This window comes from Sturnira hondurensis, unplaced genomic scaffold (assembly GCF_014824575.4).
Source record: "Sturnira hondurensis isolate 20B ecotype Veracruz unplaced genomic scaffold, ASM1482457v3 Scaffold0006413, whole genome shotgun sequence".
NCBI classification, from domain to species: domain Eukaryota; kingdom Metazoa; phylum Chordata; class Mammalia; order Chiroptera; family Phyllostomidae; genus Sturnira; species Sturnira hondurensis.
The window spans coordinates 19045530-19163735 of NW_028079044.1; the positions used below are offsets into that span (position 1 = coordinate 19045530).

General features: G+C 51.2%; 4 protein-coding genes across 4 annotated transcripts; 1 reads left to right on the forward strand and 3 right to left on the reverse strand.

Annotated features, from left to right (window-relative positions):
- The first annotated feature begins 13949 nt into the window (after positions 1 to 13949).
- Positions 13950 to 22152, forward strand: TEX261 (testis expressed 261). The gene is made up of 6 exons (XM_037048133.1): positions 13950 to 14146; positions 15080 to 15159; positions 16337 to 16490; positions 18322 to 18389; positions 19119 to 19221; positions 19390 to 22152. The coding sequence occupies exons 1-6, from the start codon at positions 14077 to 14079 to the stop codon at positions 19503 to 19505; spliced, it is 591 nt and encodes a 196-aa protein (XP_036904028.1). The 5' UTR covers positions 13950 to 14076; the 3' UTR covers positions 19506 to 22152.
- A 469-nt stretch (positions 22153 to 22621) lies between these two features.
- Positions 22622 to 31221, reverse strand: ANKRD53 (ankyrin repeat domain 53). The gene is made up of 6 exons (XM_037048131.1): positions 28419 to 31221; positions 27961 to 28090; positions 27441 to 27640; positions 26035 to 26199; positions 25499 to 25619; positions 22622 to 23467 (listed from the first exon to the last, which is right to left on the reverse strand). Exons 1-6 carry the CDS (start codon positions 28715 to 28717, stop codon positions 22763 to 22765), a joined length of 1620 nt encoding a protein of 539 aa, XP_036904026.1. The 5' UTR covers positions 28718 to 31221; the 3' UTR covers positions 22622 to 22762.
- A 99-nt stretch (positions 31222 to 31320) lies between these two features.
- Positions 31321 to 54414, reverse strand: ATP6V1B1 (ATPase H+ transporting V1 subunit B1). The gene is made up of 14 exons (XM_037048132.1): positions 54185 to 54414; positions 46829 to 46884; positions 38164 to 38262; positions 37867 to 37960; positions 37212 to 37289; positions 36192 to 36331; positions 35255 to 35356; positions 34543 to 34640; positions 33598 to 33721; positions 33284 to 33434; positions 32991 to 33073; positions 32103 to 32207; positions 31776 to 31905; positions 31321 to 31693 (listed from the first exon to the last, which is right to left on the reverse strand). The coding sequence occupies exons 1-14, from the start codon at positions 54300 to 54302 to the stop codon at positions 31530 to 31532; spliced, it is 1542 nt and encodes a 513-aa protein (XP_036904027.1). The 5' UTR covers positions 54303 to 54414; the 3' UTR covers positions 31321 to 31529.
- Positions 54415 to 56616: 2202 nt separating this feature from the next.
- Positions 56617 to 82870, reverse strand: VAX2 (ventral anterior homeobox 2). Its single transcript, XM_037048135.1, has 3 exons — positions 82584 to 82870; positions 65248 to 65435; positions 56617 to 57550 (listed from the first exon to the last, which is right to left on the reverse strand). Exons 1-3 carry the CDS (start codon positions 82819 to 82821, stop codon positions 57101 to 57103), a joined length of 876 nt encoding a protein of 291 aa, XP_036904030.1. The 5' UTR covers positions 82822 to 82870; the 3' UTR covers positions 56617 to 57100.
- Between the last annotated feature and the right edge of the window lie 35336 nt (positions 82871 to 118206).

Below are 118206 nucleotides of genomic sequence, written 5' to 3' on the forward strand. Positions count from 1 at the left end.
CAGCTGCAACCCAGGGAAGGGACAAGTACAAGGGCAGTTCCAGAATCACACCGGTCTCTGCCAGGAGGGCTCCTGAATGTGGGGTTTCAGGACAGACACCTCTGGGGCTTCTCTCCTGGAGCTGAACCTGCCTAGGACCCCCTTAACAAGCACTAAGTGTCTGCCCCTAGGCATACGGTAAGCAGCCTGAACATTGGACTGGGTCAGGGCCTCTGGGGGAGGTCATGCTGAAAGAAGGGACAGTTCCTGGAACCTGGGGAAGGGAGGGGAGTAAGGAAAGCAGAAGCTGGAAAATTTGCTCGGGAGCAGGCAGCTGTCCCCACTGGCTGCCACTTTCTACCGAGTACCAGAAAGACTCCCCTACCTCCTGAGCTCCTCCCAGAATCCTGAGGGTTTGCAGCATGACTTACCCATTCTAGCAGCCTCAGCTGCATCTGTGTGTGAGAGAGAGCACCTGCTCCCACTGAACCTGGCTCTCTCAGGACCTTGTCTCTCAAGACAAGGGTTACAATGAGCTGGAGCACTCAGGTCGGCTTCCTGGAGGAGAGATGTTAAGTGGTTCTTGAAAGACTGGTGGGAACTGGATGGGTAGAGAGAAGAAGCAGAAAGAGCCCTGTGAGTGAGGCCAAGGTTAGGGGAGGAGGGTGTGTGCAGGGCAGGGGGCCAGATGAACAGGGTTCTTTAGGGTTCTGGAGCCATAACTCAGACTGTCTTGTGTGGAGGTGGGGGGGCTCGGCCAGGCAGCTTTCCTTTTATTCTCTACCTGCTCGGGAGACCTGGCCAGTGTGACCTGCAGGGCAGGAGATGGGCAGAAGGGAGAGGAAGGGCTGACCAGGAGCTTAATTGGTTAAAGCAACCCCCCTGTGGGGTGCCCCATAGGTCTAAGGCCTCCTCAGCCCCCCGGCTCCCGTCCCTGCCGCTTCAGTCCCTGCTAGGAAATAGCAAGACTCATGATCTGGTTTGCTCTGACTGAAGGAGTTCCTGGGATGTAGGCGCTTCAGTGGTAAAAATGGGATGAGTTGGTCACCATATGGAAGACTCACTTCTGGCGAAGGGCCCTGGCACACGTACGACGGAGTCACCGAAATGATCTGTGACAAATAATATGACACGGTGTTTTCAGAAGAGACGGTCAGTTTTCAGTTCCATAAAACTGTCTTCGATAATTCAGGAGAGCAGGATTTATAGTGATGGCAGTGTCCAAACCCAGCACTGCCTACAGGTCGATGCAGCGGTTTTCCACAGGGTGTTCCCCCAGAAGATGTTGATTGGCACTTCAGAACAAAGGGATCCTTGGGGACACTGAGTCAGTCCTGCACAGTCCGTGCTGCCTCGCCCTTATCTGGTTCCCGATGCCCATCCTCACAACAGCCCCGAGGAGAGCAGCCTGTTTCCCCCTGTGGACTGGCACAATGAGCAAGGCTGTTTGCACAGAGTCTGTCTCTCAAGAGAGATTAATTCCCCAGTAGACCTCCCCACCAACTCGCTCCCCTTCCCCTGCCCAGCACACACAATGCAAATTCTCTCTGAAATCCAGTTTGGAAAACTTTGGAATAGAATGTAGATGTACAGGATCACCCACCTTATTATCCTAGAGACCCTGTACTAAATAATCCCCTGGGCAGGTTTAAGGATAACCCAGCTGGAAGTGCAACTTCTATTTTTGTTCAATTTCTCTCTTTTCTTTCTTTCTTTTTTCAACAATCCACTGGCTTTTAAGTGCTGGACTTCCCAACTTTCCAATATCGCTCACCCTAAGGCCTCAGGCCTGGGCTTTGTTCCCCTCGGGGCTGGAACCACCAGCAGCCGGGGGCCTTTCTGTGGACCCAGGTCATCTCAGCTGGAGGCCCTCCCAGTGGGGATGGTGGAGCTGGCACTCCCCACTCCCTCCTACCTCCTTTCCTAGAGCAGCCAGAACCCTCCCCCAGATTCTGAGTCACCAAGAACTTGGCCTGCTCAGCCTTTTCTGGCCTCGAAGAAGGAAGAACAAAGTAGCTTTCAGCTCTCCAGACCCAGAGCAGGTGCCAGAGTGGGCCAGGGGATGTGGCCCAGAGCACCCTGCCTCTCTCTGAATGGTGGAGTATATCAAAGGAGGCCGCTGGAATGGTTGAGCACATGGATTTTTTGTAGTCATGAACCCCCCAGCCGGGCCATTGTGGGAAGAAAGGCAGGAGAGGCATGCTGTGCCTAAATCCGCCCTGACCTCTGCAGTACCAGGAATGGGGCAGTTGGGACAGGAATGTAGCCACAGGTTGCAAGACCAGGCCAGAGTGGCAAGGGGGGAGCTTCCTGGAGGAGGCAGGATTTGAGGGTGGCTTGGAGAGAGGGAAATATTCTAGGCCCAAACTGGGAAGAGGCTCGGCCCGGCAGGACTGTAAAGGGGTGTGTTAGGCCCAGGAGGCATGAAAATGGAGAGCAAGGGAAGATACCTGCTCTGGGAAGCCAGGTCTTGCGCTTTCTTCTGCTTCAGGCACTACCCCACTCTCTACTCTCAGGCCTCGCTGGAAAAAAAGTCAGATAAACCAGCACCCACTGAGGATCCCACTTGGCTGAGGAAAAGCCAGAACCCCAATATCTCAGATATGAATGTGTGATGGCAATCAGCTGGGTCAGCTGCCTCTACTCTGAGAACAATCCACTGAAAATGTCTGGAAATCGGGTGTCGAGGGCATGACAGTATCAAGCACAGAGCCCTGGCAGACAGTGTAAGCAAGGATCAATCGTAATGTTCCAGTTACGGGTGTTTGCTCTTCCCACCATTCAGGACCGCCTTGCCCCCAAACTGGGGGATGTGCACCTTAGGAGAAACCCTGAAGGAGAGCCAGGGTTGACCTAGAGGACTTTCCTTCTCATGGTGGCATTTTACGCGCTGTAACAGGTACATTTGGACGAGGGGCCTTCCTCACACCCTTGTTATCACACCACACCTCTTGGGTAAATGCCCACCCGAGGCCAGTCCTGTTTGCTGAGCTATCTCTGCTCTCCTGAGAGTGAGTGGGGCGGGGACCACCATCAGAAGGGTTCGCTGGTGTGGTCTGTCCCGTGTGGCCAGGCATGTGCGGTTCAGTGGCCAGCTGAGGCCTAAGCAGAGGGGACAGCAGAGCCTTTCCTAAGACAAGTGGGAAGAAGGTATCAGCCATGGCTGACCGAGCGGTGACCCGCAGCCCAACACAGAGCCAATGAGCAGCCACCACAGTGGTTGTAGGCTTGCTGCAGCTTCTACAGGAAGCCCCACGTGCAACCAGTGTGTCAGGCCGAGTTAGCACCAGGAGGGCTGAGTGGAGTCCAGCTGAAGGCTTCCTGGGTGGGGGAACGCGGGTGATAATGTTTCCCCTTGGGCTCTGGGGCGCTGGGCCAAGTGAGACACGTGAGCATGCATGCCTTTGCTCGCAAGCTTGTGTGAGTGTGTACGTGGTGGGGGGGGCATGTGTTCATGCACACAGTCATTGTTTAGGACTCATGTGTCATATGCATGTGCATGCCTGCTCATGTTCGTATCTACTTCATGCCTACCCTCTGTGTGCTAAGGATTCTGGGAGCAAACAGACCGAAGTCCCTGCCCTCGTGGGGCTTACATTCTAGTGGGAGAGAGAAAAAAGAAACAAATAAACACAGAGAGGACACATAGCGGAAAGTGCTATGAAGAAAGGTAAAATAGGAAACGGGATGGGGTTGCTATTTTAGAATATGATCAGGGAGGGCCCCTCTGAGGAGGTGACCTTGACCTAAACAATGAGAAGGAAGCCTGTTGAACATCAGGAGCAGGAGGGCTATAGACTGAGGGTAAGGAGTGGAGCCAGAGGGAGAGAAGCTGGAATCCTACCATGCTGCTCATGTGCGGGGGGTAGACAGGAGGAAAAGGGAGGGACACAGCTGGAGGGACACTGATGATCTGGACAGCAGGACAGCCCTCAGTAAGAACCCACAAGCCCAGCTCAGCTCAGAAGGACAGCGCTGACCCCTCCCCAGATTCAACCCCACAGTACAGTACACAGGCACCTCCCCTGCTAGTCCAGGGCCTGGGGCCATCCCCAGGTGGGTACCCTCAGCACCACCAGTCCAGCTGTGTCCACATCACAGCCAGCATCAAGAGAGGCCACTGGGAGAGAGAACAGGATTCTGGCAGCCAGGCTTGACCATGGAAACAGTGTCTGAAACTGGCCCTGATGCTGTGTGCTAGTGGCCAGAGGCAAGGCTGCCTCTGGATGCCCGGACATGTGGGACCTGCTGGCAGATGCTGGGATGGGACTGCTGAGAAGCCAGCAGGGCTACTGGAGACCGAGGACTAGACTCCCTCTGGACTTTCCTTTGGGAGGCCTGGTATGATGCAGCAACCAGCGCAGGGCCTTGGGACAGCTGGGGCCCTCGACTGCTCTCACTGCACTGCCCGTCTTGTCTCCACCGAAGGGGCAGGCTGCAGAACCCGGTGAAAGTGCTTAAAGCCAGCTTCAGACTTGGCCTTCCATTTCCCAGACCACACAGACCTGGGACAGAGAGCCTTGCAGGCTCATGAGGGGAAGCTGAGCTGACAAGTCTCAGGAGGCCTCCAGGAGAAACTGGGTGGATGAGAGGAATGAGTGGGAAAAAATATTGTCACAGGTCAAACCACTGGAGGCTTCCTTTGAGTAGGGAAGGTTGATTTGGGAGTTTTGGGATGATGTCAGGTGTGACGCCCATGTCTGTCTGTCTGTGTGTGTCGGGAAACCTGCATCTGTGGGTCTGTGAGGAAACCTGCATGTGTGCATTTGGGGTCTTGGTCAGTCAGGTAGCTCTCCATTGTTCACGCACCCCTGGGTGAGTGGTATGCCGCTGTGGCCCTGCACCTGCGGGCTGTGTGGGGCCTCTCTTTGTAAGTGCCTTTCTGGGCGCGAGTATGCAGAGAGCCTGAGGTTGGCCGTCTGTCAGCCTTTGAAGCCTGTAACACCCTGTTCCAGAGCCTGACCCTGGGGCTCTCTGGGGAGAAGCTGCCTGTTCCACTCTCATCAAGGCTGCAGATGGAATGGAGTTGGTAGGGAGATAGCACTGCTCTCAATTTGCACTTAGCTTTGCTTTCTCCTCACTAGCCACCCACACCCCTGTCCTCGTGGCTGTACATGAGCCACACTGGCTGGGAACCAGTCCCATGCTGTGTCTGGCCTCTTACTGACCTCTGGCTGTGGCTTCAGAGCCTCATCGCTGCCGCTGCCCACCCTGAAGGGGCACGGAAGGTGGTGGTGAAGAAAGGCACAGAGGTTGTCTGGGGCAGGCAGTGTGAGGGGAGCAGGCCGCTCATCTGGTGGTTGGGCTTAGAGGCTTCAGCTAAAGGAGGGAATTAGGAAATAATCTAGTCCCCTTCCCTAGTTTATCCACCCCAGAGGCCATAGCTGCAACTCTGTGTGTGTGAGACAGAGTGCCTGCTCCATCTAACCTGACTCTCAGGACGCCCCCCCTCCCCCCGCTGAAAGAAGGGCCCCTCACTCAGGAGTGGGGAGGTGGGAGAGAAGGGCTGGGAGCAGCACCCAGTGCATCAGCTTCTGAGCATCTCCATGTGCCCAGCCCAGGGTTTGGCCAGGCTGGGGGTGGGCGCACATGGGTCTCACTGACTGGCTGGGTGGCAAGCTGCTAACTCCTGAAGAGTTCAGTAAGAAGCCCAGAAGTCATGAGGAGGCAGTAAACGAGCACAGTGAGGACAGGACTCTGGGTGCAAACAGGAAATCAGAGAAGACAAGGGTTACAATGGGCTGGAGCACTCAGGTAGGCTTCCTGGAGGAGAGATGCTAAGTGGGTCTTGAAAGACTGGTGGGAACTGGATGGGCAGAGAGAAGAGGCAGAAAGAGCCCTGTGAGTGAGGCCAAGGTTAGGGGAGGAGCGTGTGTGCAGAGCAGGGGGCCAGATGAACAGGGTTCTCTAGGGTTCTGGAGCTACAACTCAGAGGTACCCACATTTCTGTCTGACTTCGCTACAGATTGGAGGTTCCCACACACCCCCTCAGGTTTAATAATTTGCTAGAATGGCTCACAACACTCGGAAACACTCACTCATACTTAGCAGTTTATTAAAGGAGATGATAAAGGATGAAGTTGAACAGCCAGGTAAAGAGATATACAAAGTGAGGTAAGGTATCTTGCATGAGGGTAGAGCTGGGAAAGCTCCAGGGAGTTGCCCTTGGCTGGGTAGGGGCTAGAAAGGAGGGGAGAAAGAAGGGCAGGCTGGCCAGGGCTGACCACACATGCAGACCCCTCTATGCTAAGGTCTCTGCAGCTCTAGCTGATGGGGGAAGTAGGGGTGGGTACTCAGGGCCCTGTTGACTCCCATAGGGCCATGGTCCCACCCTGGCTGCCCTGTAGAAACCGTGTGCAAACAGGAGCCTGTCCTGTGCAAACCGGGTGCTTGAAACACTGTTGCTGTCTCAGCTCCAGCCTAGAGTCTAATTCCATTAGTCTGAGGTCATTACAACGTGTAGCCAGGGTTGGACAACGAGTGGGGAGTCCACGCCGTTGGCAGTGGGACAGGTGGGGCTCACACTTTAGGTCTGCATCTGTTGAGCCCTGGGGACCTTCCCCGGGGTAGTAGGACTCTTGAGTTGCAAGAGACAGAAACTCATGGTGCCTTGTAGAAATCAAGGCTGGGGTAGGAAGGGCCTGAACTGGGATTTGAATGGCCTCAGCCACACCCCACTCACATCCCCAGCCTCACACCCTCTCCTCACCCCTACATTCCTGTCCTCCAGCATGGTCCTCTCAGGCCTAGCAGCTTAGCTGAAGACAATGCTGAGGCAATTGATAGAGCCCTTGGGGAACTGGTCACTAGACAGCTCTCTAACTCAGCCACCTGAGTTGGGGCCCCAGGCATGTGAACCCCACTTACACCTCAGCCCAGGGCCTCTCTGCTGTCATCCATACGCTGGGCTCACAAGTTGACATCTTGATGAAGTGCCACATACACACACTTTGTACAAGCTCGTCTATCTTCCCCTGGCTCTCTTTCCAGTTCTGACAAAGAGAATTAATTTGGCCAGTTGGGGTCAAGGACCTAACCCCTGAAGGGGTGGAGGGTGACCTAGCAGAAATATGGCTGCAGGGCTCAGCCTTGCAGACGAGATGCTTCTTGCATGCAGACCCTGTGCTGGGCACTGAGTGCACAGAAATGAGCGAACTTCCCTAACCTTGAGGAGCGAGTAGGACTTTGCCGGGTGGAACAGCAGGGCAGGGGGCAGTGGGCGAGGCTGCGCAGTCTGAGTCTGGGGCAAGAACACCACAGAAATGGAAGGAACTGGCCAAGGCTCTGTCTCAGTGTCAGCAGAGGGGAGAATGCCAAGGCCAGGGGGAACCCAACGGGGCCAAGGGCTAATGTGTTTTTTTGCATTTGACATTTATCATACTTCTTCCTCCTACTGCCACACACACCCCTCCAATGATTGGGCTGAGGCTGACGACAGAGAGTTTTGTTTTGGAAAAGCAGGGCCCATTACTGCTCTAAATAAGCAGAGGTTCTGTTAGGAAAAAATAGAGAAGGAGAGTCGGCAGCAGCCCTTCAGCCTACATTCCCCTTTATTGTAAGCATCTGACTCCGACGCCATGGGCGCACAGTGGGGCAGGCGGCGGCGCGCATGCTGCAGGGGAAGCAGAGGCAACAGGCGAAGGGGCCGAGTGTTCCATGTGAGGAATCGCTGCGAGGAAAGGACTTTCGGGGGAGAGAGAGTGTGTGTGTGTGAGACAGAGAGCTGTGCAAGGGCTTCATGTGATGTGCGCAAAGCCCCAGGCGGCTTCCCTTCCCCCACCTTGTTCTTGCCTGTCATTCCCCAGCCTCTCACCCTCTCCTCACCCTACTGCCCGCCCCCATCCCCATGGTCCTCTCAGACCTAGCAGCTTAGCTGAGGACAATGCTGAGGCAATTAATAGAGCCCTTTGAGGACTTGTCACTAGACAGCTCTTTAACTCAGCCACCTGAGTTGGGGCCCCAGGCATGTGACAGGGATGGGGGAGGGGAGCCAGGAACACCAGGGCAGCTGCTTGGGTGGGCAGCAGGGCATAGCAGAGAACCAGGGTCAGGGACCTAGATTACGAGGACAAATAGATTATGTGGACATATCAGTGGTCACTGTTTTCATTATGGTTTGTCTCTTACGAGAACTTCACTGTATCTGATTTTCTGCAGAACTGAGACCTGAGAGGTAAGATACCAAACAGTAAACCTGCTGACTACATGGACCATCACAGGAAAATTCCCCCCTAGGATGTGGGCACCTTAGAGAGGGGGCCCCATGCAGCATCACTGTCTGTGTTAGGGGTGGCGTGGGGTGGGAGGGAACGTGTCCTTAAATCTCCCTACCCCAACACTTGCTTCTCTGGGGGCTGTGGAGCTGTCAGGGAAGGATCCACAGAGGGGAGGAGGGGATGAAGAGAAAAGAGGGCCCTGGGTCTGCGGGCCTGTCCCTGCCTGTCTCTGGCTTCATTGTGTCTCACACAACAGCCGCTGGTTGCAGCCAGGCCAGGCAGGGCAGCAGAGGCCCGGATGCTGACTTGGCCCTGCTCCGGCTGTGTATAATGTGTGTTCGTGTGCCTTTGGGGCCTACCCTCCTGGCTCTCACTCTAAGACTGGCAGTGGGGTCCCCAATTATCTCTAGAAATTCCTGCAGGCTCTCAACCCACGCGGGCTTACATTCTCTCCAGCTCCTCTGGTCACCACTAGAGAGAGGTGCGCAGCCAACACAGCCTGGCCCAGAGACCTCAGCCGTCCTCTCCTGCGCTCTCCAGCCTTTTCACCCATACATCTCTGATCTCCAGCCACTAGGGATGCACAGGCCCCAGCCACGTGGGCCACTGGGACCACAGAACCAACTAAACATCTGTCCCTGGACTTGGGCACAGTGAAGGTATAAGTCTGTGATCACAGGGCATGAGAAAGTGACCAGAAGTGGCCAAAGTCAGATGCTGGGTACACTCTTTAGCTCCTGTAAGGATAAAGGGAGAGGGAGATGAGGAAGAACCAGGAACCAGGCCGTCTACGGGGAGATACAGCAGCGCTGGTCAAACGGCAGGCGGAATCGCCGCCAGCAAAGGCAGGGGGACTTAAGAGACCAGGGGGAACCCTGCGGCTCTGGAGCTACACTCCCTAGATTCAAATCCTGGCTCCCCCAAGTACTAGTTGTGTGACCTCAGGCAAGCCTGGGTTGTGGGTTCGATTTCTGATCGGGGGCGGGTATGAGAGGCAACAGATCGATGTTTCACACATGGCTGTTTCTCCCCCCCTCTCCCTTCCTTCCCCTCTCTCTAAATAAGTTAATTAAATAAAATAAAGAAAAATTTTGAAAAAAAGAAATGTGTATGTAGTTACTAAAGTCTGTCAACACACAAATCAACAAAACTCTGACTCTATAAACCCCTTTAATACTGGGTTCCTTGAATTGAGCGTGGGAGTCCTCCTGTTCCCTCCAATCTCTTTTTCGAGGGGGGCAAACTCCTTTTCAAGGAGGGCAGGGTTTGCCCCCCTCTTTTGACCTCCTGCCTAAGCATGGGTCCCAAAGAGCCTCACAGACCCTGCCTTCCCTGTTGGGTGCATGGGCCAGATAAAAGCCAGGGCTCCTGAGGTGCCTCTCAGTGAGTCATGGCATCTCCCCTCCTGCACTGGGAGGAAGGGGACGTCCTCAGCCCTGGTTCCCCAGGCCAGCTTTGGCTCGAAGACTACGGGGAAGTGAAAGTGTCCGGCCCCGGAACGACAATCCTGGCTCAGCCACACGTGAATGCACTTAACCTTTGGGGGTCTCAAGTCTCCCTTATCTATAATTCCAGGGGAGAGTGAGGAAGTACTTCTATTTTCCTCCTTCTCTGGGAGGATAATGTTTAGGAAAAAATGAGGTCACATACGGTATTAGTGTCCCTCCATTTACTGATGCTTTTGTGTCTCAAACATAAATTTCCCAGTAGAAAAGACCAGAGCTTGAGCTCTCCTATTGGGCTAAACAGCAGATTACCAGGTCACATGATCCAAGGCTAGCCAATTTATCTGTGAGGCACCACGCAGCGGCTTTTCCCGAAAAAGGACTAAGTAGTGGCAGGAAACTTGAGGCATCCTGGCTGGCCCAGCACACTACAAACCTTTTCATTTTAAACTTAATTTATAAATTGGTCATACATTCACATATACTCACATAGTTTAATGTTTTATAGATGTAAAAATACAGTGGAAATGTTCTCCCTCACTCTTGAACACCACCCCTTCTCTTCCTAGGAAGCAAGCAAAATTACCATTTTCTGGTGGATCCTTCCAGAGACACTCTCTATAAAGAAATACTTACGCAGCTTCTTTCTCCCCATGCTTCTGCTTTTCTCGAAGGAAGAGAACATCCTCCACTGTTTTTTGGCTCTGCTTTATAATGTGCCAACGCGTACTTATCCAGTTGCCCACTGATGGACATTTAGATGGTTTTCAGTTTGTCCCAGTGCTATAATGAAGATTCCATAAATCAGCACATAGTCACTTAAGGTGCCACTGCTCTTACCCAAAGCCTTGGGGCCCCTTAGAAATCAGAAGTTATAGAATCCAGAGAGACAAACTCAAGGACCCTGGAAAGCTGGAAGGGAAAAATCTTCCATGTTTATTTGCACTAACCTCTAAGTGAAATTCAACATTTCCTTCCATTATGCACGCAGGCAATCATTTCACAGGAGTTAGCAGTATGTGAGCTACTGCTCTTGTGGGATAGAAGGTATTTTGGAATATTCCCATTCATCCCTACTTTGTCATTGTGGTAGTGAAAGAAAACCACTTCTTTACTCACCACATTTCTGACACCAAATGTATGCATCACCCCGCCCCCACCCCAACACACACACACCCACCACGTCAATTTCCCAAATCTCTGGACACTAACTTGGAGTCCTATATTCAATGAACTATATTCAATTCTGACAATTATTACCTGGAGGTAGCATCAGATTTCACAAGTTTTAAAGGCTCAGTCCCACAAGACTGCCTTTACTCTACATGCCAGTCACACTCCTGGGGCCCCAAGGTACCCACATTTCTGTCTGACTTGGCTACAAATTGGAGGTTCCCACACACCCCCTCAGGTTTAATAATTTGCTAGAGTGGCTCACAACACTTGGAAACACTCACTCACACTTACCAGTTTATTAAAGGAGATGATAAAGGATGAAGCTGAACAACCAGGTGAAGAGATATACAAGGTGAGTTAAGGGAGGGTCCTGAGCATGGGAGCTTCCGTCTCCATGGAGTCAGTGTGCCACCCTCCCAGCATGTACATGCATTCACCAACCAAGGTCGCTGAACCTCATAATTTAGGGATTTATCTGGAGGCCACATCATACAGGCACGATTCATTATTAACGCAATCTCCAGCCCCTTACCCCTCCCTGGAGGATGGGAAGTAGGATGGAAAGTTCTAAGCTTCTAATCATGGCTTGGTCATTTCGGTGACCAGATGCCTTCTGGAAGCTATCCAGGAGCCCGCTAAGATCACTTCACTCAAACAAAAGACGCTCCTGTCGTCCAGGAAATTCCAAGCATTTTAGGAGTGCTGCATAGACACCCTATCTCACCCCCTCACTGAGGAAATTACAAGGGTTTCAGAAGCTGGGTCGGGAACTAAGGTAGTTCCATAGTTCTTATTTCTGACACAGGTAGATAATTATTAATTTTCCATTAGATCTGGCTTATGTTATGCATTAATAAAGAAGCATGTAAATTATTACTACATTACACATTTAGTTTTCTAAAAAATATTTTGACATTTGTATTTTGTGGGGGCGACCCTTCTTGTGAGTCCCCCCCGGGTGCCACAGATGAAAGTGAATGTGGCCGAGACATGATGTGATCTGCTTGGGGATGAGAAGTGGGCTGGTGGCCAGTTTCTCAGGGGAGACAAAGACCAGCAGTAGCCAGTTTCTCCGAGGAGAAAAAGGCCCTGAGCCCCCTGCTCCATAGCCTTTTATTGGGTTCTAATACACAGGAATACAGGGCGGCAAGAATCAAACAGTAGATAACATTTCAAAGGTATCTGAGGGCTTCAGAGTCTGAGTCAGTGTCTGTCAGGGAGTTGCAGAAACTTTGGGAGACATACTCATTTCCTCTTGGACCCTTATTACATGAATGAAAGCACTCTTAGCAGAGCAGATTTCACAGGTTTATCAGCAAGTCTTTGTGAAGCCAGATTTTTCCCCAGGACACGCTCCTCTCCCCATCAGGTATTCAGGCTTAAGGGGAATAGAGCCAGGAAAGGCTTCTCCCAGAGAACATGGGGACTCAGGCTATGTCAAAGGGGGAGGGGGTGAGAATCCATTGCTCTTTGTTGCAGCCCCCGAGTCTTTCCATGAAGGCCTCCCAGTGATCGAGTCTGGCTTAGGTTGCCCCCCCCCCCGCCCCGCTGTGAGGGGTCTTACCCGTCATTGACTTCCGACCAAGCTTTGGGGGCAGGGAGAGGAACTGAGGCAGTGTTTGCTACCAGAGACAAGCGTTGTCTCCTGCGGCTTGCATTCCAGAGGTCGTCCCTTGCCCTTAGCCACAAGGGGTACAGATACAATGCCTAAAACCAGGCAGAGCGGTCCACAACAGTATTTCAATAATTTCTTTGCTTTGCCTTATATATTTAATACACACAATTGTCATTTTAACATCCCAAGTGTACAGTTTAGTGGCACTAAGTACATTCACACTGTTGTGCAGCCATCACTGCCATCCTCCTGAAGCCCTTCACCTTCCCAGGCTGAAACTCGACCCATTAGACACTGCCTTCCCACAGCTCTCCCCCAGTCCTGACCACCATTTTACTTCCTGTCTCTGTTTGATCGCTCTGGATACCTCGGATGAGTGGAATCATACAGTACGTTCGTGTCTGGATTATTTCACTTAGCATAAGGTCTTCAAGGTTCATCCATGTTGTAACGGGTGTCAGAAGTTCATGTCTCTTTGAGGATGAATAATATCTCATTGTATTTACTCACCACATTTTGCTTATCTCTTTGTTAATGGACATTTGAGTTGTTCTCACCCTTTGACTACTGGGAATAATGCTATCATGAACATTGGTATGCAAGTATCTCTTTGAGTCCCTGCTTACAATACTCGTTGGTATATACCCAGGAGGAGAATTGCTGGATCATATGGTAATTATATGTTTAATTTTTTAGGAATATGTATTTACCGTTATGCATGAAACGTATTCTGAGATGAGAAGCACAGTACACTCCCATTATACATACTGTATTTTTGCATGCTTGTTTCGGCCACCAGATGGGGGACTTCTTGACGAGAGGTTCTGGGCTCCTTGTCCCCCTCCGGAAACTCTCCCAGAGGTGTAGTACATGCACTCGGTGCCTAGTGGGCGCCCTGCACTGGGCGAGTTGTAGCCCATACCGAGGTGCAGATTGTACCTTAAAGAAACTCAGCCAGAGGGAGAGTTAGGTTTGAGAATGGCTGATCAAAGGCGCCGCAACTCCTGCCTGTGCCGCTTCCCAGATGTATAATTTGAGCTACGGTAATCTTTCTTGGCTCCAGCTTCCCCATCCATGAAATGACCTACATTATCGAATCAATATCCATCAAGAACGTACAGCCGAATCTTTAGCTCTGTGCCTGGTACACGTTAGGCACTGAACATGCTGTCCCTGTTATCTGCAGGGAAAGAGAAAGCCCTGTAGAAAACCTGCCTGGAGGCTTCTGGCCCGATGTTGCTGGGGAAAGGTCCGGAGGCTCTCCTCTGCTCTGCACACCTCTCCAGGTTGGCGCAGGATTGCACAGGGAAGGGCCCCTATACTGTCGCCGCATCTTCGCCGTTCCGGACCGCCCTGCCTCCCCGGGGATGCATCGCTCACTGCGCAGCCCAAGTAGCCTGAAGATCCGCGAGCGCGCGCCTCACGGGACAGCGGACAGCAGCGGTTGGCCCTCCCAGCCGGCAGGCGGCACCAGTCTACACCCGACCGAGGCGGTGCTCAGGCCGGCTCCTCTCGGCGGCGGCGCACGGCAGTCTGGCCGTCGGTGGGGTGGGGACGCGGCAGCGGTGGCGGCCGCTCTGTGTCGCCGGAGCCGGAGCGCGCAGGCCCGTCCCGGCGGTCGGCTGCCGGGCGGGGCGAGGGCGCCATGTGGTTCATGTACTTGCTGAGCTGGCTGTCGCTCTTCATCCAGGTGTCCTTCATCACGCTGGCCGTCGGTGAGAGTGCGCGACCCCGGCTCGTGAGGGCTTCCACCTCCGCATCTTTGCTCAATGGGGTCGTACCACGCGGGCGCTGGAGCGACCTGGAGACCCCTGTCCGGTGCTCCCGGCCTTTGCATCCCCCCCTTCTGTCCCGCTATGTCTTGCCCTCCTGCTGACCCCAGCAGCCCAGCCTGACCGCGGGTCCTTCCAGATGTCGCAAAGTCCCTCCCAGCAGTGCAGGGGAGTGGCGCTCAAGTTCTCCCCGCGGACGCACCGCCTACCGCTGCCGCGCCCACCCTCGGGGGCCGACTGCGCCGAACTTTTACCCGATAACTACCGCCGCCCTTTGACCTGCGGCCCTTCCCACTTCTTACTCTGACTTTGACACGCTTCCCCCTTCCGGCTAGTTCCTACTGTGGATCTCAGCTAACATCTCACCTCTTCCGGGAAGCCATCCATGTGTAGTTTGATGGTCCAGCCGTGCCCCTACTTTCTCTAAAATAGCACTTGTGAACACTGGAATCGTCTGATTCCCCTTCCGATTCTCCCCCTTACCTCACCGCCTCCACCCCCACCTGGGTCAGAGAAGGGACATTGGCTGTTTTAACTGTATTCTCAGCATTTCAACCCAGCACCTGGCCCATTTTAAGTGCCCAACAGATACTTATTCAGTGACTGAATGAAATTCTTATTCACGGGGTCAGAGATTAGCAGAGTGCTGAGGAGCCAGACGCAGGTTTCCACTTTTATGAAATCCCTGCTTACTGCCCTAATGAAGTTTTACTTTCAGACATTGGAGGGCAACACATGGGTTGTTTGGTTTGTTCCTTGCCTTCTGGAGTCCATGAGGGGTGATGGAGAGCCAGCTGCAGAGAAAGGGATGACCATGAACATGGAAGTGACCGAGGCTAATGCTCACTCTGCTTGCTCCTCTTATTGTGCCCCCAGCGGCGGGACTCTATTACCTGGCAGAACTGATAGAAGAATACACAGTGGCCACCAGCAGGATCATAAAATACATGATCTGGGTAAGTGGCTGCTTTCCCAAGGGTTTCCCCTTTTTGCTGCACCTCAAAAGAAAGAAGTGGGGAGATGTGTGGCATGGATGATGAGACCTCTGTCCCTGCTGTTTCCTGACGGTATCACCCTTATCTCCATGCCCTGTACCTTGTTCTCTGGGCCTGCTGTCCTGGGCCCTGTTCTTTTTTCCCTCCTTCCCCAAGTGGCATTGCTTCACTGCAGACCCCATTGTTAGTTCCTTAAGGTGACAGCCGAGGGTACATTTTCTGTTGACAGAACCATGGCTTGCCTTTGCTTGGCTGTCTTCCACTGTCTCTAGTCCCTTGCTCTGCTTGTAGCATTTAGGAGTAAAAGGAACCTTAAGGACAGTTCTGATTCATTACCTTCTTTCATATTGGATCAAATGACTTGTCCTAAGAGGGAGACTCCTTCCCTGTCCCAGGCTCCTCCCTCCCCAGGTTTCATAGAAGGCTTCTCTTTCTGAAGACATTATCCTTGCTGTTGATGTCAAAGCCACAGGGGTGATTGCTGGTGGGTGGGTTTCTGCCAGCTGCAGGAAAGGCTGGGGGCAGGGTGGGAGCACGCTTGGACAGGAGCCCAGTGCCTGTCAGGTCACCGGGTGTCAGCAGCCACTTCTACTCCGGGCTTGGCCTGAGGTTGGGAATTAGTGGTAGAGACACGTGGCGGCTCTCAGCTCTGGGTTCAGAGGTTCAGCTAGTGGGTATCGGTACAGGAATTTGACCTTCCTTTAAACAATCGCCATTGGTTGAGCATTGACAACTGTAAGTCCTTCAGAACAGCACTTTCAAACTGCAGGTATGATTTGCCACTGGGTTGTGTTATTAGTTCATTAGATCATGATCAGCATGAAAAATGGAATAGAAAAGACTAGAATTGAAATTTGAACTAGATCATATATCTAGTATATATGATCTAGTGTGGGGGTGTGGGGGTCATGGTGTCAACTTTTTCTTACTGTGGGTTGCTGTCAAATATCTTGAGAGTGGCAGTTAAGGATGCTACCCTTTGGGAGGTGAGAGACTAATTGGAGAGATCAGATCTGTGACTGAAATGGGTGAGACTGAAGCATGAACCTAGTGTTGGCCCAAGTGGGCTGGGGGTTAATGAGTCCAGGAAAACTGCTTGGAAGAGGTTCCCTGCACTGTATGCCTCTGGTCGTTTCAGTTCTCCACAGCTGTGCTGATTGGCCTCTACGTTTTTGAGCGCTTCCCTACCTGCATGATTGGCGTGGGCCTCTTCACCAACCTCGTCTACTTTGGCCTCCTCCAGACCTTCCCCTTCATCATGCTGACCTCGCCTAACTTCATCCTGTCATGCGGTGAGAAGGGGCGGAGTTGAGGAGGCAGCTGAGGCGGTTGGATGTGCCCAGCTCAGTCCATGGCATTGAAGGGTTATAGAGAAAAGCGACTAACCACTGAGGTCCTCCAGGAGGCCAGGCTGATGGGGAAGACAGGCTTTTCACATGTGAGGAGACTAGAGCCCACCTTGGATCAAGTGACTAGAATTTGGTGGGAATGGGCAATGGGGGTGGGATACTCAGACAGGGAGGGCTTTCACAGAGGTAAGTACGAAGGTTTGGGGAGAGAGCAGAGGTAGGCTGGCTGGGTGGTCAGAGCCAATAAGAAACCGCTTGCCCAGGAAAAGCCAAAGCCCTTCACCAGCGGGCAGGCAGCTCCCCATCCAGTCCTCCAGCCCGGCATTGTGACTAACACCGGGGGCCCATGGAACTGTGGGCCCCTGCAGACAGCTGCCTTGGGGGTTACGAATGTGTTTGGAGGACCCTGGCCTTCCTGCCTTTGCCCCGCCACCGTTTTCTGACCCTGGGGAGTCATTGACCCTCCCTGGGCCTTAGCCTGTCCCTCTGTACAAATACCTTTAGGACACTCAGTTGGCACGTAGTATGTACTTGGAGATACTTACAGATATTCTCAGGAAAGTATGGGAAGTATTTGGTTACCAGGATTTCCTTTCTTCCATTGATCATTACTGGTCTTCCTAGCCTTTGGTCAAATATCAGATGGGATTGGGGTTTTACAGAGCCACTTTTCTATTCCCAGGGGAGCACCTGGGAAGGCTGTTGTCCATGAGGAGGGTGCAGTGTTAAAGCTAGCCCTGGTCTCTTCTCTGCATGCCTTAGTATGATTCTGCCAAAGGACTTGTTCACCCATGTTTGGTGTGGGGAGCCCTTCCCTGGAGACCAGCTCCCTTTTGCATCTTTTTTAGGGAAGAGGCCACTGCACCCCAGTCCCCCGCAGCAGCAGGCTTCCCTCACCTGCCCTAGATGCCCGAGAGAGCTTTTCTGAAAGATTTGCTGGCATAAGGCACCACTCTGTCTTCCAGTATCTGCTAGGGCCAGAGTGCCTGGGCACAGTAGAACTGTGGTCTCGAGATGCGGCAGCTGACTGTGAGGTGTATGTGACGGGCATTCAGTTTGGGGGTGCTTTGTTCTGGGGCCTGCCCGTCACCTCCCCGTGGGATCAGGTGGGGTGCCTGCCTTTGAGCAGCCTGTCCCCAGGATCTGCTCGCTTACTCTCTCCCATAAATTTGACTGCACACTAAGGAGATGCGGGGTACAAAACATACCAGTTCAGACCAGTGGGTATTACCCTGGGACAGGATAAGACGCCCCTCCCCCAGAATTTTTTAGGAACCCTAAGACTACACCCCCCCAGTGTCCAACAAATTGTGCCTTCTTTTTCTTGAGGCTTGCCTTTTACTCGAGTCCTTCTTCATGCCACCCAGTTTGGAGGGGAGCCTCTTGGGAGTAATGACCTGCACATGCATGACTTCCTGCACCCACTTCCCATGGGGGAGCTCTCTTCAGGACTCACTTCCACTAAAACCCCAGTTGCTTCGGGGGGTGTAATACCAAAGTCTCTTTTTTACCACATTCTAAGGGCTTTCTGACCTGCTTCTAATTTCACTCATAAATGCCCTCTGCAGTGGGCAGGTGGGGGCTAACTCTCCCATTTTAACACTGGGAAACTGAGTCCTGGAGAGTGGTGTACCTGGCCCAAAGCCATACTCTGAGTCGGGTGTAAAGCTAGGGCTGAAACTTGGGGCTCCCAACTCCCAGGAGCCTCTTGAAGGTTAAAAGTCTGGCTTCATGTTACTCCCCTAAACTAACAGGCTCTTCATTCCCTCAACAGGGCTAGTGGTGGTGAATCATTACCTAGCATTTCAGTTTTTTGCAGAGGAATATTATCCCTTCTCAGAGGTAAGAAGTGTTTAGTACATCAAACTATTAACAGGGACAGAGGAACAAAGGGGACTTGCATGATTTGCTTTGTAAACCCAGATGTGATTTGAAACTGAGTCCATGTAGGGATAACACATTTTTTTAAAACTCAGTATACATAATTTCAGAAAGCAGTGTGGCTAAAAGCAGTGTGGCTAAGGAGCAGGAGTCCCTTGGGCTGAAATGGGGAGGACACTGTTCTCCCCCAGTGAGTCCTTTCAACCTCCTGGGACACGGCGAGATCAGGAAGGGGCTGTGGAGTGGCCTTGTCTGACGCAGACTTGGCAGGGCTGGGTGGGCTGCAGCCCTGAGCCCCAGCAGCCGGCTGAGGCCTTCTCCTCTCAGGATTTGTCCACACCCTGTCACTCCAGTCCACACCCCAGGGGAAGAGCAAGGTCACTTCTTCGGTGTGTGTGGGTCAGTCATGGTTTGGCTTTCCATTGTCTCCTTCCATTCAGAGGAGTTTTTTGTCCTAGCAACCAAGATTTGGGGACTGTGGCCACAGTCATATTCAGCCTCCACCTTTCCCCACTGTACTGTCTCCGTGTCTGAGGATGTCCTGTCTCTGCTTGCCAGGCCCTGGCCCCCTTCAGAGATGTGGGGTCTGCGGTGTACTCTTCACCACCTCTCTAACACATCAGGTGACCACGCCCGGCCCACTGTCGGCACCTCCAGGGGCACCCTCTTCTCAGTCTCTCTTGTTGCCAGGTCCTGGCCTATTTCACTTTCTGTCTGTGGATAATCCCGTTTGCATTCTTTGTGTCACTGTCGGCGGGGGAGAACGTCCTGCCTTCCACCATGCAGCCGGGAGGTGAGAAAGGGGTTGGCGAGGGGTCGTGGCGGGAGGGCACCGGGAAGGCCTGAGTCACTGGGGGGCTGGCGCCCAGCCCGGTGATGGAGGCCCTTGGGCTTCAGGTGGGGAGAGCTACGCTCACGTTCAGACACACGCACACTCATCTCCCTACCTGTGTCTCTGCAGATGACGTGGTCTCCAATTACTTCACCAAAGGCAAGCGGGGCAAACGCTTAGGGATCCTGGTTGTCTTCTCCTTCATCAAAGAGGCCATTCTACCCAGTCGTCAGAAGATATACTGACCCCTTTGGGGAGGGGATGTGGGAGCAAGATGAGGAGAGTCAGGCCCCTGGGCCTCTGCACTAGGTAGGGGCTGTGGGCCCAGAAGGTACCTTCCCAGCCCCAGCCTGACTTCCTTCAGCTCCCCCTGAAGGCCCTGCCCCCCCCTTCCTTGGGATGCGCAGCTTGGCTCAGATCTGATGCTGCTAGAGGCTGCGAGGTTACCAGGGAGGGCGGCAGAGCCTGCTTGGCCAGAGGTTGGAGTCCACCTGGGCATGTAGGAGTTGAGCTCCCTGCGGCCCTCCCACCCCCTTCCGTGCTGGGTCAGGAGTTCTGGCTCAGTCGGGGCAGGCAGGGCAGGGGCCATGACGCCAGAGAGCAAACAGCGATAAGTTCTTTAGGCCAGTGGCCACAGGGCGGGGCCATGGCTTGGCACTTCCAAGAGAAATAGTTTTTGTTGTTGAACTGTGATTTCTGTCCAAGTCTGATTCTTGTTTGAATAAAGATTCTAGGTGGCACTGTTGCCTTAATACCCTGAAAATTCATCTTTCTTCCTTCCTGCTGCCCTGCTGCCCTGAACCGGACAGGCTCCTCTGCTCCAGGGGCTCCTTTTCTGGGGTTGGTCTTGCCTTCCTGAAGGGCCTGTTCCCATGGCCCTCATGGGCAGGGGGGCAGAGGCGAGGGGCTGAGCCTGGGCAGGGGGTGGGGGTGGCAGGTGTAGGCAGCCTTTCTTCTGCTCTTCTTTTATCTCTTCCTTCCCCAAGGCTCCATGACTGTCAAGCTAGGGACAGAGGGGGCAGTTTGGGACTGGGTTAGATTTTCAGAGCAACATCTACGATACCTTATTTATAAGTCTTCTTCTGAGGAAAACGTGTGGTTTCTGACAGAATTCTTTGTCAAGATCAAGGAGACACAAAGTAAAACCAGGCTTCTGGGCAACCTGGGCTACAGCCTATTTTTAAGAAATGGGACTGGTAGGAGGGTCCATTTGTCACTCTGAGGGCACACAGGGCTGGCCTTTTCTCTGTACTCGGCTCCTGGGGAGGTGACCCCAGGCTTCTAAGAAGGCCAGGTCCAAGCACAGACCAGCATTTGTCAACTTTGCACTCCAGCTACAGTGCCTTGCAAACACTCAGCAGTATGTATCCAAATGAGTCCCCATGAGAACCGTTACTGGCCATGTCTTATGCCTCAAGGCAAGGGTGGCAGGTGCGGAGGTGGACTGCACACTTGTAGTACCTTTAAGCCCCTGGGAAGACCCCTGTGCTTGAAAATCCTCCCTCCACGTCCTGCCTCAAGTCCCAACGCAGCCCTGCATTCCTTGGCTTTAGCATTCCCTGTTTCAACAATTCCAACCTTCTCGTTCGTGGGAGGAGCAGCACATTGTGGTCTTCTCTCAGTGGGAATGAGATTGCCAGGCCCTTTTATCCTGTACAGACAAGGGGGAACAAAGTAGAGGGCACTGGGGGCCACCAACATTGTCCTCACTTCTGGACTAGCAGCTGCCTTGCTGTTGCTGTCCACGTCTTTGTCCCTCTTCCGATGACGTGGCTTTGCCCCCTGCATCCCCTCCACTGCCTGTGCTTTCCTGGGAGTGCCAGTGGCCTTTCTGTGCTAAATGCACTGAGCCCTTTTCAAATATTACTGGGTCTCCACAGCATCCAATAGGGCTGGTTACTCCCAGCTTCTTGAATCGCACTTCTGTGGCTCATTCTCTTCCTACCTCTGTGGCTTCTCCTGGTGTCTTACGCAGGCTTCTCCACTTGCCCCATGCACAGTGGGGTTTCTCAGGGTCCTGTTGTGGGCTCCCAAGAGCCCATCCACGCTGATGGCTTTGACTCTGCCAAGGAAATGAGTGTTGACCTCCAGCCCAAACATCCCTCCTGGGCTTCTGAACCATGGTTTGCTGCCTTTGGCTGCACAGACATTTCGAGTGGCCCAGACGACTTGTTGCTGTCCTCTGCTAGCCTGTGTTTTTTGGGTACCTGCTGTGGCCCCAAGACCACTCAGGAGCCAGACCAGAAATCTGCTATTCCTGCTTTCTCCTTTTACTACCCCTCCCCCATCCAACTTCTAGGAATTGTCAGGTTTGCCTTCTTAACGTCTGGATTAGAGTAGATCCACTGCCACTGCCATCAGCTGTCACCTGGGTTATTGTGACACCCTCCTCCTGCTTCTCTGTCCCACAGCCCAAGTTGTGTTTTTAGAATGCATAGTTGATCAAGTCACTTCCTGGCCTACAACCTTCCATGGCTCCCCACTATCTTCAGGACAAAATCCAAACCCCTTAGCATGGTTTTGAACCTCATGGTATTCTGCTTCCTCTTCCTGCTTTCCTCTCTGGCCTCATCGCTTGCCACCTTGCACTCTGGGTCCCAACCTATATCCAGAGATGCCACTCTGATTCCTCTTTCTTCTGTTCACCTGGGCATCTTCTGCATTAGTCATTAAGATTTCACTTTGTCCAAGGAGCTTTGAATGTCCCCTCCCCATCCCCACTCCAGCCTACCATACAGATCACTCTGGGTGTGCCTGCCTGTACACTGGTCTGTCTCCTCACCAGACTGTAAGCTCCTTGAGGGCAGGGACTGTCCCTCAATTTTTGTACCAACAGTGCCTGGCTTGGTGCCTGGCACATAGAAAGCATTTAATAAAGGTTTGTTTAATGAACAATGTGTAGTCATTTGTACAGCAGATAGCAGGGGATGCGGGCTAGCTTCCTGAGGGAAGGCCCTGTGCTAATGTAGTCTCCAGCTGAAGCCATAGGTCCTCCCTGCCTGCCCCCCGCTGTGCCAGCTGTGCCTCCCTGACCTGCAGAAAGCAGGGCAGCATCCCCCAGAGCCAGGGAAGCCTATGGCAGGGTGATGCATTAGTTGTCCCATTCTGGATCTGGAGATGAAGCACAAGGCTCAGCGCCTGCAGCAGGGCTTAGTCTGAACAAGAGGCAGGGTTTCCCAGTGGCTCCTCATCCTGAAGGCCTGTCTGATGGGCCTTTGGGGGGAAGGGGAGCAAAGGGGACACCAAGCGTTACTTTCACAACGCTAGGGCCTGGGATAGAGACTGACCCCCCCCCCCCCCCCCCCCCCCCCCCCCGCCGGGGGGGGGGGGGGGCACGATGGTTTGAATAGTGTGGGTCAGNTGGGGGGGGGGGGCTCTGGTCTTTGAATTTGGGAATGAGAAGCTTATGGGGCCTCCCCCCCTTGTTCCCTGTCCACAACATGAATGGCCACACCTCAGCCTCCACTGGCCTGCCTCAGGTCGAGAGGCTCCCAACATAAGTTTATGAGAGGGGCTCCGGGGAGGACACAATGGGGAGCCCTCGATGAGCTTGCACTGCGGCCAGGAAGGCTTCGTCAAATGTCTCACGCAGGGTCATGGCCAGTGTGTCGGTCCAGAAGGTGCTGTCACCCAAGTACCGCTTCCGGGCCACATCCCTCACGCTGACAGGGTGGAAGCCCTGGGGCACCTTCATCCTGCATGGCCGAACTTGAGGGTACAGCTCTCGGACTATCACCTCCAAAGGCAGCCGAGGCACAGGTGCCACCTGCTTGCCAGCCACCGTGCGCAGCTGCGCACCACCATGCCCATCAGGCCTGACCTCGAGGAACCCGTGGAAGTCATGCTCCGGGCTGGGGTCTGGGTGCACACCCAGGCGGATGCCCTGTGGGTAGCCGATCAGGGTTGCAGGGGACGCGACAGGGTTGTTGCTAATGTCCCACAACTTGGGCCGCCTGACTGTGGGCTTCTTGTAGGTGGGTGTGGGTGTCACCGAAGGCTGCGGCTCGAGCTGTGGCATCTGTTGCAGGCGCATCTCCACGGAGGGGTGGAAGCTCTTGGGAGGTTTGGGGGTCTTGGAGAGGGTGATGGTCCAGGGTGGGGCTTGGGGTTCTTGCTCAGCATTGTGGGTCAGAGATTGGCCTTTGGGCAGTAGCTTGCGATGGAGCCACTTCTTGAAATCAGCTTCTCTCAGAAGTTGATGTTCTTTCTGCAACATCAGAGGGCGCAACACAGCTGAGCAGGGCTGCTCCCTCTGCACTTCCGCGCAAGGAGACCCTCTGGCTGTAGCCCTTGTACATCTCAGGTGTGACTGGTCAGGTACTGTCCCACCCCAGGGAGCCTGAATCTGATGGGAGAATCCATTGCCTTGTGAGAGCCCTTGTCCAGTGGGGAGACAACTATTGCCTAAGGGGAGCCTGTGGGCTGATGGGGCAGACAGAGCCTCTCCCGTAGGGGACCTCCAGTTTTATGGATACCCAGCCTCCACTCTGGGTGAAGTCTTCAACTTGAGGTGGGAGACGCAGTCCCTGCCCTACACAGAGACTTGAGTCTTAAGGGGGGAACCCATTCTGATAGCAGAGGCATGTCCTGCCCCAAGAGAGTCTCTGGTTTGATGGGAGGGAGAGGCAAATAAGAAGTGCAGGCTGCATCTGTGACCTGGAAGGAGAAGCAGAAAGGTTTGGGAGGTCTGGAGCTGGGTGGAGCTAATCTGGGCAGGCTTCTTAGAAGGGGTTGGCCTTGAGCAGTCCTGTAGGGAGAGACCAGTGGTCTAGCTCTCCAGGCTAAGTGATGATAACTTGGCCTAGCCATCTGTTCTTGCCTCTACTATAGTTGGACCTTCAATATGTCACAAACTTTCCCCTCCTTACCCCCGTCTCAGTGTCTCACCTCCTGGGCTGTTGCTAAGCCATCAGGTGGTTTGGAGATTGACCCAGCTCTGGTGGTAGGCTCTGATTAGGCTAAGCCTCTCATAGTAATCCCATCAGCCTTGCCCTAGACCCAGGTCAATCAGCAGTTGGCTTTCCTTTAACTCTAGGAATTGGAACAAGAGTGGACTTACGAACTGGGGCCAATAAGAGATGAGGGTCGATCTGCAAGGGGCTTCTGGGAAAGTTTAAAGCTACAGGGACAGATGGGCTTTGCCTCCTCTGGACAAATACAGGGTGGGGCAAAAGTAGGCTTAGTTATACACATGCAAAACAGTTTATTCTTGTAGTACTATTTGTGTTATTTCCCACACGGACAACTATACGCCTACTCGTGGCCCACCCTGTATGTAACTGGGGGCTGGGTGGCACTGACAAATGACACGCGCAGGGCTGAGGAAACTGGGAAGAGGTGCAGCTGGAACGGAGCTGGAGTCCTAGACCTGCCAGCCCTGAAGCCTCCCCGCTCGCTGCCGGGCCCCCTTAGGGTTCCTGGCATCTTCTTCCTGGGCTTTCTGGTTCTCGCATCCTATGTAATTACACATAGGCTTAAAATCCTCCAGTGACTCCCTTCTTCCCCAGCCAAGGCTGTCACTGACCTGGGCCCCTGCCAAATCTCGTAGCTCGTCAAACTCCAGCTCACACTGGACCCCCTGGCCCTACCCAATTGGTACTTCTTGGCCTTCACCACACTTTCATGTTCCGCTGTGCCTCAGCACGGGGCTGTCCGTTCGTTCGGCTGGTCAGCCCTCCCCTGCTTCTTCATGTGGCCAACTGCTGCCTGTGTTTAAAGACCCCTCTTCAGCATTATCCCTCTGTCTCCCCTGGACCCCTTTCTCTCTGGGGGCCCAGGGGCCTGACAGAGAGATAGAACCTGCCTCCCCTACTAGACTCTAAGCTCCTCGAGTGAGAGGACCACCTCTCACTGGTCTTTGGAGCCTCGTGGTCTAGCAGGTGCCTAGCAGAGAGTGTGTGATCATCGTCTGCTGGCAGGACGGGCCTTTCTAACCAGTGTGCTTCCCACTAAAGCAGGACCTGGGGCTCAGTGAGGATGCTCTTCCTCATCAGAAGGAGGCACTGCACTAGGGGGGCTTCAGACATACTTGCTAAATTTAAGCTGCACTTGCTTTCTAACACAAGACTTTTGACTTAAAGGAGTGGCATCTGAGGTTAGACTATTAGTCAGAGGAGAGGAAGAGGGAGGCTCTTTCTGGATGGGACCACTTCTAGCCACTCTCTGACCGCACGTGTCAGTCCACTCACGTGCCTAGATAAGCCGCCGACGTCCATGCCCCGGCAGCCCTGCCCCTTACTTGATGCTCAGTCAGGTAGTCCTGTTCCATGAGGGCCAGCCGGCCTTTGAGCTTCTTCAGTTTCCCCATTTCACAGGCAAAGTCCTTCTTGTCCCGTTTCCACATGGCATCCTTCAAGAACCTGGTGCCAACGTGAGGGTGTGTCATCCCCCAGGGACTGGGCTTCCACCTGGAAGACTGGCTGCTGCTGAGGGGCTGCCAGAGATGTGACGAGCAAGGTGGCCCACCCCAGCTTCCCAAGGCCCCTCTGGCTAACTTCTCCCAGTGAGGTGAGGGAGGAGAGTGTCTAGGACTCTGGTCACTGCCCTACTGATGAGGAGCTGGGGGCAGGAGGGCAATGCTAAACCCAGAGGTGTGAGACCTGTGGAAAGCCCCCAGGAATAGTATCCTGGGAAGGGGCCAATTCCATAGACTTAATGGCTAGGCAGTGGCTTCCCAGACCCTCCTCTGAAGGGCTCCGCTTTGGGAGAGGGCCCTAGGGCCAGGGCTGGGAGAAGGAAGGGGTGGCAAGCTGGAGGTGGTTCCCACACCCTCACCGAGCGCAGACACGGTGGTTCCGTATTTTGCAGTAGTCGATGGGTTTGCAGCCCATGGCATCTTGGGCATGGACATTGGCGCCGTTCATCACTAGGACCTTCACACAGCTCAGCAGGCCCTCGCGGGCCGCCAGGTGCAGGGGTGTGGAGCCGTTGCATGTCTGACTGCAGAGGTCCTCCAGGGGAAGAGGCAGTAAGGAAGGACGAAGGGCATTTACTTATCATATAGGTGGGCACCAGCTTCCAGGACTGCTCTGTCACCAGCCCACAGGGTGACCCCAGCATATGCCTTCTCTGTCCCTCCGTTTCCTCAAATGGAAAAGGGAGATGAGGACTAAATGAGTAGTCCGCGTCTGGTGATGGGGTGGGAGACAGTGAAGAGCTGCTGGAAGGAGGGCTGCTGGGCTGGAGCTCAGAGACCACTAACCTCATCCCCTTCAAACAGCCAGCCCTCCTGCCCCTTCCCCGCGCCTGGTCACGGCCCACAAGCCTGTGTGCCCGGGTTCCTGCCTCATCTCTACCTCATCCTCTGACCTTGCCCCACTTTTTCCCAACACCATGTTTCCTTTGCACACAATGTTCCCTCTGCCTGGGACACTTTCTTCCAGTCTTTGCATGGTGGGCTAGCCATCTTCAAGTTGTATTTTAAATGTCACCACCTGAGAGGCGACTGCCCCCTCCAAAATAGATCCTTTCCGTACCACCCCACCACCCTGTTTATTCCCTTCATAGAGGGAATAAACCCTCTCTGTCATTGTATTCATGTACTGTGCTAATTTACCATCTAGTCCTGATCTAGGGTGTCAGCTTCATGGGCAGGGACTATTTCTGTGTGTTCACTGCTGTATTCCTCACCTCGGGCATCATGCCTAGCACATGGTACATGCTGGATAAACAAGGAGTGAACACAGCCCCCAACATCCATGCCCTCCCCATGCATTTTCTCAATTGTCTCAGTAGTCCATGTGATAGGCACTGTCATCTTCCCACATTTCAGTTGAGAACTGAAGCAGTTAAGTAGTTCCCTCACTTTGCTGCAAAGCAGAAACATGTGCAGGCTTTTTAAGACTTCCAAAGCCCAGGCCACACCCCAGACTAAATTACAACCTCTGCATCAGGCTTTCTGAAGCTCCCCAAGTGATTCAAAACTTATTGAAGAGCTGGAGGCTTCTGATTGAGTGTCTTGCCTGAGGTCACGACGTGTGATAGTGGATGGCAAAGCTGGAACATAAACCAGGTCTGTCCTCTCCCAGGGCCTGATTTACTAACTAGTACACCATGTGGGCCCTCTAGCTGTTTCATGTGGGACCCAGTTCTGGTCATCCCACAGTCCCTCAGCTTGCTCTGGAAGTGGGCTCCTATCTGCCCAGCCTCCAAGCCACTCTCCTGGGGCAGGCAGGACTCACGTGTTGAGGGCCGCCCCGTGATTAAGCAGGTAGTGGATGCAGGGGAGGACCATGGTCTTGTTTTCCTTGCGGATGACAAGGTGCAGTGGTGTCTGGCCACTGTTGGTGGGCAGGTTCACAGGAAACTTGTACTCCTCTACCAAGACCTGCAGGCATTCAAGCTTGCCATTTTGGGCTGCAAAGTGGATGGCACTGAACCCCTGTGGAGGCCAGAGGGGGCAGGAGGACGCTGAGCAGGATCGAGACCTCAGGTCCAAAACCTGACCTAGGTAGCAATTCCTTGGGGTTCATCTTCCCTTAGATCCCCCCCTAGGAGTCACTCACACCCCTTTCCCACTCCTGTATGTGCTCACTCTTCCTCGATACCCCCAAATGGACCTCCCACGGAGGGAAGGTGAATTAGGACGATCTACTCAGAAAAGGACACCTCTGGAGGCTCTTTGCCAGGTGAGCACTACGTGAGGAGCTCTTGGTGGGAGGGGAGGGCCTCGGGCCTTGGCGCTACACTCCCAGGCCTTACCTTGTTGTCGGTGGGGACTTCCCCACCGTCCGGATTCAGGCAGAACCGCAACCATTCCAGGTTGCCCAAGGCAGCTGCGAACAACTCGGAATAACTCCCCACATTCCCCTGGTCCCACTCACCGACCAGGCTAGCGGCAGCGCGGGGGTGGGGGGAGAAAGGAGGAGTGATTGGAGGAAGCAATGGCAGAGCCTGGGCCTGCGTGGGCAAGGCTGTCACTTTACGCAGGAGGCGTTTACGCAGGCTGGGCCAGCACTGACCGGCGGCGGGGCAGTGGGGAAGCGGCCGTGCTTGAGCATCCCCGCGGGCCCCAAGCCCCTTTCGGGAGGTCAGCAGCGGCCCCGACCCAGCTCTCCTGGTTCCTCAACAGCCCTCACCCCGCCTCCAGGCCCTGCTCTTCCAGGGAGGCTGTGGGCGGGTTCCCACGCTGCAGCCGGGCCACCGATTTCCGGGCTCACCTGAGGTGTTTGGACTGAGAGTTTCTCCGGGTGAGTTGCATGGAGACTTTCTGAGTCGGCTTCCTAGAGGCACGTGGTGTTGGCGGAGGCTTTGCGCCCACTGAGAGGCATCGCTGTGCCCCCAGGGTCTGGCCCGCCAGCAAGGACTGGCGTAGGGGGCGGGGTGAGGGCGAGGCTAGCGCCTCCTGGGCCGCCCAGAGCCAGTCCGGGAACCGAGCTGGGACGCCTGGGAGGGACCTGGCTTCCGCCAGCCATGCTGTCCCAGTTTCCCCAGGCCCAGTCTCCTGCAAACTCAGCATCAAACGCACACAGCAGATTGAAAGACCTTAGCTTTTGTTTCTGATTATAAAATTAATAAGTTCTGATTGTAAAAAACCAGAAAAGGATGAGGAAAACAAAAACCATAATCCCACCAGCCAAGAAATCATGGTCTGTACGTTGCAGATCGTATAGATAGCTTGAACCTCTTTTCACTTTGTGTTATGTTACGAGCTAACTTCCATCGACAGTCCGCATCACAAAGGCACACTGTGACACGACCCCAGCCCAACATCAGGACGGAGGTGCTGTCCTTTCACACGTGCTGCAGAAAGCAGAATGGCACCTCCGTACTGTTTCCTTTGCACGGGTTCTCGAAAGTAGAATCACTAAGTGAAGGGGAATGAACGTTGTTTTGTCTGTTGCTCTGTTTCCCAACTGCCCTCCAACGAGGTTGCATATTCACTTACACACCCACGTGCAGTGAAGCAGCCTCCACAGTAGGGCAAGTTACTGTGGGCAAGTCAGTGACTGCGGAGCCTCAGTTTCTGCATCCATGAAATGGGGATAATCGTACTTACCTCACAAGGAGGGAAGGGATGTGAGCAGTGAAAGGAGGCCAGCTGACTAATCTGCTGTTCTTAGAAGGAACTACTCCAAGCATCACTAGTACTGGACGCTCTGATTTTGAGTCAGGTTTGCTAGTTCGGGAGTGGCAGGGGGGTGTAACTTGACTCTTTGCTTATCAGCGAGGCTTACACATTTGGTTATCAGGGTTTTTCTCTTTTAGGAATTATTTGTTTATTCACACGGTTATTTGAGGGTCTGAATATGTCTCTTACTGATTTGTAAAACTTAATAACATAGTAATCACTTGTATATTTTTGTGATCAATATTTCCTCGGTTTACCTTTTAGCTTTTTACGGTATACAGTAGTCAAACAATCGGTGTTGCTTGAATCAGGGTTGTCACCGCACATTTCTATTCTCACTCCTTCTCAATTAAAAATGGACAAAGAACCTGACCAGACCTTTCTCCAAAGATGTACAAATGGCCAATAAACACATGGCAAGAAGCTCAACATTAAGCCTAAGGGAAATTAACATCAAAATCACGGTGAGATATTATTTTACACTCACTGGGATGGTGATAATAAAAGCGCAGAGTACGTGATGCCAAGGGTGTGGGAGAACTGGCCTGCATTCACTGCTGGTGAGAACGTGAAGTGGTGCAGCCACTTGGGAAGTGTCTTTGCAGCCTGGCAGTCACTCAGAGTGTCTCACGGGAAGTCACCATCTCACACCTGGGCCTTTCACGACTAGGTATTTACCGGAGAACGTCCACACAGAAGCATGTACTTGAGTGTTCCTAACAGCATTATTTATGATAGCCAAAGGCGGAAACAACCACATGTCTGTAAAGGGGTAAACAAAATGTGGTGCACCCATGCCGTGGAAGATTATTTGGCAATAAAAAGGAATGAAGGACTGATACATGCTACAACATGGCTGAGCCTTGAAAATATTACAGTAAATGAAAGGAGCCAGTCACGAAAGACCATCTGCTATATGACCCCCTGTACAGAAAATGTTCGGGATAGGCCAAGTCTACGGCTAGGGTAGGGGCAGAAGGGGGTGTCAGGGGTGATGGCTAGCAATGCAGGGTTTCTTTTGGAGGCAATGAAAGTGTTCTAAAATTGATTGTGGTGATGGCTGCACGGCTCTGAATATATTGTACAGAAAGCTGTTGACTGGTACAATTATACACAGGTAAATCACCGGGCATGTAAATTATATCTCTATCAATCTGTTATGAAGTAAAAACAACTCTATGGCATGTGGACACCCACAATGCCAAGGTTTCCCCACACGGCTGTGAATTGTCACAGGGATGGGACTTTACTTCTCCGATCCTTCTTCGGGGTCAGTTCTTGATCCAAGAATTCTGGCTGGTTCCATATCACACTGATCCAGGAATGGAACTCAGTCCTCTGTTGAAGTTCCATCCTTCAACTTGGCCTGCCTCTTGGGAAGCATTCATGACCTCATCGGAGGGGGGGCAGAGGAGAGAGGAGGGATGACCTCACAGAAGAGCAGACAGCTTTCAAAGCAACATCCAGCATCCTGGGTTTATTTGAAGGTGCTCTTTCCCCATTTTTAATTGGGGGCTTCTCCTCAGCCTTTCGCCCCACCCCATGTCCCTCAGGCCCTCTCTCTCCAGCAACCCCCTCCCTTCCCAGATGGAACACCCCAAGTCCCTCTCCAGCATCTCTCAGACACAGCTGGTTAGAGTCAGACCGTTTCTGTGGCCTAGATCATCCTTTACACCTCAGGGTGGCCCCTGAGCTCTCATCCACCCAAGAAATGTATCAAGGTATTTCTTAGTATTGACAAATATCTCCTAAAGGGAAATTCTGTTGTCAGCTGTTAAGACACTACTGAGACTTGGGGGGGGGGGGTTTAACGTGGAGAGAATGGTTTAACTAACCCTGTGTACTCATCAGCCCCAGCTTTAACAATTACCAATCTTTTGTCAATCTTGTTTTCACATAAGATGAACTCTTTATTTCAATTACTTCTTACCCTGGGGGGAGGCTTTTAATATAAAAATGCAAATGCTCCTGTCAGAACAAGATAGAGAATACAGGTCTGACAATCTGTCCTTTCCCTGTGCCAGAAAGCCAGGGAGAGGGCTGGAGCATGCACGCGGCCCACATAGCCGGTGGGTACTGAGGGTGGGCACAGAAGCGGTTGGCAGGTGAATGGAAGCGTGGAGGATGGGGAGGGGTGAGAGGACACAATGCGGAAGGCAGGGGTCCCAGAAGCACACTCTGGACCCAGTTGCAGAGGGGTCTAAAATGCAGTTTGAGTCGTGGTGTCCTGGGGCGCCCCCTCGCGGGAGTAGAACTCATCGATTACACCCTGCGGGATGCGCTTCAGCATCTCCTTGGGGAAGGTGCGCAACAGCTTCCAGCCCAGGTCCAGCGACTCAAACACTGAGCGGTTCTCATATGGGCCTAGGGACAGAGCGCGAGTGTCAGGTTTGTGTGAGTGTAGGTCAGAGGGTTACTGACTGACCACCCCCCCTATGCGCCTCACCCTGGTTGATGAAATTCTTCTCGAACTTCTGCAGGAATTCCAGGTAGAGCAGGTCCTCCGAAGTGAGCGCCTCTTCCCCCACCACGGCCTTCATGGCCTGCACGTCCTTCCCGATGGCATAGCAAGCATACTGGGGGAGGGGGCAGAACAGATGATCCCTCACCTCAGGCTTATCACCTGTGCTCCAGGGCTCCCAGTATGGCTGTGATGGGGGGGCACTTTTGGGGGAGGGATTAGCAGAAGAAAAACTCCTGGTCTAGACAGGTTTCAGACCTTCGGCATCTGAAACCAGCACCCTCACTAGCCCCTGGATCCACTCCTTCTTACCAGCTGGTTAGAGACATCTCCATGGTCCTTTCTTGTCATGCCCTCACCAATGGCAGACTTCATCAATCGAGACAGGGAAGGGAGCACGTTGATGGGGGGGTAGATCTGGGGGGGGGCAGAAGGTGGAGCAGAAGGCATGGTCCAAACTTTTGTTTCCTTCCCACCCTGCTTCTCTTCCCTGCCCACCCCAGGGTGCCTTCTCCTTCATCCTATGGAGAAGTGGTTCACTACCCACCTCTTTTATCGCTCAGACATTCTAGGACTTCGATGTGTAGGTGTCTACGTGTGTAGGGGAAGATGACATGACATCAGTCAGTGAAAGCCTCACTATTTCAAACCTTTTGATTGTTTGGACAAAACCAGGTTGAAACTCAAGTTAATAGCTACAAAGAAGAACTTGCCAAGCAAAGAGGACGAGGTCATACGGGTTGCCTTTGACCTCAGATGGGACAGACACCTTTTTTAACCCACTGGCACATCTTTCACCGTCTCCTTGTGTCAGTGACCCATTGTTTTCAGTTCACCAGAGCAAGTTACTGGAAAGGGACGAGAGTAGATACTAAAGAGTATTTCTTTAGTATCTACTATCTTCTAGGTGTTTTCTGTATGCCAACTCCCAAATGCAACTGAGTGATAAAATACTACTATTCCCATTTTAGAGAAGAGAAAACTTAGAATCAGAGAGATGGACTTATTTTTTCAAGTTTCCATAGCCAGGTAGGATGGATTCCACCCAGACCTGTCTTCTGTCTGTGAACCAGAGTCTCCCTGGGGCATTATCTCCTGTTTGGGGTGAGCCTTGCCTGGCCATTCTTGATTCATGGAGAGAAGAAGCACAGGAGTGGTGGAGAGAGCAGAAAATGGGTGGGAGGGGAAGTAGGGAAGTACCTGTCTGTTATGAAGCTGTCTGTCCACATAGATCTGTCCCTCTGTGATGAAGCCCGTCAGGTCTGGGATAGGGTGAGTGATATCTACAAGGAGATTCGCTGGCCTCAGTGTAGATGGGGCCCAGGTTTCCACCCACTCAGGGCCATCATGGGAGTGATGGAGTGGATGGGGGCAAGGAAAGGACAGTGTCCACCCTGACGGGGGTACAGAGCCACTGCACATCTATACACAGTGTGCAGGTGGGAAGGGTGGGCAGGGGGCTTCAGAGAACAGTGGGCACTGAGGAGGCTCACCATCATTGGGCATGGTGAGGATGGGGATCTGAGTAATGGATCCTCCACGGCCCATCACACGGCCTGCCCGCTCGTAGATGGTGGCCAGATCTGTGTACATGTATCCAGGGAAGCCTCGGCGCCCAGGCACCTCCTCTCTGGCAGCTGAGACCTGCAACATCCATGGGCATTGGGATAAGAGTGGGAGTGAGAAGCTGAGACGAGGCATGGAGGGCTCAGTGACTCTGAGAAATGGAGTGGGGGCAGGCCTGGGTGGGTGAGCTCTGGGGTGCAGGGGCTGGGATGAACCTGACACCCCTCCACAGCCACCTCACCTCCCGCAAGGCTTCTGCATAGGAACTCATGTCAGTCAGTATGACCAGCACATGCTTCTCACACTGGTAGGCCAGGAACTCAGCAGTGGTCAGCGCCAGGCGGGGGGTGATGATCCTCTCGATCCTGGAGACACGGTCAAGGGTTAGAGAGCCTGTGCTCTGTTGGCTCCAGTACCGAGTGGAAAGTGACCTGGGAAGCTGGGACTGCACGTAGCAGCCGGGGAATGGGCACGACGAGCCCCTGCCCCCAGCCCCTAGGTCAGGGCCCTGGTTCCTGGGAGTGGGTAACTCAACCAGCCCCACACACTCGTCCTGTGGTAGGAACAGAGACTGGGGCGGGGTGAGAAGTTGTGTGAGAGGGGGACAGGCAGGACTAGGAGTGTCTGATGAGGGTAACAGTGCCCTGTTTCTGTGGCCTGCAGGTGAGGGACGAGGGCACATCAGAGGGAGGGGGTCAGGGCTTCTGCTGTAGTTCCCTCTTCCCTGGGCATCCGCCTTGGGCCAGCTGGGGCGCTCTCAGTCACTCAGGGTCGTCCTCAGGACCCCCTCCTCCCTGGTCCTCTCGCTGTTCCCGTGCATGCTTAGGGTGCACCGCTCTGTCCCTTCCACTCTGAGTGTCCCCGACCTCCGGGCTCTGTGCCCCTGGGTCTCTCCTTTGGTGATGTCCTCACAGCCTCCGGAATGCTGTTACTTAGTTTTTGGAGTACTCGCAATACCCAGGATAGTTTATTAAAATTGTTTTTCCTAACCACTGAACCCCCAGACTTAAGTTCACATTTTCTAAACTTTTAAAGTAGCCGTTTTTCTAAACATATGGTTTTGAGAAATATCTGTTTCATGGTGACTTTGTGGTGACTCTGGAAAATCTCTGGAAAGCCCTCTGGGTCTTGGAAGGGCACGGGACCTGCTGCCTGAGGGCAGTATGGGCACCGGGAGAGGACTCACGTGGGGTCGTTGGCCAAGTTCAGGAAGAGGCAGACGTTCCCCATGGTACCATTCTGCTCAAAGTCAGACTTGAAGAACCTGGCTGTCTCCATGTTCACCTGGACACACAACAGGGAGAGCTGGAGGTGGGGCCTCAGGCCTGAGGGCAGGGATCCAGGCCCTTCCCGTCTCTTCTCAGCAAAGCCTGTAGACTGACTGTCTAACCATCACTGGGGATGAAGGTGCCACAGTCACCGGGGTGACCCTGGGGAGTGAAAGGGCAGGGCCGGTTTGTTGCCCAGCCCCGGGCAGGTTCTTATCAGACTCTCAAAGAGAGATTCAGGCTTCTCCAGGCTGAGCTCTGCTCAGTGCCCTCCTGTGCCTTCCTTGGCCGGCTGCTTCCCATGAGCCTTCTGCCCTATCCTTGGGCCTTTAGATTTGCCTCCCAGAGATGTCTTGTCTCCTCAGTTCCCTGGTTTCCCCACCTTCAGGCCACCCTGGGCTCATCTTATAGCTGCTGCAGCCTTTGGGGTGCCTCAAGGGCCCACCGCACCCCTTCAGTCATGTTCTCGCCTCTCCTGCCAGTCAGGCCGAGACTCTGACAGCTTCTCAAGGGGAAGGATTGTGTCTCCTCCATCCGATGAGGCCGTGCCGGAGGCCAGGGGAGACCAGGGGAGACCAGGCTCCCTACCCACAGTGTCCAGAATTTGCCAACCTGGCCAGCCCCTCTTACCCCCATGGCCGCAAAGACGATGGCAAAGTTGTCATCATCATAATCCAGCACAGCCTTGGACTTCTTCACCAGCCCAGCCTGGCGGCAGATCTGAGCAGCAATCTGGGGTGGACAGGGTTAGGAGGAAGGATGTCAGAGCCACTTGCAGTCAGTCCCCCTGCAGGGGCCTTCAGTGGGAGGGACTCCCAAAGGTGAAAGGGTGACCCCAGGTCCTGCAGCTCTTCTCTGGGGAGAGGCTGCCCCGATCTGCGGCTACTCAAAGGCTGAGGGTGCCGGTCAAGGGGAGCAGGTGAAATGACAGTTCCAAAGAGCAAGAGCCTCCGAGGCGCAGGTTTGGGCCGGTTGGCCTTCAGAAGCTGTGCCTCCCCCCAGCCTGCTGGGTCTCTCTGGGCGCAGCCGGCAGCAGCGTGGGTCAGGATATGTGTGTGTAGGGTGGAGGACGGGCCGCTTCTGCCCTCTGATCACTGAGACCACTTTGAGGGTGACCTGGGGCACATCTGGGAGTGGCTGTGGGAGGAGCATCTAGAAACCTTGTCCCCCGCACAGCGTTGAGAGGAACAGGGCTCTGTGCACTTGGTGGCAGGGATGGGGAGGCCTCATATGGCCATGGGGCCAGCATGAGAGGGTTCACTCAGTGCAGGGAGAAAAGCTGAGCAGGACCGTCGACACCGGGGTTACCCATGGGCTCTCGGGAGTTGGTGAGTGCCCCACTTGCTGGGGCAGAGGCTTGAGGACCTGCCTGGGGACAATGAGGAGGTCCTGTGCAGCCCTGTGTCCCTGAGTTGCCACAGTACAACTGCCAGTCTTGATGCTCATGACCCCAGCTTGGCCAACTCCTGCCTACTCTGCGTAGGAAGCCCTCCTCGCTCACCTGCCAGCCCCAGCCTCTCTCTGTCCCTTGCCTTTGGTTGTGCCTGCAGGCTCCCACGGGCCTCACCTCATTGTGGGGGAGCCCAGCCGCGGAGAAGATGGGAATCTTCTGCCCTCGGGCGATGCTGTTCATGACATCGATGGGAGAGATGCCGGTCTGGATCATCTCCTCAGGATAGATGCGGTCAAAGGGGTTGATGGGCTGGCCTGAAGACAGAAATCATAAACCTATACTCAAGGGTTCAGGTCCTTCCCTGCCCTCCCTGCCCCCACCTCGGACTCCAGGGCAGCGCTGTTAACAGAATTCTCTGCCCCGATGGAAGTGGGCTCCGCGTGCACCACCTAGTGTGGCAGCCGAAGCCACATGCATGTGAAACGAGGTTTTGAAACAACATTTTATTTCATTTGAATGCATTTGTATTTAAGTAGCCACATGTTCAGTGCCCCCTTAGACATTGCTACCATTGGTGCGCTGGAAGGTGGGTAGGAGCCCAGGCTGAGGCCCCTGCAATCAGAGCCGGGGACCCCCTGTAAATTTACAGGTGCTGTGCAGGGTTAGGACAACCTGAGGGTGGCCCAGAGACCTGTGTGAGTGGGTATGTGTTCTGTGCTCTGCCTCCAACTTGCTGTGTGGCTTTGAGCCCGCCAAGGACCTCCGTGGGCCTGCACTGCATCCTCAGTAAACTGACGTGATAGGGTTGGGGCACTCCTGACAGCTTCCCTTGGAGTGTGTGGGAGCCGGGGAGGGGCTGTGTCTGCTTGTGCAAGCAACCTGAGCAAGCTCCCAGGGGCAGGGACGAGGAACTGGAAGGCAGGACAGTGATGGTCTTGGGGCTCGTGTGGACCCCTGCACAATGGGCATGGAGTGCTGATGGCGGTGCTTCAGGCACTGTGGCTCTCTGGGGACAGAGGGGCCTTTGCTGCTCTCATGTCCCATGTGGTCGGCTGTCAGTCTGGTCAGCCCTGGTGGGGAGCCCTGGCCTACTGCTGGGGCCCATGTTGTGTGGGTGGCAGAGGCGATGACTGGGGTGGGGAAGATAGTTGAGGGCTGGATCCCAGGAGCCACCCAGGGCCTCTGGTCACTCACCATTGATATCCAGGAAGTCCTCTGCCATGACCTTTGGTCCTTTGTCAATAGGTTTGCCAGAACCATTGAAAACGCGACCTGAGGGTGGGCAGGGGGTGTGGAGAAAGCTCAGGGCCAGCCCTGGGTCCCTCACTGCTGCTCACACCCCACATCACCACCAGCTCTGCCCTGCCCCCTAGATCCCAAGTGCCCTGTGTCCCCTTCCCCCTCAACCCTCAGTCACCCCCAGAAAGCTGGGGGTTACCACAGCGACTGTCTCCTTGGGAGTCTTCCTTTCTCTCCTGGAAGCCTGCATAGGCAGGGCCGTAGCCCAGAACAACTGCACTAAGGGGGGGATTTGGGTTGGGACGTGGAGAGGGCCAGTGGAGCAGATTGTGGGAGAGAATGAGGGGACGTGCTCTTCATTTCAGGCCAACCCCAGAGAGGTGGCTACCTGCCGTGCCCCTGCTTTACTGGACCCGCCTTCCTCAGTTCTTGAACACCTGCCGCGTGTCGGGCGTGTCGGGGGTGAGGGTCGAAGATAGAAGACTCCACCCCTGACCTCAGAGAGTTCACAGGTGAAGCAGATGTGTAAACAGGCGGTGACAATGCAGTGAGCCAAGTGCTTGACAGGACAGAAGGGCCCATCCTCTCTTGTCCCACCCCCACCCCTCACCTAGCATGTCCTCTGACACTGGAGACCGAAGGATGTCCCCTGTGAATTCGCAGGTGGTCTTCTGAGCATCAATCCCCGAGGTCCCTTCAAACACCTATGGGACAAGAGGTTAGTAATTCCAACAAGGGGCTTGCTGGAGAGGATGGGGCCTCCATTCTCCCGTTTATGCCCAGCTCTGGGCAAGGTGCCCTCGGGGAAAGAGGACAGTTCCTGTCTTGGGAGGATATAGGGTAATGTGGGAGCTTGGTGGGTTTATTCATCTATTCCAACAGCCAGCATCTCATTGATGCCACTTACCTGAACAATTGCCTTGGTCCCAGACACCTCAAGTACTTGCCCGCTCCTCTGCGTCCCATCGGAGAGGGTGAAGTTGACGATCTCAGCATACTGGGCAAACTGGCGGCGGAGAGAGCAGCCCGGAGCAACACTGAGGTCAGTGGTGAAGTTAATGTGTCCTCCCCACCCCTCCTTGATTCAGGCCCAAGCTTCCGTCTCCCCTCTTCTTCTCAGACCCTTTTGGAAACAAGCTCAAGGGGCTAGGAAGGGGCACGTTTGAATTCTTCTTGGGAGGCAGTATCCAGGAAGCACCAACTTTAGAGTTGGAAGACCAATGGGTAGGAGCACCAACTTTAGAGTTGGAAGACCAGAGTTGGAATTGGAATCTGAGGCTTAGAAGCTGTGTGACCCTTGGAAGTTATATAATGTCTCTGAGCCTTCATTTTCTCATCTCTAAAATGGAGGTAATAATCATATTATAATACCTACTTCACAGGGCTGCTTTGGAGAGAAAAAGAGATAATATATGTGATGTTATTAACTGGTGCCCATCACCTTGCCACAGCTTGATCACATTCAGTAGCTATTCTGGCCGTTCAGGTCTCTTGGATGCCACCGTGGTTCCTGCCCTGGGGACTCACGGAGAACACACGGGGCGCTCTCCAGGAACCAGGTTCCCGATCTTCACCCACGTGCAGAGGAGGCTGCAGGCTAGGCCAGGAGAGCAGACCCTGCGCACTGACACCGCCCTCAGCTCTTGTCAGCACTGTCAGCCCCGAGGGAGCTGAGCCCTGCACCTGCACTTTCTTCCCAAGGGAGACACCGGCCAGAACGCGGAGCATCGCCCGGCCCCCTCGCCTTGCTGCCCAGATTGCTGGTCTGCTTCAGGGAGTAAGCCACAGTCTTAGTCCGATAAAACTAAATGGTAATAAAGACAACACCCCTCTCTACAAAGTTTCTAATATTCTGGAAAATCAAAGTGCTCTTCTAAATACTCCTTGGACATTCAACAAACGGACAATCAAAAGTGAGATGACGGAGGAAGCGGGAAAGACAAAAACCACGTCCTAACCCATAGAACACATGGAGCTGCACCAGGCTGTCTGATCACAGTAAAAGTAAGACAGAAATCAATAAGGAAAAGACAGAAAACCTTTATATATTTGACAATGTGAAAACATGCTAAATAGAGAAGAACTTACCAGCAGAGTTAGAAAACATTCCATGCTACACAATAACGAACAACTGCGTATCGACATACATGTGATACACGTAGAGCTTTGCGCTTATATTAAAAAAAAGGAAGTTGGGGGTGGGGAGGGGAAGAAAAAGAAAAAAGTTGAAATGTAAAAGGAAAATACAGCATTAGAACTCCAAGACAGTAGGAGAAATACTAAAAGGGAAGAAATTATTAATGCAGAAAACCATCATGTAATAGGGAAAATCAACAAAGCCAACTGGTTTTGGAAAAGCTTTATGAAATAGACAGATCTCTAGCAACACTGATGTTTTAAAAAAGAAAAAAGGCATGGATAAATAATTGTTAGAATAAAAAGTCAAAAGTAGCTATACTAATAATACTAAAAAGATAAAAGGAATGATGAACTATTTCATGCAATATATTTCAGAACTTGCATGAAATGAATCAAGTGCAAAGTTTGCCTCAAACCAAAACCATTTAAAAACAAAATTCAGGAAATTCAGGGTATTCCTCTGGCCCTTAAGATATTAAATACACATTTAAAAATCTTTCCATGAGGAAAATCCTAGCCCCAGGTCATGCTGCCAGTGAGTTCTAACAATGAGGAGCAAATAGTTTGAGGCTTAGGCAAGCTTTTTAAAAGACTGGAACAAAGGCAGGGTCTTTCCTTCACTGTATGAGACATGTATGACATTAATGCTAAAACAAGAATTGTGAGAAAGTTATAGGTAATCTCACTCGTGAATATAGATACAAAAATCCTAAATGAAATTTAGCAGACCAAGTTCAGCAAGTTACAGATAGGCCAAATAATAAAGGGAAAAAAGTTTAAAGCACAAAACAATGAAGATAAACACACACACATAAAAATAATAAAATCAAGCTGGGATTATTCCAGGAATTCGAGGTTAGTCTAATATTAGAAAGTCTATTCATGCAATTTTCTTATTTAATAAAAGGGTTTTTAAAAACCCTGTGATCATCTAAAAACGTTTTAGAAAAAGTTTTTAAAAAACCATCCAAGATTGAAAACAGAAGACAAGAACAAGGGGTGGGGGAGCTGAAGAGGGTAAAGGGGACCAATACCGGGCAATGGGAGGGAAACAGACTTGGGTGGTGAGCACGCGTTGTGATACACTGATGAGGCTTTAAAGAATTGTGTACTTGAAATTTATATAATATCACTAAAAGGTCACGCCAATAAATTTAATTTTTTAAGAGACAAAAACAAAACTATGATAGCGGAGATTAAAAGGGAAATTCCTTAACCTCCCCCCCTCCCAAAGTATCCCAAAAGCCCACTGGAAATACTATACTGAATGGTATAATGTATAAAACATTCCCTTTAAAATTAGGAGCAAGCCAACAATGCCTGCTTTCATCATGCTGTTCAACATGCACTGGAGGAACTAGAAAAATAATAAGGTAAACAGAAAATAAAGATTAGAAACAAAACTACAACGTGAAAAACTCCCCAAATCCTAAACCACTAATGAGTATAGCATAGCTCACAAACAAACTAGAGACCCATTTCTTATATAGATGCAGAAATTATAAATTGTTGCTCAGTAAATCACTCAGTGTATTAAATAAATAACAAGTATGACCAAGTAGGGTTTATTCGAAGAATGCAAGCCTAGGTCGATCAACATTTGGGAACTTGTCAACAGTTGACGACATACTTCATAATAATAGGGAGTCTGTCAACATGAATGAAAAGGGAAACTCCACAGGACTCTGTAAATAAACCTGAAAGTTGGTCGATAAAGGTCGGCAGCTGTTTCTAATACGACTTTATGTAAAATAGGAGCGGAAGGCAAGTCTTTGAACACCAGAGTGTTCTCTGAAACCAACATCAACATCCTGATAAACAGTGAAATTCTAACCCCATTTCCACTTTCAATAAAATCAGTAACACAGCGATGCCTGTATTGCCATTTGTACTTAATTTTGTTTTGGAAATTTTAGTATATACACTAAGACAAAAAAAAAACAGAGGAAGAAAACAGTATACCAAAAACATAAATGGAGAATGTCTTATATATTTTTTCAAAGTAGTCAGGAGAGGAGACTGTATTCTTCAAAAATGTCAAAAAAAGTCTCTTTGGAAACGTTCCAGAGTGTAGGAGGCTGAACAGACACAATGATTAAATGCAACACCAATAGATAAAGACATAATTGCCTTTACTGTCACGTGATATATAGAAAAACCCAAGAGGATTCAGTTAAAACAAAAACAATAAACTCCAGGATTAATAAGATAATTTGGCTATATATGAAACTTATCTTTTTCTTACTATTCTAGCTATAAACAGAAAAGGAAATAAAGAAAAGCATTTCATCCACAAACCCCATAAAATATTGGAAGTAAATCTAACAAGAAAACAATAAAATCTTGTAGAAGGGCATAAAATAAGCCTTGAACAAATGGAGAGCAACACTGTTTTTTAAGACAGAATTACTTACTATCGTAAAAATATAAATCCCTTCAAGAGTATATACACTAAACGCATTCACAATTGATGTTTCTCCCGAAACTTAAAATGATCTTAACATTTGCATAAATGTCTGAGAATATCCAAAAAACAGGTACTGAAAAGATCAGGAATGGAGGACTTGCCTTATCAGATACTAAAACGCTACTTCTGAAGCTACTTCGGGCGAGTGGTGAGGGTTGGCTGCCGGGCAGACAGTGGACGAGTGGGCCGGGTAGGCAGCCCAGAGCCGGGAGGGAGCCGGGTTTGGGGGAGTGTCACAGCGCCAGCCTGGCTCCTCGGTTCCCGGGGAAAGAGATGACTGAACAATGGTGCTGATGTAACTGGGCATCTACTTAGAAGATGACCACATCAGAAACACAAATACTTTCCAGGCATTTAAAAGATTTAAATATAAAGCTAAAACAAACAAACAAACAAAACCCCGAGAGAAGGAACTTTTCTTCCTTGTTTTCTTTCTAAGTAACCAGTTAAAAGGATAAGAGAGATGTCTTAGACAAGAAATCCAGAAGGTCTAAATGAAAAACTAGAAATATTTGGTTTTATAAGCATTTAAAATTTCTGTCTGGTACAGGCACCACACACAGTAAACAAAGAGCCACGACACCTCAAGCCGTGCCCCTCACAGAGGAGGGAGTGGGATCTGAGCGGGTAGGAGGGTTAGCTTCCCGGTCATCAGGGAAGAGCAGGAGCACTAATGTTCACCTCCCCGACAGACGACATTAAGGAGAAAACATATTCAGGGCTGGCAAGGGTGTTGAGAAGTGAGTCCTCTCATAGGTTTGGTAGGAGTGTGCGAGTTGGCCCACCCTCGCTGGGAGGAGCCCCAAACTGCCCATGTCTATTTAAAAATAAACATACACTGGGAACCAGCAGTTTATGTCAGGGCGTCTATCCTACAGCAATAAAGGCATCCAAATGAAAGGGATATATACATATATATATTTGTACTATTTGTAGCAGCAAAACCTGCAAACATAGTGACTGTCTCTTAGTAATGGAACTATTATTCAATGACACAGGACATCCACGCTATTTGCCTACAATGCTGCTATCAAAGAAAATGAGTAAAATGTGTATCCATCCGACATGTTTTAAGAGACTAACACCAATGTAAACCTCTGATATGCACATTCTTGCCCATATATAGCAGGATCTTCACATTAGTTATTTCAATAAGTTAGGAGCAGATAGTTAACTTTATGTGTCTTTTCTTTGTTTCACTAGTTCAAAGGAGCATTCTTAAAATATTAAAATGTACTGAAAATTTGGAACATGCACGTGGTTACTCACCATCATTATACACCCCCCACCCCCACTCTCCACAAACTGGTGAACTTACGGTCGAGGAAGGAGGAGCAAATGGCACAATTTCCCAACTGAGTGTGACCAGCGCGGGGTCCCCTTTCCCAGGGCACCCCTGCTGGGGTCGAACCTAATACAGGAGGGTTTGCATCTCTGATCGTTACTGTAGGAGGCTCTGGCTTGGGTCCCTCCTGGTCCTGTGAAGAGGGTGGCTGGAAGAGGATGATTCCCCTGCAAGCCACCCCTCCGACTCTTTACAGTGGGAGTCCTCGGGGAGGGGCTCGGCCCAAGAGGAAGGCTCGGAGGTGGGCAGCGTGGCCTGTGCTAGCGCCCAGACGTCTTCGGCTTTTGAACCACAAGAGGGAGCCAGAGAGCAAGGACAGCGTGGCCTGGGAAAGTTCAGTTAAGAGTCCACAGCTCTATTCCCTCTGCCGCTCTGCCTGGACCTCCCCCTTCCTGAACCCGCCGCTGACCTCATTGTTTGCAGAACCGATGGTGGGCTGCTAATCTCAGGGGGAAAATTGTTGCACAGGGACCAGACCAGAGTGGGCCCAAAAGCGATCAGCAGTGGGCCCAGTAGGTGGAAATCAGGTAGCAGGATGATAAACAGATGTCCTTTTAATGTGGGTTGATGTGGGTGAGGGAGGTTGAGAGGAAAGGAGTGGACAGGAAGTGGCACACTGTGTGCCCCTGAAAAGTGAAATCAGAGAAAATGAACTTTATATAGCAGAGAGTATGGTCAGGCAGTAGAAAGTATTGTCCCAACTGTCACCCTCAGCCCCGGAAGGAGTAGTCTGGGATCCTTTAGGAAGAGACAGCTGACCTCTTGTGTTTCTGTGCTGGAAATTTGTTCATAGAAGGGGGTGGTCATAGCCACGTAGAGCAGTTTGGGTGAGAACTTCAGTGTGCAATCGTGAGCTTTTACCCAAGGAGGCCTCTCTCCCAGCCCATACTGGGCAAGCCTGATTCTCCCCACCCTCACTGTTGGTTACTAAGAGCATTGCAGGGAGTGGGGGTGGTGCAGTGCAACCCATATCTTCTGCTGGAGACTCAACTGAGTGTTCAGCCAGCCCTTAATGAAGCACAGGGGAGCTGCTGAACACATTTGGAGTCTTCTTAGGAAGACTGGCAGAAACCTGCACCTTGGAAAATCAGATGAAACTGTGGAAACTACCCCGAGAAAAATGCACAGACACATGCACGCATACCTCCAAATATTTGCATACAATTTCAAGGCCCTTATTCCCTGGGCTAAGAACCTGTGATCTACACAAAATTCTTCCCCCAGTATTTTTCCGTTTGAGGGAGGATGGAAGCAAGTTAATTGCCTGTGACTCAATGTGGACAGAAGGTGGTGCTGTAGAAGAAGATTTGTGGCATTTTGCCCAAACAACCATAGAACAGGGAAAAGGGTGTGAGAAGGTGGAGGGGGAGCACAAAAGGTGCCTTCTGAACTTATGAGACTAAAATTACCAATTCCTTCCCGTCCCCTTGCAAGCCCAGGGTTCTCTGGGTGTCTCCATCTCCCAGTTACCCTGTTCTGCAAGAGTACCAGACGCCTGCAATCATCCTAGAATCATAGGTCTGGGGATCTATTTTCAGTTTCCTAGTCCAGCCCCATTTTACAGTTGAGAAAATGGGCGTCTGCATGGGTACTACCTCTCCATGTGGCACTGTGGCCTGCAGACCAGCAGGCACAGTAGGGAGTGTGATGGAGGTGGGCGAGGGGGCAGGGGATGGCACCAACGGTTTAATCAGGGGTCTTAGCACTTCTGCATTCCAGGCAGCACTATCGCTAGCCCAGGAGAAAAAATAATTATACATTTATCTGATTTGACCCTCACAACAGCGCTGTGATCATTTGAGAGATGAGGAAATGGGGATTTCCCATCCGAGACAGATGGCTCTCACACTTCAGGGAGCATCGGATCACCTGGAGGGCTTTTAAAAAGATTTTTGGGCCTCACACTCAGAGTTCCTGATTCTGTCAGTCTGGCAGGGAGCCCAGGAATCTGCATTTCTAACAAGTTCCTGGATGGTGCTGATGCTGCCGATCTAGACCCGACAGGTTCTAGCAGGAAGGGTGAGATGGGGCCAAAAGTCAAGAAGCCTGAGTCAGACTGTCTGACCCTGGTGCACACACACAACTGCTCCGCCACCCCTCCTCCCAGGGTGTCCCCAACATTAGTGGGTGGAACAGTAATGTCCGCTGAATGAGGAATCTGTTTTCCAGAAACGAGTGGGTCTGATTTCTTTGATGTAGTTGGCCCAGGTTTTGACAGGTCCACATTTAGTCACACTAACACTTATTTATTCATCCATCTCCTTCACTTACTCACTCTTCCTTTGAACAGACCAAGCACCTGCCTAGGGGCTCTAGGAGCTTAGGGTTGGTACAATGCCGCCCATGTCCAATAGGAGGGCACAGTGTGGGAGAGGGCCAGGAAGGAGACATGTGGCCAGGTGGTGACCAGCTGCCTTAGTGGATGGGATGCTGACCACAAGGCAGTACACAAAGCTGAGAGGAGGGACAGGCTCACTGCCAAGGGGCCTGGAAGAGTCTCCCAGGAGGAGGTAAGCTGTCAGCTGGCTCTGGGGGTGAGTCAAATGGAGGGCAAGGGGAAAAGGTAGTAAAAGAGGCAGAGGGGGAAGTACGTGCAAAGGCCCTGAGACATTACATGGCAGCTACAGAGTCGGTGTGGGTTTCTAAGTGGGAGAGTGAGAGTGGGAGGAGACGTGAGAGTGGAAAGGTACACAGGATGAGGCACCAGGGGGCCCTGAGTGAGTCTGAGGCAGGGAGCAGAGGGGTCAGGGCTGCATGGCTGCAGGGGGGGATGGGAGGGTGCCAGGCTGGGGTCCCAGAGGCCCTGGCCATAATAAGGTATTGCAGGGGGTGGTGGGGGGAGAGTGCTGACAGAACATGTGCCCCCACAGAGTGTGGAGGGAGGAGTCAGGGTGGCACTCGAATCTCCAGTTTGCCCACCTGGGAGGTGGGGTAGGAGGCGGGTGGGGAGGAGGGGAAAGGGGTGATGGGGTGCAACTGCTGGGTACAGGGCCCATGCCATTGCCCGGCTCCGTATGCCTCAGGAATCCCCCATCTCAGGACTCAAAATACTGCCAGTGTTTGTCAGGGTCCTGCAGTTTCCCCGGGGACACAAAGTTGCCCGCATCCCATTTCCATTTCCTTGTGCCAGGCCCACTTCACTTCCCACCCCAGCTGCTGGTTCTCAGGCCGAGATATTCTGAAGGCCTTTGAAAGCCTCCAGCTCTTCAGAAAAGTTAGCTGGCAGTGACCTGCTGCCGCCTCCCCTCCACTTTAGAAGAAGTGCTATGAGAGTGGCAGGGGGGAGGGTCCAGCCTCCTGAGGGAGTTTGACGCACGGTTCTGCTGATGCAGAAAGAAGGGCAATAGCCTGGGTCCCCCAGCTCATGGGCGATAGCGCTCCCTGAAGGCCCAGAGTGGGGTCCCACTAAAAAAGCCAGGGAGAACCTCGAGTGGCTGGGAGACAGCTGCAGAGGATAATGTGGGGGCAGGTGGCAGGGGATCAGGAAAAACAGGACGAGACAGGCCCTTGGGGCCATCTAGGGACAGGGCAATTTAGAAGAAATCCTGCAAACCCTGCACCTGTGGGGCTAGGGAGTCCTGGGATTCGGCCTTGGAGCCTGGGAAGAGGTGGGAGTCTTACCTTGACATGGTCCAGCACCACCAGGGGCCCATTGACGCTGCACACAGTCCTGTAGGCTGGGGGAGGAGTGGGAGGGTGAGGATCTTACACCTAGACACACACACACACACACACAGAGTCAGCAGCATCCTCCGCTGACCCTCCCTCCCCTCCCTCTTACACCAGCCCCATCCCCTCCCCAGCCTGGGCCATCAGAGTCATTAGCTGTGACAGAGCCAGCCACCATTGCTGTAAGGGTCGTGCCCCTGCCTGCAGGGCCCCCTCAGCCTTGGACACCTGCAGGAGGCTGGGGGAGGGCCAGGTCGAGGGCAAGGCCCCTCAGAGTCTCCCCTGCTCAGCCCTGCAGAGGCCTTTCTCATCCCTGAGGCTGCTTCCCCGCTGGCCTCAGGCCCCTCACCCACTCCCTCCTCTCTGACCCACAGTGTTTTCCAAAAGCTTCTGGCCCCCGCTGTGGCAGAAAACTGCCCTCCCCTGACCCTCACCAGGACCACACTTCTCTTCATCACCCCACACTGATTGAACGCTGTGTGTGTAGCGGTGCAGGCATCAGTGAGAATAGCCACCAGCACCCCTGCTGTGCCACGAGGCCCTGCCGGGAGGGCTCCCTGGCTCCCCAGGTTCACTGGGTGCCCGTGGGGGAGGAGAGAAAGCGACAAAGAAGGGGGAGCCGCAGAAGGTCTCAGTCCTAGTGGCTGCAGAGATCCGCAAATGGGGCCATGAGCTCTGCTTACCAGGAGCAATTGGGTTACACTCCAGGAAATACCTCTGGACTCCAGTGTCGCTCCCCCTACTGGTAGAAGAAGCCAGAAGCCATGCACTGGCAGGCAGGAGCCCCGTTTTGGTTCCTCTAGGGGCTGGCTGAGGGGCCCTGGATCCTCCCCGCCCACACCCCTGGGATACCATAGCCCTTCTCGGGGGTCCTTGTAAAGCACCAGTGAGACAACTGAGGGACGGAAGTGGGCAGGGCAGGGTGGGCAGGGTGTCTGTGAAGTCACTGAGTCGCCCACAGGCTGGGAGGGCGTCCCAGGGGAGAGTGGTCTGAGCATCCCTTTCACAGGTGCGGAACAGAGGGCCCAGGGGCACATAGACACTGTGGCGAGGGAGAGGCTGGGGCCCTCCCTTTGTCTCTCTCATCAGACCACACTGGCTCCCAGCCATTTGCCCTCTGCTTGTAGGCCAGATGGTGCTAAGCCACACCAGGCCAAGGGGAACGACATCCCTGCTCACGCTCTCCCCGGTGGTCAGACTCCTTATTTTCCTTGGATATAAGTTCCTTTGATTGGGCCTCGGGCTAGGAAGACACACTGGGCAAGGGTATTTTTGCACAGATAATTGCCGGGCTTTTCTGAGCTTGAAACCTTAAGAACAGGAAGAGGCACCAGGACATAAGCTCTCCTTAGGCTTGGGCTTGGAACAGGGGACTCCCTCACCCTCCTGCCCTCAAACTAGCAGTCCACTGAGCCACTCTCTCCTCTTTCCCCAGCCAGGAGATGTCCCAACTTCCACCCAAGGTCAGGCGCTAGAGGTGACTGCTCTTTGGAGTGAAGGGCCAGCGCCTCCCTCTCTTTCTGAACTCTCCATCCATCTTGAACCCCTCCCCCTCAGCCCCCCCAGCCCCGGTCCCTCTCCAGGGGCTGCCTTCTCAGCACAGCTTCTCACAGGCAGACACCGGGCCTCTTCCTTTCCACCTTCCACCCAACCCTCGCCCTCTCCAATCTGCCTGCTTTCCAGGCCACATGTGGCTTGTGAATTGCTAAGCTCAAAGGGACCAGATCCTGGAGGCACTGTCCCCTACAGCTCCTGGGAGGCCCTGCCCCTCCTTCCGTGCCCCTCACCCCACCTCTCTGGCTGCTCCTCAAGGTATCTGGAGGACCTTTGGGTGTTGGAGGGCCTCAGGGCGGGGACCTGGCTCTGGACTTCTCACTCTCCTTCCCCCGGACGATCTGCATTTCCTTCCCTCCTCCCTTCCCTTCTTAAGCACGTCTATCTGATGTGCTGCGGGTGCTAGACTAGGCAAAAACAGGTGGCAAGTAAAACAGGGACCTGTGAGGGTGCCTACAATTAAAAAGAAGGGCTAAAGATAAAACAGTTCAGCTACAAACGCCGTGGGTGCTGTGAAGAGAGGGGACAGGGTGGGTGGGAGTGGGTGGGAAGCCTGGGCTCTCAAGAGGAAACAAGCCCTTTTCAGGAAGGGCCATTTGAGCTGAGGCTTCTAGGTCAGGGGGACTTATCAGCAGCCCCCACCCCCTGGGCAAAGGGCACATCTGGCAGAGGTGAGGAAGCCCAATGATGAGAAAGAACTTGGTGCCTTTGGGGAACAGAGAAGGACAGTGTGGCTGGCTTGCACAGGCTCACTTCTGGGGTGCAGGCGGACATGGTCCCGTGAGACACAGAGCAGAGATGTCTGCAGCGGTCACTGCTGAGACCCCACCTCTTAGAAAAGTGTGGGCATATGGTAGACACTCAGTAAGTATTCACTGGGTGAATTATGACAGGTGTTACCTGGACCCACCAGCTTGGCCCCGTATTTCCCAGCTCAAAACCCACATGTGCCCCCGCCGGTGCTTCCCCAGCCCCACGCCAGATGGGGGTCCTGTCACACAGCTGAAGGGCTCACTCCCCTGGCCCCTGCCACTCCTGTGCAGACAGAGGGTGGAGGGGATGAGAGAGAGGCTACACAGAGCTGAGGGGTGGCATAGGAAGACCCCGATGAGGGGGAAGGCAGAGGCTGCGGCATCACCCTCCCCACCGCCACGAAGGAAATGTGCTAGGTAGCCACACAGAGCCCCTCTGGCTCACCCGGCATTTTGATAAAATTCTCTGGGTTTCCAGAGCTGTGGGAGGCAGAGTGGAGCAGGTGAGCCCCTCAGAGGAAGGATGGAGAAGCAGGAGGAGGAGAGGAATTGTGGGAATGCCAGCAAAAGCACAAGGGTGGGGAGAGTGTCGCATTTCAAAATGCCCGGAAGAGCTGGCATCTTGCTGGCTGGCCCTGTAGAGAAAATATCAGACTGCGGAAAGGACTGAGACGGCAGAAGGAAGACCCAGGGTGGGTGGGCCTTATAAGGAGGTGGGCTGAGAGAGGGGGAAAGGCCTGAGGTCCAGAAAGCCCCAGGGCACCACTTCCAGTTCTGTGAGAGGGACAAGCCTTTCAGCTTCCTCCTCATGTTCACAGCTGGTCACTTCATAGCTTCTGTCATGTGAAACCCTCATTAACCCTGACACCCAACAACCCTACCTTGGGAGTGGAGCGTCCAAGGAAGGTCACGTGGTGATGGTAATGGGCACAAAAGGGGGATTGGATCTGCCACCCCACCCCCACCCCCAGCCCCCAAGGAGAAGGGGCTGGTTTGCCGGGAGTCTAGGGGCTGGGGCAAGTGCCTGCCTGCAGCAGAGCCAGGCCCTGGGGCTGCCAGCTTCTCGGTTCTATGCTTCCCCACTTCCCACCCCAGGCCCAGGCTGCATGGCTGACCAGCATGCATTCTCTAAGGCCCTCATCTATTCACTGCAACAGCCTGGTCTGTAAGCTGCCTTCCCAGGCTTCCAGCAGGCACGGGGCCTGACTTCTGGTGGGCCTTATAAATAGTTGCTGGATGAATACATGGCTCTGTTGCCTGGCCCGTCACTGCAGATAATCGGTTATGTGGCTGTTTCTTCTGGCTATTCACATCTTTTAAAGCTTGGCCTTGGATGGCAGCCAACTGGGTCCTCTTGCCTTTGAAGTTCCCCAGTGCTCCAGGCTGGCACCCTAGGGGGTATTCTGTTCTCTAGCTTGTCTGTTCCTTAAGAAGACAGTTTCTCCCCTCAGACTAGGGTGTCCCGCCATCAGACTAGTCCGTGTCTCTTCTTAGAGGCTGTCTGGTTTGGACGCAGGCAGGGTGGTGGCTGAGCAACGATGGTGTCCTTGACTGGAAGCCAGGCCTTTGGTTGGTGCCCACCCCCGACTGTGCCCGTTGTGTCCACAGCGTGGAGCAGCTAAGTGAGGCCCAGGAAGTCAGCTGATTTCCACTGGGGCACACCACCAATCAGGACAGTACCCTGTGGCACCCACTGAAAAGGCCACTGCCCTGGACACGCCCACTGCCCTGGACACACCCTCAGCCCCGAAGAGGTGACGGCTGGGGGCAGCACTTGGGCAGAGTGCTGAACCAGAAGACCTTGGGGGGGGCACTTCCTCAATAGGCCTTCCAAGACTTTGCAGACTCCCCCTCCAGCTGCCCTGCCCACCCACCCCCTCTCCATTGTCCTAGCTGACATTTGGGTTGCACTTCTGGCTGCAGCCCCTCCCTGACCCTGTCTCCCCGCCGGCTTCCCTGTCAAAGGCTCAGCAGGGGGCTCGGGCAGCCCACTAATTAGGATGGCCCAGCCACACACCTGCAGCGTCCTGGGAGAGGGCTGAGGCAGGCGCCCATGCGTGAGGCCAGGGTGGGGGCAAGCCCGGGGCAGCAGGTCCCTCACCTCCTCCCTGATCCTCCTGGAGGAATTAGGGAAGGGGGGCCACGAACTGGAATCTGATGGTTCTTAGAATCAGCCCAAGACCCCTGTGGGGTGGTATGTCTCAGTGTACCCTCCCTGGCCTTTCAGTTGAGGAAACTGAGGCAGCCAGGGCTACGGCACTCAAGCCCCTGGCAGTCTGACCTGGCTCCATCCCTCCAGCCAGGCTGTCAGCCTGTCCATCACAGCTTTTGCTCATGCTGTGCCCCTCACCCCTCACCCTACCAGCCTAGCAACTTCTGCCCCATAAGACCAGATAAAGCCATACCATGTCCTTTCCTTGGGGAATAACTCTAGCTCCGAGGGTGGGAAAGGGGTCCCTTTATTTATAGGAGTGGATATTGCTGGGGTTCACTCTCCATTCAGATTCCACCCCTCCTTTCTGGCCCACTCCCTCCCCAGCCATTGCAGTGCCTCAGGCCACCTCCTCCTCCAAGAAGCCTCCTGGACTCACCCCAGTGGCCCAGTGATCCCTGGGGCTGGGAGCCAGCTGCCCTCTTCCTAGTCTCTTCCCTTCTCTACACGAAAAGTTCTCCTGTCTGCCCTGGCCAGGTGGCTCAGTGGGTTGGAGCATCATCCCATACACCAAAAGATTTCTGGTTCTATCCCTGGTTTAGGAGTTTATGGGAGACAACCAGCAACGGGAGGATGTTTCTCTCTCTCCTTGCTTTACTCTTTAAAATCAATAAATATATCCTCGGATGAGGACTAGTTTTTTTAAAAAGTTCTCCTGCCTGGAAGTGATTAGAGGCCTCGGTAGAAGGCCAGACCACTGCGGAGAGCAGAAGGGACACTGGAGTCCCGCCTCTGGCGGGGGGGGGGTGGGGAACGGGGGGAGCAGCTCTGGGCTTTTCACCTCAGGCTCGGGAAGAGGAAAGGAGGGGAACTGGTGAGAGCTGCAGGTGCCCGCCTGCCCTGGGCGTGGGTGGTTGTCAAGGCTGTTTCCTGGGTGTATCCTGTGAGGACACTGGTGCATAGCAAAGATAAAGGTGGTGGCCTCTGTCACTGCAATAACATCTTTAACACAGCTGTGGAGACCAAAGGGGCTTCCCCCGCACTAACCTCACCTCTGGGTCAGCTGTTGTGTGTGAACGCACTTGCCTGGGTGGGGGCCACATGGAGCAATGAGCTTGCAAACCTGATGGGGGGAGATTTGCTGCCACCCCTGGGTTCCAGCCCCAGTCAGACTTGACCAGAGGCTTGTTGATCATAAATAAGGAACTGACTGGGGAAGGGGGTTGTGACCTGCAGGTTCCTGGATGGGCACAATCCAGGGAGAAGGAAGCAAAGAGTGCAGGTCCAGACTCCAGACCCCACTCCCCACTCAGGATTCTGGCAGCTCTTCTGTCCCACAGGGAGGAGGGGGGACAGGGAGGGACAGCAGGGGTGGGCCATCACGCAGGCCTGGACCACAGTCAGCCAACTCCTCTCCTGGGCTCTGGGCCCAAGAAGGGGGCCAGTCACTACATATTTCTGGGCCTTGGAGACTCCCTCTCTGCCCCAGGGGAGAATCTGGGCCTCTGTCCTTCTGCACCTCTGTAGGATAGGGCTGGCAGGGCCACTCCTCTCAGTTCCTCCGTAGCTGGACTATACTCCACCCCTCAGGGCCAGCTTGGGCCTAAGGAGGTGCCTCACACCCCCTGAGCTCCTCTTGGGGCTCCACCTTCAAGGGCAGACTAAGCTCTCAGCTGCCCTCTCAGGTCCTTCCTCCCACCCCTCACCCCTGGACTGTAAGTGGAGAGGGAGGGAGGGGCAGCTGTGCTAGGCCAGCTTCTTCCTGTACACACCCTGTTAACAGCCTCTGGCTCACCTCAGCTAGTGCTACACAGGCCGGTTTCTTCCAGTGAGCTGGGCTGTCTGAGATTTCTAGAATTTGCCAGGCCAGGGAGAATGACCTTGGACTAGGAGAGATGGCAAGGGCAGAGGGCTCCCTTTGGCCCTGGAGGCCTTACCATGTTCTCTGTCCCAGACTTCTGGACTTGGCCCACCCCTGCAGGACAGGCACTGAGGCCACCCCAGGGACACCCACTCTGAAGCCTACACAGGCACAATCCAGTATACACGCCTGTACCCCAGACGCCAGGTGCCCCCTCCCCACAAATACACACATACAGACATATGCCATCACCTGAGCATACACTCAAATGTTCTTCCCATGAGCACCCATGCTTGAGTACACACACACACACACATACCCTTACCGTGAGTGTGCAAGCATGCACACAGGTTCCCTTTATCCTGCTTTGTCCAAAATGACACATATACCCACATTTCCTTACTCAAGCTGTCACACATACCACACAAATCCTCACCCAAGTGAAGATGGGAACACACAACCCAGGTAGATGCTTCGCCTGGTTACTTTTACACACAGACACCCTCCCCCAGAATGCACAGATGGCATGCACGCATCGGTGTGAACACACAGGGCCAGCTATTTCCCCATCCTGGAAATGCACACAAACTGCATTGCTCCACATGCCCCAAGAATACTTGATCACACATTTCCTCGTGCTGAGTGTTCCAGTGTCCACACCCCCCCACACACCCCCCACATACACGCACACACTCTCAGGGGCAGAGAGCTGGGAACCGTGTCTGGACTTGGGGTCTCCACGCAGGGGCAGAGCAATGACAAGGAAGTTCCTGCAGCTACTTGCCTGTCCTCTCCTCTGGGGTAGCTGGGCTGGGGACCCCCATCTCTCCACCAGCAGAGGTGGCCCCTGCCCAGGCAGCTGATGGCATCATTCTCCTGGGCCAAAAGGTCTCCCCCATTGTCTGGTCCTCCTCTTTCCCTGAGGCTAAAAAGTAGGACCTGTGGACCCAGCAGCCCCCTAACCTCATCCACTGGGCGGTCATACTCACTGACACGGGGGTGGGTGATGTAGTTTCGGGTGACTGCCTGCACGTGCTCACGAGCTGCGCCCAGGTTGCAATCACTGCTGGGGAGGCCCGCAGGCCTGCTCTCTACCTTCATGGCCATGGTGAGCTGGGGGCAGAGTGCCTGAGACTGCTGAGGCAGGTCCAACGCTCCGGGCCCAGCTGGAACTGGAGAGAGCTGAGCAGCCTGCCCCTGTAGTCACCCTCCCCTCTTCCCTCCTCTCCTCCCCCTAGTCATCTGTTAAACAGGGAAACTTGGTTTCCTGGAGCAATTCCAGATATGGGAGGTGCCCTAGGCCACCTGAAGCAGGAAGATGGGGGAGGGGAGGGGCGGGGCAGTGGGGTCTGGCCAGCTTCCCTTGCCTCTGTCCTCTGCTATATCTCCACCTCCAAATGTGAACTCATTTCCTCCCCTGGAACTTCAGGTGCTCTCACAGGCTCAGGCCCCTCCCCACACCTCCTCCTGGTCTCCCCACTCTGGTCTTTGCACACGCAACCTGCCCTCGCCCTTCGCCCTTGGACCTGATCATGTGGTGTTCTCCCCCTGCACAATTCCATTTTCATCTTCTTCTGAACACCTATGGAGGATCATTCTTGAGTCAGCTTCAGTCCTGTCTCCTACAGGAAGGCTTCCCTGATCCTTCAGCTCCCTGGACTCAACACATTTGTCTCTTTCTTCTGTCATGCCCTCTAAGGGGACCAAAGTTCTGCCACCCTAAAGCTGCCTTTTGGGATATTGATTCTAAGCTGGTTATTCAGAAAGACTCAGAAAGAAACTTTGACCCTCTCCGCCTAAGAGATCAGATGGGAACACCTGCTCCAGGAAGGAGAGCTCAGCACAGTCACCTCGGCCTCACACAGGGAGACTCCAAGCCGGAGCCTGTGGACTCCCCACACCCCTCCCGTCCATTGTTTTCTGGGTTGCCTAACAAAAATTTACCTGCCGTGAGTGTTCTGCTCCTTCCCAATTACCTGCAAATCACCCATGTTTACTTCTAAAGTCTAAGACCCCAGTCCCCCCTTTCTCCTTTGTCCAAAATGACACATACACCAATTTTGCCTCACTGTCTTTGGAATATTCATGCTGATGTGAATTTCCCTTGTGCGTGTATTAAATTCTACTTTCTCTTGTTAATCTTTGTTAATTTGATTACTGGCCCAGCTAGAAAGAGCTCTGGTCTGTGGCGTCACTGGTCTCCGAGGCCCCAGAGTTGCACCTGCGTCTCCTCCATCAGACTCAGGCTCTGAGAGCCTTTCTGTCCCATAACACTGACAGCTCCCTGGGGACCAAGGCAGGGCTCTTTCCGTGTGGTCATGGAGCCCTGTCTCACCTTCTTATATTTCACCTCCATGGTCCCAGGCAGCCAGCCTCCCCAGACATTCTTAGCTCAGGGAGGAAAGTACAAACGGAGGATTAATTTTTTTGTGCCAGGTGTCTAGAGGAGCTGTGTATCCCCCCCGGGCCAGCAGAGAGTGACACAGTCCTGCTGGGCAAGGCAGGGTGGGCACTGGGTGGTGCCTGGGTGCTCCCAACTCAAGCTCTGCCCCAGCCCCCCATACATCTCATTCCAGACTCAGGGTTTCCCTCCCAGCACCCAGTGCTGGGTGACTCAGGGCAGCCAATTTGAAGGCAAATACGTGTTTGACAGAACAGCTTGGAGCAGACTATTACTCCCCACAGAGCCCAGATCTTGCCCGGCCGCCTCCGGACGAAGGGCCTGTTTCAGGTCTCTGGTTCCCCTCTCACAGTCTGCCTTCTTTCAGAGAACTCTCTCAGGTGTCATTCTGAAAGGTTAGCACGGGGAGACGTTGTCACCACAGACAGTTCTGATTTGCCATGGCAGTGGTTGCCCACGAATCTCACACAGTGACGAAACGACACGGCCCTGTGCCCACACCGTACCCATACCAATTTTCTGGTTCCAACGTTGCACTGTTGTCACAGAAGAGTTGGCCACTGGGGGAAACGGAGAGAAGAGTGCAAGACAGTTTCTTGACTATCTTTGCAACTTCCTATTAACCTACAATTATTGCAAAATAAGAAGTTAAATAAGTTTCTTATTTGAGCCTTGGCTGGTGTGGCTCAGAGGTTGAGTGCGGGCCTGTAAACCAGGGTCACTGGTTCGATTCCCAGTTGGGGCACACGCCTGGGTTGCAGGCTGAGTCCCCAGTAAAGGGTGCGCAAAAGGCACCACACGTTGATGTTTTCCTCTTTCTCTCTCTCTTCCCCTCACTCTAAAAATAAATAAATAAATAATTTTAAAGTTTCTTATTTGAGGGAAAAATTTTAACTGCTTCATATTGCTGTGTCTGTGGTGGCTGGGCCTTCTAAAGGACCAGATGGGTCCAACCTGGGTTTATCTTTGATGCCCTATCTCAGGCTCTCCGGATCCACCTTCTCAAGTATTTTAATATTTGAAAAAGGAGCTTGCAAAGGACGGTGCTTAACCACAAAAGCATGATAGTGCTATCATGGGCCTGCAAATTCAGGGTGGAAGTTCTAATTGGGAGCAGGAGCCAGGTACCCCACTCCCAGCCCTCCCCCACTATGAATACTGCCTCAGTTTCTACCTGCTCTGGTGAGACCTACCCCTGACCTCAGCCCACCTTCCTTCCCAGGGAGGAGAGGGGCTGAGGGTGTGGAGCGGCAGTGGTGGTGCTGTGGGGACTCCGTTTCCCTTCATCATCGTTTTCCTTTTATTTCAGTGAGGGGCACACACACACACACCACGCGGTCACACACAAACTTCCGGGACCAAGGCTGTCTGGTCCTGGTCCAGAGAGTCTTTGAGCTGGGGGGCAGGTGGGTCAGGGCATGTGGCTGCCCACCTCCACTAGGTCCGGTTGCGAGGGGGTGGTGGTGCTGTGCTTGGGGACAAAGTGTCACATGGGGGTGCAGGCTTAAGCGTTTGCTTTCTTGGCGCCACCAGGGCTGCCCACTCTCCGTTCTAGCCTGCTGTAGCTCCGGCTGTAGGGCTCGAAGGCCGAGGAGCCCAGCTCGTAGCGCGAGGGCAGGTCCAGGAGTGGCGCAGTGGAGAAGCAGAGCCCTGGAGGAGGGGGCGGCAGCGGAGGGGACGCAGATGCTGAGGTCAGCGGGGTGACGCGGGGGGAGGAGTTCCTGGGGTCACCCAAGGAGGTGCCCCTGTGGCTGGCAGGCAGGCCTGACAAGCCAGGTGTCAGTGCCAGAAGACTGGGGGCCCTGGGCACAGACAGCAACCGGCCCTGCTCCAGCAGCCGCAGGATGTTGGAAGTGGCGAAGGCTTCCGACGCGGAGGAGGACGCACGCTTCTCCAGGTCTCTGCTCTGGTCTTTCTTCTGTTTGGTGCGGCGGTTCTGGAACCAGACCTTCACCTTGGCAGAGTAGGGGCCAAGGCATCAGGAAGGCAAAGGGGACAGGCAAAGCAAAGCGGGTAGGTGGGAGGAGAAAAGGAGAGGAAGGGCGTGGAAGTGCACGGGCATGGGGAGTGGGGAGCAAGGGTGGAGTGAGAGGGGAAAAAGAGCATTCAGATCGTCATTAAGGTCTCCCCCAACCAGCCCGCTCTGGGTCAACTGATAAGGGACCATGGGCCCCCAAATCATGGACCCCCTTCACTGTTGACTCTGACCTAGGATGGTGGAGTGAATTGGCAGATGGAGGGTGGAGTTGTGAGGGCACAAACGAAGTTCCCTTCTTGGCTCAACATGTCTTCCACTCAGCCAGGTTCAGGGTTTCAGCCACAATCTATGTGCTGGTGATTCCCAGCTCGAGACCCAGGCCACTGTCCCACTGCCTGTTAAACTCCACGGGCACAGATCCAGCTCAGATCCACTCCCCCACACAGGGGCCTCCCCCACCCTCCTTCTTCCATGAGGGGCACCTCCATCTACCTAAGCAGAAACCTGCACAGAGCTCCCCACTTCCCAGCCTGGGCCTCCTCATTTCCCTTGCCCCTCTCCCCTGGAGCCTGGCAGCATCTCTCCAGCTGTGCCTCTACATTCCAGCTGTGCCTGGGAGAGCCACCTGGGGAGCCTAACTCACTCCTAACCTCAGACCAGTCCACTCAGAATGGGGGTGGCTGGGACCCTGACACTGGGAGCTTTAAAACTCAGGAGGTGATCCCAAGGTGAGAGAACCACTGCTTCAAGCTCTCCGTGCCTCACATCCGAAGCTTGACATTTGCAAGGCTGGGAGCCAGAGGAAACTGCAAGGCTCTGGCTCCTGGCCTGCCCTGAGTCTGACCTGCACAATTCAGGTGCACTCTTCCAGGGGGCACAGGTCCTACCCTGAAACACAGTGCACTTTGGGGGTGTGTGGTCTTCTCCTTGTCTTCTCCTGACCACGGTGGTCTCCCTGGGGCCTGCCATCTTGTTTCCTCCCTCTCCTGGTTCATCTGCAGCTCAGTGAATGCTTGGTGACTTCACCCCTGATCCCTGTGCTACCACACTGTGACCCATGGCTACACACCAGGGGAGGGGTGTGGTTTCCACTTGGCTGCCAAGACCGGGGAAGCATTTTCTGGAAGATCATCCATAACCTTCTTCAGGCTCATGAACAGTCATTGTTAAATTCCAAGACTCATTGTTGATTTGGAAATGATGTTAATATTTAAGAGACTGCTTCCTGTGACTGCAGGCACATACTTAATCTGGGATGAACGGTACCTGTATACCTGGGTGGCCCTGGTTTTCCTATCCCAGACCAGGAAGGTACCACCTAGCCTACTGTTCTGGAAGAAGCCAGCGGGGGCAGAGGTGGTGGGCACAGGGACGAGGAGGGCCAGAGCTGCTCCTATCCAGACTAAGTGGTGATCATGTCAGTGTTGGGACTTGGCAGTTTGTCCTCAGTCTGGCACCTGGTCCCTGGTCCTGAAAATGTCCCTCGGGCCAGCAGAACGAGGGAGATCCTGCAGCCAGCCTCTTCTCCATGGCCACATCTTTTCTTGTTTCCTCCCCTGACCCTGGCACTCGGGTCGTTCATTCCCACGACACATCAATAGCAAGCACCCAGTACATGCCCGTGTTGCCATGTGCCGAGACAAGAATAAACAAAAGTCCCCCTCTGCCCACTTGGGTCCCAGACACCAGTGGGAGAGATGGACAGGCCAGCAAGTGCCATGACGTGGGACTTTGGCAGAGGAGCAAATGATATAGTGGAGAAGACCCTGAGGTCGGACAGTCTGGGTTCAGTTCTGGTTCTTCCCTTAATTAGTTAGATGACATGGGGCAAGTTACTCAACCTCTCTGTGCCTTGGTTTTCCCGTTTGTAAAATGGGGATCCTAGTAATGCCCCCTCATCAGTTTGCTGTGATGATCACTGAGCTAATAGTACGGACTTAGCACAGTGCTGGCAGACGCTGACGTCTTTTAAGCAGCATGATGACCACATCAGCTGAAAAATATGTAAAGTGTCGAGCCTTCCCTAGACAGTTTGTCTTGAAACCTGTGAGCTGAGTGGAATCTGAGCCAGGAGTCTGTATTTTAATGGGAATCCAAGGGGTCCTACACCTGGGAGGTTTGCAGACTACACCTTGGGAAACATTGCTTTAGTCAAACACCAAATATTCTCCTTGAAAACAAAGTATGGTAATAGCCCTGGCTAGTGTAGCTCAGTGGATTGAGCGCAGGCCCGCGAACCAGATGATTCTGGTTCGATTCCCAGTCAGGACACATGCCTGGGTTGCAGTTCCCAGCAGGGGACGCATGAGAGGCAACCATACATTGATATTTCTCTCCCTCTCTCCTTCTCTACCCCTCTAAAGATAAATAAATAAAATCTAAAAAAAAAGTATGGTAACAAAGTGTATTGGGGGTGTCTAAAAACAAGGGGACCTAGACTACATGGGGCCCTTCCTTTTCCCTGACAGGAGAGGTGCTTTCAGCGCATGCACCCAGGGGGATGGGAGTGGGGGCAGAATTATTTTGATGGTTCCAAGAGAGATCCCTGTGAGACCACCTCCTGTTCTCCAGGGCCTTCCTTCACTGCACGGCCTCAGGTTCTGGGCAAGGCCAAGGGTGAAAATCAGCCGTGCTCTGTCATGTTCACTGTTCCCACATCAGAAGGACCCTTCAGCCTTCAGACTCCGTGGGTCGGGACGGGGGGAGGAAAGGGCTTCACTGTTCTGCCCACCCTCTCCTGTACATAGGCTTCTCATCTAAATGTTCAGACAACTCAACTTAATTGGGTACAAGGAAGTTAAGGAAGAGACTAGAAATTTGAATGAGTCCTGAGAAAGCCCTGTGTTTTCTCTGCTTGAATTAGGACCAGTCCTGAGCCCTCCTGGTATCCAGGGAAGACGGTCAAGATCTCGGTTGGCAGCAGGAAGAGAAGAGACGAGAACAAGCACAGGGAGAAGCAGGCACTTGGAGAGCCATCGGGCTGTGCATTCGGTGGAACACCAGAGAGGAGGTCTGCGATCACCCGGAGCTCACATCTTGGTCCGCAGCGACCTTTGGCTTCCATTCTCCACCAGACCTGGTTATACCGTGGTTCCTGTTCAGGGATTCCCACATGACTGTGCCTCCTCTTTTATCCCGTGGGAGTCCATCCCTTACCTGAGCACACTTGAAGAAATCTCTTATCTTTGCTCCCAAAGAGCCCTGACCAAGACCCCTCAGATAAGTCAGAGAAAAACCAGCCAGCCCCCAGAGAAAAAGCTGACTTAGTTTCCACACAGCTCCACTTGGCAAACTTCAGTGATATAAAACAAAACTCTAGCTTCCTCTCCCACTGTCCTGTTTCTTTCCAACTTTCTCAACTTGTCAAGTAGCATCATTGACCCTTTCTCAGCATGCACTCAGTTATTCAAGTCCAAACCATTTCGCTTTCCCTTGTCCTGTGCACAGAATCCATGAGCAGGTCCTAGCAGGTCCTGCCTCCAATGAGAGCACATCTCAGAGCATTCACCCTTCCCCTCTACCACCGCTGTTTAAGACAATATACAGTAGCTTCTAACTGGACCACTCTTGTTCCCATTCTCCTGTGGCAGCCAGAGTGACCTCTGAAATGCCGATCTTCTCATGCCACCCTTTATTCAACACCTCACCACCTCTAAGTGCAACATGATCTGTCCCACCTATCCACTCTATTACCCTCCAACTCTAGTCACACTGGCCTTCTGACACTTTTAGAACATTCTATTCCAGTTCCCACCATCAGACCTTCAGTTACCCTAGGTCTTGACTTCTTGTCTCCTGGCTCCTCATCTAGCTGCCTGTCTCTTCCCTATCATTCACATCTCAGCTCAATGTCATTTCCTCAAGAGGCTTTTCCCGACCGCCCTAATAAAGGATTTCCTTCTAGTCTCTATCATGTCATGTTTTGTCTCCCTCATAGTACTGTTAAGGAAGAGACAACATGGAGTCACTTATGCTAAGCCCACATCCCCAAACTGAGACTCAGTAATACTTCATCTAACTGCAATTTCATTCTCTCCCAGGAACATAACCTTAGTCAGTCTGGAATTTCCTGGTCAGCACTAATGAGATAATACACCGGATAGCTGCCTTCTGTCCCCCATAGTCAGGCTACTTACCTAAGCCCGAAACAATGCCCTCCAGCCTGTGAAAACCTTCCACTTCGCACAGCTCCTGAAAGCTCCTTCTACTTGCCAGATAGGATGCTGCTCAATGCATGAGTCATTCAATAAAACCAGTAAGATTTTGAAGTTTTGCTCAGTTTAATTTTTGTTACTTAATAGCACTCATCACTTTTAAATGCTGTTTGCCTTTCTCATGTAGCATATAAACTGTGAAGGCGGGTTCATGGTCTGTTTCGTTCTCTGCAGTATCCCCAGTGCCTAGAATAGTCGATAATATTTGTTTATTTATTTAAATTCTCACTGAGGATATGTTTTATTGATTTTAGAGGGTGAGGGGAGAGAGAGAGAGAAACATTGATTAACTGCCTCCCCTCCTGGGGACTGAACCCACAACCTAGGCATGTGCCCTGACTGGGAATTGAACCCACAACATTTTGGTGAACTCCAACCAACTCAGCAACGTGGCCAGGGCTTCAATAATATTTTTGAACAAAGGTATGGGTGAGTATACTGAGAATTCCACAGAATTCTAGCTATATAACCTTGGGTAAGTTAATTAACCTCTCTGAAGGTCAGTGTTCTGCAGTGGGAACAATATTATCTAAGGCCATTTTTAATAAAATTTAGAAAAGCTAATAAGTATGCCTACATTTAACTTCTTTGTGCTTCAGTTTCTTCCTCTTTAAAGATGGCCCCTGGGACTTGTGACTGGCATCTGACATGGGACTGTCCTGTGAGACTGAGCCCTTATCCTGTGGGGTCTGTGGTACCTCCAGGGATTAGTGTAAGGATTAAATGGGACTGAACTGCCGGACACCCGGTTGGTGCTGGGGAGTTGGTTGCTGTTGGTGTTGGAAAACACCACACACTTAGTGTGAGAAGCGGTGTCAGAAGAGAAACCTCACACCTACCCCACAGCTTGTGGTGAGGACTAAAGGAGTTTGAATATGTCAAGCACTCTGAACAGTGCCTGGTACTGCACAGGACGCTCTCAATAAATGTTAGCTATACTTTGTATTATCTGCAAAATTCTGGGGTTGGGGAGGAGAAGGGAGGGTAAAGCAAAAACCAATAAGGCGAGGATTCCTTGAGGACTCGCTGTGTGCCCAGCTCCGTGCTGGGCTCTTCCAGGAGGTCTGAGGAGACGTGGCCTCCAAGCACATTCTTGTCCTTGGGAAGTGTACACTGACCAGTTGGTGCCCACCACACCACACAAAACAACACGCACATACACTACAGTTCAAACCACGTGGTAAACTCTGCTTGGGAGGAGGGGAGGCTTCCTAGAAGAGGAGGGGCTTGGCTTTGCAGGTAAATGCAGGTGCGTGGGGACAGGGCAAGGGGAGGATGAGGACTGAAGAGCTGCTGACCTAGGCATCTGAGGTGCGCTTGGAGAGCAAAGTCTCAGGGGAGAGTCTGGGGCAAAATTAGGTGAGGCAGAGGGTAGTTAGGATGAAGGAGGTGGGCAGGTGTTGAGGGCTGACTCTGTGCCTAGACTTTGGGATCTGAATCTGTCTCCTTGCCGTCTACCAGAAGCTCAGGCCTGGTCCAGCCACTGCAGCTTTTCCGTGGCTTTCTCCAGCTTTCTCCGTGAGCACAGCCTGGCTTTCTAGCCCCAGGCTCAACCCAGCTGGAGGGAGGACCCAGCTGCAGTGGGCCCTCTGCTGGGTTGTTCGGGGCTGTGCAGAGGCATCTGGAGGAAAACAGGTCCAGGTGGGGAAGGTCAACCTGGGCTTGCAGGACATCAGGTCTCATCCTCCCTGACTTTCCCGCCTTCTCTTCTGGCCCCTCCCCACCTCAGTCTCTGCCCCACTTGGGGTTTACCCTAGAAGGGTGAGGAAGTTCTCGCGCACCTGGCCACCCCGTCATGAGGGATGCACTGGACAGCACCGTGTCAGTGAGACTGGAGGAGCTGGAGGAATTCCGATGAGAGGGGTGCACTCTGGCCCTGGCTGCTGCACACAGAGTGCCCTCAAAGGGCAGCGGCTGGCAGTTCAGGGAGAAGCCTCACCATCCTCCTATGTCCCTCCCCTGGAAGCGTGGTTCCCGCCTACTGGCTTCCTTACTCCCCTCTTCTCCTTACAAACCCCATTCGGGCTTTGCTTGCAATACATCTGTTGACTGATCCCCCTCATACACGGGGTTAAACAACTAGAGCTGTAGCTAACAAAGGGTCTCTGAGTCACCCTTGGACAAACCCTAGGCTGACCGCCCAGTTCACCGGGAGCATGAAGATGCTGGCCTGCTTCCCCAAATCCCTGCTCTGCAGCATCTTGGATGTATGACTCTGGGTATAATCTTTCCTCATCTGTAAAATGGGATAATGCTGGTAGCTATATCAAGGGATTAGTCATTGCCATACACAGAATTGTAACCAAGCAGACACCTTATTTTCTCTAATTTGGGTTTTTATCTTGATTTTTTCTTTTGACTCAAACTGGCCTCATCCAGTACCCTGACTCACCCACCTCCCTCTCCCTTGTTTAATCATTAAGTCCTCGGGACAGTGAGGTTTGGTCAATAACCAGTAGTCTTGGGGACAAGGTCCTAGGTCTACTGACCACCGAGACAGTTTTCAGTTAAGCTAAACAAAAATCTTGGCCTCAGTCGTGTTTCAGCTCTGGACCCAAGAAAGTGAACTGACCCAACAGAACAGACGGCTCCTTGCCAAACTGGACAGAACAACCCCATGGCTGACGTCGGGACCAGATGCAGTGATCGATCACCCCCTAGCCGAGCACCAGCCAGTCAGCAGAGACCAGGACCCCAGTTAGCCACCGTGACTAAGGATTTTCCCTACTAATCTCCCCACTGGAAGCCATCAGGGAGCTGGGTCTCTGAGTATGAGCTACCTGTGACTCTGGGCACAGGGCCACCTCCTTAATAAATTCTTACTTTCTTGGTTGAAAAAAAAACGCTCAACAACAAAAGTTGTTGGCGCAAATACCAAGTAAGCATTATTATCATTGTTGTTGTCACGAAGTAGCTCCATTGCCAGCTTGAAATGCCTCCATTCGTGTACAGTAGGTACTCAGTTTACAAAAGCTTTTCCTTTGGGTTAAGCATACTATTGTTAAAATGCTAAGCCCTTCTTGGCTGAAGGGGGTATTCAGGCCCCTTCTCTGTAATAAGAGGTTCTGAGCCACACTGGGATGAAGGGAAGGTGACGGAGGGTGGGGAAAGGCGAGGGTGGGAAAATCAGGTCCTGGGGGTGTAAAGGCTCATCTCTCCCCCCATCCACCCCCTCACCAGCCCTTTCTTTCACGTGCTAACACCCCCCTAAGCCACTCTGTGTGAGAAAACCCAAGGTTTCTCTAGCCTTTCCCCCTAGTCCTTCCAAATTGCCTGATGCATCAGAAGTCAGCACGCACCAACTCTCTGCTTGTCGGCACTGTATTTATTTTCTCTGGTTTAGCTGCAACTTCGTGCCTGTCCCTAATGCGTGTCTGAACTCCTCCAAAGGTGGTTCTCACACCCAGGCAGTTCCCAGGAGGCCAGGACAGGGGTGGAATGGCCTGAAAGTCCTCTCACCTGGGTCTCCGACAGGCTCAGCTGGCGAGCCAGCTCAGTGCGCTCCCGGCCCACCACATACTGGCAACGCTGGAACTCCATCTCCAGGCGGTACAGCTGCTCGGCCGTGAAGGAGGTGCGGGTCCGCTTGGGCCGGTCCAGGTCCAGGCCCTTGGGAAGGACAATCTCCCGGATGGTCCCTTTGGCATCTGCAGGGCCCATGAAAGGAGGTAGGTTAGTTCCCTAGTTGAAGAGTTAGGACACAAGCAAACATCTTAATTACATGAGAACTTCTCAAGCATGGTCCTGACTGGGTGACCTCTGACAAGTTGCTTCCCCTCCCTGGACCTAGCTTCCTTAATCACTCAATGCAATATGTTGCATCTAATAAGTGTATGTATGTGAATGAGCCTCAGGACAAATGTCAGGTCTACTATCAGTCTGCGCAGAAGCGGCTCATTCTGGCTCAACCAGGGTTCTGTTCTCTCGGCAGAGTAAGGAACACCTGGAAAGAGTATACCAAGTCTCCAAGTGCAGAGGCAAAGATGGGCTAGCACTGGGTGTGGTCAGCTGGGCGAGGATGCCTTGAGGAGATGCCCCGAGCCAGGTGCTAAGCCCTGTGTGTGCGCCCATGGGCTGGCGAGCACTCTGCACAGTCACTCCGGGGCCCATGGAGGGGCCAGCTGGTGTGAGGTAGAGGACAGCCTGGGGAGCCGGGGTCCCCGGGAGGAGCCCAGGGACCATTGCCACTACATCAAGCTGGGGTTCCTTCTAGAGGGGGGCTGCTGCCGCTCCACATTTACCCGGTTCTGAATAGCAGAGCCACCCTCCCAGGCCCTTCATGCCTGGGGTCGCCAGTATTCCGGAGCCTACTGGAGAAGTTGAGAACCCTGTGGCCCACATTCACCAGATGGTCCCACTTAAATACCTCAGTAACACAAGAGTGTGTTCAGCAAAAGTCAAATGTTTGGGGTAGGGGCTGTTATTTATTTACACAGCAGCTTTAATGACAGGGACAAAGATGATCCATATTTGAAGCATACATATGGATGGCTTAAAACCTAGTTATTAGAAAGTTTTGTGTCAAAAGTCAGAGTGTGGAAATATGCAGCACTGTATTCCGTACAAACCACGCCAACACATGATGTCGATGATAATCAAGCTGCACTAGCAGAAATTTACCATTACTTAGGAAGGTTAGCATCAGTGGCAAGACTTAACCAACTCAAGGCAGCCCTGGTCAAGGCACTCTCCACTGCCGCGGGAGCGCCGACCCCCTGTAGGCGGCGTGGCGGCCCCCCCCTTATGTTTTCCTTGTAGTCACAGCTGACACCTCTGCGATGCCTGCTCTGGGCCAGGCACTGTTATAAGCACTTCAACCCTTCCAGTGTCTCATTGAGGTTGGAACTACTGTTATCCTTATTTTGCAGAGAGGGAAAGAAAGAAACACATTTTAAGTAACTTACTCAAGGCTGCACTAACATTGTTCAGTGAATTCTAGAAACACCCTCATTTTATTTTATGAGTACCCTCTTTTATTAAGCCTTAATGATTCAACTGATAGGTTATAATGAAGAAGTCTTTGGTCATGGGGGAAAATGGAATCTTCTGGATGGGTTCACTGTTGCCCTGGAAGGCATAGGAAAGGACCTGCGTTTGGGATGTGTGTCTGTCAGGAGGCTCCTAGAGAGCCACAGGACTGTAGCCCCTACCTGGAGAATCCCTGCCCTGGAGGGTGAACCTGAGACCTCTCCCTCCAAATCCCCCACCATAGGATCCGAGGCTGGTTCTTCCTGCTAGGTCCCGTTCGCTCCTCCAGGGGGCGCTTTAGGTTGTCATGGGCTCTGGCTCGCAGGTTCTGCTCTGGATTTCAGAGGTTCTCAAGCACCTTGGTGTTCACAGTCAACCCTCCCGGAGAAGGAGAGTCTGGGTGGGGGACACAATCACTGCTCAGGGGTGGCCCTCCCCCCACCACTGTGCGGGTCTCACATAGGGGTGCCAGGCAGAGCAGGACAAATGAATGTGGGGCCTGCTCCTGGAGTGCTGGTAGGAACCGCGGGCCTTTGGGGACGACTCAATCTTCCCCCTCCAAGTCTTTCTATATTCCAGAAAGGTGCGGTAATGTTTGTGACCCTGTTGTGACTGGGTCCCCTTTGCTCAGATCTCACTATTTCCAGTTGTGAGCCCAGTGTGAGAATTCCTCACAACTCCCAAGTGACTCCATGTCCAAAGGCACTGGTTTTTACTAAAAGTGTCTTGGGGGTGTGGTGCTGAAAGCATCACCTCCTCTCCCCTGTAAGCCCCCCAGATCTTACTGGAAGCTTGGAGCCTGTGCTCCTAACCACTGAGGTCAGACCACCCACCATCACCTCCACACTTTCTTCCTTGTGGGAGAGCTAAGAGGAGCATTCCCACCCACAGCGAGCAGCCAAGGTCAGCTGTTCCTGCCAGGGTCAGGGGAGGCAAGGACCATGTAAGAAAGGCAGCTTCAGACTTGCCCGTCAGATAGCAAAACATGCCATACAGGTAATCACATGAGAAGATGCTCAACATTGCTAGCCCTTAGGAAAAGACAAATCAAAACTGAAACATGTTAGCATTGCTAGAATAAAGAACACTGAGAGTGCCCAATGCTGGTGATAATGCAGAGAACCTGGATCTGTCAGACATTGTTGGTAGGAATGTAAATGGTTCAGCCACTCCAGAAGCCGACCTGGCAATTTCTTGAAGAGTTAAACGTATACTTCCCATAGAACCCCACGATCACACTGCTGGGCATTTATCCTAGAGAAACAGACCTTAGGTTCACATCAAAGACAATTTTAAAAAAAACCTGTGCATGAATATTCATAGCAGCTTTAGTTGTAATGGCACCCAAATGGAAAAACACCCAGATGTCCTTCACTAGCTGAGGGCTTAAACAAACTGTGGTGTAGTTACACTCTGAGACACTACCCAGCAAACAAAAGGAATGACCATTGATGGACATGACAATTGGGACACATCTCCAGGTCATTAGCTAAGTGAAAAAAAGTCGGTCCCCAAAATTTTGTGCCGTATGATTGATTTCATTTATATAACACCATTGGAACGACACGGTTATTGAGGAGGAGCACAGATTCCTGGTTGCCGGGGGGAGGGCATAGTCATGGTCATAGTCATAGTCATAGTCGTAGTCATAGTAAAGGGGCCGTGTGAGGAAGTGCCTTAATAGTGACCAACCAGTTCTGTATCTTGATTGCGGTGGTTGTTACAAGGACCTACAAATGTGATAAAATATCATAGGATTATACATAAAAGCAAAATATAAGTGTAGGCAAAAATTAATCAACTCTGTAGGTCTGTAGACTAGTCAATTATATGGTGCCAGTATCAAGTTCCCGAGTTCGATAATGCATTATAGATATGTAAGATGTTACCATTGGGAGAAGCTAGTGATGGATACACAAGACCATCTTGTGAGTCTGAAATTATTTCAAAATAAGACAACAACAACAAACACTCCATGAAGCTGGAAGGCTGTGCTGTCACAGAGATGCACAAACCCATTAGTGGAAAGAATGCGTAGTGTTGCCCCAAAGTTTCTCTGCATTCCACTTGTGGTTTGTAAGATGATTTAAAATGGCAATGTCATTTCATTTCGGTGGTTAAGTACTTATTTTAATGTTTACTAGAAAAAAAAGTAAAGCTATGACTTTATGTGCTTAGGATGAAGCAAAAGCAGGTATTTAACTTTAAAATGCATTATGCTACAGTATTAAATAAATGGCACAGGAATATAACAGAAATGATGAAGATAGCATCCCCATGGGTAGGTACTGGGACAATGGAATCAAGACAACACAATTAGACCCACGTACATATAATGATAGTCTATGATCAAGAGAGCATTCTAAACGGGGAAATTTGATCTAGTCAATAAGTGGAGTTAGGTAGATTAATGTCTATAAATTATGTGTTTGGAATAAAATTAAATTATATTCTTTTTAAAAAAAGATTTTATTTATTTATTTATCTTTAGTGGGGAAGGAGAAGGAGAGAAACATCAATGTATGAGAAACATCAATGTATGGTTGCCTTTCGTGCATCCCCTGCTGGGAGCTGGCCTGCAGGGAACCGCCCTGCAACCCAGGCATGTGCCCTGACTGGGAATCAAACCGCGATCCTCTGGTTCTCAGGCCCGCACTCAATCCACTGAGCTACACCAGCCAGGGAGTATATTCTTATCTAGTACCATAAATAACAATAAATTTCAAATGATTTAGAGAGCAAATCATAGACTATGAAATGATAAAAGTGCTAAAAGAAATATAGGAGAGTATTTTTATAATCCCAAGCTTCACAGAAGAACTTTCTCAGCAAGAAACAAAACTGGAGCTGAAAGGGAAAACAAAGGATGTATTTGACTATATTAAAGCTAAAAAGGTTTTATATGACAAAAGCAACAAACCAAGGTAAAATACAAAAACAAACAAACAAGAATTGAAGAAAATACTTTTTTAAAAAATATATTATTTATTTATCTTTAGAGGGGGAAGGGAAGGAGAGAGGGAGAGAAACATCAATATATTGTTGCCTCTCATGCTTTCTCTGCTGGGAACTGGCCTGCAACTCAGGCATATGCTCTGACTGGGAATTGAACCACAATCCTTTGGTTCGAAAGCCCACACTCAATCCACTGAACTACCCCAGCCAGGTTAAGAAAATACTTTTTTAAAAAGGCAGAGAAATAATATTCAGAATATATAAAATGCAATTACACATAATGGCTTTTTTAAAAGGGAAATAGTGTAGTAGAAAAAAATGCTCAAGTGATTTATCTTGGCCACTCACAGAAAAAGATGCTGAATGGCCAATAAACATATGGAAAGATAAGCACAGCTTCACAGAAATCAGGTAATACAAGTTCAAGCAACAATGTGAAAATCATTTATCTCCTGTAAGATTGGAAAGGCATTAAAAGATGATGAATAAAGCAGGGATGCATTGTAAGAAAGTCTGCACTCCCATTCAGAGCCATAAATTATCACGACTTTTAAGACTACACTTGTCAAGATTAAAGATGCACATAACTTTTGCCCGGACAATTTTATTTGAGTAGGCACTTTTTGAGAAAACCACAGGTTCATGTTCTCCGAGGTATGTATAAGGGTGTCTGCTGCAGCACCACTCAAAATATTAAAAATCTGAAAGCATCCTCAGCGTTCCCCACAAGGCAAACGGCTGAACAAATTATGCTAATTCATACTATAAAATACCATGTAATTAAAAAGAATGAGGCAATGTCTATAAGAACCGACATTAAATGAAAGTTATTAGATAACATTTGTAGTACTCAGTTTCCCCTACTGTGATGGTCCCTGAAGCAGGAGCCGAGATGGAGCTTCATCAGCCTGGGTTTCCGCGTTCTGACATGAGCCCTGGGCTCGCTTGTGATGGACTTGCCACGGAGTGAGAAATACAATTATGTTTTATTCAACCTCTGAGACTTTGGGTTGTCTCTGCAGCAAAATCTAGCCCATCTGTAGTGACAGAGACTCCTCAGAATCATTCCTTTCTCGGGTAGAGTTTGGGGGAAGCACCAGGAAGTAGGAACAGCTTTAATTCCGGGGCCTCTTTGCAGGTAGGAGCTTGTTAGGGTGAAATGCATGAGTCTAAATGGAATGAGTCCTGAGACTTGCTGACCTTCCTCTCTCCTCAGAGAGGGGTGAGCTCTAGGGGTACTGGGGAGGGTGATTCTGTCCAAGGAACTCTTGCCCTGGGAGAGGTGGTGACCCCTGCCTCACAATAGTTAATGCTCCTGACTTCCAGGATCACAATAATACTCCCTTCTGGGACTTCTCCCAAGGGACCCCCTCAAAACCCTACCTGACTTCCTTCCCAAGCACTCCGGGAGTCCTTCACATGACAAGCTGTAAATGTGCTGATTTTTTTTTAAATAATTTTTTTTCAATCCAGACATGTGCCCTGACTGGGAATCAAACCAGCGATGCTTTGGTTCTCAGGCCTGCACTCAATCCAGCCAGGGCCAATGTGCTGATTTTTAATGTGTGACAAGGTCCCTCCAGCCTTAATCTGCAAGTATAATATGATTACTATGAATATCCCTTATGAAAAAACTCACTCCCAAGTTTATTGGGAAAATTGAAAATGAAAGATGCTTAGGAAAAAAATTTAAAGAAGAAGGAGAAAATTCTTGCTTATCACATAGCAAAATACATTACAAATTTAAAGTAACTAAAATTGTGTGATGCTGATGCAAGAGTTATGAACCAAATCCATGCATAAATTAAAATTTGGTATGTTATAAAGATGACATTCCAAAGTAGTTGGAGGAAAGGCAGAATTAAAGATGTGGGTTTTGGAAAACTAGCTCATTATTTGAAATAAAATAATTTGTCTCACATTGTGTACAAAAATAAATAAATACAAAATGTATTAAAAGTTTAAATGCAAACTACCAAGCTCTAAAAATTGAAAAGCAGCCCTGCCTGGTGTGGCTCATTGGATTGAGTGTCGGATTGAGAACCGAAAGTTTGCAGGTTCGATTCCCAGTTAGGGCATGTGCCTCGGTTTTGGGCCAGGTCCCCAGTTGAGGGTGTGTGAGAGGCAACCAGTTAATGTTTCTCTTGCACATTGATGTTTCTCTCCTTCCCTTCCCCTTTCTAAAAAATAAATAAAATGTTTAAAAAATTAAAAAACATTTTAAAAGAATTTTTAAAAAAGAAAGCCAATAACAGTGTTGTGTACCTAGAAATAAAAGCTTCTGCAGGATGAGAGATGGTTAAAAGACAAATGACAGATTGGGATAAAATACTCACAACACATGTGTCACAGAGTCTTAATTTCTAGTGCATGCACAGTATCTATAGATCACTGGGTAAAGCCAGGCAGCCCAGTGGGAAACTGAGGAGATATATGATGGGTTATTCAGAGAAGAAAAATGCAAGCAGCTAATACACATAAAAATATTCGAGCTCGGAGGGAATCAGAGAAAATGAAAAAAGAGCAATGAGATAATATTCATACACAGAGGCCATATTCTATCTATCAGGCTGGGAAATTTGGGCTGGCAAAGGTGAGTGAGGGAAAATACAGGTTTTCTCAAGTCTGTTAGTAAGAATACAATTTAATACAACATGAGGTTCTTTGGGAGGCAATTTCACAATGCCCAGCTCAATTAAGATGCATAAGTTCTTTGTCCTAGAAATTTTATAGAGGTGTCTACCCCAGGAAAATATTGTAATGCTTTGATAAAGACAGATCCACTATTTGTAGCATACTTTGTAAGAGAATAAAAAGGAAAAAGCTAGGTGTTTACCAGCAGGAATATGTTGATGAAATAACTGTATAATCAGCTATTATGTAGACATTAACAAGAAAGAGGTGCATCTCCATACTGAGACCTGAACGGGTGTTTGTTATATATTACTACAGGAAAACAGCAAGCGTATACACATTTTTTTACAAAGAACAAAAAGTAAAACTAATAATTGTGTGTGTGCACTTATATCTACTTAGGATCAAGTCTGGAGGAACGAACACTTCTTTCTTCTCTTTTCTCTGGGGAGTGGAAGCTGGTCAGGGAGGGAGGGCTTCTCCATCCTTACTTTGGGTACTTCCTTATTGTTTGGTTTGTGGCAAAGACTAACAAAAATAATTTTGTAACAAAAATTTTAAAATATCTAAACATAATACATTTATCTTTGGTTGGAGAAGAATTTTCTAATTAAGAACTAAAAAGAAAATGACCAGTAGGTGTGATTATAGTTTAAATTTTAATTCAGAAAACAATCATAGAAACTTTTAAAAAAGAGACCTGCAAAACATCACTGTAAAAGGGACCATTTCCTTAATCTATAAATAGTGTTTACAACTGTAAGGAAAAAAATGAGCAAACCAATACAGAAATGGCTAAGTTCGTGAATAAAACAGTCACAGGATAGAAAACTAAAATGAAGAATAAATATATGAAAATATGCTTAACCTCACTAGTAATTTGAAACGCTGATAAAAATAATTTTTTCACACGAAAGATTTTACGCTAAAGGATTGAGTATATCCCAGGATGGGAGGATGTGGAGAAATAGCACATTTATACACAATGGCTGGGAGTATAAATTAGTACACTTTTGGCATTTGGAAGTATCTATCACAATTTTAAGTATATGTACTTGGATTTCAAATACCCACTTCTAGAAATTTATTCTGTAATTATACTCATACAAGATATATGTAAAATGATGTTTATTTAAAATATTTTATTTTGATTCCAGTCAGGGCACATGCCTGGGTTGCAGGTCGGTTCCCTGAAGGCCGACTCCCAGCAGGGGATGCATGAAAGGCAACCATACATTGATGTTTCTCTTCCTCTCTCCTTCCCCTCTAAAGATAAATAAATAAATAAAATCTTAAAAAAATATTTTATTTTGAGAAAGTTCAAACATACACAGCATTAGAGAGAACAGTATAAGGAGCCCAGATACACCTATCTCCTGACCTCAATAATGATAATTTCAGAAAAACCCTGTTTCTTCTATATCCCAACAACCACAATACTATTATCCCAACCCCCAAGTCGACAACAATTCCTTAATGTACACTGTCACGCCTGTTCTCGCATTTTTCAGACTGTCTCATACACGAGACTTTTAGCAGCCATCTGTTCACATTAAGGTGCAAAGATGCTCATCACAGCACTGTTGGTGAGAGCGGAAGAGTAGAACCGAGCTACACACCTACCCACAGGGACTGTTTACATAACTTAGATCCCATCTGTATAACAGAATACTGTGCAGGTGTTGTTTTTAAAGATGTGGTTCTGTGTAGAAAGATTTCCACAAATGTCTTTAAGTGAAAAAAGCAAAACACAATTTGCAAGAAAATTCCACTTTTGTAACATATAACTTTCATACGTATTTTTTTCAGTTACTAGGAAAAGTTGGGGAGGTTACATCTTGGGAATGGAAGTGTGTTATATGGAGAAAATAAACAACTTTCAACTGCTACATGATATAGCATAACAGCATGGATTGGTTTTGTAAGTAGAAAGTTACTTTATAATTCAGAAAACAAAAGACATCAGAAACAAAATTAAAAGGCAAATTACAAACTCAAAAAAATTCCAACAGATATTGAAAGCAGTGAGCCACTATCCATAACACAGAGTTTCTACAAATCCATAAGGAAAGGGACATTTGAAAATTAAAAGTGGTTGAAGGGCATGAATTAATAGAAAGCAGAAGAAATACAACTGGCCAATACACATGAAAAGAAAATTAAGAGGAAAAACTGGGACAACTGTAATAGCATAAGAATAAAGTATAATTTATAAACAAAATAAAATGAAAACTTCATTAATAATCAAAGAAATAAAAACTAAAATGCCAGCAAATTACTAACTTTTTGCCTATAGGATTGACAAAGGTCATATATATGTCCAATGTAGGGAGAGGGCAAAGGTGGGGGCATAAAAAGCTAAACATCTTTTTTGAACAATGTGCCAATAGCTACCAAGATATAAAGTGCACACTGATGGCCAGCTGTGGAGACACAGCACTGATTATGGGGCGTGGGGCGTACCATCTATGGAGGGCAATTGGACGTTATCTTTTAAATTACAAATATAGATACTCTTCAACCTGGGTACTTTTAGGGACTTCTCTGAAAGATATACCTATGCAGGTGGAAATGACCAAGGCACAAGTTTATTTACTGCAGCATTGTATATAATAGCAACGGATAAGAAACAAGCTGTGTGCCTACCAGAAGGGCATACGTTCTGTAACATACACATTCTTTGTCCATAGTAGGGCTGAAAGAAAGTAGGGCCCATGCCAGCCCTACTATGGAATACTATGCATCTGTAAAAAGATGAGCAAGAAATCATTTACACCCCAAGATATAGTGCTAAATGAAAATAGTAAGGTGCAGAAAAACATAGAGATGTTACCATATGAGTTAATGATAAAAGAGAAAATATACTACAGCTGCACTGACTTGCATACGCATAATCGTTCTGTAGAAGGACTTACTAGGAAGCATTTTTTAAAAGTACGAGTCTGAGCTCGGGAACCTGAGGACGGGGGACAGTGCTGGGAGAGGGATTTTGCACTGGGTACTTAGCAGCAACTTTTTGATGTTTGAATTACATGAATTATTACTATTTTAAAATGAAAAAAAGGTTTTTAATTTTTAAAAAATTGTGTGTAAACGTTTTTAAACAGCAATTCCACTGCCAGGAATTATTCCTCAGAAATACTCAAAGAAGTGCGCAGAGGCCCGTGCCTTGCAGTCTTGCTTCACAGGGTTTGCATTCGGAAAAAACGGCTGGGACACCCATGCGAGGTGAGGAGAATTTGGCTTTCTTCAACCAGAGAACAGTGTGAAGTGGTTGAGCCTGAAAAGATGACCCCTGCAGATCACATTTTTTTAAGAAGGTAAACTGCAAAACAGGTTATGTAAAATGATCCCGCTTTTGCTAGTGTTTGTATATCAAAATGGTGAATGCCTGGAAGAACACACCTGAACCTTGGGGAGGAGGGTGGGGTGTGCTATTACCAGGAGCCTTCTTCCATTCGGTGGGGCTTGGGGTTTTACTTTTTGTTTTTCCTTTGTGTGTGTGTGCGTGAATGAATCCCCACCAGAGGATGTATTTACTGATTTCAGAGAGAGAGAGAAGAAAAGAACGAGAGAGACAGAGAAAGAAACGTCGATGGGGTCGTCTCGCACACATGCCCCGACCAGGAATGGAACCCACAACGTTTTGCTGCAAGGTACACGCTGCGAACAACCGAGCAACCCCCGCCAGGGCTACTTTTTGTTTTTAAGTCCTCTGTCTACCTGAAGTGTGGCTCTGCGGGAGGCTAGGTCTTTCAAAGTGTCCTCCACCCGCCCTGCGTCGGATCCGCAGCTGCCGCGTGTCCGCGGTGGGCAGCGGGAACAGCAAAATCCAGGACAGACCCTGACTTTAATTAACCCGGTAACTTCGAATTCCAGCGAAGGACCGCAGGCGCGCGAATTCGGCGGGGAGGAGAGACACGGATTCACCTGGTTATTTCTCTCACCGCGCTGGCTGGCTTTGCGGGTGGAACCGCACACCAAGCAGCCACAGAGCTGGGAGACTCACTACCGGTCTCGACGCCCTGCGCCTCCCCAGGACCTTCTGCTCCAGGCGGCCTCTCTCTCCCTGGGAATCCAGCGACCAGTATCAGAACAATATTTGAGGTCTTTCGGATATTACATTTCAGTGGTTTCCAAAGCTGAGGATTGCAGAAAATTCCAAAAAAAATATGGCGTCATAAACTTCATATTTTAACGATTATTCTGTGTTCTGGCGTTATCACCATTTCAGATTAGGAACGACATTTTGACGTCAAAAATAAGGAGGTCAACCTAGAACAGACGTTCCTCTCGGGGAAGGGCGTTGTGCCTTCTCCTTAGTGTTGCCGGCGCTGTCTGCTTTCACTCAGTCCACAAGTATTTACCGAACGCCTACTGTGTGCTGGGAACACACCTGAGCGGTAGTTCTCGGCTCCAGACACTGGCCTCCCTTGAACTTTGTGCCAACAGGGCTCCCTGGTCTCTCCGCTCTGGCCGAAGGGGCTGGTCAGGAACCCCGCAGGTCCCCGAGTGCGAGTCAGTCTCTGGGTTGGTCAGCGGAGCACCAGTTTCCGCAGCCGGTTCGTATGAGGAGCCGCTAACGCTTGTGGAATGAATCAAAGAGCAAGCGAGCAGACGGAGGGCAAGGCGGTAGGGGCGGGGAACGTGGGAGAGAGGATCGGAGGGGCTTTGCGCGCCCCAACGGCCTCACCCGCAACTACCCACCCCTTCCCACCGCGGCAGCGCTTCAACCCCCCACCCCCACCGCCGGCCCAGCCAGCCGCTGTTCTGGGACCGCTCACCCCTCGGTTTTGTAGACCATATCCCTTTCCGATGCTACCACCTCTTTCAACCACGTAGGATGCCACCCTGGTACCCCATTTGAGACCCTCCAACCTTCCTTCCGGATTCGGGGAGGAGAGCAAACCAGGCGCGTAGACCACGCTGAAGCCTAGGGACTCCGGGACAGGCCCGTCCTGCCGGGGTCCTCTCTGAGTTTCTCAAACTGGGGTATAAACTCACCTGGCAAACTGGCAAGTAGCCCCCTAGAGGCTTTGGAGGAGAGCCAGGCCGGTCTTTATTTTATGTGAAGCAAACAAGAAATAAAAGGCAAAATTCATATATTCCTATGCTGCCACTCATTTAAAATAGGAATTAAGAAAACTTGGCAAACAGAGTGGGAAGCTTAGGGTGACTAATACCCCAGGCTGGAGTAAAGGGCAATCGAAGAAATGGCGTCCAGCCATTAAAACCCTTAGACCCTTCTCCCCCCACAGGTGATGTGCAGTGGGCCAAGACCAATTTGTTTCCCAGCTTAGGCACAGGGGCACATGTGCCCTGTGGTCCCCGCCAATCCCAAATACTGTCTCAACAATCGAGAGACTCAGTCTCCCAGGTTGCCAAGTCACCTGTGGGCCACACCTGTAATCTGCAATCCTGTAGGTATGTGTGTGTGTGTGTGTGTGTGTGTGTGTGTATGAGAGAGAGAGAGAGAGAGAGAGAGAGAGAAAGAGAGGGAGGGAGAGATTTGGCAGCAGGTCCACAGCCACAGAGTCCAAGCCTCTGCCCAGAGCGGCCGAGCCAGCACGAGACTATAAGGACCACCGAATGCCCTGCACAATTCCATGAAAATGAAAACACTCCACACAGACACACCACACAAGATGACATACTGGGTTGTCGGTCTACTCCTCCGTGTGGTGTGGTGGGTGGGGCACGAGGGCATGTATGTAAAGGGAAAATAAAGACCAAAAGGATGGGGCTCAGCACAGACCAGTGGTGAGAATGTGTGCCCTTCAGCCAAAAGCAAACACAGAAAAAGGAAAAACATAACAAACATGGAACAAAACAATTCCAGGAAAATAAAAAAGAAACAAAATTCTCTCACAGAACCCCCAAATTAAAATTAAACTCCCAATCTCAAAGTACAGTCCCCTGCATAAACCCTTTACATTATTCAGCTGCGGCCTGGGGTGCTGGTCCTGGGTTATGGCATCTATTAATGAACTCAGATAGCGAAGCTCTGGTCCTGCTGTCTGCCGAGGAGAGAAGCTCTCAATCTGGTGCTCGTTCCTACACAGCACCACGCCTGCCTTCTCCGTTGCCAAAATGCCCGCCTGTGTGCCTTTGTTAGGGCTGCTGCGACCTGCAGAGGAGGCCTGCGAAGTCTGGGCAGAGTCCTCCCTAGGTCCAGTGGCTGCTGTAAATACCAGCAGAAAGCGAGGGGACGCAAGGCAAGCTTAGTACAGCCTGGGCCGCTGAAAGGGGAGTTTGTTCCTGCAGGCCACTCCCCCAAAGCGGTGGCACCTTGCCAGGAGTCCTCAGAGGCATTTGTGGCAGCCAGGTCCCTGCTAGGTGTCCACCATCCTGCTCTCTGTAAATGTTCCAATGTGTGTGTTTCTGGAGCCCGAGTCCAGTACTGTCCCTGGATTCTCAGGGGAGCCAGGCCCCTCCCCCACACTCACATCCATAAAGGGAATTGTCCAGCGGAAGCCAGAGTCCCTGGCCTTCCTCTGTCCTTACATGTCCCCAGCCACCAAGGGCTCCCAGGTGAAAGAAGTCCAGCTAGTTGGTGGTGGTGCTGGGGGGGGCAATCCCAACATTCACTCGTCCAAGGGATCCAGCAGTTTTCCTGCACTCCTGCTCCCAGACAGGTTGGGGCTCTGGGCCGGCCGGGGAGACCCATAGTTTGTGTGCCAAGAGAGTGCTCTGGGAGCAGCTTCTGAGTCCTATCCAACCTGGGCCAAGGTGGAAGCACAGAGTTCGAGAGCAGAGGGAGCAGCCCAAGTGGGTTTTTGAGATCTGCAGGCCCAAGGGACTGCTCGAGGTTAAGTGGGGACCGGCACCGCACTCATTGGGCATTGCTGGCAGACAGCCCGCCATTCCAGGCTGCTTCCAGACATAGTGTTCAGTTCGAGTTGGGAATGATCTGGGAATCACATGGGAGCTTCTGAGTGTTCTGGTGCTAGCAGAAATTGTGAGGCTGCAGGGAGCTTGAATTTGAACTAGTTTTCTCTTGTGACTACGGGGATCCCGGGCCCACAAAAAGGCCTTTGCACTGCCCTCACGCCGCCGCCACTGCAGTTAAAGCCACAGCAAGGAGGCAGCCAGCTCCTTCCCGCTGCCTCCTGCCCCTGGCTGGTGAGCCCTTAACGAATATGAAACAAAAGGATCCCTCAGCCCTGCACACAGAGATGTGCAGAGGCCTGCCAGCCACTTGCTCCCTGGGGAAGCCTAGCTGAGTCCGTGGCGAGGCGTGTGGTGCTCCGTTGTGTGCACACGCCTGCCACCCCAGCAGCCCTGTTTGTACAGCGTGTGGCACACAGCAGCCTCCATTTTGAGGTGGGGGCAGCAGCAAGGTCCGTCTCCCGGGTTCCCTGACCCGCATTTCCATAGAGGTAATCACTTGAGTGATTGGTTGAGCGGCAGGCAGTTCCTGAAGAGGATTGGGGGCCGCAAGTTTGGTCTGTAAGGTGTTGGGAATCCTCTTCTCATCTGCCAGTTCTTGACCCCAGGCTGCTCACCTCCACACAGTGCTGGGCCAGGGCCGAAAGGAGACCATGTGCCCAAGGGGGGATGGGGGGTGGGAGGGGGGAGAGTTTGGGGAAAGCCCCTGAGAAAGGAGGCCCACTCCCAGAAGTGGTTTGTGGGTCACCTCAGAGCTCCCCCTTTGCCATTCAAGGAAGTATTTCCCAAGGTTCTGCTGGGTGTTTGTGGTTTTATAAACATCACTTCTGACCCTTAGCACAGTCCTTCTAGGTAAGAGCTATGGGTTTCTTAGCACAAATGAGGAAACAGGCTCAGAGGGGGGGAAACCTAATTCAAATTCAAATGGCTGTAAGGCCAGTATTCCAAACCAACTTCCCTTAATTCCAGCACCTACGCATTTCTCTTACTGCTCTGGGCCCTGGGTCTCCCCAAAATATCTGCCAGCTTGGGATGGGGCCTTCAGGGGAGCAAGTGCTGAGTGGGAAAGAAGCGGAAAGAAGGGCAATGACCCAGAGGGAGTGGGGCTCATTCCCAGAATCCTCACCCCACCCGCCTCCTGAAGGCTTTGATGCAAACCCCTTCACTCCACCTTTTAAAATTTCCTCCAAAGATACTTAGGATGTGTCCTCAGAGGTCAAGGGCAAAACGTATTCTCTGTGTAGAGCATAGAGGAGGGACATTCATCTTGGGGCTACGGCACTGCTGACTTCTCTTCCCCAATGCAGGGCCTTTCACTCGTCAGAGGCCCCGCCCTGGGCCCCAGCAGGGCCTGGAGTGACGCAGGTGACCCCAGTTAGGAGGGATTAGTGGTAAATAACACCCCAAGTATCTCAGGCCCATAATAACCTCATTGTTATCAAATGGGAAAGGACAAAGGGATTTATGAGGGCCTTGTTCATATCTTTTGATTTTTTAGGTGTATATAAGAATGCCTTCTATGCTGTATTTTCATGATATTGTGCAAATGGGACGGCATCACTGTATGTGCATTTATGAAAGTACACCTTCTGAAAATGCACACAAGTCTATCCCTGCCTGGCTGTGGATTGTTTTCAGCATGAGTGTCCTGCACCCCACAGAACTCACAATTGTCTAGGAGAAGGAAATGCCCACCCATAGATGGGGTGTGAGGTGCTGTGTCACAGGCACCAGGGGGCCTTAAATGAGCAGCATCGGTTTAGCAGACTGATTTCTCCATTTCTGTAAGCCCTGAGGATTTCCTTAATGGAACTCCAAACTGGCTGCTATCACCTTGCACCCAGGACACCCCACAGTCCATGAAATGGCATCTCATTTAGTCCCAGGTGCCCAAATGGTCCACACACCTGCTGGAATCCCTGCCTTGCCCTACACCTCAAGCCCGCACCCACAGCAGCGGCAGGCACCCTGTCTCTAGGGGACCACATCTGACCCAGGACCACGCTCCCTGAGTCTGTGTCCAGGACCGCCATCAGTCCACTTCACGCTGAGCGGCCTCCATGCTCTGCCCTAGCCCTGTCCCCCATTCCCAGAGCCCCCCAAGCCCAGCAGCTGCGGGGAGGTTATATTGAACCAGACCACAGTGTCCCATTCTGTGTGTGAGTAGCCCAGCTCAGATCAGACAAATTCGGGGCCCTGGAGCTGGGGCAACCTGGAGTCAGGCTGGTTCCCTCCCTTCCCCAGGCGGTGGGTCTGGAAATTCCAGAGGACCGAAGCAGGCAGGACGGACGTTTAAGAAAGAAGAGGCTGGGAAAAAGCAGCGGAAGGAGGCTGGGCGAGAGAGTTGGTGAAGGAGGCCAGGGGAACCGTTACACAGTGGCCTCTTTTGGGCTGTGGGTCTCCGGGTCTGGGGCTCTGGGATGCTTTGGTCGTGGCCTAGAAAAGGGCCGAGGGCAAGACCCCAGAATCCGCTTTCTCCCCTCATTTTTCAGGGCGAGGAGAGATGTGGCGAAGGCTGAGCCAAGGGCTTCGAGAGAGGCTGGCTGACTGGGAGGGTGGGGGTGCGGTGGTCAGACCAGCCCGGTTCTCGCGGGGAGAAGGCCTGGGAGAACCGGGTACGCGGGCACAGTCCAGAGGCGCTCTCTGGAGAGAGATCTGAGAAGGCGAGCTCGGCAGAGAGAAAAGACCAGGAAAGAAGGGAGGTGGGAGAATGGGGGAGACGCGAAAGGCCAGGCAGAGAGGCCTCACCGACAACCCGCCGGGCCCAGGCGCGGCGAGGAAGTTGGAACCCAGAGTGAAGCACGGGTAGGCGGGTGCCGGGCGAGCCCTCCCCGCATCGCGGTGCCTCTCCAGAGAGCAACCCGTGCGGCGCGCCGCTGACGGTGGGAGACCAGGCTGCGCTGGAGGTGGAGAAGCTCCCCGGCCGCGGAGCGGTGCCCGGGCCTTTCCTCCGCGCGGCGGTTCCTGGCTCTGGTAACTCCCCGTCCTGACCCCTCTAGAGAGCTCCTGATGCTTTTCTCCGAGCCTGCCGCGAGGCACGCGGAGAGGGGACCGGACGCCGGCCTCTGCCCCTGCCTCCGCAGCCAGCCTGGGTGAGCCTCGAGCGAGGGGCCGGCCCCAGGGGTTGCGAAGGTACGACAGCGAAATGGGGATCTCTTCGGTGCCGTTCGAGGCTTTGTCCTTGATGTCCAGCACACAATAGGCACTCAAAATAATATTGACTGAGCGAATGGCTGAATCATGACTGATGGAATTAATATATTAATTGGGAGGTGGAGACAGCGGGAAGGTCGGAGACCCAAGTCGGGGTAGGGTAGGGGGTCCAGGGGTCCAAGGAAGCGAGCTCTTACCTCGTACCAGGATGCGGCGGCAGTGATCAGTCTCTCCGAGCCCGGGCTGCCCGTCGCTGTCGGCGCCGCTCTCCCTGGAGCCCGCGGGGCTAGAGGCAGAGGTCCTGGCAATCTCCCCCGGGCTGTGGCCGCCGCCGTCAGCACTGGACTCTTCCTCTGCGCGGCGGTCCGCCCCGCGCCCTCCGCGAGACTCCCGGCGTGCGGGGCCCCGGTCGCGCTCCGCGCCCCCATCGCCCATGCCGGCAGCCGCCGCCGCTTTCGCCACTGCCCGGCCAGCCAGCGCTGGCCCAGCCCGCGGCGCACCGCCCCTCGCGCCCCCCTCCGGACCCGGACCCTCCTCTTGCCCCGCCCCCGCCGGCCGCTCCACCTCTTTCTGCTGATTGGGCAGGTGTCGCGGGTCTGTCACTCCCAGGGGCGCGATAGGCAGCGGCGCACGCGCGCGGGCGGTGCGCCGGGGTGCCGCATCTCCCACCCCCGGTCTAGCCCCGGCCCGCGGAGGGAGGCTGGGGCGGCCCGGGGTGGAACGTCCTACATCTCTCCTCTAGTTATCAACTCCCTCCTCCAACCGCCAGCCTACGCCCCTCCCGCTCCCCTCGTCCCCAGGGAAGCATAGGCTTCGGCTTCCGAAGCCTGGAGCTCCGGCTTTTCAGCTGAATCCATAACCAAAATGCTTCGGAAAGGCGACTCCGGGGAGACGTAGCAGAAAACTGGAGGTTGGCCTTGCTCCGGCGCTTGGCGAGGTTGGGAGGGCAGCTGTAGGCGGGGACTCGCGCGTAGGGTTCAGCGCTCCACCCCCGTCCCCAGATTCAAACCTCCAGCCTCACTCTTGAACCGGACGAAAGGCCCCTCCTGGCGCTCCACGGAGAGCAAGGCTGGGAATGCAGTAAAGGAGCCAGAAGGAGTGAGGCAAGGGAACTGTTGGAATGCCCGTGCTGGCCAGGGGAAGGAAAACGGATGAGCAGACAGGCACTAGGAGCCGAGAGGGTCCAGTGAGGATGAGACTGATATGCAACAAATGCCCGGTTCCCCTCCGGCTCTGGGGTCTTCGCACAGGGAACCGCACCCTCCGACAGGGATAGAAGGTTGGCCTTTCCCTGCGTCACGCCCCTGCCCATTGAACCCCTTCCCCACCGCCCCTCAGTCCTAGGTCCCAGATCTCGCCTTCGCTGGGCTGGAGAAAGGCGAGAGCCCACGCGAGCGCGGCTGGACGTCCCGCCGGGCTGTGGAGCCGACCACTGGGTGACCCCGGGCATCGCTCCGTCGTCTGAGGCGCCTCCAGGTCCCCAGCACTTTCTGAGGAGCCCGTGCTCACCCGAGTTTAGCTTCTCCTTTGACAGCGACAGGAGAGGCCAGGTCCGGATTTTCCTTCCTTCAACTGAGAGAGGAGCTTAGAAGAGAGATTGAGAGAGCCCAGAAAAGATGTGTGCGCTCAGGAGGGCCCGTGACCCTTCTCCCTAAAGCGCTACCACAGCAGACTTTGCTTTTCCGTTTTTGGCCCTCATGCTAGGGTGAGTGAGGACGCTCCAGCCCCAGGACATGGGGCGGGCCCCTGGGTGTGCGGGCGTAAATGGCTATGGCATGGCTGGGTGCGTTGCTGGTGCAACCTCCGTGACTCTGAGGAGCACGTGAGCAAGTATATGAGTGTGCGTGTGTCAGTGTCTTAGTCTGCGTCCAGGGTGTATGTAAGCAGTTGAGTGTGTGTCTGTGTCCGATCTCAAACGCCCCCAGCCTAAGCTAGGTGGGAGGGGCACACCAATTATTTAATTGAGCCACTGTGCCGCAGTGTAGGGTTTGAGACACCCCCCCCCCCGGGAAAGGGAGGAGAGTCTAGGGGGCAGAGAAGGAGGCCTGTTTCCCCGTACTAACGGGAAGGAAGGGACGAAGGAAGGGATGAAGGAAACTTGCCCACAAGGTAATTGGGTGTGGGAGAGCAAACGGCCCTATTTGCTCGGGTGTGGGGCAGCGTGTGCAGAGGGAGAGCAGCGTGGATCCGCTGCTGATGCCGAGAGTTCATGGCACCCAGGGGCCTGGGAGCAAGGAAGTTTATAGTTACAGGAGGTCTGGTAACCCTCCCTGGGGAGTATGACTTAGAGGGACCCAGCTTGGTCGGAAGGACCCATGCTGCGCCAGTGCGGTGAGCCCCGCACACGGCCCCTTGGGCCCGGCCTCTGGAGGAGTAGCGGAACTCCGCGACCCCCGCGTGAGACCGTACGCCCTCCACCCTGGCCCACTGGGACGCTGGTCTTCGATCCAGCCTATCATTATGACCCATTCCAATCCTTCTCTCTGGCTCTCTCAATTTTATTTTTGTTATTCAAGCAAGCCATGTTGAGTATGGAGAATTCTGAGCAGAAAGCAAACACTCCGCTCGAAATTTTGCAGCTCCCAAGCCTGTTCCTTTTGCCGCACACGAGGCCGGGGTTTCTGTTCAAAGAAAAATGGAGGGAAGAGCACCTGAACCTCGCCGGGTTCGTTTGTTTTCTCCGCTTTAAATTTTTGTTTCACGAAAGACATCATTCTGTGAGGGTAACTCAGGTCTCCGTTCTGATGGGCTTCCCGGCGCATTCACACCCACTGTGAGCTGGCCATTCTGCGGAGAGGCGCGTGGCCTGAGAGCTGCGCGGAGCCAGGCGGGAAGTGGGCCGCCTCCCCTTCTCTGGCTGCGGGGGAGCCGGCAGAGAACACCCGAGGGGGCCTCAGGACAGCCCCGGTTGACTGTGGGAAGTTCGCGGTCGCCCCCGTTCTCCCGTGCCCCTGTCTGTTTCCCCACACTCTCTCCGCGCTGTGTGGGAGTGGGTGGCCCGCAGGAGTCCCCGCTCTGGCTCCCTCCCCGCCGCAGGACTTCGGAGTGGGGCTCGGCCTCTGTGACAGTGCGCGGGTTTCAGTGAGGAACTCAAGGCGCACTGGTGAGGCGGGGAATGGTTTGTGTGAGTGTGTGAGAGGCGGTGGGGGAACTGTTGGATCTCCTCACCAAACCCGGGCTTTGGCCGGGTCGAGATCCGAGCTAGGCGGCTGCCGGAGGCTGGACAGGCGCCTGAATCCAGGCTCTCCAAACCCAGGCCCGCTCGCGCTCCTCAGTTCTTCCCGGGGCACACTGCCAGGGCGGCCTAGCTGTCCCTCGCTCTCCCTTCCCCAGGAGGTGGATTGTGAGGAACCACTGGGTTGCCACCCACACGCCTCCGGGCTGCCTCGTATGAGTACTGGGTGGAGAAGAGTGGGCGCGCCTGCACCCTGTAAGGCCACGTGGCAGGGGTGTGTAGCGGCTGCCTTGCTGGGTGCGTGTATGCGCACGCTTGTTGGGACGCCGTTTGGCTCTGGGCGACCTTCCCTCCCATGGTAATCTAGACGCAGGGCTCCAGATATTACGAGTTTGCCCGGCACAAATTCGCTGGGATTCCCCGCCTGGCAGTGCGTGGGGAAGGCCAGAGTCGTGTGCCCACTCCCCTTGCTCCCACTGCCAGCCTCTGCTTCTCTATGCCCCCTTCGTTTTTTGTAAATCGATTCAGGAACTTGAGCAGGAGAGACGGGGGTGGTGGAGTCCCAGGCTAGGAAGGGAGTGGGCAAACTAAATTGCTTTCTCAGTGGCTCTGGCTGGCTGAGCTCCCATATAGACAGACCCTAGATTTTTCTGGCTCTTTCTGGGTCCAGCAGGGCCACTGCAGCCTGAGGTTCCACTGAGATTTCCATTATGTTTCCTCGGTAGCCCCTGCAGGTCCCCAGGAACTAGTGAGCTTCAACTTTGCCCAGTTGGCAGTCTGGGCCCAGGGAGCTGTTTTGTCCTGGGCTGGAGTTGGCTGGGGCGCTGACACCTGGTTGCCTAGGTCCTCCACTCACAGCATGGGTGGGTGAGAGACAGGTCAGGACAGGGTGCCACCAACCCCAGTCCACTCAGATTTTCCTTGGGACCAGGTCTCCTGAGAGTTTCTACAAGGATCGGCCTGAGCTGGGGAAAGAGGCTGTGCTCCCTCCCTGGCCTGGCCTTGCTCTCAGCCCTGTTGGCCATCCCTAATTCTTGCCACTTTTTGCAAGTGTGGGCCCAATCCAGTCTTTCTCCAAGGATGGTCCAGTTTCTCCCCACTCACCTTCTCTATACCTTTTGATTGACTTCCTGACCTTCAGTGCTGCTTGGTGCTGGGTCTCAGCAGCCTTCAGGTAAATAGGCCCCACCCCACCCCCACAACCCAAAGGGGAGCTTCTAGGGTGGGAAATGTGGCCTGTCCTGGTTTCTAGGGGAGCCAAGGTGTGTATATGATTGGGTGGGAATCAGAGCCTGGGTTCACCCAGATGCTACCTGTACAGAGCCCCCCAGTCCTGCACTGCCAGTGGGACAGGAGCCCTGGCCGGAGCCTTCAGGATCCCCTTCTGGTGCTCAGAACCTGGAATGTAGGAGGCTCAGTCCTGTGTCTGGCTGTTCTTCCTTCTTCTTGGGTGCTCTGGCAGGCACACCAGGCCAGCTCTCCTGGCCTGGCCCCCTGGCCCCAGCCCAGCCTGCTCTTCCTGGTGCCACTTTCCTCTGCTGAAGCTGGGGCCAGGCCTCTCTCCTGGGCTGCTGGCAGGGCTGGGTGGAGATTCTAGGCTGCTTCAGGCAGGTCCTCTACCCTTCTGTGGCCTCCCCTCCCCTCCCCTCCCTCCCCTCCCCCCTTCCCCCTCCCCTCCCCTCTTCTCTCCTCTCCTTCCTTCCCCTTGGCCTCTCAGTCTCCACCACCCTGCTCCCCACTCTCAGCCTGCGCATCTCTCAGCCAATGTCCCAGAGCCAAAGGCTCAGAAGTCCAGGTTCCTCTGCCTGCCTCACCCCCTTTTTGTCTGGATCTCCTAAATTGCTGGCTTCAGTCACTCAATCACCTTAGTTAGTCACCAACTTATTTCAGACCTGTCTGCCAGATGTCAGTGTCTGAGGATGCTGCAGGGAATAGGACCCTCTGGGCTCCATGGGTGCCCATCATGAAGGGGGAGGTCATCCCTGGGCGGTAGAGATGGGAACCCAAGGTGGCTGGGTTGGGGTAGCCGATGCAGGAGATGGGAGGTGCTGCCGGTCCTCCTAGCTGGCATTTACCCTCTCTGGCATCCAGTTGCCTACAGTTTGTCTTTCGCAACTGGGCTCAGGATAGATATCCTCAGCTGTTGCTAGGTCCTTGCCCCCACACTCACCTTGGTTCAGTTTAGGGTCTACTGGTATGAGCCTGGACCCCTGAAGCCACCTCCCAGGTGCAGCCTGACTCCTCCTCCCCCAGGCAGCACTCCCCTGTTTGCTTTGTCCCTCCTCCATCTGGGCAGGGATCCTAGTCAGGCCATGGAGCTCTAGGGCCATCAGGATCTGCCACTAGCACCTGGCCTGGTACAACCTGCTGGTGTCTTCTTGAGCCCAATGAGGGATGTCCAAGGGAGCCTGTGGGTCTAGAGCCTCACTGTAAAGAGGGCCACACAGGAGTGACTGTCACCAGCAAGTCAGGTCAGATGAAATCTTCCAGGTACCTATCACCCAGCTGGTATTACAAGGCAAGTCCCACCTTGACCCTGGCCTTGGGCTAATACCCAGAGGCTTAAAGGAGGAGGCAAAGGAGTTCTCTACACCTGCTACATATTAAACCACCCAGAGAACTTAGAAAAAGTTACTAGTGCTCAGTAGTATACCAAATGGCATCAAATCTGGTCCCAGTGGGCTCCCTATGTTTAAAAGGCTTCCAGGAAACCACTAAATTGGGCCAAGAGTGGGGAAAGCAGGCACTGCTGGATAAGAGAAAGGCAGGAGCGAAGGTCTGGAAGTGGTCAGTAAGTGGTGGGAATGAGAAATAGTAGTTTCAGCCAGGATTTGGGGGTAGGCTGGGGAAGGGGGAAGCCAGCAGTGGTGGGGCCTGGAAGGGGGGCAGTTTAGAGGTAGGACGTGAGAGGAGATAAACAGGCCTGGCCTGGACACAACTGGACTCAACCTGCAGGTGTCCAGTGTGATCTGAAAAGCTCCCCACCCCCACCCATAGGCCTCAGGATTCTCCTGGGGACAGGATACTGTGGGGGCTGAGGGAGAAGGCCCCTGGTGGGGCCTGGCCAGAGCTCAAGCTGTCAGCCAGCTCGGCTCAGGGACCAGTGTCCCCAGGTTCTAGAACAGGGCTGGGGACTCCCAATTTGGTGATCTTCTTGTCACATCTGCTTTCCTCCACATTCCCCCCAAAGCTTTCTCGACTTCCTACTCCTCTTCCCAGGTAGTTCTCTGTGAATCTTCCTTTCTCCCCTTCCTCAGGTGATTTCTCAGCCTTGTTCTTCTCTATTTGTCCCCTTCTCCTTCTTCCGTTTGGCCACACCTACCCCATGCTGTCTTTCCTACCTGGCCCCTCGCCCCTTCATGGAAGTCTCCCTCATCCCTTCTCCCCATCTCCCCTCTTTCCTCCTCTGCCCTCACTCACACCCTCTTCCCCCTCTTCCCGAGCCCCCTTCCCATGGGGCCTCTGAGCTCTTCTCCTTGTCTTCAGAAGTGAGTATCCAATCCAAGTGTGCTGTTTAAACGAAGGAAGGGATGCCAGAGATGCAACAGAATCATCTAAAAATTTTCCTTCTTTCTCAGTGAAATCTATTCACACCTTCCACATTCTGATTTTATCTAGATCACCCCCTAAACTGATTTGTTTTCTAGCAAGGGATGTGTGGTTTGCTGCCCTAAGCTGTGCTGGACTCACCCTATCATGAAATAGTCCCCACAGCCCTTAGGGCAGGGCTTGTTTGGCCCATTTTGCAGAGATAGAAACAGACCGAAATCACACAGCTAGTTTGTGTGGATTTAAATCCAGGCATGGGCCTGGGGCCCTACCAAGGCAAAAATCTCTTCCTCTCTTTTCAGTCTGAGAACGGACACCCTGGCCTGGTGCTGTGTGGCAGTTCCCGGCACAGCAGCCTGGACAGGGCATTTGGATTGACCCAGCCCTCACAGGGAGCTGTGGCCTCTGTGGAGACAGAAGGAAATTTGGTCTCTGAGGACCCAGATGCTCGCAGAGCAGAACCTGTGTTGAGAGTGGCCTCATCTCTCACAATTAAGTATGTCTTGTTTGGCTTTTGCTGTTTTGATAACAGCTTTACTGAAATGTAATTCACATACCATGCAACCCCCTCATTTACACTGTACATTTCAATGGTTTTAAAATAGACATCTAGGTACACTAAAATATACTGCACATGCACAGCTACATAGTAACCATCTCCACAGTAAATATTAGAACATATTTATCACCTTGCAAAGTGACCTGTACCCGTTAGCTATCAGCCCCAAGCTCCTAGTCAGCCCTAAGCAACCACTAATCTACTTTATGTTTCTATGGATTTACCTATTCTGGGTATTTTACATCAATGGAATCATACAATATGCCTCTTTCACTGGGCATAATGTTCCAAGGTTTATTCATGTGGCATACATCAGTACTTCATTCCTTTCCATGGCAAAATAACTTTCCATCATCAGGTTATACCACATGATCTGTCCATTTAGTATTGATAGACACCTAGATTGTTTCTGTCTCACCTGTTGAGAGTGCAGTGTGCCTCTCATTCAGGTGCCCGGTGTGCAGCTCAACCAGAGAGGGGAGTTTTCTGGGAGCAGCCAGAGGAGCCCGGTGTGGCTCAGGAAAGGACGATGCACTGGCTGTGTACCCCGCAGCTGACTGTTCCCCTCTCCAAGGCCTCCTTTCTGCTTCTGTCTAATGAGGAGGGGCCTGCTGGACTAGGGTCTTTGAGGAATTGCAGGCTCCTGAGTAAAGATTCAAAGTATTTTTTAAAAATAATTTTTTAAAAGATGTTATTTATTTATTTTCAGAGAGAGGGAACGGGAAGGAGAAAGAGAGAAGCATCAGTGTGTGGTTGCCTCTTACACACCTCCACACTGGACACCTGGCCCACAACCCAAGCATGTGCCCTGACTGGGAATCAAACCTGGGACCCTTTGGTTCACAGGCCAACACTCAATCCACTGAGTCACACCAGCCAGGGCAAGCTTCAAAGTTTTGACTCTCAGCTAGGTGGGGTTAGAATCTGCTAACTAGTTGCAAACAGGTTGCTTAACCCCTCCAGGACTCATTGTCTTTATTCATTAAATGGGGATAGTGTTAATTATTAAAGAAACTTAAAAGAAAATTTAAGTTTGTATCATTTGACTTAAAGCTGAGAGTGCACAGGTAGTACTACTGGTAGTTTGTGAGGTCAGAGTCCCCGTGAGAACAGGGGTGGGTGTCTGGCCTTCAGATTGCGAGCCAGGGTTCTGTGCTCCCAACCCCAGATGCCTGGCTGGAGTCGGAGTGGGTGGGGGTGCTGGAGAAACGGGACTCACTCATGCTGAAGGACAGCAAACCTGCTGGTCTCCCCAACCTCTGTTTCTGAAAAGCGCTGGGTATCGGGTTCAGAGAAGGCACTGAGCTGTAAGGCCCCAAGTCCAGCGCTGCTTTCAGTCATCCAGCTGAGGGTGTTTGCGTGGACATTACTGAGCTTCCATGGTTATAGTGCCTCCCATGCCTCAGCCTCCCACGCCAGATTCTCCCCTTCCCAGTTCTGGAGCTGCCAGTGTGAAGGTCTTTCTGGACAGGAGGGACCACTCAGGAATATGGCCAGGCAGGAATAGCAACATGAGCCCAAGAAGAATTCATCTGAATCCCCTGCAGCTGGGATCCTGGCCGACTGTGTCCTGGATGCCCCCCTCTTCCCCCTGGCGCCCTGGGAGAGAGCAGGGGCTCCCCCCCTTCCCTCACCCTCACGCTGCCTTGTAGAGCAGCCTAGAGGCCGCAGCCCTGGCTTGTATATCCTTTGATGACCTTTTAAATTTGTGAGGCGTCACAATTCAAATGAATGTAGTAAAATAACTTTTTAAATGTTAGAATATGTTTGAAGAGGTGTTTTCTTTCCATGCTTCCAGCAAGGGCTACTGCTCAGCTTCCCTCCCAGACTTTGTGTCCCAAAAAGCTTACCCAGGGAGACTTTGTGTATACTGGGATGCCTTTTGTCTTTGTTGCACCTGCCACAACACTGCACATTGAAGGTCACCCAACCACCCCGAGAAGTGAGATCAGTGAGATCATAGTTGAGATCAGCATCACCAGAAAGCAGGTTTTAGGCTGAGCTTTCAAAGGGAAGCTGAGGGACCCCTTCCTCTGTCGCCTTGCTGGTCTCCCCTGCCTCACTGGCTGAGGCTTCCTTGCTCTCCCGGCTGGGTTGATCCCGATTCCAGTATCTGAGGCCCCTCCACAGTGCGGCCCTGGGCCAGCCTAGAAAGACAGGAGGTTACCTGGAAACGAGGGTGTGGGGAGCCTGGAGGAATTTTCCATCTCCTGACCCTGGGAAAGGATTCCAAAATTCAGGGGCGAGGAATCTCCGGGGCAGCCCTGTGGGGACTCTCTCGTAATCCTGGAAATGCCCTGACCACTTGCCAAAGCACCCTCAAGACCTCGCTTAAGGAGCAAGTCTACCCTGCCCCTCTGCCCCCCCCCCCCCCGTTGGCCCAGATATAGCTGCTAATTTATACCTACTGGGTGGGAAGGATTCTCTAGGAGCTGCTGCACACACTTTGGAATATTCCTCACCCAACACACATTTATTGAGCTACTACTACACGTTGGACATGTTGCCAGGTACCAGGGGAGAGTTGTGAGTCAAATAAACCTAAATCCCTTCAGTGGTGGAGCCTACATGGTAGGGATTGCTAACCTTCCCTTGGAAAACAGAACCTGGGGTGGGGTCCAGGCAGGAGACCTCTGAGATTGACCTCTTGGATCACTCCACCCGGTGGTTGACAGAGATGCGCTTTGCCAGCCGGTGACTAAGTGCAGATTTGCTTTCCTGGCTATAAAACCACCTCTGAAAATAACTTCCCTACAAGTGGTGCTTTTGCACAGCCTCAGGGGCCCTGCAATAAACCAAAGTCCAAGAGGGGGAACGACGGTGCCTCGTGTTCAGCTGGCTGACAAAACCAAACAAAAATAGGAAGAAGCCTTGGGAGTGGCTCAGTTGGATGGGTGTCCTCCGGAAGAGCGAAAGGTCGGGGATGGATTCCCGGTCAGGGCACGAGCCTGGGTTGCCAGTACCGAGCCCAGGAAAGGGAATGGCTGATGTTTCTCTCCCTTTCCCCCTCCCTTCCACTCTCTCTAAAAATACATACATACAAACAAAAGCCCTGAACAAACGTGGGAATCCGTGCCTTGGTTGTGTGTTGGAGGGGGAGGGAGCTTTAGTCCGTAGGTGCTTATGGTGTGCGCCAATTTCCATTTAGTTTTAAAACAATTTTTTTAAGGAAAACACTTATCTGGGGCAATTCTAAACAGTATAAAAGATTATAAAATGACAAATAGGTTTCTCTTCTGACCCTCAGTCCTTTCCTTAAAAGCCCCAAGTTCGGTCCCATCCCGGACATGGGTTTACACCCTTCACCCCCGTTTGAAAATAGGAACGAAGTCACACTGTCCTACGTCCTTTGTCCTACCTGTTCCGCCTTCGCCAGCCCCTTGGTCTTTACCCCTTCGTCACCCTCACTACCGCCTTCCGCACGGCGTCCCCAGCTTAGCGAGTTACCTAAGGTTTTGTTCTTTGTAAGGGAAAAACAAGAGAAAGCAAGAAAAGAAAGAACGTTTGCAACAAGAGGCTGTTTGTTTAGTTCCCAGGACACGTGAGCCCGCGTTCGGCGCTGCCCTGCGGGCCGGGCCCGCGCGCCGGATCGCGAGGCGCTCAGAGGCCCGAGGCCCTGTCCTTCAAAGCCCCGCGGGCAGAGCGCGCGGCGGGGCAGCAGGGTCATCAGGAATTAGCGCGCCGGGCCAGGGCGAGGGATCGCCGCGGGCGAGAGTGCAAGACAGGATTAGCGAGTTCAAAAGCAGGTCAGGGGGTGCTCTACCTGGAGACGGGGTCCGCAGGCGGGGTCACGGTCCGCGGGCTCCGGGAAACCGCAGCTGGGGCATTGCCATGGCAGGAAGGCTGCACCCGAAAGGCGCGGTTCCCAGCGGAGGAGTCGTTGGGCTCTCCAGGGAAGGCCGTGTCCTCTGGCGGCCGCTGGACCGGGGCACGGCCACTCTGGGCCTGGACCACGACCACGGCCACGGAGAATGAGGGGGCGGCGAGGTGAGGCCGGAGAGGCGTCCGAAACAATTTCAGTGAATAAAGAGCAAATGTGTCTGCACACCGGTTTCTCGCGCCAGTATCTGCGGAAGAGTTTACCTACTTTTCTTTTAGATGTTAATCCCATTTCTTTTTCTAAAATACACATTTTCTCTCTTTCTGGCGAGGTAGAACATTTCTTATACAAACGAATAGTTCAGCAGACTGCACCGAACAGTGCGACCGAGACATGCGCGGCCTCCGCGGCGGAACAATCCCGGAGTGTCACACCGACTGTGTACAATAATCACAACCCACGCTCCACACTCCCGAGTCCTCACGTGTGTGGAGGGAGTGCTGCGGGGACTGCCGAGCGGACCGCTCTGCTCCGGACGGACTTGGAGGAGTGTGCGGCATCCGCGAGCCCCTGACTTTATGTTTTGTGTTTTTTTAAGAATGTAGTCACTTAGTACTCGAGTGGTCTTTCTCCGTGCCCCCCCCCCCCCCACTACTTAGGGAGAACAAGCTTGGGCATGCTGCGAAACGCGAAGTGGGTGCTCCACTCCGGCACCCCGGCCTTGGCAGATGACCCCAAAGCCCCGGTAAATGGACTGGTGGAGAGCGGCACTGGGTGGCCCCGACCTGGCTGCTGTCTCCAGTGCCCCCCCGCCCTCGGTCCTTCCTGCCCCAGGGACCTGCGTCGCCCTTCTCAGCCTCCGCCTTTCGTCTTCCCTTCCCCGTGGGAGAGGCCGGTGAGGCTGGAGAGACGGGGCCGAGCTGCTGAGGCTTGTGTCCACGGAGGCCGCCCCTCCGGGGCGGGTCCTGCTGATTTTCCGCGGAGAGTCCCGCGGAAGAGTCCACTCCTTAGGGACAAAGTTTACAGATCCCTGGGGTGATCGTGCTGGTGAAGGCTTCGCTGCAGGTCGTGGGGCTGCGGGGACGCGGGGCCGAGAAGGGGAGTGAGCAGCGTGTGTGCAGATGGCGGAGAGGGAAAGAGGGCGGGGAGAGGGAGGCTGGCGACGGGGCAGCAGCCGCGAAAGCTGGGTCTGGGCCGCCGGGGAGCGAGATCCGGGGTGGCCGAGTGGGAAGGGTGGGGGGTGGCCGAGGGGGAAGGGTCGGGGCCGGAAACCTGGAGGCCGCGGGTGACCCCGACCAAGCGCAGCGGGGTCGCGGCCGGGAGTGATCTGTCTCTCCCAATCTCTCGCGAATTCTTGGATTTAGTCAGTAGGCCGGTGGGGACCTGAAGGCTGCTAATGGGAAAGCCCTTGCGAAGGGACCGGCCGCTGGAGAATTCCCTTGCCCCAACCAGCGGGAATTCAGCCCCTCCCAGCCGGACTCAGTGCGAGAGCCCTGGGCGTCCCGGGGCGATTGGTGGCTGTAGCTTTGTTCCGAGAGACGCCGGGAATCTCATTCCGCACCCTTAGCGCCCACTGGCGGGTCCAGGTGCCGGAATCCCTTCATTAGAAATTCGTTCCTCTGGTTGAAGACACTTCTCCCGACTTCCTTCAGCTTTTCAATCCTACAAACCAGGTCGAGCGGCCTTCTCAACGCTCTTCCCAACCTCTGCACACTGTCCGCACGACCACAATGGAACTGGAAGGAAAAAAAACCCCCAGTACCCAAGCCTAAATTCACGACTCTCTTTCTCTAAAAAAAGACAGCTGTTAGACATTCCAACGTGTTGAGTTTTTCAGCATTAAAATAATGCTCAGGACAAAACGGTCACATATATTCCTCCTGTGGGGAGGATTATTTCTTCAGGTCTTTGCTGAGTCAAGGGGATAGAGATATTTTCATTGCTCTTAATATACAAGGTGGGGACACGTAGGTTTACAGATGTGAGGATGCGAAACACAGACTTTATTCTTGTATTATTATTTGTTAATAATTGTATTATTTTTTACTATTAACGTACTTTGCCCACCCCTGTGTTGCTGAACTGTTTTCCAAAGCACTTTGTACAGGCACTTATTTTCGGACCATTATGGGATAGGCATGGTGCTGCCTCTCAGGCCTCAACCTTCCCGACCCCTCGCTCCCCCCACCCCACCCCCACCCCCGCCTCCCGCCCCCACCCCGGAGCCTCTGCGGAGACTGGCGGGGTGGTGGGGGCGGCAGGGAGCTAGACTTACTGCGCTGTGTCCGCTGTGTCGGGCTCTCAAAGCAGAGCGCAGCCCAGCAGACGGAAGACCGGGCGGCCAGAACACTGGGGTAGAGGGACGGCCGGAGGCTCCTTACATGGGCCAGAGAAAGTCAGCTAAGGCTTCCCAGTGGAAGGGACACCAGACAGTCTTAGGCAGGGATTGCCAGGTAGAAACCGAGGGAGGAACATATGCACCTTCACGTGCACAGGCTGGTGCGCTGAGAACTTCGTGGGTTGGGAGCGCACTAGTGGCTTGGACTGGGCGGGAGTGTCCAGTGTGGGTGGGAAAGTCCGGGGGTGTCAGACCCGCACACCCCGTTCAGGAGAATCAGCAGCTGACGGCCTCGCCTTTTCTAAACTTGTGCTTCGTTGGAAGGGAGCTTACATTTTCTGATTTAAAAATATCACTTGTTCTTTAAGAAACAATTCCCTCTCTTAGCCACAGTGATATGTACCTTAAATCACAAAAGCGATTATATATATATAATTTGATTTCTTCTGTAATGAGGTTATATTCATCATTATATGGTTAATTAAAATTATAAGTTAACAAATTAATTGCAAAATAATCAGACTAACGTGTATACAAGCCCCTCTTCTTAACCCTCCCTCCAGGAGTGGCGTGGCTAATAGTTACAATGTTGCCTATGTGAACTGTTTATATGCCTTTTGCAACAATTATTCATGCGATCCCTGGTTCTCTGCAGGTTGCTATTAAAAACACATAATAGGCCACAGTATTGTCATATGTCCGTGCATGTAGCTCTATCTAATTTTTAACAGCTGTCTAGGTAACACCATATGGATGTTCCGCCATTTCCCTCTATTTTAAAAATTACATAAATAGTACGTGAATGTATTTTATCTCGTGTAACAATTCAAACAATGTCAAAATAAAAGACAAAATATGATACAGTGTGGGTCGATCTGATGTTCCCCCTCTTCCTGTTTGCCTCCACTCCGATCCGGCCTCATTCCTCAGATGTGCGAGGTGAGAAGTTTGGCGGGTGTTCCTTTAGCCTGCCCTCCAGCCTTCAAACAAACCGTTGTATTTATTCTTTTCAGCCCACACGTTCGCATCCTTCTCCCGGACCCATAAGGACCACCGGGGTGTGTTTGCAGTGTGTGTCTGTGCTGTTACATGTTTGCACAAAATAGGTGTTGTTTTGTGTGCGTGTTATTTACTCGTGTACGTTGGGTTTGATATTTCATTTTGTTTTTTACATGACTTTAAAAGTCATTTGAAAACTATTTCAAATTTATTGAAAGTTTGCAGGAATAGTACAAATGACTTCATTATATCCATTTTTAGCTGCATTTGCTTTATCAGCCTCTCTCCCTATGTATTTATAAGTTGTTATTGAGGCATTTGTGAATTGATGGGAGACCATGCCCCATTATTCTTTTTCTTTTCTTTCTATTTAAATGATGTTTTACTAATTATGCTATTGCAGTTGTCCCAGTTTTCTCCCCTTTGCCCCCCTCCACCCAGCACCCCCCACTCCCTCAGGCAATCCCTTTGTGTATAATGCCCATGGGTCAAGCGTGGAAGTTCTTAGGCTACTTCATCTCCTATACTGCACTTCCCATCCCCATTCTGTAACTACCTATTTGTCCTTCTTCATCCCCTCACCTCTTCACCCATCCCCCACACCCCCTTTCCATCTGCCAACCATCAAAACACCCTCTGTATCTGTGATTCTGCCTCTGTTCGTGTTTCTTTAGTTTGTTTTTCAGATTCAATTGTTGATAAATGTGTATTTTTGCCATTTTATTGTTCATCGTTATGATCTTTTTTCTTAATTAAGTCCCTTTAACATTTCATATAATAATGGTTTGGTGATGATGAACGCCATTGTTTTTCTCTTGTCTGGGAAACTCTTTATGTGCCCTTTGATTCTAAATGATAGCTTTGCTGGGTAGAGCAGTCTTGGCTGTAGGTCCCTGCTTTTCATGACTTTGAATATTTCTTGCCAATGCCTTCTAGCCTGCAAAATTTCTTTTAAGAAATCAGCTGACATTCTTATGGGAACTCCCCTGTAGGTAACTAACTTCTTTTTTCTTGCTGCTTTTAGGATTCTCTCTTTATTTTTAACTTGTGGTGTTTTAATTATGATGTGTCTTAGAGTGGGCCTCTTTGCATCCACCTTGTTTGGGACTCTCTGTGTTTCCCAGAGTTGCATGTCTATTTCCTTCACCAAATTAGGGAAGTTTTCTTTCATTGCTTTTTCAAAGAGATTTCCAATCTCTTACTCTTTCTCTTTGCCTTCTAGCACCACATATGATGTGAATGTTGGAATGCTTGAATTTGTCTCAGAGGCTGCTTACACTATCCTTGTTTTCTTCGATTTTTTTCTTCTTGTTGTTCTGATTGGTTGTTTTTTGCTTCCTTATTTTCCAAATCATTTATTTGATCCTGGGCTTCATCCACTTACTGTTGTTTATCTGTAAATTGCTCTTTATTTCAATTAGTGTATCCTTCATTTCTGACTTGATCTTTTTTATACTGCTGAGGTCCTCACTAAGTTCCTTGAGCATCCTTGTAACCAGTGTTTTGAACTCTGCATCTAATAGATTGTTTATCTCCATTTTGTTTAGTTCTTTTTTGGGGAGTTTTGAGCTGTTCTTTCATTTGGGCCATGCTTCTTTGTTCCTCATTTTGGAAGCTTCTTTGTGTTTGTTTCTATATATTAGGTAGCGCTGCTTTGACTTCGTGTCTTGGTAGTGTGGCCTGATCTAGTAGGTGTCCTGTAGGGGTCCAGTAGCACAGGCACCTCTGTCACCCAAACTGGGTACTCGAAGTACACCCATTATGTGGGCTGCGTGCACCCTCCTCTTGTAGTTGAGCCTCAGTTGCTGTTGGCAGGTCAACGGGAGGGATTTACCCAGGTCAGTCAGCTGCAAGGATGGCTGTGATTACTTATTACCAACCTCTGCCCTCCACGGAGGATCAGCGGTGCAGGGGAAAGATGGAGGTGCTCCGTTGTGGTCTGTAGCCGTCCACTGGGTGTGCAGGCTCTGGGGTTCCCAGGTGGTGCAGGCCAATACCAGCCCCCACCTGTGTTCTGCCCAGGGCCACCTTACATGAGCTATAAAGCAGTCTGAGATGGCTGGTACTTGTGCTTGGCTTGGAGATTCTCAGGCGAAGCCAAGCTATGATTCTAGGATGGCTGCTATGCTAGTGCCAGACCTGGGACCACTTAGCAAAAGGTACAGTGTCTGGGGACTTACTGAGGCCAGCTGTTGCTTGTTTGATAGGATTTGGGAAGTTGTGAAGCATGACCCAAAAGTAGCCATTCGTATGGTTAGAGTCACAGTTAACAGTTTGGGAGGACCCATAAGTTGGGTGGGACGTGGGACAGAGTCCCAGGGAATCTTCGGGGTGGGGCAAAGTGTGTCAGTCAGCTTGATGGAGTCTCAGATACGGCACCCGCCTGTTGCCTCCGTGGGTGAAAAGCTCCGAAAAGGGACAGTGGCCTCTGCCCTCCTCTCTCTCTGGGAGAAAGCTGACCTGCAGCTCCCTCCTTGATGCCAGACACTTCGGTTCCTCCCTGTGTCCCACTGGTGCCTTTCAAGCTGCTACTCTGGTGCTAGAGCTCAGAGGGAGTGCATCTGAGTAAGTTTATGTGTGGGTTCTTTAAGGGGAATTCTTGGCACCCCAGCAGTTACTTCTACCAACTCAATACCCTCTGGTTTTTGTAGCCAGATGTTTTTGAGGCTTATCTTCCTGGCACTAGAACCCTGGGCTGGGGGGCCTGGTGTGGGGCTGGGACTCCTTGCTCCCAAGATAACCCTTCTGAGTTTTTATCTACTACATGAGGATGTGGGACCAGCTCATTCTGTGTCACCGCCTCTCCTACCAGTCTGGATGGTTGTAGTTTCTGTGTCACCGCCTCTCCTACCAGTCTGGATGGTTGTAGTTTCTTTTTTTTTTAATTTTTATTTATTTTTATTTATATTTATTTATTTTCTTAAACATTTTATTTATTTATCTTTAGAGAGGAAGGGGAGGAGAGAAGGAGAGAAATATCAGTGTATGGTTGCTTCTCGTGAGTTCCCTGCTGGGAACTGGCCTGCAACCCAGGCATGTGCCCTGACTGGGAATTGAACCGTGGTTGTTTGGTTCGCAGGCCTGCGCTCAGTCCACTGAGCTATACCAGCCAGGGCCCCAGTGACATTTCTATATTATGTTTTTCCTGGTCTAGGATCTAGACCAGTTATTTTCAACCTTGTTTTATCTCATAGTACACATAAACTGATTATTAAAATTATGTGGAACTTCAAAAATATATTTTTGATGATCTGACAAAAATAGTGGTTATCAATTTGATTCCTTCACACTAGATGGCTATTGTTTTATTCAGCTGTCGTCATTTTTTAAATTTGACAATGTAAGGGAAAATAGGTCAGTGCCCCTGCCTAAATATTAATGTATTACATGTTTTAAAAGTTCTTAAGGCACACTGGTTGAAAATTGCTAATCTAATCCAATAACATTTATTACATTTAGTTTCCAAGCTCTTATTAATCTCCTTTAATTGGAAACAGTTCATCAACTTTTTTTTGCCTTTAGTAACACAGACACTTTTGAAAAATACAGCCAGTTATTTAATATACATTATAGTTTCTTGTTATATGTCAGAAAAGTTGTCAAATATAAAGAACTCCCTCTGTTGCAAATTCATTTGAGCCTAACTTACTGACATTATTCCATTTTTTCTATTTCCAACAAACTGGGACATTCTCCTTCATAATCACAATACTGTTATCAAAATCATAAAATTAACATTATTGCCATCAACTACATAGAATGATTAAATTTCATCAGTTGTCTTGACAATATCCCTGTAGCAGACAGAGCTCGGTTGAGATGATTTGCTGCATTGAGTTGTCATTGTCTCTCTAGTCTCCTTCAGTCTGGAACAATTCCAGCCGTTCTTGACTTCCATGGTCCGTTATTACATAGAATGTCCATCAGAGTGTCTGATGTTTCCTCATGACTCAGTTCAGATTATGCATCTTTGATAGGAGTATCCCTGAAGGGATGCTGAATTCTCTTTGTGTCCTATTAAGTGAGGCATGATTCTGATTTATTCCATTACTATGATTGACCTTTAATCATTTCAGTAAGGTGGTGTCTGATAAGTTTTCCCCTGTAAAGTTATTGTTTTCCCTTTGTTATTAATAAATATCTTAGGAAGGAACTTCAAGACCACGAGCATATACTGCTACTAATCAAATTCTCTATGCATTGTTTATATTGATATTTGCAATGGATTCCTATTGTATTCAATGGGTTATATGTCACTATCATTATTTACTTAATTGGCATATTGTCCCAAATGTAGTCAGTGGGAATCCCTTCAAGCTGGCCTTTATGTCATTTTTTTGGTAATGGTTTTATTGAGATATAATTTACATACCCTGCAAGACAATTATTTAAAATAAACAATTCGATAGTTTTTAGTATATTCACAGAGTTGTACAGCCAACCCTACAATCAGTGTTAGAACATTTTCATCCCTCCAAAAGGAAACCTCCTAATTTTTGAGTACTCATTTTCCATCTTTCCATGCCTCCAGGTCCTAGGCAACTATTAATCTACCTACTATCTCTATAGCTTTGCCTATTTGGGACATTTTGTACAAATAGAGTTGGATAAGCATGTACAGTCATCTGTGATGGGCTTCTTTCCTCTAGCAGTGTTTTCAAGGTCCATCCGCGTTGTAGTGTGAAGCAGCGCCTCATTCATTTCCACTATGAACACTATCCCATTGTATGAACATACCACATCCGTTCATCAGTTGATGGATTTATGGGTTGCTTCCACTTTTTGGCTTTTATGAATAATGCTGTTAGACATGTTGTAAAATTTTTTCTGTAGGTGTATGTTTTAATTTCTTGTGGGTATACACCTAGGAGTGAAACTGCTGAGTCAAACAGCTAACTCTATGTTTATCTCTCTGAGGCACTGCCCACTGTTCCCCAAAGTGGCTGTTTCACACCCCCACTTCCAATGATTGGCACATATTTTCTCTCATTCTGGAATTGTCTTTCTCTTTTCTGATAGTGTCCTTTAAAGCACAAAAAGATTTCCTTTTGGTGAAGGCAATTTTATGTATTTTTCTTTTTGTTGCTTATACTTCTTTTATTACATCTAAGAAACAATTGTCAAATCAAATGCCATAAAATGTACTTGTTTTCTTCTAAAAGATTTATAATTTTAGTTCTTGCATTTAGATGTTTGATTCATTTTGAGTTAATTTTTGTATAAGATGTGAGGGAAGGGTCCAACTTCATTATGTTGCTGTGGATATCCAGTTACTCTATTACCTTTCGTTAAAGACTATTCCCATTGAATTGTCTTGGCCTCCTTGTCAAAAATTTGTTTCCTTGAGATATGCCCCTATTGTTCTTGGAGCATTTTCTTACTTTCCAGTAAAAGATTGCTTCAATTTCACCTTCTACGTTTCACTTCTGCCTTTTGAATCAGCCATTTTTCCTAAGGGGGTTTTTATTTCCTTTAGGTATGTATGTATGTATGTGTATACCTGGAACACATTTACATTTACACTTACTGAGACCCATAAGTTCATACAATACCTCTAATTCCAACTCAACACCACAGGGCTCTTTCCAGTGTTCTTCTTTTCTGTATTTGTAGCCCTCGTATCCGACAGGAGGAAACATGACCTCTATTTCCCTTCGTCTGCTTAGTTGATCAGTCCCCCGGCGTAAACAGTTCCCTCGTGCTGCCTTGCCTTTCTCACCCCTGGGCTCAAATGCGAGGACTCTTCCCAGCTTGATGGAACTGTGGTACCCAGTGCTGAGCCGATGGGTCTCCCTGCCTGGATACCAACACTCACATGGGGTCACTGTGGCGGGTGGCATGCACCTTCCCCATTGTGGATGCTTGCCTGGCTGGGCCCTACCTAATGGGTTTTGGGTGGAGTTTTCAAGAAGAAAGAGCAACATTATGTCTATAAGATCTATTCCTGTTGTTCTGTACACACTCAGTCTCTTTGCTTCAAACTGCTTATAACCCTCGGTGGTGTGCAACTATCTCATTTTACTTGTCTGCTTTTCCAGACAAAGACACCCGGATGGCTCCAGCTCCCCTGCTGCCTCGAATAACGCTACAGTGAACGTTGTTGAACAGGCTTCATTAGGCGTCCATAAGAATATCTTTGGGAGCTATACCCAGGAGTAAAATTTCTGGGTCACATGGCTTGAAAATGTCTAACTTGCCTTAATATACCAGTTTGCTCCAGTCCACACTCACCAGCAGTGCACACAAGTTTCTGTGTCCACACTTCCCCTCTGCCCCCAACGTTGTGTTTCCCACACTCTAGTTTTAGCTAGTTACTAGGTGTCACAGGATATTCTGTTGTTCTTTCTCTCTCTTTTTTTAAAGATTTTATTTATTTATCTTTAGAGAGGAAGGGAAGGAGAGAAGGAGAGAAATATCAATGTATGGTTGCCTCTCATGGGTCCCCTGCTGGGGACTGGCCTGCAACCCAGGGCATGTGTCCTGACTGGGAATTGAACCACGATCGTGTGGTTCATAGGCCTGCGCTCAATCCACTGAGCTACACCAGCCAGGGCTGTTGTTCTTTCTCTTATCTCTGATCACCAATGATCTTCAGTATCTCCCCAAGTGCTCATTGGCCTGTTGGTCTGTTCTTCTGCATCTCACTGTATGTTAGTACCATATTTTCTTAAAACCTAAAATGGCTTTGATTGTTCATATTGTCTAACTCCCCCATCACCCCTCACAGAAACTGTACTGAATCGTTTTTCTGTCAGGCGGCCAGGAGCAAAGCCACTGGACTCTGGGACTGGAGTCTATGGGTCTGTGTAGCTGATTTGCACTGAGGTCTGAGCAGAGACCCTTGTAGGGCCATGTGTGGAACCCCCCAAACTCATCTCATCTCAGTTCAATGGAGTCTCATGCACTCACTGAAGTGTTTGTTTGTTTGTTTTGTTTTTTTAAATCTGGACTAATGCTGAGCACCAGTAAAGGCCAAGATGACTGACCCTTTATGGACACAGGCAGCTGCTGCCCTGGGTTGGGGTGGGAGGGGAAGGAGAGAGATGTACAGACAGGCCATTATGATGCAATAAGAGAAGTGCTAATGAGGGTTAACATTTATTAAGCACTTACTTGTGTGCTTGCAATCTCCACATCGACCCAGTGAGGAGAACCCTACTACCCTCATTTAATAGGCGGGGAAGTCAAGGCTCAGGCAGGTTTAATAACTTGTCCAAAGTCACACCCTAAATAGTGAGACTGAAATTCTTTGTTTCCCTGACCACCACACACCATTACCCACTTCCATACAGTACTTACAAGAGAGCAAGCATATAACTACCTTGTCCCTGTCCCTGTCCCTGTCCCGGGTGTCAGGGACCGCGGAAAGTGCAACAGGCATGCGCACTAATGCCACATCCCTGTCTTTCCAATTTCAACCCGAAGCAGGATCTTCTTTCTTTTCTCCAAGCGCCTTCAGACCGGTGCCTGGCCCGCCCTGCAGCAGCGACACCGATAGTTTGCTTGCCGCCTCCACCAAAGCGGCCTCGTGCTGCCCCCTGCTGGTCGTGACCTTACAGAGCCGACTGGGCTTGGCAGAGCTCCGATCTTCATGCGCTTGTGCCATGGGCGAAGATTGTCTGCCCTCTCCGTTCCACCAGCCTCGCCTCCCTGCCCAAGATCAAGGGTAGAGGTGGAGCTGGGCTGGTGGGATGCAGGCCCCAGAAGCTGGGTGCGTGTATCACATCTCTGATTTACCTGTACGCACCCAACGAGAGTCCATGCTTTCTAACCAAGTATCTCAGCAGGGGGTGGGAAGGGTGCAGGATGAGAGCGCTTTAGGGCTGAGTCTAGTACCAAGGGGAAGTCTTAAATTTGTTTCTGGAGTACGTTCTGAGTACACAATGAGGATACAAGGATGATGGAAACACCCACCGTGATGTGACATCACCGCCCTCCTTTTAGTGACAAGAGGGCATTTTGAACGTCTGATGTGGGAGAGAGACAGAGAAGGAAACGACACAACATGATACACAGGAGAATAACGGTGGGTATAAAGTACCAACCTGCTACCAAGAGAGTCAGGGGTCACCAAGAGGGTGCACCAGACTGAGGCTTGGTGGCCTATTGGAGCCTACCAGGTGGACCTTTCCTATGGAGAAAGACCCTAGGGAAAGTGATGCAGGGGGTGGTTGTGATGTGTGCATGTATGTCTGCTCTGTTCCACACCTCGCCCATCAGCTTCCTCACCTTCCTGTCCTTCCTCTTGGTAGCCTGTGGTAGATGAGGTCCTTTGAGAGCACGAGTGATGGTTACTGTGTTTGCCAACCTAACTAGGAAGACAAGCATTGCTTTGAACTAAACAGATGAAACGTGGCAAAAGGAATAGCAACTATGTCCGGGGAAGGTGGGTCCTCCTAGTGCTCAGGAGGGTGACAGGCCTTTCCCAGCCCCCTCTTCTGTGCAGTGGGAAGGGCACCCCAGCTGAGGTCTCCACTGCTCTCCAGGAGAACAGTCACAGGGGGGGATTAGAGGCTGCTGCTTTCATCCCTAAATCTGACCACTTTGTACTGTTGGCCTCTGTGTCTGTTTGGTTGAACGTGCAAAGTTGGAGAAAATGGCCCATGGCCATTCATTCATTGGTCTCTCTCAATGTGGGATACTGGTAGTCCTCAGGTTACTGGCCCAGGATATGGCGGCCCCCTGACCAGGACAGTTGCTACTGGGAGACATTCTTAAGGACAAATGTGTAGCTGTGTGAGTGAGAATCACCTAAGGTAAGACACTGTGCACTGTGTGTGTTCAAGATACTTATTAGCTCTAAAAGATCATGTGGTTGAAAAACCAAGAGTTACAAAAGAGCATGAATCTTAAATTCCCCACTCCTGTCCCTAGACACACAAGTAAGCTCTTCGGAGGCATTCGACAGTGTTCGTTTAACGTTGCAGGTGTGTCCTGTACCTGTGTAAGCAGACACACACACACACACGCACACACACACACACGCCACCCTCTTTATACACACAGCAGCAGAGTGCAGTATTCTCCCCCTGCCTGTTCCCATTTCCAGGATGGTTTCTTCTCCACATGTGAAGAGCTTCCTAGGGAAAACTGGAAGCATTCCCACTGAAACCAAAAATAGGGCCTGTGACTTTTGAAATATGCCTGTAACAGCTCCCAAGAATCCTGACATTAAAGTGCCGCAAAGAGGTGGAGATGTCAGTGTAACTTTGAGAAGACCATTATTTTAACTTTGACTCACCCTGCCCCACCGCACTGCTCGGGGACGACCACTGTCGCTCCTTCAGTCTGTGAACGTGGCCCATGAGACCTGGGCAGGTGTCCCTGGGCACTATTAGGGCAGAACACAGGCCTTGCTAGGGTCATTGGGGGAAATCTTTGGAAACCGACTGGCCTCATGCATTTATCACTTCCTTCTCCTTGGGGACAAGGCCCCCAGTTGTCTGTCTTTCATAAGCTGTCACTTGTCCCCGTTCAGAGAAAGTGACAACTTTCTACATTTACCGAAATCTCAGGAGCCCTGGCCCAGGGAGTGAGGGACAAGGGTGAGGTCACTGGGATTACTAGCTCCTTCTACTGAGGAGTCTGGAGTCCCTGGAAGATACTGTAGCTACAACATGTCCAAGGGCAGTAGACATGGAGACCTGGCAATGCCCGTGAAGCCAGAACTCCTACAGCTGTGGTGTCCTGGCCTGGCTTCTGGGGCCTGGGTCAGGAGGAATTGGGAGTGGTGGGTAGAAGGGCTTAGAAGACCCAGGGAGGGTAGGCTCAGATACCTTCTCTCTTGTCCTCTGTTCTCTGCCCCTAGAAGCCTGGGATGCTTTCACAACAGTTAAAGATAAAGAGAGAATCTTAAAAGCAGCAAGAGAAATGAAGTTAGTTACCTACGGGGAGTTCCTATAAGACTGTCACTGACTTCTCAAAAGAAACTTTGCAGGCTAGAAGGGATTCAAGTCATGAAAAGCAGGGACCTACAGTCAAGACTGCTCTACCCAGCAAAGCTACCATTTAGAATTGAAGGGCAGATAAAGAGCCTCCCAGACAAGAAAAAACTAAAGGACTTAATCATCACCAAACTATTACACTACGAAATGTTAAGGGGACTTATACAAGAAAAAGAAGATAAAAACTGTGAACAATAAAATGGCAAAAATACACATCTATCAACAATTGAATTTGTAAAAGAAATTAAGCAAACAAGAACGGAGACAGAATCACGGATGCAGAGAGCATTTTGATGGTTGCCAGATGGAAGGAGGGTGTGGGGGAAAGGATGAAGAGGTGAGGGGATGAAGAAGGACAAATAGGTAGTTACAGAATAGCCATGGGGATGTAAAGTGCAGTATAGGAAACGGAGTAGCCAAAGAACCTATGCATGACCCATGGACATGAACAGTGATGGGGAGATTGTGTGGGGCAGTGAGGGGTGCTGGGTGAAAGGGGGCAAAGAGGGAAAAATTGGGGCAACTGTAATAGCGTAATCAATAAAAAATTTAAAAATAATAAAGAAAGACTATTATTTCCGGAATGTTGTCTTCCTTCTCTCTGTGTAGGGGAGTAAACACAGTTTCTGTTACTGTATCTTGGCCAGAAGTAGAAGTCTTCATTTGACCACTTTTGCTTTAAATTACTAGTGCAAGCCAAATTCAATAACATTGTGAGTGTGTGTGTGTGTGTGTGTGTGTGTGTGTTTGGAGACACTGCTAGGAATCTCAGTGCATCTCAGTAGATTTAGGCCTAGCACCTGTTCTCAGGGTTCACATAGCAAAGACACTATTTGTCCCCACAACGGCTGTGTGTGGTTGGTATTACAGGTGTGTGACACGTCTTGTTCTGTGGTCCCATAGTGGAGTCCTGGGGAATGTGTTTCCAACATTGGCAGGACAGAGTCTCTCTGCCTAGTGGATCTTCTTGGCCTTACTCAGGAGTCTCTGGGATGAGCTACTTCCTAGTTTCTGTTTTCCATCAAGACACGTTTGCCCCAGGGGTCCAGGTATCGCTTTCAGAAGGCAACAAACACTTGGTGCAGTAGTGCCAGAACCCTTGCTGGCCCAGAAAGTTCTGTATTAGAGTTCCAGCTGTGGAGGGCCTAGCTCCCCGAGCAGCATCAGGCCTGCGGAGCCCCTTGGACAACTGGGCGTGGTGGGTGTGTACCTGTCGGCCCCAGCTCATCACCACTGCACACCCAGACCCTGAGCGGCTGTCAAGGTGTACTAACAGTATTTTTAAACAGAAAGCCATACTTTGAATCTAATCCTGGGGGGACAGTCAGACAAATCCCATTGAGAACAATCTACAAACAACTGGCCTGGACTCCCTTGAATGTCAGTGGCGTGAAAGAAGGAATTAGAGGTGCGTGTGAGCGGTGGTGCACAGGTAAGGCTGACTGCAGTATCGGACACTACGGAGTCATTCCAGTTGAATGAAATGTTGATTGGATCCCAGAGTCAGGAACACCCCCAAACCACCCAGGTATAAGGGATTTTAAAAGATATTTATGTACAGTTTAGATATTGTATCCACATTAAATTTCTTGGGTGTGGTAATAGAAGAGAATGTCCTTGCTTTTAGAAGATAAATGCTGAACACCAAGTAATCTATTATGCTACATTTTACTTTCAGATGGCAGGGGAAAGGTTTTTGTACCTTTGTGGACGTGTTGCTATTCCCCCGCCCACCTCTCTGGTGGTCCTGGTGGTTCCTGCTCTGGGGAAAGTACCAGGAACCAGAGCACATCCCTGTCAGGCCATCTGCTCCCGAGGAGGTGACCATTGGCCACATCCAGCGTAGGGAGCCGTGCCTGCGTCACAGAGTGGTAGCTGTGTGTGTGGGGGGAGGGCAGCCAGGCCTCTCGTAGCCACAGAAGAGGAACTTAAAGCCAGCCATAGTGCGTGCCTTGGTGGAACCTGACAAGTAGGTTCTCAGAATGAAGAACCTCCAGGGCAGATGGGGGCTTTTCCATTCCATTTTGAACTGTGTCTTTTCATCCTCCCACACCTGGGTCTTCCTGAGAGCATTTAACAGTACCTATCCCCATCCCGAATCTTCTTCTCCTTCCTGCAGTGCCAGGCTGGAGAAAAACCGCACAATTGGACAGATTGGGGCCATAGCGGGAAAACACTGCTTGTCCCTCAGTGGTGGGCTGCAATCGGCCCTTTTAGGCTCTCTAGAGCCTACAGAGTACATTTTTTCTCAACTCTATTCAGTGACCTGATGCTGGTAACTTGATGGCCATGATGGGAATGTTTACACAAGGTTAACCGGCAGATATTATAAATCAAGTCTCCTCTCTGGGACTCCAGGACCATCTGTTAAACATCCTAGAGCATCCTACTAAGCATTCCATTTGTTTAACATTGTCGTCTACCCTTTTCCCCTGTATCAAATTTTCTTAGGTCTTTTCTCCTGGACTAATGGACTTAACCTTGAAAATAAGCTTAAACCTTGAGCATGGTGCTCATAAGAAAAGATCTTAGGAACATAAGGAGAAAATATCCCCTCCCAAACTATAGAAGAGAAGACCTATTTAATTAAAGTGAGTTTGATAAAGAGCTGCATTGGGAATGTTTACAAAAGGTATCACCTGGCTGGTGTAGCTCAGTGGATTGAGTGCAGGCCTGCGAACCACACGATTGCAGTTTGATTCCCAGTCAGGGCACATGCCTGGGTTGCAGGCCAGTTCCTGGCAGGGGCCAGTTCCCAGCAGGGGATGCATGAGAAGCAACCATACATTGATGTTTCTCTTCCTCTCTCCTTCCCTTCCCCTCTAAAGATAAATAAATAAAATATTTTTTAAAAGGCATCAGTTGTACTCTCCTGTCCAGTGGGAAGATTTGTTGAAAGTGTATAATCTTGTTTTGTTTTCTTATAACAAAGGAGTCTTTCAAGATGCCTGGAATTCAGAGATTGTTGTTTTGTACTGTGTAGTGTACACTTTAGCCCTTAAAAGTCCGTAATTCTGATTGGTTGTCACCCAGTCATTTGATGCCCTGATAACAATGTTTATATATGCATATGTATTTCCTCCCCAGAGGACATGCAAGATTTTAATTTTGTCCAGAAAAGGAGGTTTGGCGTTTCCCTTGCCTGCCTTCATGGATACTTATTCAAAGGGTCTGTTAGCCTTTGAAACGTGCAGGTCCACCCTGAACTTTGGGTCACTGTGTGGTCTGGGAGGTGCCTGTCCCTTTCTTTGTCTCGGTGAGTGTCCTCTTTCCTTCTCCTTTGCACTATTCTAAATCTGCACTCTCTTTCTCTCCCCCGTTCCACTGTGCAATTCCAGCAGATGATCTTTCCTTTTATTTCATCCAACAACCAAAAAAGAGAGAGGGGCAGTTAGTGAAGGAGAATCTTACAGGCAGATTTCTGGAAACACCGGTGAGGTAGGAGGTAACTAGCTAACCCAAACCAGTCCCACCCAGCTGAAATCAAAAGAACAAATGAATCGAAGTAGCAAAGAGCACACCAGCAGTACTAAAACTAGGAATGCCAAGAACTTTGAAAAATGTCACCTAGAGGCTGAAATTTGGACTTTAACATTGAAAGGAGAGTGTATAATCCACCATGGTTCTTCTGGATAGTGGGGCAGAAGAAAGGCACAAAATTCTGAAAGATTTAATTGCTAATACCACTGCAACTAGGGCGTCCGACCTACAGCCCATGGGCCGCATGCAGCCCAGGATGGCTGTGAATGTAGCCCAACACAAAATCGTAAATTTACTTAAAACACTGTGAGATTTTTTTGGTGATTACATATTGTAATGTATCTAGTATGTGGCCCTCGTCAACTCTTCTTCCAGTGTGGCGCAGAGACACCAAAAAGTTGGCCACCCCACCAAACCCATTACCAAGTCCTGTCAATTCTGTGCTTAAAAATATCTGGGACCCTTCCAATTTCTCTGCATATTCACCTTTTTAATGGGTCATTTTGATAAAGAGGAAAGATATTTGTGTGGGTTCTTTTGTCTGTATGATGATTGAACTCTTCTCAATCTAAATAACCCAGATTTTTTTCAGACTCCATAGATAAAAATTAATATCTATAATGATAACTTTGTCTTCTCTCCTTCAAAAAAAAGGTTGGGACTTACATGAAGAAAACTAAAAAATATTGACTGACAGATATAAAGAAAATAGGGAGACATCAGATGCATCTAGGTATAAAGACTATTTTAAGGATATCAAACCTTCCTAAATTATTTTACAGCTTTGCCAAAACTACTAAATTTGCTAAAATTAAGCTTTACTTAAAATCTCAATAGAACTCTGCTTTTGTAACTTGTCAAAAGGTAATTTGAAAGAATAAGTTAAGAATGGCTAAGAACATTTTAATTGAAAAAAGGTTAAAAAGCAGAACAGACATAGTTTAAGATGTTTTGTAAAGCAATTGTTAGTTTTGTAATATTTAAAGCATTCCAAGATCAATGAAGCAGAGCAGAGAGACTGTTGGCAGACCCCAGAATAGATGATGTATGAATGGCAAGAGAATCATCTGAAACTTCTGGGGAAGGTACAGACCACTCAGCAGAATGACAGTGATATTCTGTGGGAAGAATGGACACTTTTGAAGGGGGTGACAACTCTCTGTGTTGTTCAACTGGGGAAGTGGCAAGACCTGATAGAGTCAACCAGGGCTTGTGGGGAACTGCAGTCTTTCTCTGGATTTTCCCGTCTGGGCTTCAGGTCCCGGGTTGCTCAGTGTGAGCAGTGTCAGCCATTAAGTAAGTATAGAAGGCAAATGGTGACGAAAACTCTGGTCTAAACAACCTTGAACAACAGACGTTCTTAATACAGGACTTCTTAGAATCTTGAATATGGCTACAGTTACCATGAAGCTCTAAAAAAAAGCATACAGAATGAAATATTTACCAAACTTATTTAATCTAATATTGGAACCTATTTTGGGCAAAGCATATTTCTGGACTAGGGTCCCCATGCAACACACTTTGGGGAAACGGGGCAAGTCAGCAGGAAAGGGGATACTTTGATGGGGACCCTAAGGGGGTTCTTGATAGGAAACAAGCCCGTGTCTGCCTAATTTAAGCATCAAAGAAACGTACTGGGAAGGAGCCACTTGCTCTCAGACTCAATGGGAAGGTTCAGAAAATGGGGCAGGGCTGAGGAAGAGTGGGCATCAGACGTGACTCCCAAGACATCCCTTGAAGAATCTCAGGTATCTCTGAGACGGTGTATTCTGACCTCAGTCACACAGGTGGTGGCATCTGATTGCCTGAGTCTGGGGAATGCGCCTGAGAGTCTCCTGCCAGGGAGCGGGAAGAGGAAATTCTGACCCCTTTTGTCTTTTGATTCAGAGTTGGGGTTCTGTCTACCACTGATTTTTAGATTTCTTTTTATAAAGAAGGGTATTCATATCCTGGACAGCCAAAACAGACAGCTAGCTCCTCGGACTCACACCCACACACACCCTTTTGCTCAGAACCGACACTTCCCCGAGCCGTGACACCACCAAACCTGGGATACACACGAGCACGTGTTCGAAACCCGTGTCCCGGTGGCATGCAGCGCTGGAACAGCCTGGTATCAGTCCAGCTCCCAACTTAGGGGAACTGTTGTGTTTTCGGTGGGAATATTTCTCCTCTAGGTACCTTAAGCCAGCATATTCAGAGCCTCAGAAACAGGAAGTGAAGCGCTTGAGGATGGGCCCTTAGCATGAGAAATACTACCTTTGTACCCAGATCCGTGGGTTTTGTGGAATATAATTTGTTTTATTAGTACAATAAGAGGAAAACAAATGACCCCGATGAACTAAGCTGACAGCCTCCACAATAAAAGGCTGAGATAAAACAGGAAAAGAACAATAAAGATTTTCTACAGTTAAAAGTACAGGAGTAAATAGCATTAGCTAATGCAACAAACAAGACAGAGAAATAGTAAAAGAGTGTAATTAAAAGTGTGTTCCTCCAGATGGGCAGGACAGCAAGGGCGGGGGGAGCTCTGGATGGGCTCCCAGCACCCGCCCCCCTCCAGGGGCCAGTAGCTGGCAGCACCACTCAACAGAGCCCCCCCCAGAAGGCCTCACTGCTGGCCAGGCCCCCTGAGCCCTGGTATTGGGTGCCTAACCGTGCAAGGTAATGTCCTGAGGCAGCTCTAATCAGCCAGGAAAGGGACTGCCAGATCTGCAAAGGTAGGGACCACAGTAGCTAGAACCTACTCTTCTCTCTAGTAATCACTCCCCGCTTCAGCACCTTCTCTGTGTCAGGCATCAGGGAGGGAGCAATCCACTTTCACCTGCACAGAATCCCCCTCCAGGCATAAGAGGTGCATGCTGAGGACCAGGCTGAACAGGCAGGAGAGAAGTAGCTGCAGTGATGAGAGGCTGATAGCACTGTGCTGGGTGACCTCGAACAGTCATCCTAACTTCTCTGATCCTCAGTTTTTTTATCTGTCACATGAGGATGATAGAAATAGAGTGGACTTCAGAGAGTTGTTGGGGTAGTTGAATGAGATGAGAGATGAGGCACCGAGACTACGACCCCACACATGATAAGTGGATGACAAGTGCTGACAAATGTTTTGAACTGAATTGTGCCCCAGACCAAATTAGGATGTTGACATTTTAACCTCCAGCACCTCAGAAATGTGATTGTGTTTGGAGATAGGGCCTTTGAAAAGATAGTGAATTTAAAATGAGGACATTGGTTTGGGCCCTAATCCAGTGTGACTGGTGTCCTTAAAAGAAGAGGAGATTAGAACACAGATACTCACGGAAGAAGGACCTTATGAAGACACAAGAAGACAGTCATTTACAAACCAAGGAGAAGGGTCTCGGAAGGAGCCACCCCTGCTGACACCTTGATCTTGGGCTTCCAGCCTCCAGATCTGTGAGGAAGATATTTCTGTTGTTTAAGACTTCAGTCTGGTGCTTTGTTAGGCAGCCCTGGTGAAACAATGCAAGTGGTAACTATTGTTGCTACCTCCAGGCCCCAACACTCAGCCCAGGGGTGCAGAGCAGGCACTGGGGAGTTCATAGGTGGAAACCTCAGGAGCTGATGTCTGCAGCATAGTGACCAGCACCCCAACCAGTGACCCCAGGGCCTCTGTGTTAAGGGAATGGCAAGCTCCCAGGGGCATGACCAGGGAGCTGAGCCATGGAGGAGGAGGAAGAGAAGGAGAGGCAGGAGGAGGAAGAGGCGGAGCGAGAAGAGTGTGCTTCTGTTGTTAGTGTTTGTTGATGGCATCGCAAGTCTGTAGCTGCGCTGCTGACCTCCCTCACAGGGCAGCAGGAGTGGAGGTCCGTGCCAGTGGCCCGCAGAAACTCCCTCTGGGTGTGGGCAGCTTATTTGGCTGGTCTGCTGTTCACGGGACATCTCCATTGTTCCTGATATTTTGCTATTGCGTGCCACTGAGGGGAGCAATCTTTTGTGCGTCCCTTTGGGCAGATATACAAGGTTTGTTTCACCAAGGTAGATAGGAAGAATTGTTGGCTTGTGGTGCATGCGACTGTTAATTTTAGCTTTATTAGATTTTTCTTTTAGATTCATTTGTTTGATGACATACTAGAACTCAGCGGGATGGGCCAGCAGGTTTTCTGGTCCCAGCAGCTTGGTGGAAGAAGGGCTTTAATATCTGCTCCTTCCCCATCTCTTCGTCTACAAGTGGGGAGGTGCAGGAGACCGTTCTGCATGGTGTGGGCCCAGCTCCCACTTGGAGATACACAGGACCCACACCCATGGGTAGGTTCTCCCATGGGTAATCAGGCCTGCAATATGCCTAGGCCGCTTTGAGTCTTGCTTTTTGCTAAAAAACACTCACCCAGATTTGTGGTAGACATTTACTGCAAAATAACTTCCTAAAATCCATGCTAAACCTTCCTAGGACCAGTGTAACTGGTCCAACCACTTTTACCCTTTTCATTTGCAAATATCCTTCTTCTGCAATGCGATTAGTGGCATTAGCTCCTTCATTTTCTGTAAAAGGTAACCACCTAAAGCGAACCTGTGCACAGTAAATGAGGACCATCATGTAATGCGCAGATAAACCCAATAAAGGCCCATCATGGTGGAGGCTGCAGCTTTTGCTCCCCTTGAGAGAAAAGCCGTGCTGTCCCTTTCCCTCCACCAGACTTGGTAGTCCATGTGAATGTCTCATTTCATCCATAATGACACGGACACTGCGGGCTGGTGTCTGCATCAGGGAGGGCCCAAGGGTGAGACAGCAGGAGACCGTCTCTCCCAGCATATTGATAGAGGAGGTGCGGAGGGTTGGTACTAGGTACCGGGGGAAAGAATCTGCACAGTTAGCCCCACCTATGATCTGTAACTGGGGCCCCAGGAGGGGGAGCCTCATGTTCAAGCCTCTGCCCCTTCTCCCTTCTAGTGGGGACCACTCTGACAATCATCACCCTGGGTGAAAAGCTACCCAGGGGGAGGCCTAGTAATTGCCTTCCTCAGTGCCTGTCACATACTAGATCTGGATCCTCTCAAACTTGACCCCACTGGAGGTCTGGCTCTCCACATTTTCCCTGTCTGCTCTGGGGAGGCCACAGTGGGCTCGCCTCAGGTGCTCCTTGCTCCCAGGAAGGACTTAAGAAGCTAAATGGCTCCAAGTAGATTTAATGGGCCAGCCTGCCTACTTTATATCCCCCAGCAACTTGGGAGAGGACCCCTTTCCAAAGCCAGGCAATGCTATCCTCATATGAGAAGTGACATGTGCTGGCTGGTGGACTGTCTATCCTGTGCGAGGCACGGGGATGGGGGGCAGGGGGTGGAGCATAGCCTGAGGTCTGGAAGTCTAGGTGAGGGCAGAGGGAGTTATGGAGGGGCAGGGGCAGGATGGGCTCTCAGGCTGCTACCGTGTGCGTTGGGAGCCAGAGGTGAGAGGGTGGAGGCAGCAGCCTGACCAAGTGGCCAGAGTGTGGCCAGGCAGTGGGACCAGTGGGACCAGTGGGGAGCGGTCAGGATGCTGTGTGAGGCAACCCCACTGGCCCAGACTGGAAGAGGGCGCTTCCTTGAGAGGCAGCATGTGGGGCGATGGGACTCCTGCGAGAGAGAAGGTGGGAGGGCCATCGTCTCATGTGGTCTGACTCTTCTGACGACGTGGGGGCTCCAGTGTTGGTCTTAGAGACAGAATGAAGGGCTGAAAGAAACTTTCTCTAGGTTCCCATGGGATCCTCTGATCTATGCCTGTGCTGGAGCAGACGTTGCAAGGTGAGGGGCAGCGAGTAGGACCAGCATGAGTGGGCAGTGGGGTTGGCTGAGGATCACCCGTCTCTTTGTATCCTCCCTGCACAGCCCCCTTTGCCTGGTCTCAGGGTCTCGGGTCAGGTGAAGTCCAGGGCTGGGCCTAGCAGAGCCCCAGAAAGGAGCCCCAGACTCCAGCCAGAGGAGTCTTTAATTTGCCCCACCTGGCCATCAGAAGGGAGGCTGAGCAGCTTCCCCTGGGGCTCTGAATGGAGAGGGAGGGGTCAGAAAGTCTTTCAGGAGGCCATGGGTTCTGGGAAGGCATTAGCTGAATGAGGCTGGAGAGGAGGGAGGTGAGGTAGGAGGGTAAGGCTGAGAGGACTAGGAAGGACCACACAAGCTCATTTAAAAAACAACAACAACAACAGTGTGGACAGAATGACCAGAGGGCTGGGGTAGGGAAAGCAGGGCAGAGCCCAGGGGCTGAGGATCCCTGGGCTGAGTAAGGAACGCACCTCTTACAGGTGAAGGCCACTGCTGAGAAATGACTCTGCAGTTCATGGACCCAAAAGCGCACACATATGTCACATTTGCCATCTAAATTTAGTTTGAAATGAGTGGATCTTATCTCCGCCCACAGCAGGCAGCCGAGGCAGGCTGGCTGGAACTGCCTGGCACGCACTAAGTCAGCTGTGGCGCTTCGTACTGCCCTCCTTCCCTTGGGTTGTGGGGGGTGGGCCCTCCTTGTATTGAAACCCTTGTCACTCAAGTATCTTAACTGTTACAACAACTTGACTTCTGCATTCCTGTAAGCAATGGTCCCATTCTGACATAAGTAATAATAAAGCATTGAGTTCAGTGTTCGTTTTCCCGTGTTCTACTGGTTTTCAAGTTCAGAATTTTTCCCCCTTCACAATGCCTTCTGAAATTACTGCCTTAGCCTCCACCATCCCTGGTTTCATACCTTAGACTCCTGACACTGTCACCCACAGCTGCAAGGCTGGGCATCCTGAGTCCTGCTGCCACATAGAGCCTCTCTAACCAGTATCTGATTACCAAGCTCCTTGCTATAGAATGTTCCGTAGCTGCAAACTGATTCAGGGTCCTGGATATATGTTAAAACTCTCTTTAATTGAACCATCTTCCTATTCTGTCAGCATTATTTTATTCATGGGCTACAAAGAATACCACTTGCCTCCTCACTTATCTTTCCATACAGTGAACTAATCCTTTTTCTGTATATATCCATATCTAATCCAGTCTTCAAAGACAGTTCATCTGCTTCTTTGTGAAGCTTTCCTTGACTATAAAAATTGTTCTGTCCTCTGAATCATAGTGGTTCTGGCTGATGTCAGTGTTTCTCGAACATGAAAAACACAAGAAAAAAAGTAAAAAATAAATCCCACTTCTGTGAGTTAAAAATAGCAACAAACCATTTTTAAAATTTTCTTTTTTTTAAAATATATTTTATTGATTATACCATTACAGTTGTTCTATTCCCCCCCTTCAATCCCTTCCACCCTCACCCTCCCTCCCCCACCATTCTGCCCCCCTTAGTTTATAACCACGTGTCTCAAGTTCTTTGGATTCTATATTTCCCCCACTATTCTCGCCCTCCCCCCTATCTATTTTCTACCTACCATCTATGCTATTTTCTGTGCCTTCTCCCCCCTTCTCCCCCTCCCACCCCCCTGTTTCTAACCCTCCATGTGTTCTTCATTTCTATGGTTCTGCTCTTGATCTAGCTGTCCTCTTGGTTTGCTTTTGTTTTAGGTGTGGTTGTTAATAACTGTGTGTTTGCTGTCCTTTCATTGTTAATATTTTTCATCACCTCTTTCTTATATACGTCCCTTTAGCATTTCATATAATAAGGGCTTGGTGATGATGAACTCCTTGAACTTGACCTTATCTGAGAAGCACTTTATCTGTCCTTCCATTCTAAATGAANGCGCGCCTGGGTGGGGGCCCTGTCCTGCCCGACCCTGCTCGCTGCTGGCTCCGCCCCTCTTACCATCCCGTTGAATGGTTAGATGTAGCTGGACTTCCGTATAATTCAATTTTCTGTCCTTTGGTTGTGTCTTTGTTTCTCCAAACCTTTGTTGTATTCAAACTTGGTTGTGGAAGAAGGCACAGTGTTTCCACCTATGCCTCCATCTTGGCAGAAGTCCCCTAAAATTTTCTTTTTTTAAAAAAAGATTTTATTTCCTTTTTAGAGAGAGGAGAAGGGAGGGGAAAAAGAGA

Bases quoted from the DNA above. Each gene is read 5' to 3' on its own strand.
- TEX261 (XM_037048133.1), top strand. From the start codon at position 14,077: ATGTGGTTCATGTACTTGCTGAGCTGGCTGTCGCTCTTCATCCAGGTG. The intron at 14,147-15,079 runs GTGAGAGTGCGC...TTGTGCCCCCAG, and splicing joins CTTCATCACGCTGGCCGTCG to CGGCGGGACTCTATTACCTG. The intron at 19,222-19,389 runs GTGAGAAAGGGG...GTGTCTCTGCAG, and splicing joins TTCCACCATGCAGCCGGGAG to ATGACGTGGTCTCCAATTAC.
- ANKRD53 (XM_037048131.1), bottom strand. From the start codon at position 28,717: ATGCTGAGTTTGCAGGAGACTGGGCCTGGGGAAACTGGGACAGCATGG. The intron at 27,641-27,960 runs GTAAGGCCTGGG...TGGCCTCCACAG, and splicing joins AAGTCCCCACCGACAACAAG to GGGTTCAGTGCCATCCACTT. The intron at 23,468-25,498 runs GTAAGGGGCAGG...CTGATGTTGCAG, and splicing joins ACTACCTGACTGAGCATCAA to AAAGAACATCAACTTCTGAG.
- ATP6V1B1 (XM_037048132.1), bottom strand. From the start codon at position 54,302: ATGGCCATGAAGGTAGAGAGCAGGCCTGCGGGCCTCCCCAGCAGTGAT. The intron at 46,885-54,184 runs GTGAGTATGACC...CTCCTCCCCCAG, and splicing joins CATCACCCACCCCCGTGTCA to CCTACAGGACTGTGTGCAGC. The intron at 33,722-34,542 runs GTGAGTCCTCTC...CCGTGTCTCCAG, and splicing joins AACTTGGCCAACGACCCCAC to GATCGAGAGGATCATCACCC.
- VAX2 (XM_037048135.1), bottom strand. From the start codon at position 82,821: ATGGGCGATGGGGGCGCGGAGCGCGACCGGGGCCCCGCACGCCGGGAG. The intron at 65,436-82,583 runs GTAAGAGCTCGC...TGGGCCCTGCAG, and splicing joins CCGCCGCATCCTGGTACGAG to ATGCCAAAGGGACCATCCGG. The intron at 57,551-65,247 runs GTGAGAGGACTT...TACTCTGCCAAG, and splicing joins TGAGCCTGTCGGAGACCCAG to GTGAAGGTCTGGTTCCAGAA.